At 46.9% G+C, this 138,411-nt stretch overlaps 1 protein-coding gene and 3 long non-coding RNA genes across 5 annotated transcripts; all 4 read right to left on the bottom strand.

Annotated features, from left to right (window-relative positions):
- Positions 1–11,961: 11,961 nt before the first annotated feature.
- On the bottom strand, positions 11,962–15,557 carry LOC131565793 (uncharacterized). 2 transcript variants are annotated; one of them, XR_009275475.1, is made up of 5 exons: positions 15,316–15,557; positions 14,628–14,691; positions 13,855–13,930; positions 12,970–13,737; positions 11,962–12,375 (listed from the first exon to the last, which is right to left on the bottom strand). It is a non-coding gene; the product is annotated as an uncharacterized LOC131565793 (long non-coding RNA). The 2 variants fall into 2 exon arrangements; XR_009275476.1 differs by having other exon boundaries at positions 11,962–12,286.
- A 15,005-nt stretch (positions 15,558–30,562) lies between these two features.
- Positions 30,563–33,739, bottom strand: LOC131565808 (uncharacterized). The gene is made up of 4 exons (XR_009275479.1): positions 33,498–33,739; positions 32,810–32,873; positions 32,037–32,112; positions 30,563–31,919 (listed from the first exon to the last, which is right to left on the bottom strand). It is a non-coding gene; the product is annotated as an uncharacterized LOC131565808 (long non-coding RNA).
- A 15,553-nt stretch (positions 33,740–49,292) lies between these two features.
- Positions 49,293–51,891, bottom strand: LOC131565818 (uncharacterized). Its single transcript, XR_009275480.1, has 4 exons — positions 51,650–51,891; positions 50,962–51,025; positions 50,189–50,264; positions 49,293–50,071 (listed from the first exon to the last, which is right to left on the bottom strand). It is a non-coding gene; the product is annotated as an uncharacterized LOC131565818 (long non-coding RNA).
- Positions 51,892–71,683: 19,792 nt separating this feature from the next.
- Positions 71,684–120,639, bottom strand: MMP17 (matrix metallopeptidase 17). Its single transcript, XM_058816839.1, has 10 exons — positions 120,468–120,639; positions 92,413–92,545; positions 90,674–90,800; positions 84,723–85,006; positions 81,715–81,891; positions 81,483–81,582; positions 79,830–79,912; positions 76,170–76,322; positions 73,791–74,048; positions 71,684–72,596 (listed from the first exon to the last, which is right to left on the bottom strand). The coding sequence occupies exons 1-10, from the start codon at positions 120,594–120,596 to the stop codon at positions 72,268–72,270; spliced, it is 1,773 nt and encodes a 590-aa protein (XP_058672822.1). The 5' UTR covers positions 120,597–120,639; the 3' UTR covers positions 71,684–72,267.
- Positions 120,640–138,411: the final 17,772 nt, after the last annotated feature.

The following is a 138,411-nucleotide window of genomic DNA, read 5'->3' as shown; positions in this document are numbered from 1 at the left end:
TTTTGGATGATCGGTGAGGGGAATCCACGCTGCACCTGAAATGAGTCTGCCTTGGAGGGCTCTGTGATGGCCTGTGAGCCTCTCGGTCAGCTGCAATAAAGAAAACCAAAACCAAAGTATGAGTCCAGAGTTATGTGGGCCAAATCCCTGCAAGTCAGCTACTTGCCCTCTCCTGAGTGTGCCTGGCTCCTTCAGGCTCCAGCTTCATCCTGATTCCAAGGCTGTGGCCTTCATTAGCAGTGGCACCTGGGTTACAGAAAGACAAAGTTAAATGGCATTCCTCTGAGTGCAGTGGATCACCTTGTATGCTGTAAGCCATGGGAATGCCTCTGCTAGGCTTCTGAACAGCTTTGTGTGGGGGGGCCCTCAAATAAACACCCTTTCTCACCCTGCTGCTTGCAAACCCGCCACCCAAGAAATCCTAAACTGGATACCTGATCACCCTCCCTCGCCCAGGCACCATCCTCAACTCACCTGAAGCCTCAATCTCAAACATCATCCTTGACACTGGGCAAATCCCTCTTGTGACACGATGAATCTGCTGAAAAATTGTTGTGCTTGAGAGCTGAGCAATAACAGCCAATTCTCTCGACTGCTCACCTTGACTGCTGGCATCCAGATTGACTTCCTGAAAAGAAAGACAAAGAACAGAGCTGTAACACACTCACCATACACACTTCTGCTGCAGAGACAAATGGGGCCTCACCTGCTCGGGGCAATCCCCTCACCCGGGATGGGGCCCTCTGGCACACATTTAATCCATCTGAATCTGAAAAAAAAAGTTAGGACAAGAGTCACACTCTTGTAGGATAACTGATGAGCTCCAGATGCCCTGTGCCCATCCACAGATCCCATCTAGTGTCCAACTACACCCCACATTACACATTCCAAGTCTCCAAGACTTCTCCTATCGCACCAGGCTGTGCAGCACGGCAGAGCAGCCCCATCCCCAAATGTGTGCTGACACCCGTGACACAGGACAGACAGGACAGACAACAACAGGGGACACAACAGGAAAAGAAATCTCTTGGCAAGGAAAATGGCTGCAAGGACTGAGAGAATGCAAAAGGAGATGAGTGAGCTGAGACCGATGGTGAGCTGATGAGGCTCAGAAAACCCTGGGGGACGAAGATGATAACTGAATGATTAATTCCAAGAACAGCAAAGATGGATGCCTAGGAATCCTACGGTCAGAATGCTGTACCTAACCTCATATTATTACAAGTCCTAATCCACCACAATGGATCCAGGTGGGGCATAGCTGTCCATACAGCTCAGAACTAGACCTGACAAGAAATCTGACTGGATGCTTCCAAAGAGGTAACTTTTGACTGGGGAGCTCAGACAGGTATCAGAAACTCATATATGGCCTGGGTGCCAGGCCAGGGAATGCAGAGATCAGAGATGCTAACAATGATGCCAGGGGTACTGACAGGGCCCTCCAAAGGTAAAAGACATGGGATACACAAACAACACATAATGCACAACAGACAAGTGACACGAGACACACCGGGACTGCTCTGCCCTGCACACCTCAACACTGTGATCAAAAGTGAGACTTTGCTTTTATGAGGCCTAAGGGGCCACCTCATGAACATCCCCCACCTCCAAAGCTGAATCAAAAACTCCACCCAGTATTTCCCGAAACAGCACCATGACTTCATCCCCACTGTGGGTCGCAGCCCTCTACTTATCTCTCATACAGCTGGGGATGCGGGTCTCGGGTGCAAAGAAAGCTCACCTTGTCAAACGGGAAGGTCCTGCTGGCACCGGGCTGGTGTCTCTCAGACAGCTAGAGTAAAGAGAACCAAACATCAGGGCCTGATCTTGGCACCGCATTGGCCAAAACCCCACCGCTCTGCTACTCACCGCGCTCCTAAGAAGGCCCGGCACCTCCTAACCCTGACCCTCTGCCACACGTGGAATGCATCTGCACCTGAAAGAAAGTTAGAACATATGTCAAACACCACCAGGGTTACTCACAAGCTGCAAACACCTTATGTCAATCTAGGAATAGCATCTAGAGCCCAAGTACAGCCAACATTACAAATTCCCCCTCCCTATGGTTCGTCTTATTGCAGCAGGCCATGCGGCAGGGAAGAACAGCTCTGGCACAAATCTGTGCACACACCAGTGACACAGAATGTGACAAACAGGGGGACATGAAACACGACACATCATGCTTGTGGTGAGGGGATTGAGGGGAGAAGGCAAAAGGGACCCCAAAGACACACTAGGGAACACAGCACACCGGACAACAGGATACAGACTGGAGCTGTTCTGCACTGCCCGCCTGAAAGCTGCCATCAAAAGTAGAGCCTCTCCCTTTAGCTGTCCTAAGAGGCCTTTGGAGAAGATTGCTTTCCCCACTGCCAATTTTTAAATCTGGCCAAAGAACTGCCAACCTGATACTCTCCCATCGTCTCATCTCCAGACCGCGGCCCCCGACTTATCTTTTAGATGATCGGTGAGGGGAATCCACGCTGCACCTGAAATGAGTCTGCCTTGGAGGGCTCTGTGATGGCCTGTGAGCCTCTCGGTCAGCTGCAATCAAGAAAACCAAAACCAAAGTATGAGTCCAGAGTTATGTGGGCCAAATCCCACCAAGGCAGCTACTTGCTCTCTCCTGAGTGTGCCTGGCTCCTTCAGGCTCCAGCTTCATCCTGATTCCAAGGCTGTGGCCTTCATTAGGAGTGGCACCTGGGTTACAGAAAGACAAAGTTAAATGGCATTCCTCTGAGTGCAGTGGATCACCTTGTATGCTCTAAGACATGGCAATGCCTTTGCTAGGCTTCTCACCCTTGTGTGGGGTGCCCTCAAATAAACACCCTTTCTCACCCTGCTGCTTGCAAACCCCCTCCTAAGAACTCCTAAACTGGATACCTGATCACCCTCCCTCTCCCAGTCACCATCCTCAACTCACCTGAAGCCTCAATCTCAAACATCATCCTTGACACTGGGCAGATCCCTCTTGTGACACGATGAATCTGCTGAAAAATTGTTGTGCTTGAGAGCTGAGCAATAACAGCCAGTTCTGTCCACTGCTCACCTTGACTGCTGGCATCCAGATTGACATCCTGAAAAGAAAGACAAAGAACAGAGCTGTAACACACTCACCATACACACTTCTGCTGCAGAGACAAATGGGGCCTCACCGGCTCGGGGCAATCCCCTCACCCGGGATGGGGCCCTCTGGCACACATTTAATCCATCTGAATCTGAAAAAAAAGTTAGGACAAGAGTCACACTGTGGCAGGATAACTGATGAGCTCCAGATGTCCTGTGTCCATCTACAAATCCCATCTAGAGTCCAACTACACCCCACATTACAAACTCCAAGTCTCCAAGACTTCTCCTATCGCACCAGGCTGTGCAGCACGGCAGAGCAGCCCCATCCCAAAAGTGTGCAGACACCCGTGACACAGGACAGGACGTGACAAACAATAGGCACAAGACACAGACAGAAATTTCTTGGCAAGGAAAATGGCTGCAAGGACTGAGAGAATGCAAAAGGAGATGAGTGAGCTGAGACCGATGGTGAGCTGATGAGGCTCAGAGAACTCTGAAGGAAGAAGATGATTACTGAATGATTAATTCCAAGAACAGCAAAGACGGATGCCTAGGAATCCTACAGTCAAAATCCTCTACCTAACCTCGTAATATTACAAGTCCTAATCCACCATAATGGATCCAGGTGGGGCACAGCTGTCCATACAGCTCAGAACAAGACCTGACAAGACATCTGACTGGATGCTTCCAAAGAGAGAAGAGAGTCTGATGCCTGTCTGAGCTCGCGAGTCAAAAGCTCTGTGGCCCGGGTGCCAGACCAGGGAATGCAGAGATTACAGACGCTAACAATGATGCCAGGGGTACTGACAGGGCCCTCAAAGGCCTAAGGTAGAAGACAGGAGATACACAAACAACACACAATGCACAACAGACAAGTGACACGATGCACACGGGGACTGCTCTGCCCTGCACACCTCAGCACTGTGATCAAAAGTGAGACTTGGCTTTCATGGGGCCTAACGAGCCGTTTAATGAACACCCCCCGCTCCAAACTGGACTCAAAAACCCCTCCCAGGAATTCCCAAACAAGCACCATGCCTTCATCCCCACTGTGGGTCGCAGCCCTCTACTTATCTCTCAGACATCTGGGGATGCCAGTCTGTGTCAGGTGCAAAGAAAGGCCACCTCGTCAGCTGGGAAGGTCCTGCTGGCACCGGGCTGGTGTCTCTCAGACAGCTAGATTAAAGAGAACCAAACATCAGGGCCTGATCTTGGCACCGCATTGGCCAAAACCCCACCACTCTGCTACTCACCGCGCTCCTAAGAAGGCCCGGCACCTCCTAACCCTGACCCTCTGCCACACGTGGAATGCATCTGCACCTGAAAGAAAGTTAGAACATATGTCAAACACCACCAGGGTTACTCACAAGCTGCAAACACCTTATGTCAATCTAGGAACAACATCTAGAGCCCAAGTACAGCCCACATTACAAATTCCCCCTCCCTATGTTTCGTCTTATTGCAGCAGGAGGCCATGCGGCAGGGCAGAACAGCTCTGGCACAAATCTGTGCACACACCCGTGACACAGAAAGTGACAAACAGGGGGACATGAAACACGACACATCATGCTTGTGGTGAGGGTCTCGAGGGGAGAAGGCAAAAGGGACCCCAAAGACACACTAGGGAACACAGCACACCGGACAACAGGATACAGACTGGAGCTGTTCTGCACTGCCCGCCTGAAAGCTGCCATCAAAAGTAGAGCCTCTCCCTTTAGCTGTCCTAAAAGGCCTTTGGAGAAGATTGCTTTCCTCTCTGCTCATTTTTGAATCTGTCCCAAAAACTCCCAACCTGCTACTCCACCATCTCCAGGCTGTGGCCCCCGACTTATCTTTTGGATGATCGGTGAGGGGAATCCACGCTGCACCTGAAATGAGTCTGCCTTGGAGGGCTCTGTGATGGCCTGTGAGCCTCTCGGTCAGCTGCAATCAAGAAAACCAAAATCAAAGAGTGAGTCCAGAGTTATGTGGGCCAAATCCCTGCAAGTCAGCTACTTGCCCTCTCCTGAGTGTGCCTGGCTCCTTCAGGCTCCAGCTTCATCCTGATTCCAAGGCTGTGGCCTTCATTAGCAGTGGCACCTGGGTTACAGAAAGACAAAGTTAAATGGCATTCCTCTGAGTGCAGTGGATCACCTTGTATGCTGTAAGCCATGGGAATGCCTCTGCTAGGCTTCTGAGACACCTTGGGAGGGGCTCTCAAATAAACAAATAAAGACCCTTTCTCACCCTGCTGCCTGCAAACCCCCTCTCAAGAACTCCTAACTGGATGCCTGCTCACCCTCCCTCTCCCAGTAACCATCCTCAACCCACCTGAAGCCTCAATCTCAAACATCATCCTTGACACTGGGCAGATCCCTCTTGTGACACGATGAATCTGCTGCGAAATTGTTGTGCTTGAGAGCTGAGCAATAACAACCAATTCTCTCCACTGCTCACGTTGACTGCTGGCATCCAGATTTACTTCCTAAAAGAAAGACAAAGAACAGCAGTGTAACAGAGTCAGTTGAGAGGTGTAACAGAGTCTGCTGCAGAGGCAAATGGGGCCTCACCTACTCAGGAGAATCCCCACACCTGGCATGGGGCCCTCTGGCACACATTTAATCCATCTGAACCTGAAAAAAAAGTTAGGACAAGAGTCACACTGTGGCAGGATAACTGATGAGCTCCAGATATGATGTGCCCATCTACAAATCCCATCTAGAGTCCAACTACACCCCACATTACAAACTCCAAGTCCCTGGGACTTCTCCTATCGCACCAGGCTGTGCAGCACGGCAGAGCAGCTCGGGCACAAATGTGTGCTGAGAGCCATGACACAGGATAGGACAGACAACGGGGACACAACAGGAACAGAAATCTCTTGGCAAGGAAAACGGCTGCAAGGACTGAGAGAATGCAAAAGGAGATGAGTGAGCTGAGACCGATGGTGAGCTGATGAGGCTCAGAGAACCCTGGAGGAAGAAGATGATTACTGAATGATTTATTCCAAGAACAGCAAAGACTGATGCCTAGGAATCCTACAGTCAAAATCCTCTACCTAACCTCGTAATATTACAAGTCCTAATCCACCATAATGGATCCAGGTGGGGCACAGCTGTCCATACAGCTCAGAACAAGACCTGAAAAGACGTCTGACTGGATGCTTCCAAAGAGAGAAGAGAGTCTGATGCTTGTCTGAGCTCCCTAGTCAAAAGTTCTGTGGCCTGGGCGCCAGGCCAAGGAGTGCAGAGATCACAGAGGCTAACAATGATGCCAGGGTTTCTCACAGGCCCCCCTAAGTGAAAGATATGGCATACGCAAACAACACATAATGCACAATAGACAAGTGACACGATGCACACCGGGACTGCTCTGCCCTGCTGCACACCTCAGCACTGCAATCAAAAGTGAGACTTGGCTTTTATGGGGCCTAAGGGGCCACTTCATGAACACACCACACCCCCCCCCCCCAAAACTGGACTCAAAACCCCCTCCCAGGAATTCCCAAACCAGCACCCTGCTTTCATCCCCTCTGTGGGTCACAGCCCTCTACTTATCTCTCAGACATCTGGGGATGCTGGTCCCTGTCCGGTGCAGAGAAAGGCCACCTCGTCAGCTGGGAAGGTCCTGCTGGCACTGGGCTGGTGTCTCTGAGACAGCTAGAGTAAAGAGAACCAAACATCAGTCCCTGATCTTGGCACCGCATCGGCCAAAACCCCACCACTCAGCTACTCACCGCACTCCTAAGAAGGCCCGACACCTCCTAACTCTGACCCCCTGCCACACATGGAATGCGTCTGCACCTGAAAGAAAGTTACAACATATGCCAAACACCACCAGGATAACTCAAAAGGTGCAAACACCTTATGTCAATCTAGGAATAGCATCTAGAGCCCAAGTACAGCCAGCATTACAAATTCCAACGCCCCACGGTTTCTCCTACTGCAGCAGGCCATGCGGCAGGGCAGAACAGCTCCGGCAAAAAATGCGTGCACACACCCGTGACACAGAACGTGGCAAACAGGGGGGACATGAAACACGACACATCATGCTTGTGGTGAGGGTCTCGAGGGGAGAAGGCAAAAGGGACCCCAAAGACACACTAGGGAACACAGAACACTGGACAACACAACACAGACCGGAGCTGTTCTGCACTGCCCGCCTGAAAGCTGCCATCAAAAGGAGAGCCTCTCCCTTTAGCTGTCCTAAGAGGCCCTTGGAGAAGATTGCTTTTCCGGCTGCCAATTTTCAAATCTGCCCCAAGAACTCCCAACCCACTATTCTCTCATCTCCAGGCCAAGGCCCTCGACTTATCTTTTGGATGATCGGTGATGGGAATCCACGCTGCACCTGAAATGAGTCTGCCTCGGAGGGCCTCGTGATGGCCTGTGAGCCCTCGGTGAGCTACAATAAAGAAAACCAAAACCAAAGTATGAGTCCAGAGTTATGTGGGCCAAATCCCACCAAGGCAGCTACTTGCCCTCTCCTGAGTGTGCCTGGCTCCTTCAGGCTCCAGCTTCATCATGATTCCAAGGCCTTCATTAGGAGTGGCACCTGGGTTAGAGAAAGGCAAAGTTAAATGGCATTCCCCTGAGTGCAGTGGATGACCTTGTGTGCTGTAAGACATGGGAATGCCTCTGCTAGGCTTCTGAGAAGCCTTGTGTGGGGGAGGCCTCAAATAAACAAATAAAGACCCTTTCTCACCCTGCTGCCTGCAAACTCCCTCCCAAGAACTCCTAACTGCTCACCCTCCCTCTCCCAATCACAATCCTCAACTCACCTGAAGCCTCAATCTCAAACATCATCTTGGACCTTGGGCGGATCCCTCTTGTGACATGATCAATCTGCTGAATAAAATGTTGTGCTTGACACAGCTTGGAATTTCAGGGAGTTGCACTCCTCAATTAAAAAAAAACAAAACAAAACAAAAAAAAACCCAACAAAACCAATCCCAAAAACAAACAAAGAAAAAAACCAAACAAACAAAACCCACACAAACAATAAATCCCAAAACACCTAACTCCCCACAGAAACAAAAAAACCACAGAAAACATCAAAAAATCCAAAACCCCCACAAAAACCAACTAAAAACCCCAAAATGAAAACCAAAAAAAACCAAAAATTCCACCAAAAGAAATCCAACCAAAAAAACAACCAGAGCAAAACTACAAATTACAAAAGCACCTTACCACTCCTAAACACAAAACCCAAAATCACAAACCTAAATACTCCCTGTATTCCATGCTGTTTTCTTCACAGAATCTTCCAAGCCTCTGTGCTTTAGATGCCCAGAAACACCTGCTGAAAAGATGCTGAGACGGGCTGAAAAAGCCTCTTCACTGAAATGAGGAGAGCTCTTACCCCAGCACATCCCAGAGAGGGAATGAAGCCCCTCAGCCACGGCTGGGGTTAATATACCCCTGATTGTGCCCGCCTCTCGTTCCCATGCCACCCGGGAAAAGGGAGGGGGCGAATCCCACCAAGCCCTCAGAGCAGCTACAGCTGTTTGGCTCCTCTGACTCACGTTCAAGGGCAGTAAAGGGCTTGTTATAGAAGAAAACTTTTCAGAAAAGGAACAGTGCTTTCTTTTTTTGCAACAACTACTTGGAGCAGAAGAACAGAAAACTGGCAAGATATAAAACTTTGTGGTAAGGTTACATAGCTAGATCAATTGGGTAATTGGGTAATTTGCTGTTACCTTACATAATTATTCTGTGTTTACCAAAAGCCATCTAATAAATTCACACCCAAAACTCCAGCAGCCCAGCTGGCCCTACCAAATCTCTATGTTTATGCATACAGTAAACAAAACCAAAATCCCAGTAATACCTATCAGAAGTCTGTGAAAGAAACCTCTTGAAATTGATCCTACCTCAAATACAAAACAACCCATGCAAAGTTAGCTTGACTCAATAAACAATTTACACAGAGCTAATAACACCAAGAAATAAAACAGCACACCATATACCACCAAAGAATATAATAGTGAAGAAAAAAGAAACCACTTTTTTTTTTTTTTTTTAAGCTTTTGCCAGGACTCCAACAACAACTTCTTCTCCTTCTGAAATGTCCCTTCTCCTTCCCAAATTCCTTACAACTTCTGAGTTTACATCCAAGCAAAAAGCAAAATTCGTGCACTTGTGCGTTCGATGCTCCTGCCAGATTCTCTGTTTCCCTCCACATCTTCTTACACTTTCAGTCTTCACTCTGTCCTGCCGTGATGAGTTTGACGGACGAATTGGTAAACGTTAAGAGAGGATTTCCCTGCCTCCCTCCCCAGAGCTGGTTTCCTTAGTGCATTTCACTCAATCCCAGGCCGGCAACGATGCACGCTCACCTCAAGCGTGCAAGGCTCACAGCTGCTCGGCTAAATGCGGCTGTAATCGGCTAAACTCGGCCATTGTCATCTGCATTCGGCTGGACTCGACCCTTCGGCACGGCTCGGCTCGCTTCGGCCGAACTCGGAGCCGCTCTCTGCGCTCGGCGCGCCTCGGCTCGCTTCGGCCGAACTCGGAGCCGCTCTCTGCGCCCGGCGCGGCTCGGCTCGCTTCGGCCGAACTCGGAGCCGATCAGTGCGCCCGGCGCGGCTCGGCTCGCTTCGGTCGAACTCGGAGCCGCTCTCTGCGCTCGGCGCGCCTCGGCGCTCTTCGGCCGAACTCGGAGCCTCTCTGTGCGCCCGGCGCGGCTCGGCTCGCTTCGGCCGAACTCGGAGCCGCTCTCTGCGCTCGGCGCGGCTCGGCTCTCTTTGGCCGAACTCGGAGCCGCTCTCTGCGCCCGGCGCGGCTCGGCTCGCTTCGGCCGAACTCGGAGCCGCTCTCTGCGCTCGGCGCGCCTCGGCTCGCTTCGGCCGAACTCGGAGCCGCTCTCTGCGCTCGGCGCGGCTCGGCTCGCTTCGGCCGAACTCGGAGCCGCTCTCTGTGCGCCCGGCGCGGCTCGGCTCGCTTCGGCCGAACTCGGAGCCGCTCTCTGCGCCCGGCGCGGCTCGGCTCGCTTCGGCCGAACTCGGAGCCGCTCTGTGCGCCCGGCGCGGCTCGGCTCGCTTCGGCCGAACTCGGAGCCGATCAGTGCGCCCGGCGCGGCTCGGCTCGCTTCGGCCGAACTCGGAGCCGCTCTGTGCGCCCGGCGCGGCTCGGCTCGCTTCGGCCGAACTCGGAGCCGCTCTCTGCGCTCGGCGCGGCTCGGCTCGCTTCGGTCGAACTCGGAGCCACTCTCTGCGCGGCCCGGCTCGCCTCGGCCGAACTCGGAGCCGATCAGTGCGCTCGGCGCGCCTCGGCTCTCTTCGGCCGAACTCGGAGCCGCTCTCTGCCCTCGGCGCGGCTCGGCTCGCTTCGGCCCAACTCGGAGCCGCTCTCTCCGCGTTCGGCTGAGCTCGCCTCGGCTCGGCTCCCTGACGGCGGGCAAGCGGCGCCGCCTCACGTTAAACTCGCCCGGCTCGGGGCTCTCCTGCTGCCGCGTCCCGCGGGCGGCCCGGCCATCGCACGGACACGATCGGGAGCGCGGCGTGGCACAGGAGCTCATTGGGCAGTGACCGCACTCGCGCTAATTAGCGCGCACGAGAGCAGCGGGCTCGGTTCGGCTGAGCTCGGCTCGGTTCAGGCAGCCTCGCAAGCCTGGCCTCGGTTCGCTCGAGGCCGTCAGGTTCCGCCGGTCTCGCCTTGGTTCGGCCGAAGGAGGCGTCGTTCGCTCGTGTTTTTACAAATATCTTTCTATATTGACTGTATATTTCTATATTTAATTTTATACTTCTATAATACTTCCATTATTCCAAATAAAAACCCCGTCTCTAACCAAATAAATAAAAAAACCCTTCTTTTAAAGGATACTGAAATATTTTTTATTTATACTTTGTATAATTATACATTCATATTTTAATTTATCGTTTCTTTGGATGTATTACATTAATAATGATATATTATATATATAAAATTTTAAAATAGATTTAAATCATTATTTAAATTATGTATAATATCTACTGCTACAACTAATTTTTTCTGATATTTTAAATTTTTATATTTATCTGTATGTATTTATTATATATTTCTAAACTTAGATTTCTACCTTTATATTATTTGCATTTATAATTTTTACAATCAAAACACTGCCTATTGACCAATAAAGAAAACCCGCTTTATTTAAGTATTTTAAAAATATTTTCATGTTTATAATTTTCATATTTATATTTATAATTTGTTCAATATTACATGAGAACACACCTGCTCCTGCACCGCAGTGGGGCCCCCTCTCCTGGGGACCTTGGGGTGCCCCAACGGCATCAGAGCCCCGAGTCTTCACCCCCTTCTCCTCTATTTAGAAACTACACTGGAACTTTTTTCTGGAAATAAAGACATTACCTAAATCCTCTCCCCGTGTCCTAGACAGATGGATATTCAGTTATTAGTTGGCTGGGCAGCAGTTTCTTAAATAGAATGATAAACAAGATGTGAACATTTCAGCTACAAGCAAATAGGCAAATCTGAACAAGGTACTGGTGGGCGACCACTGAAGTTATTTTGAAGGAATTTTTTAAACAATAAAATATTGATACCACAAAAATAAAGCAAAAAGCTAACTACTGGCTAAGAAAAAATTAACTTTTGACAGCAACAACATTCCAACCACACAGGCTTTTTCCCGATGTCATACCTTATAACTACCTCTCTTGGGAATTCTCATCATGTATCCCAAAAGGAATAAATACCTCAGAGCGTCCTAAAGCAAAAAGTAGCACACATGAGCTCCTCACACTCCCGGGAGGCCTGCACAGCGTGCACTGAGTCTGCAACAAATTCTGCTCAGTGAGAGTCTGCAAACAAAGGTTCAATTGATGAATTGAACTGATTGTAAAGGGAGGTTTTCTAAGCACAGAAGCACAACAAAGAACAAGCAAAAACAATTCTTAAAAAAAACCTGCAAGTTTTATTTAGCATATATGCGACTGATTTCCACCCTGTGGCTTCTCACTTTGATTCGCGTCTGTAGGTTCAGGAAGATGACAATGCACACTCTGCCCTCCCTGAGCCCCCCACAGCAGCTGAGCGCTGCTCCGTGCGCTCAGATCGTCAGGAACTGGATTGCCCGCATGGACTGGAACTGCTCTGCTGCAGATTCAGGAGAGAGAGGCTGGCTGAGGCGTCGTCCCAATTCCATTTCTGTGTGACGAGAAGCGGTTTGTTCCCAACGGGTGCAACAATCCCCAGCTCGCTTCCACGGTGAGTACCGATGGCACACAAATGGCAGCCTGAGGAAATCGTGTTCTGGGCTCTAAGTGGTCGGGACAGGGTCTGATTTTTTGTTTTGCATCTGTATGATGATTAGTACGACAGGGCCCTGATCGATGACATGGCAGCACAGAATTAAAAACTCCTCAATAGGATTACATCGACTTCTAGGAAAAGACAAAAGCCTAGGACCCTTCTGAAATCTATTTTTAATGCGAAGCACACGGATTGTCACTATGCTGTGCCTTCCAGCTTTTCAAAGCAGCTTACCTCTGAAGACCAGAAAACATTTATTTCTACAGAAACAACGGGCAACCCCCAGGCTAATCTCAGCGCTACTGTTTAATAGGGGATCTGCCAGCGTGCCAGTCCAGCTTCAAGTGTGCTTTATTTCAGTCTAACATCCCCTCAAAATTCTTCTCACATCTCCCAACCCTGACATCTTATTTTTCCCTAAAGCTTCTCATCATTAGCAATTTCCAAGTAACATGGTATTTTTACAACATTCAAAAATGTCATGCTGGACTGTGCTAGAGAGTAATTTGCAAATATAAGCTTAGCAAAGTTTGAATTGACTTGTCCAGAGAAAAAACCTACAAGTGAACACCTACACCTGCCTACAAAGAGCTAACAAGCCCCTGGCAGCTGCCAGCATCAAAGCACAGCGGATGTTTCTAATACAGGGTAAGGATAACAATATCACCTTTTGTTCTCTCCAGCTTGTTTTCCCTGCAGTCATATTTTGCTTCTTATGATTTTTTTAGTCTCTGCATCTTCTTGGACAGCACCGAGCCCGACGACAAGGATACGAGAGTCTTTCCCTGCCGTAGGGAGAGAACCAGGAAAACAGTTAAAATAAGAACAGGGTAGTTTGAAATTCATACTTCCAATGAGAAGCAGCGCCTAACAAACAGAACAAAAGTAAACAAAGCATGGTACCTCCCTGGGGACAGAAGACTTACAAACTCTCCAGGATTTACAATTCTAGCGACCAACCCCTTCAGGACGGCAGCCAAGTGTCCCATGAGGTGGTGCTGCACCAAAGAACCATCTGAGAGGTTCCAAAGAGTGAAACGCACAATATTTTGCAAAGCCGTAAAATCTTGCAAAATAACAAAAATACAATAGATGTAAACTACAGGGTAAGAGTACAAGTGTTCACTTTAAGAGCTGGAACCATCCAGGTGAGCACCTGATAACTGGATCCTCACCAGAGTTTGAACCCTTCAGGACACAGAAGGGTTTTCCCCAGAAATTTCACAGACTGAGTTTTGATACAAGTATACTTGCCAGACCCTCAGAAACATCACCCATTCTCCAGGTGTCTGGAGAGAACTGCAAATGGCTCTCACGTAGTTTGAGCTAGCTCTGTAAGGTCTCAGGGTGAATTTCACCAGATGCAACCAAACTGGGCAACTCCCAGTGGGACAGAAGGAACCCAAAGCTTGGGCTCGCAGAGCTGCAGCAAATACTGAGGAAACAAACATAACAGCGTAAAAAATAATAAACCATCCTTTTTTTTTCTCTTGCTTTTGTTTTTTTCTTATTCAGATCAGCATAGCAATTAAAGAGAAGGTGAAAAACTCACCATTACTGAACATTTCATCATCTGTAGGCTGAGCATCCTTAGCACAGAGGACTCCAAAGTTAAAATTCACCGATCCCTGGGAAATAAAACCAAATATTGTATGATAAACAATCAAACAGCAGACGTAAAAATTTGTTTCCTCTAAGGACTTTCGGGTACGTATGTACCTTTGCATACATCCAACACATTGGAACATACACTTTATACCATCTCCTAATAAGTAAAAATTTACCTTTAAACTTTGATAGTACAGCATAAAATTATGAACTTAAATTGGTGATCTGTTATTATTAAGTTGGTGCCTAAAGTTATTTCTGCTGTCAGGTTCAAAAAAACATTAATTTTTTTTACTGGAATGAGCAATTGATTTCAAAGTCATCACAAGCCCACCAAAACACAAAGCAGTATTCACTGGATGGGTCTGTGAGCTAGAAGTAGTTAGGCTTGTACTTCCCTCTTGCTATTCCAGAACCAATAAATCCTGTCAACAAAACCAGGATCTATAGCCCACTGCTGTGAAAGATTCTACGAGGATGATGGTTTGATTTGTGTTTAGAAGTTTTGATTTGAAATGGCCAGTTCAATGGATAAAGACAGTTTAAGTAGTATTACATTGCTATTATTATTATTTCTATTATTATTTTTACTATTACTACTGCTATTGTTATCATCTGCTACTGGAAGAAACAAACCAGTAGTACCTATACTTAATTACTTTTATTTCCAGGAAATAATAAAGAAAAAGAACCAAACCAAAAAAAGTCACTTCCTACCTTTTATATCAAGGGATGAAAAATTTCTCTTGGGCTCTTCTCCAATTTATCAAGACTCATAGCACTGAAAGGCAAACAAAACAGTGCTTTATAGAAGGGCAAGTGCACATTTCAAGGCTGAACCACCAACTGATTGCAGTGACAGCAGTTACAACATGAATCGTTCCCAGAGCCTCTGTTAAATGGAATGTTCTGTGGAACTGCCGTTTCTTTCCCAAAACACTAACTTCCAACACTTCCTAATAATATTTTGTATTTTAAAACAAAAGAAGTTAGTGAGACTCTGTGCGGAGGTCAGGTTTAAATTTATTTCCTTCTAAAGCACAGAGCTCTGTTCCATCACCCTTCACTTCGGCTCTACACTGAATCGTGGTGAGCATTTGAGGAGTGCTCCATAATCAATTCTATTTCTCTCTTTTTCTAGCTCTCTCTATTCCTAAATCATTCCAGACAAGTCAAATGAAAAATGAAAAAAACAAGTTCAGCATCAAAGTCACACTTTTTCCCGTTGTCTGGTCAAGAACAGGCTCTAAATCCACTTACTGCTGCCTTCAACGATTCAGACTTGCAAAAGCATTCTTACATATTTTACAGGTTTATCATAAAACCCACAGAACGCAAGCTCTGAATTACAGGAAAAGGTACACAGGCAAATATCTAAAGGGATCACTTATTAGTAAATACATACCTTGGTAGAGATCGCACTGAGAACCTTTCTGAGGGACTCTAAGGGACGCATGTTTTCTGAGCACCCTATAAACAAGAAAAGCTAGGATATAGTACAGGACATCCCCACTTTTTCTACATATTCAAATAGTATTTTTAATAAAAACAATTCAGTTAAAAAAGAAGGAAGAAAACCAAGCTAATTTTACTCAGCTGTATTTACTGCCGATTTAGAGAACAATGCCGGGCAGCGTCGGCCGTTGCGGCACACGTCGCGCCGGCAGCAGGGCCTGCCGGGAGTTGGAGTCTCGGGCTGGTAGCCACTCATGTGCCGCGATAGCCGTTGCGTCACACGCCGCGCCGGCAGCAGGGCCTGCCGGGAGTTGGAGTCTCGGGCTGACAGCCACGGCTCCGTCCCCCGCCACCGGGAGCTGCAGTCCCTCCCGGGCATCAAACGGGTCCTTCGCCCCAGGGCGGGGAAGGACCTGAGGCAGGACCGCTCCTCCCGAATGCCCTCTCTTTTCCCCTCCAACTCTTTTTCTTTTTTTAACGCTGTTTTTCACCCCTTTCCCTTCCCTTCCCTTCTGCTCTCCTGCTTTCTTTCCTTTCCTTTTTTTCCCCTTCCCTTTCCCTTTCTTTTTCTTGTATTTGTAATCTTGGTTTTCCTTCCTAGCTTTAGAATCAAAAAGCAGCAGTAGTAACTTTCAGGCTACCTGGGAGTAAAAAAAACCCCAAAACTATAATGATTGAAAGAAAACTATTTATTCCCTGGGAGCCTGAAATTTTCTACTGCTGCACATGACACAGAGCTTTTTATTCCTTCTTATATACAGTTGATATTTTATACTCGCTTTATACACCGCCCCCTGCCGTCTGCACCGGCGCTCTGCAGGCAGAGTGCTGCGGCGTCGTTCGGTTCTGTTTAAATAAACTCGGCTAAATTAGGCTTGGTTCGGCTTAGGTCTAAAATCGTTTCGGTTCGGCTTTTCGTCTAAATTCGGCTTTTCCGGCTCTTCGGCTGAACTCGGCCCGGTTGGGCTAAAGTCGGTCATATTCGGCTCTTTGTCTAAATGCGGCCAATGTCGGCTACAGTCGGCTATCGGTTACACTCGGCTATCATCGGCTCTTCGTCTCAAGTCGGCTGTGTTCGGCCACACTCGGCTCTTCGTCTCAAGTCGGCTGTGTTCGGCCACACTCGGCTCTTCGTCTCAAGTCGGCTGTGTTCGGCCACACTCGGCTCTTCGGGGAAACTCGGCTGTTTTCGGCTACACTCGGCTCTTCGGGGAAACTCGGCTGTTTTCGCCCACACTCGGCTCTTCGGCTCTTCGGAACAATTCGGCCCGGCTCGGCTCCCTCAGGGCGGGAAAGCGGCTGTCAGAGGACCCCGGCACAGCGAGGCGTTTCCCCACATGCCTGTCACAAACCCGCCGAAATACGCCCGCCCGCGGCGCCGCTGAGACCACAGCATGTGTCGGGTACACTTGAAACGTCACAGAAAATACCACCGGGGCCGCGCCGGGGTCGGTATTCCATGCAGGCAGTCCACTGACACCCACCCCGGTCCTCCACTTCCCCGCCCTTTTCGCCGCCCTGTTGAGAAGGTCAACCAAAAGTCCGCGACATCCGCGACGCGCCACTCCCAAGGTGGCGGCCTCTCGGCGCAGGGCTGCAGTACCGCGCTCTGCCCACAAGGCGGCAGCACTGCCGCCCGCCCCAGCCGGGGGCGCAGCGCGCCTCGGGGCTGCGGGCAGGCAAGGTGGCAAAAAAGAACAGGGGCGACCCCCGCCGAAAACTGCTCTGAAATAAATGCCAAAAACCTGCCTCTTACCCCACCAGAATCAAACAAGGCCCCTTGCTTTAAAGCCATGTTTAAATAAATTTTTTATTTCCATTTTTCGTATTTATATTCACATGCATAGCTATAGTGGACATTGATGTAGCATGTAATTTATATAACATTATTCTATTTCTATTATTTATATTTACTTATATTTTGTGCTTTTATAAATATCTTTCCACATTGATTGCATATTTCTATGTCTAAAATTACATTTCTATCATGCTTTCACTATTTAAAATACAAATCCCATCCTAACTAAATAAATACAAAAAAGCTCTATTCTTTTAAACTACATTGAAATATTTTTATATTTATAGCGCTCATGACTATATTCACATTTATATTTGCAGTTTATACTTAAGTATTATATTAATCATTATGTATAACATGTATCCTATTCAAATAAGAGATAAATTATTTTCCTAATTATGTACCATATCTACTGCTACAACTTATTTTTTCTTACATTTTTAATTTTTATATTAACCTTCAGCTATTTATGATCTATTTCTATTCTTAGATTTCTACCTTTATATTATTTGTATTTATAATGTTTATACTAAAACACCTGCTTTTGCCAAATAAAAAAAAAAATCCCCTTTATTTTAAACTACTTAAAAAAACCTAGAGTATATCAATCTGGTATAACATATAACAAATGATAGATATGATAGATGTAAAATTGATATAAATATTGTAGTGTATTATAGGAAATAAATAAAAATCAATATGATCCATAACACAAGTAATACTGTATAAATGTTATATTTATGTTATTTTATATTTCAAATAATTTAACATTTCTTTATATATTTGCATATACTTGACAAACATTTCTATATTTATACTTGGGTTGCGATTTTTTTCTGGGTGTTTTCTGGGTCTTTTCTTGCCCTTCTTCGAATTTTTTTCTGGGTTATTTCTTGTCCATCTTGGGGGTTTTTTCTGGGTTTTTTCTTGCCCATCTTCAGACTTTTTTCTGGTTTTCTTCTTGCCCATCTCAGAGGTTTTTTTTTGGGTTTTTTTCTGGGTTTTTTTCTTGCCCATCTTGGGTGATTTTCTGGGGTTTTTCTACGTTTTTTTCTTGCCCATCTGGGATTATTTTCTGGGGTTTTTTTCTCGTTGCTTTCTTGCCCATCCTGGGCTTTTTCTGGGTTTTTTTCTTGTCCATCATGTGGTTTTTTTCTGGTTTTTTTCCTGCTCATCTTCGTCTGGTTTTCTGGGTTTTAAGCCAAAATCGGTACATATCATGTCAGTTCATGCAATACAACCCGGCTGGGGATTTTTTATTCTAAATTTAACAAGGAGTCGCAAAACCTGGAAAGCAAAAGTCACACACACAAGGTTAAATCCAGTCAGCATGCACTCACACACGCAGAAACGAGCAGACACAGACAGACACAGCCACGTGCTCTCACACACGCTCACACAATCTTTCCACTTAAATGCTCACTGCGGCCCTTACTCGAGATGCTGAAGAACGTGCTGTGACACATCTTCTGGCTGCCGCTCCTTGAGGTAAAATGGCAGATCCTGGGGAAATCAGCAGCCTCGGGGACCTGTGAGACGACAGGAAGGGTCAACGAGTGGCTATCTGACAGCTAGGACTTGTCTCCTCTCTGGACTGATAAATTTTCTACCCAAAATCCAATAGAAGACAGATGTATAGGTACATAGAACATAAGCCACCATAGGCAGATACAATACAAGCCAGGACTTGCAAAAATTCTCTGGAAGATGAATTCTTGCGCCCTATTCCCTTTCAGAAGAAGGAACCTACACAACTACTGCAGTCATCTGAGGAGGTGCATCTGAAAAAAAAGTTAGGACAACAGTCAGACGGTTCAATGATAACTGAAGAGCTCCAGATATCCTGTGTCCATCTACAAATCCCATCTAGAGTCCAACTACACCCCACACTGCACATTACAAATCCCCGGGCCCTCTCCTATTGCACCAGGCTATGCGGCAGGGCAGAGCAGCTCGGGCACAAATGTGTGCTGACAGCCGTGACACAGGATGGACAGGACAGGACAGACAACGGGGACACAACACAGACAGAAAATTCTAGGCAAGGAAAATGGCTGCAAGGACTGAGAGAATGCAAAAGGAGATGACCGAGTTCAAACTGATGGTGAGCTGATGAGGCTCAGAGAACCCCGAAGGAAGAAGATGATAACTGAATGATTTCTTCTAAGAACTGCAAAGATGGATGCCTAGGAATCCTACGGTCAGAATCCTCTACCTAACCTCATATTACGCCAAGTCCTAATCCACCAAAATGGATCCAGGTGGGGGCATAGCTGTCCATACAGCCCAGACCAAGACCTGACAAGACATCAGATGCGATGCTTCCAAAGACAGAAGAGAGTCTGACGCCTGTCTGAGCTCCCCAGTCAAAAGTTCTGTGGCCTGGGTGCCAGGACAGGGAATGCAGAGATCACAGATGCTAACAAGGATGCCAAGATTAATGACAGGCACCCCTAAGGTAAAAGACATGGGATACACAAACAACACACAATTCACAACAGACAAGTGACACGAGACACACCGGGACTGCTCTGCCCTGCTGCACACCTCAGCACTGTGATCAAAAGTGAGACTTGGCTTCTATGGGGCCTAAGGGGCCACTTCATTAACACCCCCCCACCTCCAAACTGGACTCAAAACCCCCTCCCTGTAATCCCCAAACCAGCACCGTGCTTTCAGCCCCTCTGTGGGTCACGGCCCTCTACTTATCTCTCATACAGCTGGGGATGCTGGTCCCTGTCAGGTGCAAAGAAAGGCCACCTCATCAGATGGGAAGGTCCTGCTGGCACCGGGCTGGTGTCTCTCAGACAGCTAGATTAAAGAGAACCAAACATCAGTGCCTGATCTTGGCACCGCATCGGCCAAAACCCCACCACTCTGCTACTCACCGCGCTCCTAAGAAGGCCCGGCACCTCCTAACCCTGACCCTCTGCCACACGTGGAATGCATCTGCACCTGAAAGAAAGTTAGAACACATGTCAAACATCACCAGGATAACTCACAAGCTGCAAACACCATATGTCAATCTAGGAACAACATCTAGAGCCCAAGTACAGCCCACATTACAAATTTCAACTCCCCAAGGCTTGTCCTATTGCAGCAGGCCATGTGGCAGGGCAGAACAGCTCCGGCAAAAAATGTGTGCACACACCCGTGACACAGAAAGTGACAAACAGGGGGGACATGAAACACGACACATCATGCTTGTGGTGAGGGCCTCGAGGGGAAAAGGCAAAAGGGACCCCAAAGACACACCAGGGAGCACGGCACACCGGACAACATGACACAGACCGGAGCTGTTCTGCATTGCCCGCCTGAAAGCTGCCATCAAAAGTAGAGCCTCTCCCTTTAGCTGTCCTAAGAGGCCTTTGGAGAAGATTGCTTTCCCCTCTGCTCATTTTTGAATCTGTCCCAAGAACTCCCAATCTGCTACTCCACCATCTCCAGACCGTGGCCCCCGACTTATCTTTTGGATGATCGGTGAGGGGAATCCACGCTGCAACTGAAATGAGTCTGCCTTGGAGGGCTCTGTGATGGCCTGTGAGCTTCTCGGTCAGCTGCAATAAAGAAAACCAAAACCAAAGTATGAGTCCAGAGTTATGTGGGCCAAATCCCTGCAAGTCAGCTACTTGCCCTCTCCTGAGTGTGCCTGGCTCCTTCAGGCTCCAGCTTCATCCTGATTCCAAGGCTGTGGCCTTCATTAGCAGTGGCACCTGGGTTACAGAAAGACAAAGTTAAATGGCATTCCTCTGAGTGCAGTGGATCACCTTGTATGCTGTAAGCCATGGGAATGCCTCTGCTAGGCTTCTGAACAGCTTTGTGTGGGGGGGCCCTCAAATAAACACCCTTTCTCACCCTGCTGCTTGCAAACCCGCCACCCAAGAAATCCTAAACTGGATACCTGATCACCCTCCCTCGCCCAGGCACCATCCTCAACTCACCTGAAGCCTCAATCTCAAACATCATCCTTGACACTGGGCAAATCCCTCTTGTGACACGATGAATCTGCTGAAAAATTGTTGTGCTTGAGAGCTGAGCAATAACAGCCAGTTCTCTCGACTGCTCACCTTGACTGCTGGCATCCAGATTGACTTCCTGAAAAGAAAGACAAAGAACAGAGCTGTAACACACTCACCATACACACTTCTGCTGCAGAGACAAATGGGGCCTCACCTGCTCGGGGCAATCCCCTCACCCGGGATGGGGCCCTCTGGCACACATTTAATCCATCTGAATCTGAAAAAAAAAGTTAGGACAAGAGTCACACTCTTGTAGGATAACTGATGAGCTCCAGATGCCCTGTGCCCATCCACAGATCCCATCTAGTGTCCAACTACACCCCACATTACACATTCCAAGTCTCCAAGACTTCTCCTATCGCACCAGGCTGTGCAGCACGGCAGAGCAGCCCCATCCCCAAATGTGTGCTGACACCCGTGACACAGGACAGACAGGACAGACAACAACAGGGGACACAACAGGAAAAGAAATCTCTTGGCAAGGAAAATGGCTGCAAGGACTGAGAGAATGCAAAAGGAGATGAGTGAGCTGAGACCGATGGTGAGCTGATGAGGCTCAGAAAACCCTGGGGGACGAAGATGATAACTGAATGATTAATTCCAAGAACAGCAAAGATGGATGCCTAGGAATCCTACGGTCAGAATGCTGTACCTAACCTCATATTATTACAAGTCCTAATCCACCACAATGGATCCAGGTGGGGCATAGCTGTCCATACAGCTCAGAACTAGACCTGACAAGAAATCTGACTGGATGCTTCCAAAGAGGTAACTTTTGACTGGGGAGCTCAGACAGGTATCAGAAACTCATATATGGCCTGGGTGCCAGGCCAGGGAATGCAGAGATCAGAGATGCTAACAATGATGCCAGGGGTACTGACAGGGCCCTCCAAAGGTAAAAGACATGGGATACACAAACAACACATAATGCACAACAGACAAGTGACACGAGACACACCGGGACTGCTCTGCCCTGCACACCTCAACACTGTGATCAAAAGTGAGACTTTGCTTTTATGAGGCCTAAGGGGCCACCTCATGAACATCCCCCACCTCCAAAGCTGAATCAAAAACTCCACCCAGTATTTCCCGAAACAGCACCATGACTTCATCCCCACTGTGGGTCGCAGCCCTCTACTTATCTCTCATACAGCTGGGGATGCGGGTCTCGGGTGCAAAGAAAGCTCACCTTGTCAAACGGGAAGGTCCTGCTGGCACCGGGCTGGTGTCTCTCAGACAGCTAGAGTAAAGAGAACCAAACATCAGGGCCTGATCTTGGCACCGCATTGGCCAAAACCCCACCGCTCTGCTACTCACCGCGCTCCTAAGAAGGCCCGGCACCTCCTAACCCTGACCCTCTGCCACACGTGGAATGCATCTGCACCTGAAAGAAAGTTAGAACATATGTCAAACACCACCAGGGTTACTCACAAGCTGCAAACACCTTATGTCAATCTAGGAATAGCATCTAGAGCCCAAGTACAGCCAACATTACAAATTCCCCCTCCCTATGGTTCGTCTTATTGCAGCAGGCCATGCGGCAGGGAAGAACAGCTCTGGCACAAATCTGTGCACACACCCGTGACACAGAATGTGACAAACAGGGGGACATGAAACACGACACATCATGCTTGTGGTGAGGGGATTGAGGGGAGAAGGCAAAAGGGACCCCAAAGACACACTAGGGAACACAGCACACCGGACAACAGGATACAGACTGGAGCTGTTCTGCACTGCCCGCCTGAAAGCTGCCATCAAAAGTAGAGCCTCTCCCTTTAGCTGTCCTAAGAGGCCTTTGGAGAAGATTGCTTTCCCCACTGCCAATTTTTAAATCTGGCCAAAGAACTGCCAACCTGATACTCTCCCATCGTCTCATCTCCAGACCGCGGCCCCCGACTTATCTTTTAGATGATCGGTGAGGGGAATCCACGCTGCACCTGAAATGAGTCTGCCTTGGAGGGCTCTGTGATGGCCTGTGAGCCTCTCGGTCAGCTGCAATCAAGAAAACCAAAACCAAAGTATGAGTCCAGAGTTATGTGGGCCAAATCCCACCAAGGCAGCTACTTGCTCTCTCCTGAGTGTGCCTGGCTCCTTCAGGCTCCAGCTTCATCCTGATTCCAAGGCTGTGGCCTTCATTAGGAGTGGCACCTGGGTTACAGAAAGACAAAGTTAAATGGCATTCCTCTGAGTGCAGTGGATCACCTTGTATGCTGTAAGCCATGGGAATGCCTCTGCTAGGCTTCTGAGACACCTTGGGAGGGGCTCTCAAATAAACAAATAAAGACCCTTTCTCACCCTGCTGCCTGCAAACCCCCTCTCAAGAACTCCTAACTGGATGCCTGCTCACCCTCCCTCTCCCAGTAACCATCCTCAACCCACCTGAAGCCTCAATCTCAAACATCATCCTTGACACTGGGCAGATCCCTCTTGTGACACGATGAATCTGCTGCGAAATTGTTGTGCTTGAGAGCTGAGCAATAACAACCAATTCTCTCCACTGCTCACGTTGACTGCTGGCATCCAGATTTACTTCCTAAAAGAAAGACAAAGAACAGCAGTGTAACAGAGTCAGTTGAGAGGTGTAACAGAGTCTGCTGCAGAGGCAAATGGGGCCTCACCTACTCAGGAGAATCCCCACACCTGGCATGGGGCCCTCTGGCACACATTTAATCCATCTGAACCTGAAAAAAAAGTTAGGACAAGAGTCACACTGTGGCAGGATAACTGATGAGCTCCAGATATGATGTGCCCATCTACAAATCCCATCTAGAGTCCAACTACACCCCACATTACAAACTCCAAGTCCCTGGGACTTCTCCTATCGCACCAGGCTGTGCAGCACGGCAGAGCAGCTCGGGCACAAATGTGTGCTGAGAGCCATGACACAGGATAGGACAGACAACGGGGACACAACAGGAACAGAAATCTCTTGGCAAGGAAAACGGCTGCAAGGACTGAGAGAATGCAAAAGGAGATGAGTGAGCTGAGACCGATGGTGAGCTGATGAGGCTCAGAGAACCCTGGAGGAAGAAGATGATTACTGAATGATTTATTCCAAGAACAGCAAAGACTGATGCCTAGGAATCCTACAGTCAAAATCCTCTACCTAACCTCGTAATATTACAAGTCCTAATCCACCATAATGGATCCAGGTGGGGCACAGCTGTCCATACAGCTCAGAACAAGACCTGAAAAGACGTCTGACTGGATGCTTCCAAAGAGAGAAGAGAGTCTGATGCTTGTCTGAGCTCCCTAGTCAAAAGTTCTGTGGCCTGGGCGCCAGGCCAAGGAGTGCAGAGATCACAGAGGCTAACAATGATGCCAGGGTTTCTCACAGGCCCCCCTAAGTGAAAGATATGGCATACGCAAACAACACATAATGCACAATAGACAAGTGACACGATGCACACCGGGACTGCTCTGCCCTGCTGCACACCTCAGCACTGCAATCAAAAGTGAGACTTGGCTTTTATGGGGCCTAAGGGGCCACTTCATGAACACACCACACCCCCCCCCCCCAAAACTGGACTCAAAACCCCCTCCCAGGAATTCCCAAACCAGCACCCTGCTTTCATCCCCTCTGTGGGTCACAGCCCTCTACTTATCTCTCAGACATCTGGGGATGCTGGTCCCTGTCCGGTGCAGAGAAAGGCCACCTCGTCAGCTGGGAAGGTCCTGCTGGCACTGGGCTGGTGTCTCTGAGACAGCTAGAGTAAAGAGAACCAAACATCAGTCCCTGATCTTGGCACCGCATCGGCCAAAACCCCACCACTCAGCTACTCACCGCACTCCTAAGAAGGCCCGACACCTCCTAACTCTGACCCCCTGCCACACATGGAATGCGTCTGCACCTGAAAGAAAGTTACAACATATGCCAAACACCACCAGGATAACTCAAAAGGTGCAAACACCTTATGTCAATCTAGGAATAGCATCTAGAGCCCAAGTACAGCCAGCATTACAAATTCCAACGCCCCACGGTTTCTCCTACTGCAGCAGGCCATGCGGCAGGGCAGAACAGCTCCGGCAAAAAATGCGTGCACACACCCGTGACACAGAACGTGGCAAACAGGGGGGACATGAAACACGACACATCATGCTTGTGGTGAGGGTCTCGAGGGGAGAAGGCAAAAGGGACCCCAAAGACACACTAGGGAACACAGAACACTGGACAACACAACACAGACCGGAGCTGTTCTGCACTGCCCGCCTGAAAGCTGCCATCAAAAGGAGAGCCTCTCCCTTTAGCTGTCCTAAGAGGCCCTTGGAGAAGATTGCTTTTCCGGCTGCCAATTTTCAAATCTGCCCCAAGAACTCCCAACCCACTATTCTCTCATCTCCAGGCCAAGGCCCTCGACTTATCTTTTGGATGATCGGTGATGGGAATCCACGCTGCACCTGAAATGAGTCTGCCTCGGAGGGCCTCGTGATGGCCTGTGAGCCCTCGGTGAGCTACAATAAAGAAAACCAAAACCAAAGTATGAGTCCAGAGTTATGTGGGCCAAATCCCACCAAGGCAGCTACTTGCCCTCTCCTGAGTGTGCCTGGCTCCTTCAGGCTCCAGCTTCATCATGATTCCAAGGCCTTCATTAGGAGTGGCACCTGGGTTAGAGAAAGGCAAAGTTAAATGGCATTCCCCTGAGTGCAGTGGATGACCTTGTGTGCTGTAAGACATGGGAATGCCTCTGCTAGGCTTCTGAGAAGCCTTGTGTGGGGGAGGCCTCAAATAAACAAATAAAGACCCTTTCTCACCCTGCTGCCTGCAAACTCCCTCCCAAGAACTCCTAACTGCTCACCCTCCCTCTCCCAATCACAATCCTCAACTCACCTGAAGCCTCAATCTCAAACATCATCTTGGACCTTGGGCGGATCCCTCTTGTGACATGATCAATCTGCTGAATAAAATGTTGTGCTTGACACAGCTTGGAATTTCAGGGAGTTGCACTCCTCAATTAAAAAAAAACAAAACAAAACAAAAAAAAACCCAACAAAACCAATCCCAAAAACAAACAAAGAAAAAAACCAAACAAACAAAACCCACACAAACAATAAATCCCAAAACACCTAACTCCCCACAGAAACAAAAAAACCACAGAAAACATCAAAAAATCCAAAACCCCCACAAAAACCAACTAAAAACCCCAAAATGAAAACCAAAAAAAACCAAAAATTCCACCAAAAGAAATCCAACCAAAAAAACAACCAGAGCAAAACTACAAATTACAAAAGCACCTTACCACTCCTAAACACAAAACCCAAAATCACAAACCTAAATACTCCCTGTATTCCATGCTGTTTTCTTCACAGAATCTTCCAAGCCTCTGTGCTTTAGATGCCCAGAAACACCTGCTGAAAAGATGCTGAGACGGGCTGAAAAAGCCTCTTCACTGAAATGAGGAGAGCTCTTACCCCAGCACATCCCAGAGAGGGAATGAAGCCCCTCAGCCACGGCTGGGGTTAATATACCCCTGATTGTGCCCGCCTCTCGTTCCCATGCCACCCGGGAAAAGGGAGGGGGCGAATCCCACCAAGCCCTCAGAGCAGCTACAGCTGTTTGGCTCCTCTGACTCACGTTCAAGGGCAGTAAAGGGCTTGTTATAGAAGAAAACTTTTCAGAAAAGGAACAGTGCTTTCTTTTTTTGCAACAACTACTTGGAGCAGAAGAACAGAAAACTGGCAAGATATAAAACTTTGTGGTAAGGTTACATAGCTAGATCAATTGGGTAATTGGGTAATTTGCTGTTACCTTACATAATTATTCTGTGTTTACCAAAAGCCATCTAATAAATTCACACCCAAAACTCCAGCAGCCCAGCTGGCCCTACCAAATCTCTATGTTTATGCATACAGTAAACAAAACCAAAATCCCAGTAATACCTATCAGAAGTCTGTGAAAGAAACCTCTTGAAATTGATCCTACCTCAAATACAAAACAACCCATGCAAAGTTAGCTTGACTCAATAAACAATTTACACAGAGCTAATAACACCAAGAAATAAAACAGCACACCATATACCACCAAAGAATATAATAGTGAAGAAAAAAGAAACCACTTTTTTTTTTTTTTTTTAAGCTTTTGCCAGGACTCCAACAACAACTTCTTCTCCTTCTGAAATGTCCCTTCTCCTTCCCAAATTCCTTACAACTTCTGAGTTTACATCCAAGCAAAAAGCAAAATTCGTGCACTTGTGCGTTCGATGCTCCTGCCAGATTCTCTGTTTCCCTCCACATCTTCTTACACTTTCAGTCTTCACTCTGTCCTGCCGTGATGAGTTTGACGGACGAATTGGTAAACGTTAAGAGAGGATTTCCCTGCCTCCCTCCCCAGAGCTGGTTTCCTTAGTGCATTTCACTCAATCCCAGGCCGGCAACGATGCACGCTCACCTCAAGCGTGCAAGGCTCACAGCTGCTCGGCTAAATGCGGCTGTAATCGGCTAAACTCGGCCATTGTCATCTGCATTCGGCTGGACTCGACCCTTCGGCACGGCTCGGCTCGCTTCGGCCGAACTCGGAGCCGCTCTCTGCGCTCGGCGCGCCTCGGCTCGCTTCGGCCGAACTCGGAGCCGCTCTCTGCGCCCGGCGCGGCTCGGCTCGCTTCGGCCGAACTCGGAGCCGATCAGTGCGCCCGGCGCGGCTCGGCTCGCTTCGGTCGAACTCGGAGCCGCTCTCTGCGCTCGGCGCGCCTCGGCGCTCTTCGGCCGAACTCGGAGCCTCTCTGTGCGCCCGGCGCGGCTCGGCTCGCTTCGGCCGAACTCGGAGCCGCTCTCTGCGCTCGGCGCGGCTCGGCTCTCTTTGGCCGAACTCGGAGCCGCTCTCTGCGCCCGGCGCGGCTCGGCTCGCTTCGGCCGAACTCGGAGCCGCTCTCTGCGCTCGGCGCGCCTCGGCTCGCTTCGGCCGAACTCGGAGCCGCTCTCTGCGCTCGGCGCGGCTCGGCTCGCTTCGGCCGAACTCGGAGCCGCTCTCTGTGCGCCCGGCGCGGCTCGGCTCGCTTCGGCCGAACTCGGAGCCGCTCTCTGCGCCCGGCGCGGCTCGGCTCGCTTCGGCCGAACTCGGAGCCGCTCTGTGCGCCCGGCGCGGCTCGGCTCGCTTCGGCCGAACTCGGAGCCGATCAGTGCGCCCGGCGCGGCTCGGCTCGCTTCGGCCGAACTCGGAGCCGCTCTGTGCGCCCGGCGCGGCTCGGCTCGCTTCGGCCGAACTCGGAGCCGCTCTCTGCGCTCGGCGCGGCTCGGCTCGCTTCGGTCGAACTCGGAGCCACTCTCTGCGCGGCCCGGCTCGCCTCGGCCGAACTCGGAGCCGATCAGTGCGCTCGGCGCGCCTCGGCTCTCTTCGGCCGAACTCGGAGCCGCTCTCTGCCCTCGGCGCGGCTCGGCTCGCTTCGGCCCAACTCGGAGCCGCTCTCTCCGCGTTCGGCTGAGCTCGCCTCGGCTCGGCTCCCTGACGGCGGGCAAGCGGCGCCGCCTCACGTTAAACTCGCCCGGCTCGGGGCTCTCCTGCTGCCGCGTCCCGCGGGCGGCCCGGCCATCGCACGGACACGATCGGGAGCGCGGCGTGGCACAGGAGCTCATTGGGCAGTGACCGCACTCGCGCTAATTAGCGCGCACGAGAGCAGCGGGCTCGGTTCGGCTGAGCTCGGCTCGGTTCAGGCAGCCTCGCAAGCCTGGCCTCGGTTCGCTCGAGGCCGTCAGGTTCCGCCGGTCTCGCCTTGGTTCGGCCGAAGGAGGCGTCGTTCGCTCGTGTTTTTACAAATATCTTTCTATATTGACTGTATATTTCTATATTTAATTTTATACTTCTATAATACTTCCATTATTCCAAATAAAAACCCCGTCTCTAACCAAATAAATAAAAAAACCCTTCTTTTAAAGGATACTGAAATATTTTTTATTTATACTTTGTATAATTATACATTCATATTTTAATTTATCGTTTCTTTGGATGTATTACATTAATAATGATATATTATATATATAAAATTTTAAAATAGATTTAAATCATTATTTAAATTATGTATAATATCTACTGCTACAACTAATTTTTTCTGATATTTTAAATTTTTATATTTATCTGTATGTATTTATTATATATTTCTAAACTTAGATTTCTACCTTTATATTATTTGCATTTATAATTTTTACAATCAAAACACTGCCTATTGACCAATAAAGAAAACCCGCTTTATTTAAGTATTTTAAAAATATTTTCATGTTTATAATTTTCATATTTATATTTATAATTTGTTCAATATTACATGAGAACACACCTGCTCCTGCACCGCAGTGGGGCCCCCTCTCCTGGGGACCTTGGGGTGCCCCAACGGCATCAGAGCCCCGAGTCTTCACCCCCTTCTCCTCTATTTAGAAACTACACTGGAACTTTTTTCTGGAAATAAAGACATTACCTAAATCCTCTCCCCGTGTCCTAGACAGATGGATATTCAGTTATTAGTTGGCTGGGCAGCAGTTTCTTAAATAGAATGATAAACAAGATGTGAACATTTCAGCTACAAGCAAATAGGCAAATCTGAACAAGGTACTGGTGGGCGACCACTGAAGTTATTTTGAAGGAATTTTTTAAACAATAAAATATTGATACCACAAAAATAAAGCAAAAAGCTAACTACTGGCTAAGAAAAAATTAACTTTTGACAGCAACAACATTCCAACCACACAGGCTTTTTCCCGATGTCATACCTTATAACTACCTCTCTTGGGAATTCTCATCATGTATCCCAAAAGGAATAAATACCTCAGAGCGTCCTAAAGCAAAAAGTAGCACACATGAGCTCCTCACACTCCCGGGAGGCCTGCACAGCGTGCACTGAGTCTGCAACAAATTCTGCTCAGTGAGAGTCTGCAAACAAAGGTTCAATTGATGAATTGAACTGATTGTAAAGGGAGGTTTTCTAAGCACAGAAGCACAACAAAGAACAAGCAAAAACAATTCTTAAAAAAAACCTGCAAGTTTTATTTAGCATATATGCGACTGATTTCCACCCTGTGGCTTCTCACTTTGATTCGCGTCTGTAGGTTCAGGAAGATGACAATGCACACTCTGCCCTCCCTGAGCCCCCCACAGCAGCTGAGCGCTGCTCCGTGCGCTCAGATCGTCAGGAACTGGATTGCCCGCATGGACTGGAACTGCTCTGCTGCAGATTCAGGAGAGAGAGGCTGGCTGAGGCGTCGTCCCAATTCCATTTCTGTGTGACGAGAAGCGGTTTGTTCCCAACGGGTGCAACAATCCCCAGCTCGCTTCCATGGTGAGTACCGATGGCACACAAATGGCAGCCTGAGGAAATCGTGTTCTGGGCTCTAAGTGGTCGGGACAGGGTCTGATTTTTTGTTTTGCATCTGTATGATGATTAGTACGACAGGGCCCTGATCGATGACATGGCAGCACAGAATTAAAAACTCCTCAATAGGATTACATCGACTTCTAGGAAAAGACAAAAGCCTAGGACCCTTCTGAAATCTATTTTTAATGCGAAGCACACGGATTGTCACTATGCTGTGCCTTCCAGCTTTTCAAAGCAGCTTACCTCTGAAGACCAGAAAACATTTATTTCTACAGAAACAACGGGCAACCCCCAGGCTAATCTCAGCGCTACTGTTTAATAGGGGATCTGCCAGCGTGCCAGTCCAGCTTCAAGTGTGCTTTATTTCAGTCTAACATCCCCTCAAAATTCTTCTCACATCTCCCAACCCTGACATCTTATTTTTCCCTAAAGCTTCTCATCATTAGCAATTTCCAAGTAACATGGTATTTTTACAACATTCAAAAATGTCATGCTGGACTGTGCTAGAGAGTAATTTGCAAATATAAGCTTAGCAAAGTTTGAATTGACTTGTCCAGAGAAAAAACCTACAAGTGAACACCTACACCTGCCTACAAAGAGCTAACAAGCCCCTGGCAGCTGCCAGCATCAAAGCACAGCGGATGTTTCTAATACAGGGTAAGGATAACAATATCACCTTTTGTTCTCTCCAGCTTGTTTTCCCTGCAGTCATATTTTGCTTCTTATGATTTTTTTAGTCTCTGCATCTTCTTGGACAGCACCGAGCCCGACGACAAGGATACGAGAGTCTTTCCCTGCCGTAGGGAGAGAACCAGGAAAACAGTTAAAATAAGAACAGGGTAGTTTGAAATTCATACTTCCAATGAGAAGCAGCGCCTAACAAACAGAACAAAAGTAAACAAAGCATGGTACCTCCCTGGGGACAGAAGACTTACAAACTCTCCAGGATTTACAATTCTAGCGACCAACCCCTTCAGGACGGCAGCCAAGTGTCCCATGAGGTGGTGCTGCACCAAAGAACCATCTGAGAGGTTCCAAAGAGTGAAACGCACAATATTTTGCAAAGCCGTAAAATCTTGCAAAATAACAAAAATACAATAGATGTAAACTACAGGGTAAGAGTACAAGTGTTCACTTTAAGAGCTGGAACCATCCAGGTGAGCACCTGATAACTGGATCCTCACCAGAGTTTGAACCCTTCAGGACACAGAAGGGTTTTCCCCAGAAATTTCACAGACTGAGTTTTGATACAAGTATACTTGCCAGACCCTCAGAAACATCACCCATTCTCCAGGTGTCTGGAGAGAACTGCAAATGGCTCTCACGTAGTTTGAGCTAGCTCTGTAAGGTCTCAGGGTGAATTTCACCAGATGCAACCAAACTGGGCAACTCCCAGTGGGACAGAAGGAACCCAAAGCTTGGGCTCGCAGAGCTGCAGCAAATACTGAGGAAACAAACATAACAGCGTAAAAAATAATAAACCATCCTTTTTTTTTCTCTTGCTTTTGTTTTTTTCTTATTCAGATCAGCATAGCAATTAAAGAGAAGGTGAAAAACTCACCATTACTGAACATTTCATCATCTGTAGGCTGAGCATCCTTAGCACAGAGGACTCCAAAGTTAAAATTCACCGATCCCTGGGAAATAAAACCAAATATTGTATGATAAACAATCAAACAGCAGACGTAAAAATTTGTTTCCTCTAAGGACTTTCGGGTACGTATGTACCTTTGCATACATCCAACACATTGGAACATACACTTTATACCATCTCCTAATAAGTAAAAATTTACCTTTAAACTTTGATAGTACAGCATAAAATTATGAACTTAAATTGGTGATCTGTTATTATTAAGTTGGTGCCTAAAGTTATTTCTGCTGTCAGGTTCAAAAAAACATTAATTTTTTTTACTGGAATGAGCAATTGATTTCAAAGTCATCACAAGCCCACCAAAACACAAAGCAGTATTCACTGGATGGGTCTGTGAGCTAGAAGTAGTTAGGCTTGTACTTCCCTCTTGCTATTCCAGAACCAATAAATCCTGTCAACAAAACCAGGATCTATAGCCCACTGCTGTGAAAGATTCTACGAGGATGATGGTTTGATTTGTGTTTAGAAGTTTTGATTTGAAATGGCCAGTTCAATGGATAAAGACAGTTTAAGTAGTATTACATTGCTATTATTATTATTTCTATTATTATTTTTACTATTACTACTGCTATTGTTATCATCTGCTACTGGAAGAAACAAACCAGTAGTACCTATACTTAATTACTTTTATTTCCAGGAAATAATAAAGAAAAAGAACCAAACCAAAAAAAGTCACTTCCTACCTTTTATATCAAGGGATGAAAAATTTCTCTTGGGCTCTTCTCCAATTTATCAAGACTCATAGCACTGAAAGGCAAACAAAACAGTGCTTTATAGAAGGGCAAGTGCACATTTCAAGGCTGAACCACCAACTGATTGCAGTGACAGCAGTTACAACATGAATCGTTCCCAGAGCCTCTGTTAAATGGAATGTTCTGTGGAACTGCCGTTTCTTTCCCAAAACACTAACTTCCAACACTTCCTAATAATATTTTGTATTTTAAAACAAAAGAAGTTAGTGAGACTCTGTGCGGAGGTCAGGTTTAAATTTATTTCCTTCTAAAGCACAGAGCTCTGTTCCATCACCCTTCACTTCGGCTCTACACTGAATCGTGGTGAGCATTTGAGGAGTGCTCCATAATCAATTCTATTTCTCTCTTTTTCTAGCTCTCTCTATTCCTAAATCATTCCAGACAAGTCAAATGAAAAATGAAAAAAACAAGTTCAGCATCAAAGTCACACTTTTTCCCGTTGTCTGGTCAAGAACAGGCTCTAAATCCACTTACTGCTGCCTTCAACGATTCAGACTTGCAAAAGCATTCTTACATATTTTACAGGTTTATCATAAAACCCACAGAACGCAAGCTCTGAATTACAGGAAAAGGTACACAGGCAAATATCTAAAGGGATCACTTATTAGTAAATACATACCTTGGTAGAGATCGCACTGAGAACCTTTCTGAGGGACTCTAAGGGACGCATGTTTTCTGAGCACCCTATAAACAAGAAAAGCTAGGATATAGTACAGGACATCCCCACTTTTTCTACATATTCAAATAGTATTTTTAATAAAAACAATTCAGTTAAAAAAGAAGGAAGAAAACCAAGCTAATTTTACTCAGCTGTATTTACTGCCGATTTAGAGAACAATGCCGGGCAGCGTCGGCCGTTGCGGCACACGTCGCGCCGGCAGCAGGGCCTGCCGGGAGTTGGAGTCTCGGGCTGGTAGCCACTCATGTGCCGCGATAGCCGTTGCGTCACACGCCGCGCCGGCAGCAGGGCCTGCCGGGAGTTGGAGTCTCGGGCTGACAGCCACGGCTCCGTCCCCCGCCACCGGGAGCTGCAGTCCCTCCCGGGCATCAAACGGGTCCTTCGCCCCAGGGCGGGGAAGGACCTGAGGCAGGACCGCTCCTCCCGAATGCCCTCTCTTTTCCCCTCCAACTCTTTTTCTTTTTTTAACGCTGTTTTTCACCCCTTTCCCTTCCCTTCCCTTCTGCTCTCCTGCTTTCTTTCCTTTCCTTTTTTTCCCCTTCCCTTTCCCTTTCTTTTTCTTGTATTTGTAATCTTGGTTTTCCTTCCTAGCTTTAGAATCAAAAAGCAGCAGTAGTAACTTTCAGGCTACCTGGGAGTAAAAAAAACCCCAAAACTATAATGATTGAAAGAAAACTATTTATTCCCTGGGAGCCTGAAATTTTCTACTGCTGCACATGACACAGAGCTTTTTATTCCTTCTTATATACAGTTGATATTTTATACTCGCTTTATACACCGCCCCCTGCCGTCTGCACCGGCGCTCTGCAGGCAGAGTGCTGCGGCGTCGTTCGGTTCTGTTTAAATAAACTCGGCTAAATTAGGCTTGGTTCGGCTTAGGTCTAAAATCGTTTCGGTTCGGCTTTTCGTCTAAATTCGGCTTTTCCGGCTCTTCGGCTGAACTCGGCCCGGTTGGGCTAAAGTCGGTCATATTCGGCTCTTTGTCTAAATGCGGCCAATGTCGGCTACAGTCGGCTATCGGTTACACTCGGCTATCATCGGCTCTTCGTCTCAAGTCGGCTGTGTTCGGCCACACTCGGCTCTTCGTCTCAAGTCGGCTGTGTTCGGCCACACTCGGCTCTTCGTCTCAAGTCGGCTGTGTTCGGCCACACTCGGCTCTTCGGGGAAACTCGGCTGTTTTCGGCTACACTCGGCTCTTCGGGGAAACTCGGCTGTTTTCGCCCACACTCGGCTCTTCGGCTCTTCGGAACAATTCGGCCCGGCTCGGCTCCCTCAGGGCGGGAAAGCGGCTGTCAGAGGACCCCGGCACAGCGAGGCGTTTCCCCACATGCCTGTCACAAACCCGCCGAAATACGCCCGCCCGCGGCGCCGCTGAGACCACAGCATGTGTCGGGTACACTTGAAACGTCACAGAAAATACCACCGGGGCCGCGCCGGGGTCGGTATTCCATGCAGGCAGTCCACTGACACCCACCCCGGTCCTCCACTTCCCCGCCCTTTTCGCCGCCCTGTTGAGAAGGTCAACCAAAAGTCCGCGACATCCGCGACGCGCCACTCCCAAGGTGGCGGCCTCTCGGCGCAGGGCTGCAGTACCGCGCTCTGTCCACAAGGCGGCAGCACTGCCGCCCGCCCCAGCCGGGGGCGCAGCGCGCCTCGGGGCTGCGGGCAGGCAAGGTGGCAAAAAAGAACAGGGGCGACCCCCGCCGAAAACTGCTCTGAAATAAATGCCAAAAACCTGCCTCTTACCCCACCAGAATCAAACAAGGCCCCTTGCTTTAAAGCCATGTTTAAATAAATTTTTTATTTCCATTTTTCGTATTTATATTCACATGCATAGCTATAGTGGACATTGATGTAGCATGTAATTTATATAACATTATTCTATTTCTATTATTTGTATTTACTTATATTTTGTGCTTTTATAAATATCTTTCCACATTGATTGCATATTTCTATGTCTAAAATTACATTTCTATCATGCTTTCACTATTTAAAATACAAATCCCATCCTAACTAAATAAATACAAAAAAGCTCTATTCTTTTAAACTACATTGAAATATTTTTATATTTATAGCGCTCATGACTATATTCACATTTATATTTGCAGTTTATACTTAAGTATTATATTAATCATTATGTATAACATGTATCCTATTCAAATAAGAGATAAATTATTTTCCTAATTATGTACCATATCTACTGCTACAACTTATTTTTTCTTACATTTTTAATTTTTATATTAACCTTCAGCTATTTATGATCTATTTCTATTCTTAGATTTCTACCTTTATATTATTTGTATTTATAATGTTTATACTAAAACACCTGCTTTTGCCAAATAAAAAAAAAAATCCCCTTTATTTTAAACTACTTAAAAAAACCTAGAGTATATCAATCTGGTATAACATATAACAAATGATAGATATGATAGATGTAAAATTGATATAAATATTGTAGTGTATTATAGGAAATAAATAAAAATCAATATGATCCATAACACAAGTAATACTGTATAAATGTTATATTTATGTTATTTTATATTTCAAATAATTTAACATTTCTTTATATATTTGCATATACTTGACAAACATTTCTATATTTATACTTGGGTTGCGATTTTTTTCTGGGTGTTTTCTGGGTCTTTTCTTGCCCTTCTTCGAATTTTTTTCTGGGTTATTTCTTGTCCATCTTGGGGGTTTTTTCTGGGTTTTTTCTTGCCCATCTTCAGACTTTTTTCTGGTTTTCTTCTTGCCCATCTCAGAGGTTTTTTTTTGGGTTTTTTTCTGGGTTTTTTTCTTGCCCATCTTGGGTGATTTTCTGGGGTTTTTCTACGTTTTTTTCTTGCCCATCTGGGATTATTTTCTGGGGTTTTTTTCTCGTTGCTTTCTTGCCCATCCTGGGCTTTTTCTGGGTTTTTTTCTTGTCCATCATGTGGTTTTTTTCTGTTTTTTTCCTGCTCATCTTCGTCTGGTTTTCTGGGTTTTAAGCCAAAATCGGTACATATCATGTCAGTTCATGCAATACAACCCGGCTGGGGATTTTTTATTCTAAATTTAACAAGGAGTCGCAAAACCTGGAAAGCAAAAGTCACACACACAAGGTTAAATCCAGTCAGCATGCACTCACACACGCAGAAACGAGCAGACACAGACAGACACAGCCACGTGCTCTCACACACGCTCACACAATCTTTCCACTTAAATGCTCACTGCGGCCCTTACTCGAGATGCTGAAGAACGTGCTGTGACACATCTTCTGGCTGCCGCTCCTTGAGGTAAAATGGCAGATCCTGGGGAAATCAGCAGCCTCGGGGACCTGTGAGACGACAGGAAGGGTCAACGAGTGGCTATCTGACAGCTAGGACTTGTCTCCTCTCTGGACTGATAAATTTTCTACCCAAAATCCAATAGAAGACAGATGTATAGGTACATAGAACATAAGCCACCATAGGCAGATACAATACAAGCCAGGACTTGCAAAAATTCTCCGGAAGATGAATTCTTGCGCCCTATTCCCTTTCAGAAGAAGGAACCTACACAACTACTGCAGTCATCTGAGGAGGTGCATCTGAAAAAAAAGTTAGGACAACAGTCAGACGGTTCAATGATAACTGAAGAGCTCCAGATATCCTGTGTCCATCTACAAATCCCATCTAGAGTCCAACTACACCCCACACTGCACATTACAAATCCCCGGGCCCTCTCCTATTGCACCAGGCTATGCGGCAGGGCAGAGCAGCTCGGGCACAAATGTGTGCTGACAGCCGTGACACAGGATGGACAGGACAGGACAGACAACGGGGACACAACACAGACAGAAAATTCTAGGCAAGGAAAATGGCTGCAAGGACTGAGAGAATGCAAAAGGAGATGACCGAGTTCAAACTGATGGTGAGCTGATGAGGCTCAGAGAACCCCGAAGGAAGAAGATGATAACTGAATGATTTCTTCTAAGAACTGCAAAGATGGATGCCTAGGAATCCTACGGTCAGAATCCTCTACCTAACCTCATATTACGCCAAGTCCTAATCCACCAAAATGGATCCAGGTGGGGGCATAGCCCAGACCAAGACCTGACAAGACATCAGATGCGATGCTTCCAAAGACAGAAGAGAGTCTGACGCCTGTCTGAGCTCCCCAGTCAAAAGTTCTGTGGCCTGGGTGCCAGGACAGGGAATGCAGAGATCACAGATGCTAACAAGGATGCCAAGATTAATGACAGGCACCCCTAAGGTAAAAGACATGGGATACACAAACAACACACAATTCACAACAGACAAGTGACACGAGACACACCGGGACTGCTCTGCCCTGCTGCACACCTCAGCACTGTGATCAAAAGTGAGACTTGGCTTCTATGGGGCCTAAGGGGCCACTTCATTAACACCCCCCCACCTCCAAACTGGACTCAAAACCCCCTCCCTGTAATCCCCAAACCAGCACCGTGCTTTCAGCCCCTCTGTGGGTCATGGCCCTCTACTTATCTCTCATACATCTGGGGATGCTGGTCCCTGTCAGGTGCAAAGAAAGGCCACCTCATCAGATGGGAAGGTCCTGCTGGCACCGGGCTGGTGTCTCTCAGACAGCTAGATTAAAGAGAACCAAACATCAGTGCCTGATCTTGGCACCGCATCGGCCAAAACCCCACCACTCTGCTACTCACCGCGCTCCTAAGAAGGCCCGGCACCTCCTAACCCTGACCCTCTGCCACACGTGGAATGCATCTGCACCTGAAAGAAAGTTAGAACACATGTCAAACATCACCAGGATAACTCACAAGCTGCAAACACCATATGTCAATCTAGGAACAACATCTAGAGCCCAAGTACAGCCCACATTACAAATTTCAACTCCCCAAGGCTTGTCCTATTGCAGCAGGCCGTGTGGCAGGGCAGAACAGCTCCGGCAAAAAATGTGTGCACACACCCGTGACACAGAAAGTGACAAACAGGGGGGACATGAAACACGACACATCATGCTTGTGGTGAGGGCCTCGAGGGGAAAAGGCAAAAGGGACCCCAAAGACACACGAGGGAGCACGGCACACCGGACAACACGACACAGACCGGAGCTGTTCTGCATTGCCCGCCTGAAAGCTGCCATCAAAAGTAGAGCCTCTCCCTTTAGCTGTCCTAAGAGGCCTTTGGAGAAGATTGCTTTCCCCTCTGCTCATTTTTGAATCTGTCCCAAGAACTCCCAATCTGCTACTCCACCATCTCCAGACCGTGGCCCCCGACTTATCTTTTGGATGATCGGTGAGGGGAATCCACGCTGCACCTGAAATGAGTCTGCCTTGGAGGGCTCTGTGATGGCCTGTGAGCCTCTCGGTCAGCTGCAATAAAGAAAACCAAAACCAAAGTATGAGTCCAGAGTTATGTGGGCCAAATCCCTGCAAGTCAGCTACTTGCCCTCTCCTGAGTGTGCCTGGCTCCTTCAGGCTCCAGCTTCATCCTGATTCCAAGGCTGTGGCCTTCATTAGCAGTGGCACCTGGGTTACAGAAAGACAAAGTTAAATGGCATTCCTCTGAGTGCAGTGGATCACCTTGTATGCTGTAAGCCATGGGAATGCCTCTGCTAGGCTTCTGAACAGCTTTGTGTGGGGGGGCCCTCAAATAAACACCCTTTCTCACCCTGCTGCTTGCAAACCCGCTCCCAAGAAATCCTAAACTGGATACCTGATCACCCTCCCTCGCCCAGGCACCATCCTCAACTCACCTGAAGCCTCAATCTCAAACATCATCCTTGACACTGGGCAAATCCCTCTTGTGACACGATGAATCTGCTGAAAAATTGTTGTGCTTGAGAGCTGAGCAATAACAGCCAATTCTCTCGACTGCTCACCTTGACTGCTGGCATCCAGATTGACTTCCTGAAAAGAAAGACAAAGAACAGAGCTGTAACACACTCACCATACACACTTCTGCTGCAGAGACAAATGGGGCCTCACCGGCTCGGGGCAATCCCCTCACCCGGGATGGGGCCCTCTGGCACACATTTAATCCATCTGAATCTGAAAAAAAAGTTAGGACAAGAGTCACACTCTTGTAGGATAACTGATGAGCTCCAGATGCCCTGTGCCCATCCACAGATCCCATCTAGTGTCCAACTACACCCCACATTACACATTCCAAGTCTCCAAGACTTCTCCTATCGCACCAGGCTGTGCAGCACGGCAGAGCAGACCCATCCCAAATGTGTGCTGACACCCGTGACACAGGACAGACAGGACAGACAACAACAGGGGACACAACAGGAAAAGAAATCTCTTGGCAAGGAAAATGGCTGCAAGGACTGAGAGAATGCAAAAGGAGATGAGTGAGCTGAGACCGATGGTGAGCTGATGAGGCTCAGAAAACCCTGGGGGACGAAGATGATAACTGAATGATTAATTCCAAGAACAGCAAAGATGGATGCCTAGGAATCCTACGGTCAGAATGCTGTACCTAACCTCATATTATTACAAGTCCTAATCCACCACAATGGATCCAGGTGGGGCATAGCTGTCCATACAGCTCAGAACTAGACCTGACAAGAAATCTGACTGGATGCTTCCAAAGAGGTAACTTTTGACTGGGGAGCTCAGACAGGTATCAGAAACTCATATATGGCCTGGGTGCCAGGCCAGGGAATGCAGAGATCAGAGATGCTAACAATGATGCCAGGGGTACTGACAGGGCCCTCCAAAGGTAAAAGACATGGGATACACAAACAACACATAATGCACAACAGACAAGTGACACGAGACACACCGGGACTGCTCTGCCCTGCACACCTCAACACTGTGATCAAAAGTGAGACTTTGCTTTTATGAGGCCTAAGGGGCCACCTCATGAACATCCCCCACCTCCAAAGCTGAATCAAAAACTCCACCCAGTATTTCCCGAAACAGCACCATGACTTCATCACCACTGTGGGTCGCAGCCCTCTACTTATCTCTCATACAGCTGGGGATGCGGGTCTCGGGTGCAAAGAAAGCTCACCTTGTCAAACGGGAAGGTCCTGCTGGCACCGGGCTGGTGTCTCTCAGACAGCTAGAGTAAAGAGAACCAAACATCAGGGCCTGATCTTGGCACCGCATTGGCCAAAACCCCACCGCTCTGCTACTCACCGCGCTCCTAAGAAGGCCCGGCACCTCCTAACCCTGACCCTCTGCCACACGTGGAATGCATCTGCACCTGAAAGAAAGTTAGAACATATGTCAAACACCACCAGGGTTACTCACAAGCTGCAAACACCTTATGTCAATCTAGGAATAGCATCTAGAGCCCAAGTACAGCCAACATTACAAATTCCCCCTCCCTATGGTTCGTCTTATTGCAGCAGGCCATGCGGCAGGGAAGAACAGCTCTGGCACAAATCTGTGCACACACCCGTGACACAGAATGTGACAAACAGGGGGACATGAAACACGACACATCATGCTTGTGGTGAGGGTCTCGAGGGGAGAAGGCAAAAGGGACCCCAAAGACACACTAGGGAACACAGCACACCGGACAACAGGATACAGACTGGAGCTGTTCTGCACTGCCCGCCTGAAAGCTGCCATCAAAAGTAGAGCCTCTCCCTTTAGCTGTCCTAAGAGGCCTTTGGAGAAGATTGCTTTCCTCTCTGCTCATTTTTGAATCTGTCCCAAAAACTCCCAACCTGCTACTCCACCATCTCCAGGCTGTGGCCCCCGACTTATCTTTTGGATGATCGGTGAGGGGAATCCACGCTGCACCTGAAATGAGTCTGCCTTGGAGGGCTCTGTGATGGCCTGTGAGCCTCTCGGTCAGCTGCAATCAAGAAAACCAAAATCAAAGAGTGAGTCCAGAGTTATGTGGGCCAAATCCCTGCAAGTCAGCTACTTGCCCTCTCCTGAGTGTGCCTGGCTCCTTCAGGCTCCAGCTTCATCCTGATTCCAAGGCTGTGGCCTTCATTAGCAGTGGCACCTGGGTTACAGAAAGACAAAGTTAAATGGCATTCCTCTGAGTGCAGTGGATCACCTTGTATGCTGTAAGCCATGGGAATGCCTCTGCTAGGCTTCTGAGACACCTTGGGAGGGGCTCTCAAATAAACAAATAAAGACCCTTTCTCACCCTGCTGCCTGCAAACCCCCTCTCAAGAACTCCTAACTGGATGCCTGCTCACCCTCCCTCTCCCAGTAACCATCCTCAACCCACCTGAAGCCTCAATCTCAAACATCATCCTTGACACTGGGCAGATCCCTCTTGTGACACGATGAATCTGCTGCGAAATTGTTGTGCTTGAGAGCTGAGCAATAACAACCAATTCTCTCCACTGCTCACGTTGACTGCTGGCATCCAGATTTACTTCCTAAAAGAAAGACAAAGAACAGCAGTGTAACAGAGTCAGTTGAGAGGTGTAACAGAGTCTGCTGCAGAGGCAAATGGGGCCTCACCTACTCAGGAGAATCCCCACACCTGGCATGGGGCCCTCTGGCACACATTTAATCCATCTGAACCTGAAAAAAAAGTTAGGACAAGAGTCACACTGTGGCAGGATAACTGATGAGCTCCAGATATGATGTGCCCATCTACAAATCCCATCTAGAGTCCAACTACACCCCACATTACAAACTCCAAGTCCCTGGGACTTCTCCTATCGCACCAGGCTGTGCAGCACGGCAGAGCAGCTCGGGCACAAATGTGTGCTGAGAGCCATGACACAGGATAGGACAGACAACGGGGACACAACAGGAACAGAAATCTCTTGGCAAGGAAAACGGCTGCAAGGACTGAGAGAATGCAAAAGGAGATGAGTGAGCTGAGACCGATGGTGAGCTGATGAGGCTCAGAGAACCCTGGAGGAAGAAGATGATTACTGAATGATTTATTCCAAGAACAGCAAAGACTGATGCCTAGGAATCCTACAGTCAAAATCCTCTACCTAACCTCGTAATATTACAAGTCCTAATCCACCATAATGGATCCAGGTGGGGCACAGCTGTCCATACAGCTCAGAACAAGACCTGAAAAGACGTCTGACTGGATGCTTCCAAAGAGAGAAGAGAGTCTGATGCTTGTCTGAGCTCCCTAGTCAAAAGCTCTGTGGCCTGGGCGCCAGGCCAAGGAGTGCAGAGATCACAGAGGCTAACAATGATGCCAGGGTTTCTCACAGGCCCCCCTAAGTGAAAGATATGGCATACGCAAACAACACATAATGCACAATAGACAAGTGACACGATGCACACCGGGACTGCTCTGCCCTGCTGCACACCTCAGCACTGCAATCAAAAGTGAGACTTGGCTTTTATGGGGCCTAAGGGGCCACTTCATGAACACACCACACCCCCCCCTCCAAAATTGGACTCAAAACCCCCTCCCAGGAATTCCCAAACCAGCACCGTGCTTTCATCCCCTCTGTGGGTCACAGCCCTCTACTTATCTCTCAGACATCTGGGGATGCTGGTCCCTGTCAGGTGCAAAGAAAGGCCACCTCGTCAGCTGGGAAGGTCCTGCTGGCACCAGGCTGGTGTCTCTCAGGTAGCTGTATTAAAGAGAACCAAACATCAGTCCCTGATCTTGGCACCGCATCGGCCAAAACCCCACCACTCAGCTACTCACCGCACTCCTAAGAAGGCCCGACACCTCCTAACTCTGACCCCCTGCCACACATGGAATGCGTCTGCACCTGAAAGAAAGTTACAACATATGCCAAACACCACCAGGATAACTCAAAAGGTGCAAACACCTTATGTCAATCTAGGAATAGCATCTAGAGCCCAAGTACAGCCAGCATTACAAATTCCAACGCCCCACGGTTTCTCCTACTGCAGCAGGCCATGCGGCAGGGCAGAACAGCTCCGGCACAAATGTGTGCACACACCCGTGACACAGAAAGTGGCAAACAGGGGGGACATGAAACACGACACATCATGCTTGTGGTGAGGGTCTCGAGGGGAGAAGGCAAAAGGGACCCCAAAGACACACTAGGGAACACAGAACACTGGACAACACAACACAGACCGGAGCTGTTCTGCACTGCCCGCCTGAAAGCTGCCATCAAAAGGAGAGCCTCTCCCTTTAGCTGTCCTAAGAGGCCCTTGGAGAAGATTGCTTTTCCGGCTGCCAATTTTCAAATCTGCCCCAAGAACTCCCAACCCACTATTCTCTCATCTCCAGGCCAAGGCCCTCGACTTATCTTTTGGATGATCGGTGATGGGAATCCACGCTGCACCTGAAATGAGTCTGCCTCGGAGGGCCTCGTGATGGCCTGTGAGCCTCTCGGTCAGCTGCAATAAAGAAAACCAAAACCAAAGTATGAGTCCAGAGTTATGTGGGCCAAATCCCACCAAGGCAGCTACTTGCCCTCTCCTGAGTGTGCCTGGCTCCTTCAGGCTCCAGCTTCATCATGATTCCAAGGCCTTCATTAGGAGTGGCACCTGGGTTAGAGAAAGGCAAAGTTAAATGGCATTCCCCTGAGTGCAGTGGATGACCTTGTGTGCTGTAAGACATGGGAATGCCTCTGCTAGGCTTCTGAGAAGCCTTGTGTGGGGGAGGCCTCAAATAAACAAATAAAGACCCTTTCTCACCCTGCTGCCTGCAAACTCCCTCCCAAGAACTCCTAACTGCTCACCCTCCCTCTCCCAGTCACAATCCTCAACTCACCTGAAGCCTCAATCTCAAACATCATCTTGGACCTTGGGCGGATCCCTCTTGTGACATGATCAATCTGCTGAATAAAATGTTGTGCTTGACACAGCTTGGAATTTCAGGGAGTTGCACTCCTCAATTAAAAAAAAAAAACAAAACAAAAAAAACCCAACAAAACCAATCCCAAAAACAAACAAAGAAAAAAAACCAAACAAACAAAACCCACACAAACAATAAATCCCAAAACACCTAACTCCCCACAGAAACAAAAAAACCACAGAAAACATCAAAAAATCCAAAACCCCCACAAAAACCAACTAAAAACCCCAAAATGAAAACCAAAAAAAACCAAAAATTCCACCAAAAGAAATCCAACCAAAAAAACAACCAGAGCAAAACTACAAATTACAAAAGCACCTTACCACTCCTAAACACAAAACCCAAAATCACAAACCTAAATACTCCCTGTATTCCATGCTGTTTTCTTCACAGAATCTTCCAAGCCTCTGTGCTTTAGATGCCCAGAAACACCTGCTGAAAAGATGCTGAGACGGGCTGAAAAAGCCTCTTCACTGAAATGAGGAGAGCTCTTAACCCAGCACATCCCAGAGAGGGAATGAAGCCCCTCAGCCACGGCTGGGGTTAATATACCCCTGATTGTGCCCGCCTCTCGTTCCCATGGCACCCAGGAAAAGGGAGGGGGCGAATCCCACCAAGCCCTCAGAGCAGCTGCAGCTGTTTGGCTCCTCTGACTCACATTCAAGGGCAGTAAAGGGCTTGTTATAGAAGAAAACTTTTCAGAAAAGTAACAGTGCTTTCTTTTTTTGCAACAACTACTTGGAGCAGAAGAACAGAAAACTGGCAAGATATAAAACTTTGTGGTAAGGTTACATAGCTAGATCAATTGGGTAATTGGGTAATTTGCTGTTACCTTACATAATTATTCTGTGTTTAACAAAAGCCATCTAATAAATTCACACCCAAAACTCCAGCAGCCCAGCTGGCCCTACCAAATCTCTATGTTTATGCATACAGTAAACAAAACCAAAATCCCAGTAATACCTATCAGAAGTCTGTGAAAGAAACCTCTTGAAATTGATCCTACCTCAAATACAAAACAACCCATGCAAAGTTAGCTTGACTCAATAAACAATTTACACAGAGCTAATAACACCAAGAAATAAAACAGCACACCATATACCACCAAAGAATATAATAGTGAAGAAAAAAGAAACCACTTTTTTTTTTTTTTTAAAGCTTTTGCCAGGACTCCAACAACAACTTCTTCTCCTTCTGAAATGTCCCTTCTCCTTCCCAAATTCCTTACAACTTCTGAGTTTACATCCAAGCAAAAAGCAAAATTCGTGCACTTGTGCGTTCGATGCTCCTGCCAGATTCTCTGTTTCCCTCCACATCTTCTTACACTTTCAGTCTTCACTCTGTCCTGCCGTGATGAGTTTGACGGACGAATTGGTAAACGTTAAGAGAGGATTTCCCTGCCTCCCTCCCCAGAGCTGGTTTCCTTAGTGCATTTCACTCAATCCCAGGCCGGCAACGATGCACGCTCACCTCAAGCGTGCAAGGCTCACAGCTGCTCGGCTAAACTCGGCTGTAATCGGCTAAACTCGGCCATTGTCATCTGCATTCGGCTGGACTCGACCCTTCGGCACGGATCGCCTCGCTTCGGCCGAACTCGGAGCCGCTCTCTGCGCTCGGCGCGCCTCGGCTCGCTTCGGCCGAACTCGGAGCCGCTCTCTGCGCCCGGCGCGGCTCGGCTCGCTTCGGCCGAACTCGGAGCCGATCAGTGCGCCCGGCGCGGCTCGGCTCGCTTCGGCCGAACTCGGAGCCTCTCTGTGCGCCCGGCGCGGCTCGGCTCGCTTCGGCCGAACTCGGAGCCGATCAGTGCGCCCGGCGCGGCTCGGCTCGCTTCGGCCGAACTCGGAGCCTCTCTGTGCGCCCGGCGCGGCTCGGCTCGCTTCGGCCCAACTCGGAGCCGCTCTCTGCGCCCGGCGCGGCTCGGCTCGCTTCGGCCGAACTCGGAGCCGCTCTCTGCGCTCGGCGCGCCTCGGCTCGCTTCGGCCGAACTCGGAGCCTCTCTGTGCGCCCGGCGCGGCTCGGCTCGCTTCGGCCGAACTCGGAGCCGCTCTCTGCGCCCGGCGCGGCTCGGCTCGCTTCGGCCGAACTCGGAGCCTCTCTGTGCGCCCGGCGCGGCTCGGCTCGCTTCGGCCGAACTCGGAGCCTCTCTGTGCGCCCGGCGCGGCTCGGCTCGCTTCGGCCGAACTCGGAGCCGATCAGTGCGCCCGGCGCGGCTCGGCTCGCTTCGGCCGAACTCGGAGCCTCTCTGTGCGCCCGGCGCGGCTCGGCTCGCTTCGGCCGAACTCGGAGCCGCTCTCTGCGCTCGGCGCGGCTCGGCTCGCTTCGGCCGAACTCGGAGCCACTCTCTGCGCGGCCCGGCTCGCCTCGGCCGAACTCGGAGCCGATCAGTGCGCTCGGCGCGCCTCGGCTCTCTTCGGCCGAACTCGGAGCCGCTCTCTGCCCTCGGCGCGGCTCGGCTCGCTTCGGCCCAACTCGGAGCCGCTCTCTCCGCGTTCGGCTGAGCTCGCCTCGGCTCGGCTACCTGACGGCGGGCAAGCGGCGCCGCCTCACGTTAAACTCGCCCGGCTCGGGGCTCTCCTGCTGCCGCGTCCCGCGGGCGGCCCGGCCATCGCACGGACACGATCGGGAGCGCGGCGTGGCACAGGAGCTCATTGGGCAGTGACCGCACTCGCGCTAATTAGCGCGCACGAGAGCAGCGGGCTCGGTTCGGCTGAGCTCGGCTCGGTTCAGGCAGCCTCGCAAGCCTGGCCTCGGTTCGCTCGAGGCCGTCAGGTTCCGCCGGTCTCGCCTTGGTTCGGCCGAAGGAGGCGTCGTTCGCTCGTGTTTTTACAAATATCTTTCTATATTGACTGTATATTTCTATATTTAATTTTATACTTCTATAATACTTCCATTATTCCAAATAAAAACCCCGTCTCTAACCAAATAAATAAAAAAACCCTTCTTTTAAAGGATACTGAAATATTTTTTATTTATACTTTGTATAATTATACATTCATATTTTAATTTATCGTTTCTTTGGATGTATTACATTAATAATGATATATTATATATATAAAATTTTAAAATAGATTTAAATCATTATTTAAATTATGTATAATATCTACTGCTACAACTAATTTTTTCTGATATTTTAAATTTTTATATTTATCTGTATGTATTTATTATATATTTCTAAACTTAGATTTCTACCTTTATATTATTTGCATTTATAATTTTTACAATCAAAACACTGCCTATTGACCAATAAAGAAAACCCGCTTTATTTAAGTATTTTAAAAATATTTTCATGTTTATAATTTTCATATTTATATTTATAATTTGTTCAATATTACATGAGAACACACCTGCTCCTGCACCGCAGTGGGGCCCCCTCTCCTGGGGACCTTGGGGTGCCCCAACGGCATCAGAGCCCCGAGTCTTCACCCCCTTCTCCTCTATTTAGAAACTACACTGGAACTTTTTTCTGGAAATAAAGACATTACCTAAATCCTCTCCCCGTGTCCTAGACAGATGGATATTCAGTTATTAGTTGGCTGGGCAGCAGTTTCTTAAATAGAATGATAAACAAGATGTGAACATTTCAGCTACAAGCAAATAGGCAAATCTGAACAAGGTACTGGTGGGCGACCACTGAAGTTATTTTGAAGGAATTTTTTAAACAATAAAATATTGATACCACAAAAATAAAGCAAAAAGCTAACTACTGGCTAAGAAAAAATTAACTTTTGACAGCAACAACATTCCAACCACACAGGCTTTTTCCCGATGTCATACCTTATAACTACCTCTCTTGGGAATTCTCATCATGTATCCCAAAAGGAATAAATACCTCAGAGCGTCCTAAAGCAAAAAGTAGCACACATGAGCTCCTCACACTCCCGGGAGGCCTGCACAGCGTGCACTGAGTCTGCAACAAATTCTGCTCAGTGAGAGTCTGCAAACAAAGGTTCAATTGATGAATTGAACTGATTGTAAAGGGAGGTTTTCTAAGCACAGAAGCACAACAAAGAACAAGCAAAAACAATTCTTAAAAAAAACCTGCAAGTTTTATTTAGCATATATGCGACTGATTTCCACCCTGTGGCTTCTCACTTTGATTCGCGTCTGTAGGTTCAGGAAGATGACAATGCACACTCTGCCCTCCCTGAGCCCCCCACAGCAGCTGAGCGCTGCTCCGTGCGCTCAGATCGTCAGGAACTGGATTGCCCGCATGGACTGGAACTGCTCTGCTGCAGATTCAGGAGAGAGAGGCTGGCTGAGGCGTCGTCCCAATTCCATTTCTGTGTGACGAGAAGCGGTTTGTTCCCAACGGGTGCAACAATCCCCAGCTCGCTTCCATGGTGAGTACCGATGGCACACAAATGGCAGCCTGAGGAAATCGTGTTCTGGGCTCTAAGTGGTCGGGACAGGGTCTGATTTTTTGTTTTGCATCTGTATGATGATTAGTACGACAGGGCCCTGATCGATGACATGGCAGCACAGAATTAAAAACTCCTCAATAGGATTACATCGACTTCTAGGAAAAGACAAAAGCCTAGGACCCTTCTGAAATCTATTTTTAATGCGAAGCACACGGATTGTCACTATGCTGTGCCTTCCAGCTTTTCAAAGCAGCTTACCTCTGAAGACCAGAAAACATTTATTTCTACAGAAACAACGGGCAACCCCCAGGCTAATCTCAGCGCTACTGTTTAATAGGGGATCTGCCAGCGTGCCAGTCCAGCTTCAAGTGTGCTTTATTTCAGTCTAACATCCCCTCAAAATTCTTCTCACATCTCCCAACCCTGACATCTTATTTTTCCCTAAAGCTTCTCATCATTAGCAATTTCCAAGTAACATGGTATTTTTACAACATTCAAAAATGTCATGCTGGACTGTGCTAGAGAGTAATTTGCAAATATAAGCTTAACAAAGTTTGAATTGACTTGTCCAGAGAAAAAACCTACAAGTGAACACCTACACCTGCCTACAAAGAGCTAACAAGCCCCTGGCAGCTGCCAGCATCAAAGCACAGCGGATGTTTCTAATACAGGGTAAGGATAACAATATCACCTTTTGTTCTCTCCAGCTTGTTTTCCCTGCAGTCATATTTTGCTTCTTATGATTTTTTTAGTCTCTGCATCTTCTTGGACAGCACCGAGCCCGACGACAAGGATACGAGAGTCTTTCCCTGCCGTAGGGAGAGAACCAGGAAAACAGTTAAAATAAGAACAGGGTAGTTTGAAATTCATACTTCCAATGAGAAGCAGCGCCTAACAAACAGAACAAAAGTAAACAAAGCATGGTACCTCCCTGGGGACAGAAGACTTACAAACTCTCCAGGATTTACAATTCTAGCGACCAACCCCTTCAGGACGGCAGCCAAGTGTCCCATGAGGTGGTGCTGCACCAAAGAACCATCTGAGAGGTTCCAAAGAGTGAAACGCACAATATTTTGCAAAGCCGTAAAATCTTGCAAAATAACAAAAATACAATAGATGTAAACTACAGGGTAAGAGTACAAGTGTTCACTTTAAGAGCTGGAACCATCCAGGTGAGCACCTGATAACTGGATCCTCACCAGAGTTTGAACCCTTCAGGACACAGAAGGGTTTTCCCCAGAAATTTCACAGACTGAGTTTTGATACAAGTATACTTGCCAGACCCTCAGAAACATCACCCATTCTCCAGGTGTCTGGAGAGAACTGCAAATGGCTCTCACGTAGTTTGAGCTAGCTCTGTAAGGTCTCAGGGTGAATTTCACCAGATGCAACCAAACTGGGCAACTCCCAGTGGGACAGAAGGAACCCAAAGCTTGGGCTCGCAGAGCTGCAGCAAATACTGAGGAAACAAACATAACAGCGTAAAAAATAATAAACCATCCTTTTTTTTTCTCTTGCTTTTGTTTTTTTCTTATTCAGATCAGCATAGCAATTAAAGAGAAGGTGAAAAACTCACCATTACTGAACATTTCATCATCTGTAGGCTGAGCATCCTTAGCACAGAGGACTCCAAAGTTAAAATTCACCGATCCCTGGGAAATAAAACCAAATATTGTATGATAAACAATCAAACAGCAGACGTAAAAATTTGTTTCCTCTAAGGACTTTCGGGTACGTATGTACCTTTGCATACATCCAACACATTGGAACATACACTTTATACCATCTCCTAATAAGTAAAAATTTACCTTTAAACTTTGATAGTACAGCATAAAATTATGAACTTAAATTGGTGATCTGTTATTATTAAGTTGGTGCCTAAAGTTATTTCTGCTGTCAGGTTCAAAAAAACATTAATTTTTTTTACTGGAATGAGCAATTGATTTCAAAGTCATCACAAGCCCACCAAAACACAAAGCAGTATTCACTGGATGGGTCTGTGAGCTAGAAGTAGTTAGGCTTGTACTTCCCTCTTGCTATTCCAGAACCAATAAATCCTGTCAACAAAACCAGGATCTATAGCCCACTGCTGTGAAAGATTCTACGAGGATGATGGTTTGATTTGTGTTTAGAAGTTTTGATTTGAAATGGCCAGTTCAATGGATAAAGACAGTTTAAGTAGTATTACATTGCTATTATTATTATTTCTATTATTATTTTTACTATTACTACTGCTATTGTTATCATCTGCTACTGGAAGAAACAAACCAGTAGTACCTATACTTAATTACTTTTATTTCCAGGAAATAATAAAGAAAAAGAACCAAACCAAAAAAAGTCACTTCCTACCTTTTATATCAAGGGATGAAAAATTTCTCTTGGGCTCTTCTCCAATTTATCAAGACTCATAGCACTGAAAGGCAAACAAAACAGTGCTTTATAGAAGGGCAAGTGCACATTTCAAGGCTGAACCACCAACTGATTGCAGTGACAGCAGTTACAACATGAATCGTTCCCAGAGCCTCTGTTAAATGGAATGTTCTGTGGAACTGCCGTTTCTTTCCCAAAACACTAACTTCCAACACTTCCTAATAATATTTTGTATTTTAAAACAAAAGAAGTTAGTGAGACTCTGTGCGGAGGTCAGGTTTAAATTTATTTCCTTCTAAAGCACAGAGCTCTGTTCCATCACCCTTCACTTCGGCTCTACACTGAATCGTGGTGAGCATTTGAGGAGTGCTCCATAATCAATTCTATTTCTCTCTTTTTCTAGCTCTCTCTATTCCTAAATCATTCCAGACAAGTCAAATGAAAAATGAAAAAAACAAGTTCAGCATCAAAGTCACACTTTTTCCCGTTGTCTGGTCAAGAACAGGCTCTAAATCCACTTACTGCTGCCTTCAACGATTCAGACTTGCAAAAGCATTCTTACATATTTTACAGGTTTATCATAAAACCCACAGAACGCAAGCTCTGAATTACAGGAAAAGGTACACAGGCAAATATCTAAAGGGATCACTTATTAGTAAATACATACCTTGGTAGAGATCGCACTGAGAACCTTTCTGAGGGACTCTAAGGGACGCATGTTTTCTGAGCACCCTATAAACAAGAAAAGCTAGGATATAGTACAGGACATCCCCACTTTTTCTACATATTCAAATAGTATTTTTAATAAAAACAATTCAGTTAAAAAAGAAGGAAGAAAACCAAGCTAATTTTACTCAGCTGTATTTACTGCCGATTTAGAGAACAATGCCGGGCAGCGTCGGCCGTTGCGGCACACGTCGCGCCGGCAGCAGGGCCTGCCGGGAGTTGGAGTCTCGGGCTGGTAGCCACTCATGTGCCGCGATAGCCGTTGCGTCACACGCCGCGCCGGCAGCAGGGCCTGCCGGGAGTTGGAGTCTCGGGCTGACAGCCACGGCTCCGTCCCCCGCCACCGGGAGCTGCAGTCCCTCCCGGGCATCAAACGGGTCCTTCGCCCCAGGGCGGGGAAGGACCTGAGGCAGGACCGCTCCTCCCGAATGCCCTCTCTTTTCCCCTCCAACTCTTTTTCTTTTTTTAACGCTGTTTTTCACCCCTTTCCCTTCCCTTCCCTTCTGCTCTCCTGCTTTCTTTCCTTTCCTTTTTTTCCCCTTCCCTTTCCCTTTCTTTTTCTTGTATTTGTAATCTTGGTTTTCCTTCCTAGCTTTAGAATCAAAAAGCAGCAGTAGTAACTTTCAGGCTACCTGGGAGTAAAAAAAACCCCAAAACTATAATGATTGAAAGAAAACTATTTATTCCCTGGGAGCCTGAAATTTTCTACTGCTGCACATGACACAGAGCTTTTTATTCCTTCTTATATACAGTTGATATTTTATACTCGCTTTATACACCGCCCCCTGCCGTCTGCACCGGCGCTCTGCAGGCAGAGTGCTGCGGCGTCGTTCGGTTCTGTTTAAATAAACTCGGCTAAATTAGGCTTGGTTCGGCTTAGGTCTAAAATCGTTTCGGTTCGGCTTTTCGTCTAAATTCGGCTTTTCCGGCTCTTCGGCTGAACTCGGCCCGGTTGGGCTAAAGTCGGTCATATTCGGCTCTTTGTCTAAATGCGGCCAATGTCGGCTACAGTCGGCTATCGGTTACACTCGGCTATCATCGGCTCTTCGTCTCAAGTCGGCTGTGTTCGGCCACACTCGGCTCTTCGTCTCAAGTCGGCTGTGTTCGGCCACACTCGGCTCTTCGGGGAAACTCGGCTGTTTTCGGCTACACTCGGCTCTTCGGGGAAACTCGGCTGTTTTCGCCCACACTCGGCTCTTCGGCTCTTCGGAACAATTCGGCCCGGCTCGGCTCCCTCAGGGCGGGAAAGCGGCTGTCAGAGGACCCCGGCACAGCGAGGCGTTTCCCCACATGCCTGTCACAAACCCGCCGAAATACGCCCGCCCGCGGCGCCGCTGAGACCACAGCATGTGTCGGGTACACTTGAAACGTCACAGAAAATACCACCGGGGCCGCGCCGGGGTCGGTATTCCATGCAGGCAGTCCACTGACACCCACCCCGGTCCTCCACTTCCCCGCCCTTTTCGCCGCCCTGTTGAGAAGGTCAACCAAAAGTCCGCGACATCCGCGACGCGCCACTCCCAAGGTGGCGGCCTCTCGGTGCAGGGCTGCAGTACCGCGCTCTGCCCACAAGGCGGCAGCACTGCCGCCCGCCCCAGCCGGGGGCGCAGCGCGCCTCGGGGCTGCGGGCAGGCAAGGTGGCAAAAAAGAACAGGGGCGACCCCCGCCGAAAACTGCTCTGAAATAAATGCCCCAAAACAACCGGGAAGAGGAAAAAAAAAACTTCTGCCTCTAATCTAATAGAACAAAACAAAACAAAACCTCAACAATTTCTTTAAAAAAAAAATTAAATATTTAAAAAAATATTTTTTTCATATTAATATTCACATTTCTATTTACAATGTATATTGATTTACACTGTCCATTTATACATTTGTTTTTATGAATACATTTCTATTCCATATTGCATATATCCCTAAAACTTAAATTTATTTTTATATGTTTATACATATTTTTACATAGTAAGTATATATTTCTGTTAGGATTTTTACTTCTGTAACACTCACAGTACTCAAAATAAAACCCCTGCCTCTACCCCATACATGGCAAATAAAACCCCCTTTCATCTCAACTGTATTTAATTTTTTTAAAAAAACATTTTTCAAATTTATATTTAAAATGTTTACTGATGTATGATCGATTTTGCATTTATATTTAGCGATTTATTTATAAATTTATATTCTATGTTACATGTGTTCCTATTACTTATATTTTTATATACTTTTATTCATATCTTTATATATTTATTATATCTTTCTGTGTTAGGATTTTTACATCTGTAACACTTACATTATTTAAAATAAAACCCCTGCCTCTACCCACATTAAAGCCAAAAAGAACCTCAGTCTTCTCAACTGTATTTAAATATTTTTTAAAATTCTGTTTTTCAGGTTCATATTCACTTTTACATTTAAAATGTATACTAATGTATACTCTTATTTGTATTCTCCATTACATCTCTTCCTATTATTTATATTTACTTAAATTTTGTGTTTATATATATATATTTATATCTTGATTTTATATCTCAATATTTAGAAATATATAACAATAATATCTACATTCATATTATTTAAAATAAAAACCCTGCCTCTAACCCAATAATAAAAAAGACCCCAACCCTTTCTTTTAAAAAATATTTAAATATGTTTTATCCTTATGTCTGATTTTTATATTCATATTTGTATTTATAATGTATATTAATGTCTATTGCTTACTTATACATTTATCTTTACCAATGTCAAGTTATAAATAAATTTATATTCTATATTACATCTGATGTGAGTAGATATTTATATATTTTTATACATATTTTTATGCATTGATTAAATATTTCTGCGTCAAGATTTTTACTTCTCTAACACTTATAATATTCAAAATAAAACCCCTGCCTCTACTTAAATAAAAGCCAAAACATTCCCTTTCTTTTAAACTATATTTACATATTTTTATATTTATATTCCCATATAATGTTATTTATATTCTATACTACAACTCTTCCTATTACTTACATATATTTATATATAAATTTATATTCATACTTTAGCAATTTCTCTTTATATATTTATTATATATTTCTATCTTAAGATCCACATTTCTATATTACTTATATTATTTAAAATAAAACTCCTGCCTCTAACCAAATAAAAACCAAGGACACCCCTTTATTTGAACCAGATTTAAAATTTAGAAAGTAAATTTATTTTTCAAAATTTAATGATATTTATATGGATATTTTTATTTATTTTATTCATAGATATTATATATATTAGAGAGAATACCTTCTAATATAATAATAGATATATATTTTCTGTATCATATTTTTTTACTTATATTTATTTAAATTAAATAAATATATACAAATATATATATACAAAAAAAACCTGATAAGAGACTAAGAACTTTTTCAACAGATAACCACAGTACTAATTTCAGACTTAGAACAATATTTAGGCATAATCACTACCACAAAATTAACCCAAATTAGAAAAATTACCAGAAAACCAACAAAACAAGCTAAACTCATTTCTGAGCACCATAGTCCTTCCTCACTCACAATATGCAATTAATTCTCTCCTGCCATTTACATCCCCAGCATCATCCCATACTGAGCATTCCTGGCACCAGAAGTCACTCGGAGCCAATTAACATCCAACTTTCCCTTCCTCAGGACTGTGTGCTTTCTGTGTCTTTATGCACACAAGGAGCAGCTGTCAGACCCACCTCTCAGCAGCCTAACAAGCACTCAGATGTTCTCTCCAGGTTCAGGGGTTGCTCACAGTGAGGCAGCTTTCAATCCAGTCAGGATTGCCTCGCTTCTTCCCTGGCAGTAGCCTTGCACAATTACCTCAGCTGGAAGTCAGACCCCACTCCCTGAATTCTCATCTCTGCCTTTAAGTAATGCGTTGTGTGGAAGACTGTGCAGCAGTTTCTGAAAGAAAGTGATTTCAGGAGAAATGGGAAATTCATGGTCTCCAGTTTCTCAGTTAGTTGGTGTCAGGGGTCATCTAATAACAGCACCATCAACAGTTTCAGCACTACCTCTGTGCAACCAACACTTGTTAGGACATGAAGTGCAGTGCTGTCATGGCTAAAGTGAAGAGAAGTGCTGTCATGGCTAAACGCTTTCAGGGATCAGGGAAATGGGGAGGAAGCAGGAAGGCAGGAGATCAGGAGTTTCACAGTGCCTCTCACCATAGCTCTGTGCCAAGTACTTGACACTGGCAGGGGTCTGTGCACAAATCACAAACAGGGCAGGGCTGCTGGGAACTGCCTTGAGCCGTTTGATTTTCCAGCATCAGCCTCATTCCATGGTTACGGCAATGGGAAGATGCCACCAGCTCACATCCCAGGCAGCAGACCAAGAACTCAATGTCACAACTCACTTTATCAGTTTTTTGCCCAATCACACAAAGCAAAAGCACATTGACAGTAGCTCTATCCAACCACTGTAAGCACAGGTACCTTTGGTTAAACAATGCTTGCTTATTTCAAATACAATACCTGCTTGTGAGCCTTAAACACAATGCACAGAGCTCCAGTATTAAGCCTAGAACTTCCTAATATCTTGCTAGATAAACTTTCTGTAGCTTAGGGAGTCATTCTAGGCAAGTGTTAATACACAGACCATTGTTCTATTTGTCCTTGCTTTTCCACAGTTTAAATAGTTTTTCTGCTGACCAATCTCATGGCTGCTGCTCAGCTCTGATCACAGTTCTGCTGTCTCTGAGGCCTGCCTTTTGCAGCTTTCCCAAACCCCTCTGATTTTACACATTCCCACAGTACTCAGTGCTGGATGAACCCTAGTGCAGAAACAGAGGAAGCAGGATTTAGTGAGTCTACTCACCCAAAGTACTGGGAAAGAAACTCCCTATCAGATGAGTTCTGCAGATCACAGACAGGAGGAAATGTAGTTACAATGGGTTACGCCTGAGAACTGTGCTCACATGCAGTTTCCCGGGGGGTTTTTGGCCCTGCTAGCAAACGTCACCCTTGGAAGCACATGAGCAGAAACAGATGGGTCCCCCAGTGAGCGCCTTGCTAAGATAACCCTCACAAAAAAACCATTCCATCCCCTGTGGTAAATTATAACTGCTGAACTGCCAGCTGATGGCATTGCTGCCCCAGGGCTCTGTGTTTGTAACTCTGCACACGTTGGGAGCGAGAGCAGCTGAGCTGACACCTTTCTATGGGGAAGAGCCTTCAGTTTGCACGTCCTTTTCAACCATTTCAAGCAAAGACACCGGCCCAGGGTTACAAGGAATAACAGCTGTGGAACTTCTCCTTGAAAATGCTACAGCTGAAATAAAGCTGCCAAGGTGTGCTGATATGGGCCATTCTTGTTTCTCACACAGAACCTGTCACAAAACTAAATGCTGCAACAGGAGCAGACAGCATGCCAAGCAGGCACTGCTGATCTGAAATGCATCCAAAATAACTAAACCTCCTGAGCCCGGAAATCCTGGCTTGAAATTCCATTACAATAAACTTTCCAGCACTGGCACTCTGGGATTTGGAAAGTAGAGTCTGTTCTCTTGGTCTTGTTAATTCCTTGATTTATCCTCACTTTTGTGTTCAGCCCCAAATAAGTCAGATTCTACTCAATTACAGTCTGAACTGGACAATATTTCCCTACTCAGCTGAGTGGTGTTCCATCACAGTGAAATAAAAAAAAGGCTACAAAGATGCAGCACAGGTCTTTTCTTTCTTTAGCTTGCTATGCCTACTTTTTTATTACTACTCCATTTTCCTAGAAACCTACTTAGACTGGGAGAATACTACCAGTTACCTGCCTATCTGTGAAAGTTATCACAAAAACCAGAAGAAATAATCCAGATTAGGACCAAAAACAGCCCCCCCAAAAATTGCCACATCTGCAGAAAAGAATTCCACCAATAAGCCTGTTCTGGTGCAGATATAGCAGGCAGAATTTTTTTCCAAGCAAAATACAGCTGGACCTTGACTAATCCTTCACATTGAAATGAAGTTGTATTTTTGTACCTGGGAAAATCACTGCCAGTCTCAGTCACAGGTGCATTGACAGAATCCTAAAAGATGCTGAGGACCAGTCCTAAATTCATTTACGAGTTCAGTTCTGTTATCAGAAGGATAGCATCAGTTTTCTTTGTCCCTATCTAGTTTTCTTCCTCGATTTTCAATTTCCCAGAAGGGAAGCCCCAGACTCCCGCATTTGTCCTTTCCTTACTGGAAGCCTCCTCAGGGAAGATGAGGCATTATCAGATGTCATTTCTTCCCTTGTCCTGGGGACCCTCAAACACCACCACAGTCTGATTACTTGTTTAGAGACAAAACCATTTGAATTAGTGCTAGGAACCTTGTCCCACCTCTATTGGACCTCTATTTCTGCTTCTCTTGTATTTTTATTTCACCAGACTGCAACTTGTTCAGATTTGTTTGTCAGCAAACCTGGCATGTCAAAAAATTGTTCAACTGAGAAGCTCCATCTCAAAGTGCTTAGGCTATCAGATAACCCAGGCAATGTTTTACTCACACCCTGATAGTTAAAACTATTAAACTTGCATCCCACCTAGCATGTTGACACAGCATTACCAGGAAACAAAGTTCATTTTGTCTACACATGCAAAAATCATGAGGTGAAAGACGTGGCAGAGCATTTTGACTGATACAGCAAAGTTCTTACAACATAAAGTAGTGTGTGTGGTTTTCCTGGTTGGGTTTTTTTTTGTTTTTGTTGTTGCTGTATCTTTATTTTTTTTAATAATACACAAAGTTCAGTCATTTGAGAAAATCATCAAAGAGTAATTGCCACACCAGCGCTATTTAGCATGTTCCTTTCTCCTTTTTTCCCTGACTGAAACCCACATCAAGTAATTACATGCAATTAAACATATTCTTTCCAATGCTTTTGCCTGTTTTCTTTTTTCATTTCACTACAATTACTGTGAATTCTCTTTTACTCATCAACTTGCACTTTTCAAGCAAATTTTCATGCATTTTATGCATCAAAAGGGCCAATACCTCAAAGAGGAGGATCTTTGTAGCCTGCCCTGATGGAGGGCCATTTCATCCAAATCTCATCATTTTCATCCAAATCTGTTCTGCGCCTCATCAAGGCTCTGATAATGGGCTCTACACATCAGAAATAGTCAAATTGCAGTTTGAACCAGAGAAATTTTTTTTATTTGCTGCAAAGTAGCAATTACACGAATCTTCAGCTACACAAGGGAACCTCTCAAACAACAGTGCTGTAAATCAAGCAGTTTGTTCACTTGAGATAGGAACCTAATAAGAGAAAAATAGTCTCCAAAAGAATTCATCCCATCATTGAATTTTTAGGCTGTTTGAGATACAGACTGTGTCTGGATGCCTAAGGGGGTCTTAAGAGCTACACAGGCAGTGGTATGGTGCAAATAACAAACATGTGTGAGTCAGCACTGACAGACAGAAAGGGTAGGATCCCTGTCCTTTATCAAATCACTATGGACAGGATCTTCCTTGTCTCAAATATTTTAGGAGCACAAACACTCTTCAGCCTCCATTAAATAACATGGTATTGACTCCTCTCTATGCCAAGGATTGAAGAAACATGCTACAGCCTCACCTAGAGGAGTTATAACAACTCCCAGTCCTATGCACAGGTGACCTGTCCAATTACTAACTAAAACAGATTAATAACAGAAATATAGTCAGAGACCAACAGAACTAATAAACCTTCTTCTACAGAACATCATACTTGTTTCTCATCCTCTCCATGAACCAGTCGCCACCAAAAACATATTGGGAAACCAGAGAGCCTGAAGGAAACCATTCCTCCATGCACTCCATGTTCTTAGCACTCAAAGCTCCAGGGAATTTTCCTTGAGCAGGTAAGGATATGGTGACAATGCACTTTGAGACTATTACTGCATGATGCTCCCAGGCAATCCATTCAAACAGACTGATTCACCTCAGCCCAGCTGAGCACACCACAGGAGCAGAATAACTCTGCTAGAGCTGGTTTCTGTATGGAACAGGCTGATGAGCTCCAGCCACTGTGCTGTGCCCAGTGACTCCAGCTCACCTCTCTGAATTTCTGCTGAAATGGGAGGGCAGGTTGCCAACACAGGCTGGGATTAGACAGAAGGCAGCACTGGAATCAGCTGGGGGCTCAGGACTCTGGAGCTCCCCACCTGAGAGCTCACACGTGTTTTGTTCTGCTGAAAATCCAATTTTGTCACTGGTCTGGAAAGAGGAGTGTTCTTGAATCATTTTCATCTGAGAAGCAGTTGAAAATATGTATATAAATATATAGTATTCATAGAAATATATCTTATATAGAATATATACTTTATAGATAATATTATATCTATTGTTATATATAATTATATATTTTATATATTATATATTATTATTATATATTATATCTAATTCTATATATCTAGAGCTATATCTAGAGCTATATCTAGAGCTATGTGTTAAACCATCCATTTTTGCCTGAACATCAGTTCCCTGTCTGAAGTTAAAATCATGAACAGTGAACATGTTATGGACAGTGGAAGCTGAAAGCCAAACTAATTTACAGATGTATCCTGGAAACTCAGCAGAGTTAGACTACTGAAGTCAAAAGGCTCCAATATTTTATTTTCTATTTTAACCTAAAAAGGATAGTCTGGTGACATTTCAGGTTCAAATTGAGGTTGGGACAACAATTACAATTGAAGAAGTAAAATGCCACAAGTTCTGTACATGACTGGAATCAACTTAGTCCACACAGCTATGAAGGGGGTGATACCAGCAGTAATCAATTCCTAATGTTATTTCCTGTGAGTACAATGAATTGTATAAACATAAATGCTCAAGAGTTAAGTTTATGTTTGGATTCTTCTAAAGAACAAACTTTTAGGGATTATAAAAACGCCTGGCTTTTCCTTCTTCCTCAGAGAATTCTCACCTGGTATTTTGCTTTGACAATTTATGCTTCTATTCTGAATCTGAAAATAATCAACAGTAACTGAAACGGGCATAGGAAAATACATTATTTTTTCCCAGTCAACCCATGATACCACTGCACAATTTTGTGAGGGAAAGTTTCATTTGCCTTCCAGCCATCAGGCACTGGCCAGCATTCAAGCAAGCACATCCATTCAGATGAAGGACCAGCTTGTTGCATGACTGAGCAGCCAAATTCAATTCATACTTGGAGTGAAACCAATTAATATTTGTAAATAGAATATATACTTTATATATTGTATTATATAGATTATATAGAATTATATATTGTATGTATTGTATATTATTAATATATATTATACATAATTCTATATAACATAGAGCCATACCTAGAACCATATCCGGAAGCATACTTAATACATATCTAGTAGATATACAGAACATAACATTCTGGAACGTACCTAGAACTGTATCTAGAACGGAACCCAGAACATACCTAGAACACAATCTACAACGATTCGTAGAGTCTAGAACATGTCTAGAATGCACCTAGAACGCAAATCTAGAGGCCAATACAAAGCAATCTAGAACGCAATTTAGAGTCTAGAACGTGCTAAGAACGCAATCTAGCGCTCACCTAGAACGCAATCTAGAACGTGCCTAGAACGCAATCTAGAACACACCTAGAACGCAATCTAGAACACACCTAGAACGCAATCTAGGACAAACTTAGAACGCAATCTAGGACAAACTTAGAGCGTAACCCAGAACATGCCTAGAACGCAGTCTAGAACGCAGTCTAGAACGCACCTATAACGTAATCTAGACCACACCCAGACCATATTCAGTGTACGGAACTACATCTAGAACATACCTAGAACGCACCTAGAACAAGACCTAGAGCTGTATCTAGAACCTACCTAGGGCCTTTTACGGCAGTCGCGCTTTACGGCCGGTTTTACGACAGTCGCGCTTTACGGCCGTCTTTACGACAGTCGCGCTTTAAGTCAGGCTTCACGACAGTCGCGCTTTACGGCACCTTTTACGACAGTCGCGCTTTACGGCACCTTTTACGACAGTCGCGCTTTACGGCACCTTTTACGACAGTCGCGCTTTACGGCTGTCTTTACGACAGTCGCGCTTTACGGCACCTTTTACGACAGTCGCGCTTTACGGCCGATTTTACGACAGTCGCGCTTTACGGCACCTTTTACGACAGTCGCGCTTTACGGCCGGTTTTACGACAGTCGCGTTTTACGGCACCTTTTACGACAGTCGCGCTTTACGGCACCTTTTACGACAGTCGCGCTTTACGGCCGGTTTCACGACAGTCGCGCTTTACGGCCGGTTTTACGACAGTCGCGCTTTACGGCATCTTTTACGACAGTCGCGCTTTACGGCCGGTTTTACGACAGTCGCGCTTTACGGCACCTTTTACGACAGTCGCGCTTTACGGCACCTTTTACGACAGTCGCGCTTTACGGCACCTTTTACGACAGTCGCGCTTTACGGCACCTTTTACGACAGTCGCGCTTTACGGCCGGTTTCACGACAGTCGCGCTTTACGGCACCTTTTACGACAGTCGCGCTTTACGGCACCTTTTACGACAGTCGCGCTTTACGGCCGGTTTTACGACAGTCGCGCTTTACGGCCGGTTTTACGACAGTCGCGCTTTACGGCACCTTTTACGACAGTCGCGCTTGACGGCACCTTTTACGACAGTCGCGCTTTACGGCACCTTTTACGACAGTCGCGCTTTACGGCACCTTTTACGACAGTCGCGCTTTACGGCCGGTTTCACGACAGTCGCGCTTTACGGCACCTTTTACGACAGTCGCGCTTTACGGCACCTTTTACGACAGTCGCGCTTTACGGCACCTTTTACGACAGTCGCGCTTTACGGCCGGTTTTACGACAGTCGCGCTTTACGGCCGATTTTACGACAGTCGCGCTTTACGGCACCTTTTACGACAGTCGCGCTTTACGGCACCTTTTACGACAGTAGCGCTTTACGGCACCTTTTACGACAGTCGCGCTTTACGGCACCTTTTACGACAGTCGCGCTTTACGGCATCTTTTACGACAGTCGCGCTTTACGGCCGGTTTTACGACAGTCGCGCTTTACGGCACCTTTTACGACAGTCGCGCTTTACGGCACCTTTTACGACAGTCGCGCTTTACGGCACCTTTTACGACAGTCGCGCTTTACGGCCGGTTTTACGACAGTCGCGTTTTACGGCACCTTTTACGACAGTCGCGCTTTACGGCACCTTTTACGACAGTCGCGCTTTACGGCCGGTTTCACGACAGTCGCGCTTTACGGCCGGTTTTACGACAGTCGCGCTTTACGGCATCTTTTACGACAGTCGCGCTTTACGGCCGGTTTTACGACAGTCGCGCTTTACGGCACCTTTTACGACAGTCGCGCTTTACGGCACCTTTTACGACAGTCGCGCTTTACGGCACCTTTTACGACAGTCGCGCTTTACGGCCGGTTTTACGACAGTCGCGCTTTACGGCCGGTTTTACGACAGTCGCGCTTTACGGCACCTTTTACGACAGTCGCGCTTTACGGCCGGTTTCACGACAGTCGCGCTTTACGGCCGGTTTTACGACAGTCGCGCTTTACGGCACCTTTTACGACAGTCGCGCTTTACGGCACCTTTTACGACAGTCGCGCTTTACGGCACCTTTTACGACAGTCGCGCTTTACGGCACCTTTTACGACAGTCGCGCTTTACGGCACCTTTTACGACAGTCGCGCTTTACGGCACCTTTTACGACAGTCGCGCTTTACGGCTGTCTTTACGACAGTCGCGCTTTACGGCACCTTTTACGACAGTCGCGCTTTACGGCCGATTTTACGACAGTCGCGCTTTACGGCCGGTTTCACGACAGTCGCGCTTTACGGCCGGTTTTACGACAGTCGCGCTTTACGGCATCTTTTACGACAGTCGCGCTTTACGGCCGGTTTTACGACAGTCGCGCTTTACGGCACCTTTTACGACAGTCGCGCTTTACGGCACCTTTTACGACAGTCGCGCTTTACGGCACCTTTTACGACAGTCGCGCTTTACGGCCGGTTTCACGACAGTCGCGCTTTACGGCACCTTTTACGACAGTCGCGCTTTACGGCACCTTTTACGACAGTCGCGCTTTACGGCCGGTTTTACGACAGTCGCGCTTTACGGCCGGTTTTACGACAGTCGCGCTTCACGGCACCTTTTACGACAGTCGCGCTTTACGGCACCTTTTACGACAGTCGCGCTTTACGGCACCTTTTACGACAGTCGCGCTTTACGGCACCTTTTACGACAGTCGCGCTTTACGGCACCTTTTACGACAGTCGCGCTTTACGGCACCTTTTACGACAGTCGCGCTTTACGGCCGGTTTCACGACAGTCGCGCTTTACGGCCGGTTTTACGACAGTCGCGTTTTACGGCATCTTTTACGACAGTCGCGCTTTACGGCCGGTTTTACGACAGTCGCGCTTTACGGCACCTTTTACGACAGTCGCGCTTTACGGCACCTTTTACGACAGTCGCGCTTTACGGCACCTTTTACGACAGTCGCGCTTTACGGCACCTTTTACGACAGTCGCGCTTTACGGCCGGTTTTACGACAGTCGCGTTTTACGGCACCTTTTACGACAGTCGCGCTTTACGGCACCTTTTACGACAGTCGCGCTTTACGGCCGGTTTCACGACAGTCGCGCTTTACGGCCGGTTTTACGACAGTCGCGCTTTACGGCATCTTTTACGACAGTCGCGCTTTACGGCACCTTTTACGACAGTCGCGCTTTACGGCACCTTTTACGACAGTCGCGCTTTACGGCACCTTTTACGACAGTCGCGCTTTACGGCCGGTTTTACGACAGTCGCGCTTTACGGCCGGTTTTACGACAGTCGCGCTTTACGGCACCTTTTACGACAGTCGCGCTTTACGGCCGGTTTCACGACAGTCGCGCTTTACGGCCGGTTTTACGACAGTCGCGCTTTACGGCATCTTTTACGACAGTCGCGCTTTACGGCCGGTTTTACGACAGTCGCGCTTTACGGCACCTTTTACGACAGTCGCGCTTTACGGCACCTTTTACGACAGTCGCGCTTTACGGCACCTTTTACGACAGTCGCGCTTTACGGCACCTTTTACGACAGTCGCGCTTTACGGCACCTTTTACGACAGTCGCGCTTTACGGCACCTTTTACGACAGTCGCGCTTTACGGCCGGTTTTACGACAGTCGCGCTTTACGGCACCTTTTACGACAGTCGCGCTTTACGGCACCTTTTACGACAGTCGCGCTTTACGGCACCTTTTACGACAGTCGCGCTTTACGGCACCTTTTACGACAGTCGCGCTTTACGGCCGGTTTTACGACAGTCGCGCTTTACGACCGGTTTTACGACAGTCGCGCTTTACGGCACCTTTTACGACAGTCGCGCTTTACGGCCGGTTTCACGACAGTCGCGCTTTACGGCACCTTTTACGACAGTCGCGCTTTACGGCATCTTTTACGACAGTCGCGCTTTACGGCCGGTTTTACGACAGTCGCGCTTTACGGCACCTTTTACGACAGTCGCGCTTTACGGCCGGTTTTACGACAGTCGCGCTTTACGGCACCTTTTACGACAGTCGCGCTTTACGGCCGGTTTTACGACAGTCGCGCTTTACGGCCGGTTTTACGACAGTCGCGCTTTACGGCATCTTTTACGACAGTCGCGCTTTACGGCCGGTTTTACGACAGTCGCGCTTTACGGCCGGTTTTACGACAGTCGCGCTTTACGGCACCTTTTACGACAGTCGCGCTTTACGGCACCTTTTACGACAGTCGCGCTTTACGGCCGGTTTTACGACAGTCGCGCTTTACGGCACCTTTTACGACAGTCGCGCTTTACGGCCGGTTTTACGACAGTCGCGCTTTACGGCGCCTTTTACGACAGTCGCGCTTTACGGCCGGTTTCACGACAGTCGCGCTTTACGGCACCTTTTACGACAGTCGCGCTTTACGGCACCTTTTACGACAGTCGCGCTTTACGGCACCTTTTACGACAGTCGCGCTTTACGGCCGGTTTTACGACAGTCGCGCTTTACGGCCGGTTTTACGACAGTCGCGCTTTACGGCACCTTTTACGACAGTCGCGCTTTACGGCACCTTTTACGACAGTCGCGCTTTACGGCACCTTTTACGACAGTCGCGCTTTACGGCACCTTTTACGACAGTCGCGCTTTACGGCACCTTTTACGACAGTCGCGCTTTACGGCCGGTTTTACGACAGTCGCGCTTTACGGCCGATTTTACGACAGTCGCGCTTTACGGCACCTTTTACGACAGTCGCGCTTTACGGCACCTTTTACGACAGTCGCGCTTTACGGCACCTTTTACGACAGTCGCGCTTTACGGCACCTTTTACGACAGTCGCGCTTTACGGCACCTTTTACGACAGTCGCGCTTTACGGCCGGTTTTACGACAGTCGCGCTTTACGGCACCTTTTACGACAGTCGCGCTTTACGGCACCTTTTACGACAGTCGCGCTTTACGGCACCTTTTACGACAGTCGCGCTTTACGGCCGATTTTACGACAGTCGCGCTTTACGGCCGGTTTTACGACAGTCGCGCTTTACGGCACCTTTTACGACAGTCGCGCTTTACGGCACCTTTTACGACAGTCGCGCTTTGTGGCCGGTTTTACGTCAGTTTTTTCTTGCCCATCTTGGCGTTTTTTCTTGCCAGTCTTGGGGTGTTTGTTCCAGATTTCTTCTTGCCCATCTTGGGGGTTTTTTTTGTGTTTTTTTCTGGGTTTTTTCTTGCCCTTCTTGCGGATTTTTTCTGAGGTTTTTTTCTGGAGTATTCTTGCCTATCCTTGGGGTTTTTTCCGTTTTTTTTTTTTTTTTTTTGCCTTGGTTTTTTAAGGGTTTTTTCTGGTCCATCTTGGTTTTTTTTCCTGGGAGTTTTCTCACCCATCTTGGGGTTTTTTCCTTGGTTTTCTGTGGGTGTTTTCTGGGTTTTTTCTTGCCCTTCTTGGGGGTTTTTCTGTGATTTTTCTGGGTTTTTTGTGGATCTTCTCCTTGCCCATCTTGTGGTTTTTTTTGGGGGGGTTTTTTTCCTTGCCCATCTTGGGATTTTTTTCCCTTTTTTTTCCGTTTTTTTTTCTGGTTTTTCCTGGTTTTTTTCTGGTCCATGTAGCATTGTTTTTCTGGGATTCTTCTTGCCCATCCTGGGGTTTTTTTCTTGGTTTTCTGTGGGTGTTTTCTGCATTTTTTTCTTGCCCATCTTGGGGGTTTTTTTCTCGGTATTCTCACCCATATTGGGGTTTTTTTCTTGGTTTTTTGGTTCTTTTCTAGCCTATCTTGTGGTATTTTTCTGGGTTTTTACTTGGCCGGGACCAAAAAAAAAAAATCAGCCAGGGTGGAAGGCAGCTGGGGATTTTTTATTCTAAATTTAACAAGGAGTTGCAAAACCTGGAAAGCAAAAGTCACACACACAAGGTTAAATCCAGTCAGCATGCGCTCACACACACAGAGACGAGCAGACAGACACAGCCACGTGCTCTCACACATACTCCTTCCACTTACATGCTCACTGTGGCCCTTACCTGAGATGTTGAAGAAGGTGCTTTGACACATCTTCTGGCATCCGCTCCTTGAGGTAAATGGCAGATCCTGGGGAAAACAGCAGCCACGAGGACCTGTGAGACAACAGGAAGGGTCAACAGGTGGCTGACAGCTAGGACTTGTCCCCACTCTGGACTGATAAATTTTCTACCCAAAATCCCACGAAAGACAGATGAACAGTAAAGTTGTTATAACTGTTCTACCTAACTGTGACTACGTGCCAGGGCAGGGCAGCTGCGATCATAAGTGGTACAGTGTAAGTACACACAATATAAGCTGATGCATACAGTGCAAGTCCACATAGAGTGTAAGTACACACAATATAAGGCGACATGCTTACATACATGCCAATTTTTAAATCTGTCCCAGGGATTCCCAACCTGCTACTCTCCCATCTCCAGGCCGTGGCCCCCGACTTATCTTTTGGATGATAGGTGATGGGAATCCATGTTGCACCTGCAATGAGTCTGCCTCGGAGGGCCCCATGATCACCTGTTAGCCTCTGGTCAGCTACAATAAAGAAAACCAAAACCAAAGTGTGAGTTCAGAGTTATGTGGGCCTAATCCCAGCAAGGCAGCTACTTGCCCTCTCCTGAGTGTGCCTGGCTCCTTCAGGCTCCAGCTTCATCCCGATTCCCAGGCGGTGGCCTTCATTAGTGGTGGCACCTGGGTTAGAGAAAGGCAAAGTTGAATGGCATTCCTATGAGTGCAGTAGATAACCTTGTGTGCTGTAGGACATGGGAATACCTCTGCTAGGCTTCTGAGAAGCCTTAGGTGGGGGTCCTCAAATAAACATCCTTTTCCACCCTGCTACCTTCAAACTCCCCCCACCCACAATAATTCCTAACTGTATACCTGCTCACCCTCCCTCTCCTAATCACAATCCTCAACTCACCTAAAGCCTCCATCTCAAACATCATCCTTGACACTGGGCAGATCCCTCTTGCGACAAGACGAATCTGCTGAAAAAAGCATGGTACTTGACACAACCAGGAATCTCTGGAAGCTGCACTCCTTCTAAAAAAAATTACGAAACAAAACAATACCTAAACCAGAAATTACAAATGCACTTTACCACCCCTAAATACAAAACCCAAAATCATGAACATAAATACGCTTTCTATTCCATGCTGTTTACTTCACAGAATCTTCAAAGCTTCTGTTCTTTAGATGCCCAGAAACACCCGCTGAAAAAAAGCTGAGATAAGCTGAAAGGGCCTCTTCACTGAAATGAGAGGAGAGTTCTTACCCCAGCACATCCCAGAGAGGGAATGAAGCCCCTCGGCCAAGGCTGGGGTTAATATACCCCTGATTGTGCCCGCCTCTCATTCCCATGGCACCCGGGAAAAGGGAGGGGGCGATTCCCACCAGGTATAAAAGCCCTCAGAGCAGCTGCAGCTGTTTGGCCCCTCTGACTTGAATTGAAGGGGAGTGAAGGGCTTGTTATAGAAAAAAACTCTTCAGAAAAATAACAGCGCTTTCTTTTTTACAACAACTACTTGGAGCACAAGTGAAGGAAACTGGTAAGAAATCAAACTTTTTGTTTAGGCAGCATAACTAGATAAATTCGGTGATTGGCTGTTAACTTATGTAACTATTCCTTAGCGGCTACTAAGTAGTACTTCCCATGTGATTAAGCTGGGTGGAGAAGAATACTAATGATATGAATAGTCTAAGTCTCCTTGGGACCTCTAATTTTGGCCATCTACATTATAAGTAAAAATAAGAAAGATAAAAGCCTCCCGGGCAGTGTTAGGGTTAAGTGCATGCCAGGCTCATCCTTCTCTGAGATACTTGGTCCTACAGCACAGAAAGAAGTGCCCTGAAATGTAGTTTTAAACCCTTAAAATGCTGAAAAAGGCAGAGCTTCCTTCAAGTGACCTCCTTAAAAAGAGGAAATGGGGCAGTTACCTCTACTGAAGGTAATGCAGTGACAAATACATAGTTTCTGCTATTTAATTTGCTCTCCTTAAGTATTGGGAAAAGAGGGGCTTTCCACACTTTAAATGTCTCCAGTGATGAAAAACGAGGGATTTTTCCTTCAGTTCATACCCTTAGGATGGAAGGATAGCTGGCCTTCTCCCTCAATTTAGGCTTCAGGACAACAAAAAGGGGGTGGCTACCCTTAATTCAAACCCATAAGAAACACTGTCAAGGTTTTTCCCTTCTATTTAAACTGGAAAATAATGGAAAATGGGAACTCCCCATCGATTAACACCCCTAACAGCATAGAAAAGGCAGAGATTCTTTCAATTGAGACCATTAAAATTCCAGGGGAAGCAGAGTCCCTCCCAGTTTGAACACAAAAAGTAATGGAAAATGAAGCTTTTTCCCTTTTTTCTAAACCCTTTTTCTCCTAATAACCCCTCTCCTTTCTGGGAGTGCTCTGGAGGGTCTGGGGGCTTTGGAGAGGGACTGACACAGGTTGCTGTCTGGTCTCACTCTTAGGGTTGATGTGCTGCTGTTGGGGGAAAAGGCTGTTTTTAGGGGGGGCTGGTCAGGCTGAGGTTAGGGCTGGGGTGAGGGGTGGTACAGCTGTACCCTGTACCCCTGATCTCCACTGGACTGTCCAGCCCTCAAGCCCTCTCCCTTTACCCCTCAACCCGTCCCTCTGCCCCCCAGCCCTCAGCTCCTGTATGTCACCCTTAACCCCCCTGAGAGTTGGTTTGGTACCTTGAAATTTGGTTTCCTATTATTTTGAAACTAGGTTGTTCTGGTATTTTGAAATGCAGTTTTTTTATAGGCAGGTTTGTTTGGTATTTTTGTAGGCCACGCTTTTAGTTTTTTTTTTGCCTGGGAGTTTGGTATTTTTGTAGGCTGGGCTTTTAACATTGTTGTAAACTGTGGGTTTGTTATTTGAAAACCTGTGATTGGCAGGGGTTTGGTGCACCCAAGTTCAGTCTCCTGGTTTCATTTAGCTTCTTCCACCACAAGTAACCTAGCAGGGGATCTATTAAATAGCAGGATATACTATGTGACGCTTCCTGAAATAGATACAAATTCCAGCTGCAGCAAAGCCCACCACCACATTTAGAAACCCTTCAGCAAAATCGCTGGAAAAGCAAAGCTGATGTCTAGTGACCTGGAGCTCCAGAGGATTGAGGGAAGCTTGGGGAATGAGCAGACAGTGACCAGTTTCCACTGCTTTTCCTTCCAACTGCTACTGCAAGTGTAGCTTCCCTGCAATTTCATGTCCAGCGTGTCTCTTCCAAGCTCAACAGATGAACAATTGAGTACTCCAGGACTGGAGAGAGGGTGTCATCTGCTACTTGGCTACAGCTCCAAGAGGAATCTGTAACATACTGATGTTTAGAGTAAAGGCCTAAAATCTGTGTCTTCATGACTGAAGAGAAAGAAATGCAAAGGGAATCAATCAAACGAACTTCACATCTCCCACAGCCCCAGCAACCTCTGCTTCGCTTGACTGGCAGAGGTGGGATGGGGAGCTGCTCTGAACAATAGAGGCAGCTTCACACAGCAGACGGAGCTGTATGCCTGAGATTTTTTGCTTGTATGTTTTTAAAGGCTATTCAGTGATTTACTGGGATGTTTCATTGAGTCATGACCCATAAAATCATGTTATAGCACACCTGTGAGTGCTTGGGACTACTCAAAAATGCAAATAGCAGAGGGAAACTCAAGATGATCCCCTCTTTCTGTCAGGATGCAATTGTGCACTTATCCTGCCTTTCCTGCTGTGCCACAGAGGGCTTTGTGTTACACCTAGCACCAGGGTCACTGGAGCAGCTTTGGGTCCTGCAGTGACACTGTCTGCTCCATGTCTCCTTGAGAAGCTGGCCTCGGCAGGGCAGCAAAAGACATTTGTGCGGGAGCTTTGCAGAAGCAGGGCAGAGAAGACTGTGTCCTACTGGTCTCCACCCATGACAACAGCACTTTGACAACAGCAGACTTGAGGGCCCTGGCTTCTTTGACATCTCATCCAAGTTTTCACTCACTATTTTCAAGGACTCTCAAATGCCCAGATCATACCACAGAAAATTGATAAAGAGTGAGGAATAAATACAAACAGGTGCATCCTAAGGCAGCACTTGACCCTGGCTTCTGCCATTCCAAACTCCTGTCAGGAGCATCAAAAGGAATTTGAGCTGACTGCACATGATCTTCCCTGCTCTGGCCCATCGTGTGCAGCACGGCCAGGTATGGGAGAGTCACGAACAAATGCAATCTTGATTCCTTCCAAAACATAGGGCCAACCCAACACAGGATTTCTGTGAGACCAGGAATTTGTGTGCACAGCTTAGTCTGAGGCAGTGGTTGTAACTGCATCTCATTTGGCTGCACTACCCTCATCCACAGGGAAGGCTGCTATGAGCCTCAGGTGACAGTACCTTGCTGCAGGTATCAGGCTTGATCTGGCACAGGACTGGGAGATCTCCATGTAGGCGGCCAAGGTTTATTAGAGAAATTGTTAAATTACAATGACTTGAATACAAAGATAAGCTGCAGCACCTTCTGAAAGGCAAAGGTGTTTCTGACGGATAGAAACTGATACAGGTTACCCAGACACCAGTGACTACAGCAGGCTTGACAGTAAATAATGATCACCTTGCAGTTAATCTTAGTGGAGTCACAGTTTCTTCTAGTGTACATCCAATGGGATGTGTACAATGTCTCAGCACACAACTACTACCTCCTGCCAGCTGCCTTTCTGTCGCCATCTATCGCAGCAGCATCTCTTCTGTCCCCACTTCATCCTGGGAGCTCTCCCCTCCCTTGTTTGCTGTGTTTAAACATCCAGAGCAACACATCTCTAAATTCAATATAAGGCTGCTCTTATCTTTAACTGGATGGGGGAATAAGAAGATGCAGAACTCAACTCTGTTATTACACCTTTAAACTCAAATTAAGAAGAAAGAAAATCCCCAAACAAAATCACTGTTCATTTCTCATGGAGAATTCAAACCCTTCACTAGCATGTTCTTAGGAATGTTTTTTTTCTGCTTGCAACAGTTAGCAATCACGGAGCTGTATCCCGGAGCACCATGGTGTTGTCCTGCTGGTGAGATGAGCCGTCAGAGGGCCACACAGACCAGTGCTGCTGTCCACACAGCCAGCACGAAGCTGGCAGTCAGTCTCTCAGGTATGGGGTGAGGGCGCAGGGATGGGGTGCCTGAGGTGCAGGAGCAGACCTCGTAACGGTTCTTCGAGCGGCTCTCGTCGTGCTGTCCCGGCCTGGAGCGTGCCCCAGTCCTGCTGCTCCCGGCTGCCTCAGGGGCATCAGCCTGCATGTCGCTGCACACCAGCCAGTCCCTGGCGATGGACTGTGGGTACCCGGGTTGCACCTCCAGATCACTGTCCAGCACCTTCCAGTACTCCTTGCCCTTGAAGAAGTAACTTGCACCTGCAAAGAGACCAAAACCCAAACATGAGGTGAGTGGCGGTGGATGGCATCCCAGAGAAAGGTCAAAGGAGCACTTGGAGCAGCAGAGGAGCGTTCCCACTCCAGCTGAGGCCCGGGGAGCAGAGGCGCATGAGATATCACTGCTTGTTGTCAATATCCCCTCTCGCTGCAGGAGGGATGCTCCAGAAGGGAAGGTAACTCTGTGCCTGCGCAGGATGTCTCACCTCAGCCAGGAGCCACCAGCAGTTGGAGGTGGATGGTGAGCTGTTGCTTCTTCTGCGGTGAGTCCTGGAGCAGCTATGCCTGCCAGTACTAGTGCGTGTGTAGGGTCGAGGCCCTGTGAACCTACAGCTGGACACATCATGCACTACTCTCCTTCTTGTAATCGGGCATGGTAAAGCTGGAGACCCCACTATTCATTAATGAATTGAGGTGTGTGCTGCTGACCCTGGGCTCAGAAAAATAACTGGAGCTTGACAGAGCCCTGGGAACCTTTTGCTTTCAGGTGCACGTTTTCCACTCTGAACTGGGAGGCTGTGAATTCTCTAAGCAGGCCCATGCTCAGGAGGACTCCTACCTATGGGAATGTGACTCTCAATAGCTTTGGAAATTCAGCCTGAAAAGTCTCTGGAAGTAGCCTTCCTCTCTGCCTGGTTTAATGATTGCTACTACACTGTTAGGTCACCAGTAAATAAACCCTGGAAGTACCACCTTGTTGTGAGCGAATAGCTGATTGTGACAAAATTTTTGTGGTCTTTTCAGGGGAAAGAAACCATTGAGAAATCTCATCAGAAAATAAGTTGTAACTCTGGGTAAACATCTTTAAAAGTATTTTTTGTCTGCATCCTCATATATGCACCTAAAAATCCAATGACAGCAAGGACCAAATCAGCCCATACTAGGATAAAAATCACTGCAAAACAGTGACATCGCATGTCAACTGTGTTCTTTTAATGAAGTGCAGTAATTATCCCCCCACCTTATTTTTGGTGCCTGTTTAAAATTACAAAGTCCTCTGGTGAGCAGTATGGGGAGCTCTGGCTGGAATCACACCTCTCTGTTCAGCTTCCAGTCACCAGGAACATCCCATCAGGGGCTCAGCGTTTGCGTTGGCAGGCAGGGTAGAAGGGAGTACAGCTCAACAGAGCACTGATTTTCTTTGTTGTGCTTTTTTAAACTGCCATATGGACTCACCATCTGACCACCTCATGGCATCATCTAAAGGGTTGGGTATTCCCTTCCACGGGACGGCCTCTGAAGGATAGCCGGGATCCATCCTCCGCTCATGGTCATCGTAGCACCAGTAGAGATTGTCCTTAAAGAAATAAGTCTTGTCATTGTGAGCCCAGGAGAAAGCAGCGTCGATTCCTCCCAGGGGCAGGCCAAAGTCCGAAATGGGGCGTGGGTACCCTTCTTCCACATTGTTATCTTTGAAGACCCAGTATCTGTCTCCTGTGGAAAGGAAACAAGCACAGAATAAAATCACATTCAAAAGCACAGCCTAAACCAGTATTTCCCCACAGATGAGCTGAGCTAATGTTTCGTTATCTACTGTGGTGACAAAGTCTCGGGGCTGAGCTCTGGGCATGTAAGGATGGGAATAGGAAGGGGTCAGCCCATTGGGGAACGTCTGGCTTTGAACAGCTGCTTCTTTGAATTAGGCTGTCCATGCACATAGCCCCTCTTTGCTGCTGAAAGCATGACTGTCCCAGGATATGAACACACTGACAGCATCAATAGAGCTGTCACTTTTATGTATTTGATGGAGGCATTTGGTTTTCTGCCCCTTGGATTTCTGCCTGATATCCAAAGAAACAAAGCAGCTTTTGTGGGCAAACTGGGCATTTTCTGCAGACTATTTGGCTCCTGAGAAGCCAAGTGTGGTCCACTTTGGAGGAGAAATCTTTCTAAGGCCAGATGGGCCAAGAGACCTGTGCATTATGAGGATGCACAGGGACTGGACACATCCCATACGAGCAGCTCAGCGGTCTTCAAAGGTCTTACACAGCTGCCCCCTTGGCCTGACCTTGGGAAGGATGGAACAAGCAAATTAACCCAAATGTCTCAATTTCTTCATAGCTCTCTAACCACTGGAATAGTCTTCTTTTACAACACCTATTTAGGAACCTGCAGTGCCCTTTTGGGTACTGCATAGCCTATTTTAAGGATCAGATTTTTTCCTCCCTTGGTTTTCTAGAATATCTGAAGGGGCCCTTAAATGCATGCCCATGTATCAGCAGCAGGACCTTAGAGGTCAAGGTAATTTGTGTTCTTTGATTTCAGTCCAGGGATCAATGAAATAGAGCTGCGGGGAGAGAATGAGTCGTATTTTATAGCTGGAAAGAAAATTCTGAGTTTGTGTTGGGAACTAGGCAGGACTAACACACAGAGAGAATGCATGTCTTGGAACAAGTTGCCAGCCGTGGCACATCTGGAATTTCAGCCTCCTTGGCAGCTGAGAGGAGCCCCTGGACCTGTGCTCTTGGTTGGTTGTCTGTTCATCCCCAGCAGAGAGAGAAGGAAGTGACTGAGGACCGCTGTGGTCTGCAGACCTGACTGGGAGGGTCTAGAGCCAGGCATAAGGGGTAGCACACCCCTTAAGCTGGCCCCATTTCCTCTGGGAAAGCAGAGCAGAGCAGGCTGCCTGAGGCAGCTGGACACACGTGGCAGAGCCTTCCATATGCTGTTCCATGAAGAGATGTGGGGCCCAGGAGGGTGTCAGCTGCACTTGGAAAGACCTTCTGCAAGCCTAGGGGTTTGTGTGGGACATGAGCCATCTCTCTGGCCTAGCTGGGGGAACTGAAAGCAAATTATTGCTTCCAGAAGTGCTTGGTTCAGCACTTCTCAAACCGATAATTGCGCCATGTTTCAAGCAGAACGGTCGGGAGACAAAAAGTAGTTTCCAAACAGGAAGAATGGAGAGCTGGGATGTGTTTAGCACTTCAAGTGCACAGCCTTGGTGAAACAAGAGCCTTGCCAGGGTCTTGGGTGCCATTGAGTGCATGGGTGGTGTCTAACCAGCACAAGTAGATGGTCTGTGGGGGACTCAGACATTTGTATAGAAACCAAGAGGTAAACTGTTCCTCCAGCTCTTCTGAAATAAAAGCTTGCAAGTTTTTTTAAATTAAAAGAGAGAATTATACTACTAATTTTAAGAAAAAAACACAGTAACAGAAATATAATTATTAAAGCCAAAGGTCTTCAGTTTCATTTCTATTTCCTCTCTGACTAATTTCTTTTCTCAGCAACACATACTGAAAAGAGAAAAGGTCAAAGGAGGAACACACCACCTTTGAGCATGTGTAGGGGTGGTTTTGTCTTGTGTTTCATTCTTGAAAAGCTCTTGAAAAGATTTCTGCTACATTTGGCTGAACTTTATCTAATATGACATTTCCCTCAGTTTCTGGGGAACGTGACCATTAACTTTTGCTTGCCCTCCCTGCCAGCACATTTCTTCTGGCCTTGCTCATGCACAACAGGATTCAGACTGGCACTTGAGATGCTTAACATGTGGCACTGGTGTCTCCTGCCTAGCAACACATTCTATACCTCCAGCACCATGTTTGCTCTCACCTTTGAAGAAGACAATCTTGTGGTCGCTGGTTCTCTCGTAGACTGCATCTAGGCTCTCCAGGTTGAGCGGCAAGCCCCGCCAGAAACGGTGAATCTGAGCCGGCTGGAGGGAGACCAAGTGCTTATTGCGAGTCAGTCTCCAGAAGTACTTGCCTGGAGGGACAGACTGGACATTACTGAACCACACTCAACCCCACCTTCCCTGGGGGGTGAGTGTCAGGTGGGTAGCAGCAGCAGGAAGCAAAGCGTGTGAGATGGGAGCCATGATTTAGAGCCATCCTGCTTTCCAGCAGCAGCTGTGACTGCTTTCTTTTTCTAGCAGTCATTAGAAGAAATCCCTTTCTTTTTTGGATGAAAATAATCCTCTGGACATTGTGCTGGAGCTGTTATACTCCTGGCCACAGTGTGGCCGCTGAGCCCGGGGCAGGAGAGAGGAGCCTTCCGTCTCCTCCCTCCCTCTCTGCTCAGGACCTCCTGCAAGCTGGTGGGACCAGGCACCGACAGCCTTAAGCAAGAACTTCCAAAAAAACATCCCTATTCCTCCTCTCCTGAAGCAGCCACAACTTCCTGCACACAGTCCAGCTGCTTTTATGTTTGGAAATGTCTGGTATGTTACAGTGAAACACAGAAATACCAGATGGGTTGTTTTGTAATGAAGAAAAGGATTGAGAAAATAAAGGAGGAGGACAACATGTGAATAGATCTGGAAGGCTTGTGGTGGGGAAGGAGGCAGTTAAGGACTTTGATACCATCTAGAGCTGCAGGATACTAAGCAGAGACTGAAGTTCTGTGGAGCTTCCAGGATGAATGTACTGGTGGTACCAGCAAACGCACTTCAACACCTGCAGCAGCACTGCCCCGGCTAGGAAAGAGTATTTCGGGGATTTCTGAAATATTTTGGATGGTGTAAAAGAAAACAGATTTATCCTTTGTGGGAAGGATGACAAACTTTTTCCTGCTGAAAGAGCCTTATATGGGATTTCCCGAGGAATCTTAATGGTTTTCAGGGGGAACTCCAAACCCAACTCTGTGTTGGCTCTAGGATTCTCAGCCTTTTTGCAGCACATTTCATGCTGTGTTTTCTCCAAAGAGCTTCATGGAGTGATGTGAGCCACAGCAAGATGTTTAGGAGGCAACTCTCAACTTTGTCTTTTATTTGTTATTGCCTGTTAGAAATTATTGCACATTATTTGCATCTGGTCTTGCATTAATTTCTTGTATGAAAGCAATAGAAAACAAAGATGCATCTTCAGATTTCTATGCCCCACACACTCAAGATTTTTCTCCAGAGCTGGCAGATTGTGACACCAGCTTTTAAAATTTTATGGAAATCAGGTCTTAGGGTAATAATGCAGGACACAGAATTCTAACACCTTAACATTCCCAGAGAGGGAATTTTATTCTAATTATAAGGATTTATATAACATTCTTGTTCTTCTGCTCCAGTTTGCGTATTTGCTCTATCTTACTGAAACATTAATTAATAATAAATTCCAATATGGTGGGAATTGCCATAGTTACAGATCCTTTAAAGAATATAAAAAATCCCAAAGATTCAAATTTGGTGGCTATTTTACATCAATGGAAACATTTGTAATTAAATAAAGATGATCTCTGCATCTGTAAATAGCAAGGCACTAGACAAGGTCAGATTTCCACCTTTTTAGCAAGAAATACAGCCCAACTTAATTCATTCTTTAGCAGATCAACATCTGAACTTCCAAGTTTCCTGGGCTCATTGGAGACACAAAAGGAAGCCTCAGTACTGCTGACATTTTGTCCCTTTGGAAGTGATGGGCTCAGCAGGTGAGCTGCTGCAGGAGGAAAACCTTACATCTACCCCAAAAGTCAGGAATAAATAGCCTGAGCTGTTGGTGACTTTGGTTGGGTTTTTATAAGCTATCAGGAAGAAGAAAGAAAATAAAGCACTTAAGTAGCAAGGAATGCTGAACAAGACAGCCCCAGTCTGCCTGGGTTTATGATCTGCCATAGCCCAGCCTACTCACCAAAAGTGCTGGTGTTGCATGGATGATCATCAGCCAAAGCCAGATCCATGGGAGAACTGCTGCCACTAGCATGCAGGAATAATCTAAAAACCAAAATCCTAACCCCATATTTGTTAAAAAGCTCAATTTAAACCTTCCTCTGAGCTGAAAAACTGAACACAATAAAAACCAAGTGTGAGGTCCTGCTGCACCAAGATATGCATGATAGGTTGAGGCAATTGCTTTCTTTAATTTCAGTTAATTTTGATAGCAGCCGTGTTCCACGCTATTCAGACTTTGGGTGCCTTTGGCAAGACTGCTGCACACACCATGCAGATGCACACACAGGCCAAAGGTGTCAAAAACTTCGGGAGTCTGTGGTGAGGCACCTGCATCAAAGCAAGCGGTGATTTCAAAGAGCAAAGAACACACTGTTGCCTTCAAAACAACAAGCCTATGAGGTCTGGGGAGCTCCAGTCCTGGGACCTTTGCAGTGGCTTCTTTCCATCTAGGAAACCAGCAGGACCAGCTCAGAATAAAATGCCTATCGAGGGACAAAGCTCAGCACTGGAGATTATTTACTCTGCCCCAGAGGTGACATCCCCTCTCCTTGGGGCACAGGACGGTTCGGGGGGCAACAATGGAGGCTGCGAGTAAAGTGCTGGAGGCATACATGCAGCTGGTATCCACTGAGCCTGTGCTCTTTACATCTGCTTTTTGGCCTGCAATAAATATATCCAAAAATAGACACAGAGATGGATTTCTCTTTACTTCATCAGTTTTTCCCCTCCGAGGGACAGCCAGCCATTTATCCTGACACCAGTTCATGTCTTTGAGTTTCCCTTCTTAGCTGTGGCTTTTTGGAGCTGGCATCTGAACAAATAATGTTGTGGAACAGTCCCCATATTGTGCTTCCCTCAGGGCACAGGCAACACCAAATTCTCTGAAGCCCTTTTGCTGTTCTTGCTTGCGACCCAAGGCTCACGCTGTGATACCCAGATGCCAGGACGCTGCTGCTCATCCCTGGAGAAAATGCTTCTGCTTACCTGGTGGATGGCTTTGGGGTGGCCAAATGGTGGCTAGGGATGCAAAGAAACACCCACAGGCATTTTTACATCTTGGAAATGTGAGAAAGCAAGCCCAGAGAGCCCAGCCTACAGAGGCTCTGCTCAGCTGAGAAGGTACCGATGGGATCCTCATCAACAGTTGGGCATCCTGGGAACACAGTGCCAGCAAGCATTCGCTGCCACAAAACCAGATGGTCCTCATTTATGTACATACTGTCTTTGAGAGATGTACGGCAAGCAAAATTAGGGAAGGCGAAGCATGGGAGGAAAGGAAGGCTGGAGCTATCCAGGAGGAAAGCAGTGGAGTGTTGCTGCTCTGCTTATCCTTGGTTCGAGCTCGATTTTGACTTTTTGGGAGCACAATGATCAGATTTTAGTCCTTCAGCGGACAGTCCAGTGTGATGGATCAGAGTAAAAACTGCTGCGCTGGATTGTCACCAGTCTGGACCCACATTCAGGTATGAGATGCCTCCCTGGGTATGTGGGAGCAGCCCACAAACCCCAGCCAGCTCATCCTCACCACCCACTCCAGCCTATTCCACACTGTCCTGCCTCTGCTGCCGCCACATCAAAGCCACCACAGGGTGGCACAGACCCCTGGTGCTCACCTTTGAAGAAGAAAGCCTCTCCCCGGATCTGGGCCACTGCATCGAAGTGCGTGCTACACCTGTTGGGCACGTCCCGCCTGAGCCTGTGGAGAGATTCCCGGGTAGGCAGTGAGGGGCTGTGTCCCCCCCGATGCCTGCTACCCCACAGACTGAATCCCCCCTGCTCCTGGAGAAGACTACAGGCTGTGCCCATCTGTCACACCTCATGTTCAAGCCCAGCCATGTGCACAAGGATTTCCAAGGCAAGCTCGGGCAAACCTCAGTCTGAAGACAGCTTGGGCTGACAACCCTGAGCCACCGGAAGCCATTGCTGGGAGTCAAGCGAGGACATGCTCTACATTCACCAGCTCATGTAGTTGGTGAGAGCTGGCTTCCTGCTCCCAGTGGCACGGTGTGGCTCGGCCAGCTACCCCAGGGCAGCAGGACATGGAAATCAGCCAAGCAGCCTCTCACTCCAGCAGCTCAGGATGCCACTGCTCCAGGGCTAAGCTCCCAAGTGCTAGTGAGAGGTGACTGAGCTGCAAAGCAGAAAGCAGCTGAGCTTAAACAGAGGGACCTGGAGGAGCTACGTGATGTCCAGTGAAATCTACCTGGTGAAAGCCACCTGGCAAGTGGCAGCAGAGATATTGAGCTGCTTTAACAAGGTGGGTGGGGAAGGCACAGAGTATGAAGAACTGAGAGAGCCGCAAAGCCCACATAAGAAATAATGATGGAGGAACAAGGAGAGCATGCAGTGAACACGCATGGAAAAGCTCCTGTGGATGACAAGGAAGCGTGAATCTATTCTGCGGATAGAAAAATTGTGCTGGGCTGCCAGCACCAGCTTCTTTGCTCTTTGACCACAAAATGACAGATGTGGAGGCAAACCCCATCCAGTCTCCCAGAATACAAGGCAGGAACAAGGGGATGACGTGAGCAAGTTTCCTGCTGCTCCTGCTGCTGGTATGAGATGGTGGCCTCTTACAACAGCAGGGAGAAAGGCTCTCTTATATCTAGGTCTAAACATGGCCATAAGGAGCCTGGTGGACAAGCGCCTTTAGAAGCTACATGCGGAGAAATGTAACTAATGGCATTCAGCATGTTCAAACAAAAGGCGCACGAGGTGAAGGTGACCTGCTGCATCTCTGCTGCTCTCAACTGGGGGGCTTTTAGTGTCTGGCAAAAATGTGTGACCATCACCTCCTGCCTTTTTGTTCGGTGTCCCTTCTTCTCTTAACTGTCCTGCTGTCTTGGTCAACATTTATTAATGAGCTATGTCTTGCACTTCCCTTAACGAGGCCATGCTGGTTGCTTGATGACACATGTAAGCAGCCCTTTGCCAATGTTAACCTGCATTGGAGTCAGACTATCAGTCCACTTGTTCCAATATTCACTCCCTCGGGTACATTAGGCAGTTGCTCACTGTGGAACAATTTAGGTAAGTTATACTTCTGCAATTCAGGATACTGCAGAGGAAGTTTGTTTAAAATTCCAGCAAGGATGAATTTACCTAAGGGTGACGGTGACAACTTTCCACTAATATGAATAAAAAAATCTGAGTTTTAGCAAAATATCCAGAGAGAAATACCAAAGACAAAGTGAGCAGGAAAGATATGGATGAAGCAGAGCTTCAGTACTACACATCCTTTGCAGGAAAGGAAGAATTTGACTTACGGGACAGTGGAGCGGTTCTCTGGCAGCTCTGGTAGGATTGGATGATCACCTGTTTTGCTTACTTCAGGCTTGGCTGTGGGGGACACAGATTCCCTGACTCCTGTGTAGAAAAAAAGGAGTAATAGGGAACACCATCCTTCCTACCAGCACCATTCACCCCAGAGAACAGCTATTCCAATGTGTCCTACCATGGCAGGAACAGGGTGTAGCCAGTTGAGGGACACAAACTTACCATAGAGTTGCCAGATTCGGACTTTGTCCTCGTAAGGCAGGTCGTACCTCAGAGGGTCTCCCACTGGACCTTGGTAGTAGGGTCTCATGATAGACTCCATGGCAGAGATGTGGGTCAAGCCAATGGCATGGCCAAACTCATGGACAGCTACAGCAAATAGGTCCATCCCATGAGTGTCTGGAGATAAGGATAAAATGAAATAATGGTCACTAAGTGCTGAGAGTAATTGGAGGATTTGGGTGGGCTACAGGGGCAGTAAGAGAAAGTGTAGGTTTATCTTGAATAAACTGGAAAGAAGAGCTTTGGAATAGGTCAAGTTCAAAAAAAAAATTTTTTTCCAGTTAGGGAATGGGGTGGATCATATGAATATGGAAAGCAAGACTTCAGCCTACACCAGTCTGGGTATCACCCCTCTTATTTCCAAATCACTGTCGGCACCTGAGAAAAAAAAGGGCTGAGACAGCAACCACATCAGAACCATTTGCTGAGTGGCACTAGAGAAGCTGAGCCAGAGCAGTCACTCCCTGCATCTCATGCCTGCTGCAGCTGCTGACACAGCCTTTGCATTGCCCAAAATATCAGATTTCTGCAGCCACCAGCCAGGAGCTTGTCACATCCTGTGACAATGAGCCAAGACATAAGCCGAGGAGCTGGGGAGTGCCGGCAGTGCCTGCCTGCCCGCAGGGCTTTCCCTGCCCCGGCCAAATCCACCCCTCAGCTATCCTGTATGCACACAAGTGCAGGAATGTTCATCTGCTTACTGACCACCAACCTGCTCATCTCACTGGTACCCTGACACAAGTAGCTGACTGTGTCCAACTTATTTTTAGAGGATTTACCATCTTCTCCTGTTACACATCCTGTGCTGCAGCTCTTGTGTCTGCTGCCTTTGGCAAACACTTCGATCCTCACATGCCACAATGGGCGTTAGGGGGACACTGTTGAACATCAATACCTCAAGGCTTTGATGACTTTTTTCCTTCAGTCTGGGCTATCACTACTATATTCTCTTTCCCCAAATTTCCTTACTTGCAATCTGACCCTCAGTGCCTCACACCACACCCACATACAGACCAATCCTATCTCCAGAGCCTGAGACACTCACGTAAAGGGTTAATGCTCGTTTCCAAACCTACGCCACTGCTACCAAAGCAAAGGAGGAGCTGCTCCCAGCTGTATGGGACTGAGACTGCTTGGTGCATTCCCACAACCCAGCTCTAGACAGGCTGGACCGCATGTCCATGTAATTTCTGCCCCTCTCTGCACAGCAATGTCCTGCAGAGAGATACCAGAGGACAGCAATGATTTTAAGTGTGGTTCTTATAAAGATCATGATGTCAAGTATTGTGATAAAGAAGCAGTGAATTGGAAAGATCCCTGTGGAGCTCAGGGGAGAGTCACATTCCCTGAGAATGACTGGAGACAAAAGAGATGGCTTCTTTGCCATCTGAGATGGCTACTTTTTTGCACAAAAGTAGCTGATGCTGCCTAGTCCTTAGTGCTCCTCACCAGGCTCAGGGTGCCAGAGCAGGGAGGAGATAGTTTTTGCGGAATTTTGCCTTTTCCTTCATGACTATTATTTACAGGGTCTGTAACCAGGTGAGATTTTTATAACCTGTGCTGTTTTCCCTGGCACTAAGAGAGAACAAGACATATGCTCTCTGACATTTTAATGCCAGAATGACAACCTTGGGGATATTTTTATATCACCTACCAAGTTGTTGTTTTTGAATCAGTAGAGAGAACAAAATAAATAAAAGATGAAGCTCAGATAGCTCCAAGATCTTCAAAATAGAGGGCAGATTTTCGCTGGCAGGCTCATCTCTTGGTGGAGCTCAGAGGGGCAGCGCTGTGGCAGCGCTGGCTCTGAGCTCGCTCCTTCATTGGAGTTTGTTTCACAATGAGCACTCCCAACCACTAGCTGCAAAACTGACTCCATCACTACCACATTCCCTCTGGCAAGCTACTGACCACAGTGCTTGTCTCTGCCCTGTATGTCTGCAGATCAAAACTGCTGCTTTTTTTTTCCTTCCTAATAAGAGCCATCAGTTGGGGCTAGAAACATGAAACAAGGAGCATGAAACAAGAAGCAGGTATAATTCTCAAGGATAAGCCTGTCCAGACCTTTAACCTTCATCTCAAGACCTCTTCCAGCACTCTTGGTGAACCCTTCTGCCCATGAACACTCAGGGGGATGGATGACAGGTCAGCTGGTGGGCTTGTATTAGCTTGTTTCAGAGAAGACAGGTTTAAACAAAGTCATTAAGCTGAGGCAGCAGGATCCCACTAGGAGGCTGGTGGAGGAGGTGGAATGAGAAATAAATTAGCAGCTGGTGGCTGCAGAGAAGACAATCTGTCAAAACACGCCTGACACAAAGGCTTGGGACCTGATCCCCACAGATGGTTTTGCAACTGAGGAACACTTGCCTCTGATATTCCCTCTGCTAACTGAAATTCTGCTTTGGCCAGATGGATGAAGATAAAAAAGAAAAGAACTGCAACTTGTAACCATCCTGATGCTAGGTAATAGACAGGAGATGGCAGGAAGAAACTAGGCCTTTTTCCCAGGACAATACAGAGCCCTTTATATGTAGGTCAGCTAACAGTATACTTTAAAAATACGGAACTGGGACACGTGGCAGTGAAGACACCCAAAGGGTGTCAAAGTCAGAGAATGCAGTCCCCATCCAAGAGCTCCAGCAGCCGCATACCCAGCCTGCAACCTTCCAGGTCTCAGAAGAGATGGGGACTGTGGTTGGGCGATGGGGAGCTCTGCAATTTCTGGCAGGATAAGGAGAAAAATGGAGATGCCATTGAGGCATCCAGGAACATAAGAGTGTCCTCAACACTGCCTGGGTTGATTTTGTTAGCAAGAGGAATCAGATGACTTCAGGGATCCTGAAGCCTAGGGTGAAGGTGTGGCAGAGGCTAAACCACTCCAGCCACCCGAGCAGAAGAGAAAATTGTGAGCCCTCGTGCTTGGCTGCTGCTCTCCCACCCTGACCTACCTGATGATCGGAAGGTCCAATATTCATCATCGTCAAAATGAGTGTCCCCTGCTGTGTGATGGTCTCCGGGGAAGAAAGCATGTGCCACCGTCCCACCAGGCCCGTCAAAGGGATAGCCATCATTGTGATCTGCTTTGGAGAAGTCTATCTGGATGTCAGCGTTGTTTCCGGCCACTTCATGGAAATTCAGCGGAGTGATGTCACTCCAGACCTTCAGGGCATAGTACATCAGGGCTCGGACAGTGTCGTGGCCCAAGTGGGACTCTTTTGGGAAGGTGCGAACTCTGAAACAAAAAGGGCAAAAAAGAGGATGGGTCAGTAGCATGAAAGATCTCCAAGAACAATCAGAACCGGCTCTGCAGATGCCTGGTGCCTCAGAGCCACAGTGAGGACTTCAGAGCTTTTTGCAGTTTTGGGCTGAGCTGGAATAGAATAAAAGTCAATGTTTCCCATTGAAAAGTCAACGTATAACCCAACTTTGAAAAAGAATCCCTAATATTGTTGATTTAATAGAAGAGATGAAAAGACAAAGATGCTACAAGGAACCTTGGCTTCTAAAGGAGTATATTTACATAATCTTTGATTGGCGATTTTGACAAAAATATACACGCTTTCCAAGCAAATGTACTGTTGCTTGAGTAATTATTGACAAAAGCCTGTTTGGATGCCTTCTGGCCAGCTTTACCCCTGTAATAACAGACACTTTCTTCTTTGTGCACCAGCACACCAGCCGAAGTGTTTTCATGGTTTGACAGATTTTTAAAGGCTGAAGCAACAATTATGACCACATCACTTACCCTGCTACATAACACGGCTGTGACAGCATCACTCGGTACCACACTACTTCCCATCTCCAACGGGCAGTGATGACCTGACTACACTTCATGAGATAATTACAAGCATCAGAAGGGGAAGTCACACCACTCGAGCTCTTCCTGAATAGCGATCTGAGTGCTGGGAGACAGCATGGGTGTGAAAAGTAGAGAGCAACTTGCTTGCTGAGGTTGTGAACACATCCCACACCCTCAAGAGACAGGCAGCCCAAAGCAGGCACCACCTTTGGGCCAGGGCAAAACTAGTCAGGGTTGAATCTCTGATTGAGGAAAAAGGGGCTTATGAAAATAAGCAGAAATCTCACTAGCAGTTCCTCTGAAGCACTTGGGATGCTCATCCTTGAGACAGTGGGAATGAGTGGATGAATCAGGAAAAACACATCACAGCCAAATGAGAAAAAATCGTTCGTACCTTTTCCTTTGCTATCCCTTGACTCTTTGGGCAAAGAAAAGCCTTATTGACTAATCTAAATGAGTTACATGCATGTAACACCAGATGATTGTAGGACTTCAAAGAAAACACATTTGTAAAGGAGACAGCACAGAGGTACAAAGAGTATTAGCATGTGATTAGAAAATACAGTTTTCAAGGCAATTTTTAATTTATAGAAGAGATTATGCCCAGATGTAATCCTCTATAGTACAGAGATAAAGGCCACCTGGATTCCAGATAGTCATTAACTAACTATCTTCATCTTTCATAACACTCCTCAGGACTTAGGTAAACCCTTCGCTGCTTTAATTTCTACTAAGTCATTATACGTGTAACACACACCATGTTTAGCCTAGGAATTATGACCTTTCTCCAGGATCATAGTGCCTAAGGCACAGAGTCACATTTAGGGACATTATCTGCTCTTTCCTTCCCAAGCCCTGCTCACCATGTGAGCTATTTTCCTTTCCTTTTCTTTCCAGCTGTAGAATGAGGATAATAAATCATATCTCCCTTTAATAGGATGGTGGATAAAAAGCCCTGTCCAAAGAAACAAATATTATTAATATTCATCCCAAGATCTGACTCCAGAAGCATCAGATTAAGGCAGAAACAGAATCAATACCTATTTTACTTCTTCCAAAAAGTCCTACACCTCTGAGGTGATCCACATTTTATTCATATGCTGCAGGTGTAAGTAGAAAGTCCCTTATCCTTGATTCATTATCACTGTCATGTTTTAAGAGAATCCCATCAGGGTTTTTTAATTCAGCATCTGATTTGATTGCTGGAACTCTGCTAATTGTTTTCAATGAGATTAGGAAAAGACTATTATGATGATAGGATGTTTGTTGGCCTTGCATCACCCAATTCCACTGAAAAGGAAGCACATTTCTAACAGCATGCAGATAAAAAACCTTCCTCCTACCTTAAATTATTATTACTAGTAATAGTAGTAATAGTAAATGGTGTTTAGGTTTCCAGTGAAGAGAAGAACTCCTTCTTCTTGGATGTAAATCCCTTCTGAGATTCCTCTTACAGAACTCAGATCAAAGCCTAATGTGAATAATTGGAGAGAAAGCTCTCTGTTCCAGACAGCCTCTGCCAGCCAGAGGGAGGGTGATGACAACTGGACTGCTCAGTTCCTTCAGCCACCCCACCAACACTGCCCCAAGCTGTAGGCTCAGTGACATCCCGCTGCAAATCACACTCTGGCACGTCCTGAGGAGTGTCTATCCCTGTGGCAGATGGGGCTGCAGGAGGGAACATCAACCACAACACTGGAACTGGCAGCCGCCGAGCAGGATGTGGTGTTGAGGGACACAACTGGGATACCAAGGAGAAAAATATCCCCTCTGCATTTAGTGCTCAGCCAGGCAGCAGCATTGCCATGCAGACAAATGAATGCTGACTCTCACACAGCGCTGCCAATCCTTCATGTGTCCCCTGAGTCACCTCCTTTGCTTGACCCATCCCAAGCAGACTTTGTATGTATAATGATTAATAAGTAGAGACTAGAGAGAACTGATCTGCCTCTGTTTGCCATTGAGGGGCACCCACACCTATTTTGATTTCTGATTTCCTTATTAGTTTTGTCCTCCAAAAGACAAAAGTGGGAGAGTATCAGTGATGGATGAGAAATCAATAGCTTGTTAATTAAAGCACTCTCCCACTTTCCCAGCCCTGAAACTATGGCCAAATAAAATAAATGCAGAGAACTACCAAACACAGCAAGCTAAAGAGTGCTTGATAAACCCACACTGATTTTTCTTGGAAGGGGAAGGAAGAGGGGATAGTTGAAAGGGTAGATGCTTGCTGCCTTGGCAAAGATGCTTTTCCAGCTGCCCAGAACCATCCACGGCGCAGAAGCCCTGATCCAGTGCTGCAACACTGCCATTGTCTGTAGGAGGAAAACAGCGGGTGTTGGAACCCTCCATCGACCCTCTCCCAGCAGTTAGACTATCAACCAAAAGTGTTCGGTTTGGATGGGAGGTCCCCATGGCAGGATGCTACTGATTAAAGGAAGAAAGCAGAAGGATCAGGACCGTTGTGGGGATTGGAGTGCAGAACTGAGAGTTATGCCACCTTCCTCTAGACTGCCACCCCTCCACGCCTGAGTAAATCCACATCTGGGCTCAGGCCATGGCAATCACAGCACAGCCAGTGGTGGGCACTGACTCACTGGTGTCACTGCTTCTCTGCCAGTGGGCTCTGCTCCCACTCCGGCAGTCCATGGCCTGAGCACCAGTGTCAAAGACTGCAACTCTGATGAGATGGCACAAGGGAGTAGTCCTTAACTACAGACAGATGAAAGCCAGCTCAGTTCAGCACTGAAAGGAAAGAAGTGGGCAATTTTAAAAGCTGAGCTTCCATGGCTGCTCTTTCCCCAGGGACCTCAAAGCATGCGGAGATGGGGCATGGCCCTGCTGCTGCACTTCCCAGGACTGCGGGGAAACAGCAAGCACTGGGAAGAAATGGAGATGTGCCAGCTATGAACTCCCCTTCTGTGGGGTGTAACCAGAAGTAATAAAGCAAAATCTACAAGTGAAAAACAAGGCTGCAAGCATGAGGGGAAGTGGCTGTGGGCAGCTCTGGCGCTGATGCTGGCAGCATACCACTCTCTCAGCAGCTGCCTTGGCACCTGGGGAAAGCGCAGGGAAAATACAATAATAACAAAAACAATCCTGTGAAAAGAAAATTTATATGCTGTAATATCCTGGAAACTCTACATAGAGATGAGGCACAGAAAACCATCTATTTCTGATGCAGTAATTGGATGCTACAAGACTGTACTGTGAGCTGTGCAGGATGCAACCTGTATAGTTTTGCTCCTTGGGCCCTCCAGTCCCATAGGTTGGTTGTACTCAAAGGTAAAAAGAAGAAATATGAATGAGCTGTATACCTATACCATTTTGTTTGCCCAAAACTGCCTTCTCAATCAGTGCATGTGCCTGTTTTGATGCCCTCCTTTCCTACAGCTCTGCTTACCTGTTTATTACAGCCTTGCAATTGTTCAGGTTTTTCTTCAACTTTTAAATCCATTCTGAGTAGCATTTAGTTATGGTTTCCCCTTTTAAAATCTTCAAACAATGTGTAAAAGGTAAGCGAGTAAAACTTCTATGTCTCTATTGGCTGACTTTCAGGCAGTTTCCAAAAAGCCAGTTTAGTCTCAAGTGTTGGATATAAATACTACATTGGAGTTTCTGTAATGCTGCAGTGTTCTGCTGGCTACAACCTACCATTGTAAAATACAGCCCTTTCTTGGACAAAAGACAAGATTTTTGAAAGGATCAAAGAATAAAAAGCAGAAATTACATTGTCAGGAGATGGATTTTTTTATGCCTTACACATAATATTGTCTCAGACCTCAACCCCTTTTTATGCCAATCCTTGCTGCAGCATCAGTTTCCAAGGGGGGTAGGAGGCAGGGAATATCCCAGGGCTGCATCCACCAGAACAGCCAGACCACATTTCACCTCCACATTTCTGTCCAGCCTGGAACTGGGGATACTGTGTCAGCACATCCAAAGTCCTGATGGCACCTGCAGTGCCAATTCCCTGACCCTGCTGCCCAGCCATGGGATGTCATTCAGGTTTGTCAGGAGCTGCTGCGGTCAGACTGTGCGCAAGCCGTGCCCTTGCACTGGTTCTGGCAGCCCCAGAACACCAGGGCAGGTTTTCTTTTCACCCACAAAGGATTTTCTCCTTTCTGAAATGTGAAGTTCTTCCTCTTTCCCCATAAAGTCAGGCCTGGGCAACAGCAAGACAGGTTGAGTTTTTATAATGGGTCACTTCACGACATGAAGCCATCTATGAACCAAAGTTGTTTCTTACTGAAGCTGAATTATGTTTATTATTTCTCAAAATTAAGTCTCACAGGAATCTGCTGGAACAGAGACCAAATCTCTGCTAAGTTTCAACAGGTGTTGACACCAACAGCCAAGTTGAGATTTGTTACTGCAGTGGGAAGAGGACTCTCTCTAGGGGCTATGCCAGGATCAAAGAAAAACATTATTAATAAGGAGAACTTTTCATAAGATCCACATGTGTTTTCAGAACGGTACAAGCATCTCTTGCTGCACACTGTTCTTAGAGGAAAAATCACTGCAGCACACGGTATTTGAGGGAGGAAAAATGAGTCCCAAAAAGCACAAATCTTAATGGGACAGAGATCAGTTTGCTTGCCATCCCTGACCTGCAGCATATTTCTGAAAGCTGGACCTGAACTTCTGTGTGTCACGGGTGCAGAGGGATCCTGGCACTGAGGGAAAAATACTTGCCTGTGGCAAGGATTAGGAGAAAAAAGAGTGAGTTTATTACCCCGAAAATTGTCCTGCCCTGGGACTTGGGCGGGGCAAGAGAAGAAGCTCCAGGCTTGGCAGCTGCCTGAGACAGCACAGAACTAATGAACTCAAGAAAAAAGATGCTCTAACAACAATTGCAAACCAGCAAAAGGCTCACAGCCAAATCTGTATCATTCTCAGGCAGTGCCAAGTGGGTCCAAGAAGTCACTGCTGAGACTGTCAGGAGAAGAATTAAAGTAAGTAGTCTATGGGATCTTGGGAGGCCATAGGGACATGTTTTAACCATCACCCTAAAACTCATCTCAAAGCCATATTTAACAAAGGTGACGGTGAAATTGGTCTTTTGCTGCAAGATTTCAGCAGGGATAGATGAATTCCTACCTCCAGGACAAGTTCCTTTTGCTCCACTTGGTGACAGCCTGGGCAAATCGCTTCCTCCTGGTCGCTTCAATGGTGAGGTCAGGCAGAGAACAGCGAGGGGTCTTCATTAGCTCCAGGGTGGCTTCATCTAGGATTAGAGAAAAAACAAGAAATCATGGGAATGGTGGGTTAAGAAATCCCAGGGAGACAAAGAGATAGGAAATGAAGTGCTAAGAATGAACCAGAAGAGCAAAAGTGGATACTCAGGAACCCACTGGGACATGGCACCAGCCCCAGCATGTTGTGGTGACACCCACAGAACACTGAGCCCCCTATGTCTCACTGCCGCTCCCACCACTGGACAGCAATTCCTGCTGGAAGCCCACCTGTGGCCAGCTTTGATTATGCCTTTAAATATTTTTTTTCAAATATTCTGTCTTGCTCTCTCTTGATGAATTTCCAAGGAGAGACATTCACATATAAATAAACTCCATCTCTGTTCAGCTACGAGCTTATTTGAAGAATGTCCAGGTTCTTTCTAATTAATTTTTTATGAATGAAAGCTTGAAGTGTCTATTCTTACCAGCTGAAATGCAAAAAAGTTGTTTCGTTCACTCATTTTCCTGCTGATTTTACCTCTTAAACTGTTTTCATGAACAAACCACAACTATGACCTGTGCAAGGCAGCCATCCCTCCCACCCCCAGACTGTTTCAAACACCCCCTCTGAAAATGCAATTTGAATGGCCACTTCTGTTCCGGGGTCTCCTGCAGCTTGTGATGCAGTGGAAGAGAAATTATTGCACATGCTCAATTAAGACCAGAGAAAGGAAGTCCTCATGTTGGGGTGCAGCTGTGCCTTCAGGAGACCAGCAGAGGGATACTGGGATGTTGGGATGGACAGAGACTCGCCTGCTAATTAGCTGCCATTCCTTAATGCTGGCCCCATGGCAGGAGGGTCACAGAGGGGAGGAGAGCAGAGAGGTGCCCTTCTGCAGGCCGGGATAATGCTGGGTTTCTCCTTCCCTCAATGAAGGCTTTGAGAGGAATGACCCCAGCCACACTGGTGAACTCGTGCTGCTTCAGCCTCCCCTTGAACTTCTCCCTCCCAGGCAGATGTGCCTGCCACACAGATGCCACTGCCTGCCTCTGCTGGCCCACGGAGCTGCTCGAGGAGGTGATGGGCTCCCAGCTGGCTGGGCATGACTGAGGAGTACCTGGAGCTGCTGTGGCTCAGTGAGATCCCAGGAGAGCCCCAAAAAGCCTCCTGCAAACAAAGTTGGGGTGATGCAACATCATCCTTCTCCCTTCCCTGTCTGTGCCCCAGCAGCAAGGAACCCAAAAGATCTTCGCATACAAATTGGGAGGCTTAATCAGGATTTTTGTTCAATTCAATTTGATGCTGCAAGTACAGCTTTGAACAGGACAACTTTCTCCCTTTTTTTCCCTTTGTCTTTTTAAATTTTTTTTTTTGAACACACCAAAAGCTATTTTAATCACACTGAAAACCCCAAGGGTCTGTGGGTGTGTTGAAATAATTGCTTGCCTCGGGTTCTTGAAAACACAAGGCAACAGAACACCTGAGCCATGTAATTACTCTTACAGCTCCAAACTGGGCCATATGCTCCACCCACGGTGGAGCTTTCCCTGCTGCAGCTCCAGAACACAGGAGAGGGAGAGTCCCTTCTCCCTCACGGACCTGCAAGAAGCCATCCCTGTCTCGCTCTGCACCAAGGAGAGGAGGGGTCATGAGCCACTGACCTAGGACTCCTGTGGCCTCAAGCCCCCCGAACCTCTGCATGGCAGTGATGGCCTTGGTGAGCTGCTCCTGCGTCTGCAGCTGCCCCGTGACAGGGTCCGGAGGAGGCAGATACCCAAATTTTGTCAGCCAGTCCTGTGAAACAAGGCGAAGGGGAAATGAGAAAAGTAAAGGAAGGAAATACAGGAAATGATGCTCTGAAGGTCCTCTCCCTCCACTGCACCCTGATAGTTTGAGGGCCTTAGCTTAATGATTGGATTGATGATCTCAAGGGTCTTTTCCAACTTAAATGATTCTGTGGGGGTGGCTTGTTTTACCTTGCTTGGCTCATCCCCCTGGGCAGAGCATCTCACAATGCTCTTTACATTATGAGTCTTTAGAAGACTCATAATTTTATCAGTCATGCAGTGAGACTCAATGATCCTTTAGTGGAAGAGATAAAGAAAACTGCCCCACCTGCTTTTAACAGGCAGCCTAATTAAGAGAAGATAAGTGCCCTACCTCTTAACAGATAAGGACAGAATACACACCCCCAGCCACATTTTGCATTTGCAACAGAAGACACTTGACTTCCACACCAGGATTTTGTTTGGAAATAAGCTTAGCCATGAAATCTCCAAGCCCACTTTGTGCCACACAGTTATCAAAGACCTGAGGCAGATGACCTCAGCATTGACACAAAACAGCCCTTCTCTCCAGCATTTCCACACTCCCTGGTTTAATCATCTTCCTGCCAGCTGACCAAAAGTATTTACAGCCAGGTGAGGGTCTCTCAACCACCAGAAAGCAGCAGGGACCTGTGGAACTCCTGGACATCCCTCTTTCCCAAAGCCTAGGCAAGCACAGCCTTGTGCCAGTGATCCCCTTGCCACAGGCATCTCATTAAACCCAAACCCACTGTTCAGTCAAAATTTGTCTCTCAAAGGACAATATATCTTTATGAAGATTTTTCTCTTTCTCTCTTCAGGCTAAAATTTATTAGAAAAAATGCTATAAATCTCCTTCTTACAACTGCTTTTTAAAGTGAATTACCTTTCTAAATCCTTTCTTACCTTCTTTCTCTCTCCTTCCCTTCCCTTGGCAGAAGAATGAGCAAGGAATAGTAAAACTGCACGCAGGGGATGCCATAAACACCTGCTCTCTATTTTCTTTATCTGTATCAAACATTGATCTGTTGAGCCTCTTGTAGACTGATATTGATCCAGACTTCCACTGCAGCCAATACACCACAAATTGATGGTAGCCAGATTAGGGCCAGAAGCCAGTAGCTAGTTATCACTACATTCTGAACATCTCATAGTTTGGTGTCACCTGCAGCGGCTGCCCTAAATGCCACAGAACCCCCAGCCCCTCTCTGCAAAGTCCAGTTAAACAGATTCACGCTTACTGAGCTTTATGAGAGATCTCCTCAGGCTTGGTGTGACTCTCCATTGGGGAGCATGACCTGCTGTGCTGGTTTTCCCACTAGCATTTAACTTCCCTCCCAATCCTCCTTCACAGTTGCCTTATTTCAGTGGGATACTGTGGCCAGCTTATCTGGCCACTTCTTGTTGATTAATGCAACTCCATTAGCCACCACCTTGCTGGGACTGCGTAAGCACCATCACAGCCCCTCCCTGCCAGCGGGCTGATGGCCAGGCGCAGTGCCGCCCCCTCTACTCCCCTGCTACTATTTTTCCCTTTGCATAGCCAAGCCATTTGTGACAGAAAGTAGAGATACAATTCATCTTTGATTCTTTGTGAGAAATTGGCTGTGACATGGAGGTCGGCAGCTGACCCATCAATTGCTGAGGACAGTGGAGTTTAATTCGGTTTGTTCCCTGGCCATGGAGACAGTGTCATTTATCCTCTAATGACAGGGGAGACACTGCCACACCAGAGACAGGCACAACTCGACTGTCCTTGGGGGCTCCTGGAGATGGAGGTGGCAGCAAAAGGCTAGGGAAAGCAACAGCAAAGGGATATCCAACAAAAGTTGTGCAGGTCTTCTTTCCTTCCTAACTCCAAGGGATAGAGAAAGCACAAACACGAACGGACACCCCAAAGCAAATCGGGGGCTTTCTACACAAAAGATGGAATGAGTGGTCAGAGATCACAAATCCTTCACCTGATCTACCTTAGAAGCACTGATTTCCCTTCATGTGATTTTTCATCTAGACCATCAGGTTTATCCTGCTTTATTCAGATCCTCCTTAGTTTTATAGACCTCTGTGATCTTGCTGTTATTCAGCTCTTTTCCATGTAGGGGTTTTGACTGGTTTCCTCTCTCCTTGTAAGCAAAGCCGATTCATAACATTGAACTTTAACACTTAACATTCTACTTTTGCTGTGGCAGAACATTTCGTGAGGGAGACTGAAGCTGGCTTGGAGATGAGAAAGAACAGCAGAAATTGTCTGCCTAATTATCTGTGTGCCCCATGAAAGCTTCTCAGATATTTTCTTGTCCTTAATAATGACAATGGCTAAATTGACATACATCCATAAATAAGAATATGAAAACATTTTCCATTGAGATACCTTCAACACATCCCTTTCTTATTTCCTCCTTAATAAAAAAGCACTTTTTTTGCCAACTCTCATTAGCCTAAAATGTTTAAATGAAAGAGTGATTTCAACTGAAAGCTAAAATTCTTTTAACATATTTCTTGCCTTAGCCAGCACTACAAAAATTTTTCCTTAAAAGTGTGCTGTGCTAAATGAATTGACCTACTCCCACGAGAAGATTCACCTTCAGTAACTATTTCAAAAGTAAAAAAAAAATTGCTTAATCAAAAAAATGAGGAGCTTAACCCAATGTCTAACAATCTTCTGGCTCTGAGAGGAGCTGGGAACAAGTGGGGCTGAGCTACATGACTCATGCCATGCCCCAGGGTAGGTACCTTGGTTTGAGGCTCACATGATCCCAGCTCAATTTTTGTAGAAATCACCACCAGCAAAGATGGTCTGGGAGCCAAGTCCACAATGAATCTTCCAATCCAGCTCCACCACTGAGCAATACAGAATTAAAGGCTCCACATTGCGCTGGCTCCTGTTCAGGAAAAAAAAAAAAAAAAAAACCAAAAAAACCCCAACCCTCCCCCCCCCCCAAAAAAAATCCAAAAAAAAAAAAAAAAAAAAACCCAAAAAAAACCCCAAAAAAAACCAAAAACCACCACTCCAGGAAGAACTGCACGCCGAGCAGAAAGGTCCAAAACTACCCACCCATCTGCCCCTCCTCTCTGCCAGCTAAACACAGCTGTCAGCAAGAGCCCTGGTGCTACACAGCGCATAGCAACAGCAGCACATTGCCTACGAACCACAGCTGGGATGTTTATGGACAAAACAATGTCCCTTCTGGGGGCTGGAGGACCCCCTTGCCCCATTCCAGATTGTGGGACTTGCACCATGTCCTCAGCAGTGGGAAAAGCCACTGCAACTGTCTCAGGACAGTGGTACTAGGAAAAGTGAAAAAAAGGAAAAAAAAAAATTTCCCATTACCCCCTGGTTTCATGGTTTCATTTTACCATCCTACCATGGGTGGTATGCAATAAAAGATTTACACAGTCTTAAACCAACTGCTCCAGACCAGAGTCTGCCTTTGCAAAGGGACCCTGTTAGCAATGCCACAGTGTCATTCCTTCATGGATCAGTTCCACATGTGTGTTTGGAGACAGATTATTCACTCAGCTGGCTAAAAATAAACCGTATATTTTTTCTCATCTGGGTTCCCATCTGTAATGGGGAAAAGTCTGCTTCTTGCCTTAAAAAAACGTTTAACAGAATTCAAAACTACAAATATTTTTCACTTTTATTTTTCCCATTTGGAGAAGCACAAAGTTAAGAAAAAATGGTAATGCAGTCCTCCCCTCTGCAAACAAGCTCTGCTTCAATTTTGGACTTTTTTTTGCTCCTAAAGGCACTTGAATGGAATACCAGGTAGCAGTCAGGGACGGGAGCTTTCCAGGGTCAAGTGATCACCTAGAGCAAAGCGTTAGCTCCCGCAGTAGTGAGGCCTCTGGTACTACTTATGCAGAGACAATTTTCAGATTAAAATGCCAATTTAATTTCTTTCATCTCTCCACTTCCTTTGTATCAATATCCTTTTGTTCTAGAACCTACTTACCTGCTTCATTTTAAAACAGACATAGATATTGCCCCTCTTTTATGGAAGATTTATGAGCTCTGTAGGTCTGCTTTTACAAATATTAATATTATATAAGATGATCTGCCACAGGCAAAGGAAAAACTCGGTCAGCAAGTTTTCTTCCTGATGATTTCTTTTTAAGGGTGGTAGGTTGGCATTTACAAGAAGACAAACCAGTTCAGGATAACAAGGAGAGGATAAACAGGATAAACAGCAAAACAGAAATCAGGATAAGCAGGAAAATTATACTCAAGCTGGCTCCACAATTCTGCCTGCTCTTGTAGTATTAAAATGACCATCTATCTAAAGCTTAGCCCCAAACAATCAGGACATTTTTTTCTTTTGGAAAAAAAACAGCCTTAATCCCGTAGAGAGCGTAACATTTCCTTTGATCAGGGATGGAGATTGTTATCCTCAGTGTACCCAGCCTGTTGCCAAGCCCAGAGAAGAGCAGAGCTTTAGCCCTCACTCCTTGGCAGATTCGTGAACCGCACCCTGAGCTTTGCACCACTATCCCAGACTGCCTCCATACCCATCCCATCAAAGCTGAATGAAGAAACTGGGGTAACTGTGGTTAAATTGAGAACACTGCTGGCAGGGGTACAAGCAGCGCCCTCAGTGCTCTGCCTGAAGGTGCTGGTGGCAATACCCACGGGCTCTTCTCCCTGGTCTGTGTCATGGCCACCAACATTTCTCCAGGCACCTCTTTGCAGCCAGTGACTAACACACCCCCAGGGACCATCTGGATGTGCAACATGCACTGAGAAGATCTCAGTATGTCACAATTTCCAAATCTTTGGGGCAGTCTAAGGCTTGAGCAGAAGCAAGTTGTCTTCCATTGAAAAGATCTCTTATATTAATAGTCTTTGAAAAGCCTTACCAAACTGCACCTTTTTCCATTAATCAAGTGACAAGTTGGTTTTATTAATTTAAAAAGGATGTTGTTATGGCTGGGAGGTGAAACCCTTACCCTGACCTGAACCTGGCCCTTGGCTTTCTGGCAGGGGCACCCCGCTCCCTACCAACCGTGCCCCATGCCCTGTGCTGCAGCAAGAGCACAAACCACCCCACCACTCTTCTCCACAGCTCATCTCCTGCCTTCCATGCTGGATAACCACAGAGAAACAGGCCTTGTTTTGGTGGAGTTGCCCAGAGACAAGAGGATTTTTCCTGCCAGAAGTCCCATTGTACCCCGCAACCATGCTTCACACATGCAAGGGAAGAAAATCCAAACATACTAGTCAACAAAATTAATGACCCAGATTAGTAAAACAAAGATACAACTCAAACATCTGGAACTAATTTTCAAATTACACTTGCTTTATCTCTGCAGCTACCATTGAATTGGGTGGAAGCTTTTAAATAATAATAATTTTAAAAACTTCCCAACACCACAAGCTAGATTAAAGGAAATTGCTTTGAGCTGTTTGAGGTTTTATTCCAATTTATCGAAGGTTTACAGTATTACAATTTTTACAGCCATTTTCCTGAGATCAAAAGACCCCAGGAACAACACCCGTTAATTAGAGGAACACATATGGTCCTGCAATACTCAAAGGAGCATGTTCCTGCAAGGGAACGGCCTCCGGGCCCCACAGAGCCAGCACTTCCCTTCCAAAGGTTGCCACACACCTCTCTAATCGCACGCACACAATCAGCTGATTAATTCATTAGGAGAAAAAAACTGCAGTTTGGATAACAACCAGGATTTTGGCTGATGCCACTACTGAACTGCCGGACTAGTTTCATTAGCTGCCATCAGAGGAGTTGCTTGAATTCAAACAGCTCTCTTTAATTTGAGCAACTGCTGCGTACAGAATCCAGGGTAGAAGTTAATGCTGCTGCTAATAACCTCCTCTCCCTAACCCTTGCTTTAAATGTTCCATTAGTGGAACAGCCAGCAACTGGATGCTAACGTGGCTGCCTGTGGGTCCTGTCGGATGTCTAGAATGTAACTTCATGCTCATTAGAACAGTTCTGCTCATGTTACCACTCTCCTGGGTGCTGGGGGGAGGATGCCCTTCGCCTGGAAAGGTGGGGACAGAAGAGGGCTGTGGTGACTTGGAGACAAGCCTCATCCACCATGCAAGAGCTGTTACACAAGGTGCAAGCATCTCTTTGGTTGGATGGACACCCAGAGCCTTCCCAGAAACACAGACTTAATCAGGAGGAGTTGCAGAAGCAGAAGGAAATTCTCTGCAGACCACAGAAACAGCCCTATCAAACCTTTTGATTGCCTCATCCATGAAATCACATCCTCTCTGTATTACAAAAAGGGAAAGCCAAAACTTCGTAAATTCGGGGTTTTCTGGGCACAGGACAGGACTAACCATGGTTTCCTGGAGAATTTTGTGCAAGGGCCATCAGAGCCCAAAGCTGCCTGGGAGCTGCTGTGAGCAGAGCCAGCTGGACAGTGCTCCTCAGGAAACATCTGCTGAAGAGGGGCTGAGAGAACAGAACGTGCCTTGACCTTCCTCTCCCCATGCTTCTCCACCCTGTCTCATCCATACACCAGGGAGAGCAGCTGCTGGGGCCCATGTCCAAGGGAATCCCAGAATCAGGAGGCTCCCTGAATCCTCTCCATCACTGGAGTGGGGACACCTGCCCTGCACACAGTGGGGAGGCTCTGTCAGCACACCAATGTTTGGATTTTTACTTAAAATTTCAAAGCCTCCCAAGTATCTGACACAGGGCTGTTGACATTACCCAAAAAGACTGTGCAGAGAAGTTCTGAACACTCCTATCTTCCTGTTGGATTGAGACCAAGATGAACAAGAGAATGATGCATTCTTTTTAAAGAAGTACAAATCGCGCTTTACCAAAATGAGAATACACACGGAGGTTCTCTTAAGGGATGACGTGAGAGGTTCTGATTTTGCTTAATGAGCCTGGCCATCTCACCAGACCTGAACAGCACATGGCTCATGGTATGTAGGGAAAGTGAGTGTCACACAGAGAGCACAATGGAGTTAATCTATACTCTCTCCCAGTCTCACAGAGATGAGCTCCTACTCCTTCAGTTTCAGTCATTAAACAAAGCGTATCTGGCAGCAAACTGAACAGACTGCTATACATCAAAACAAATCCTAGCTAACTCCATTTACCAGATCCTTTGTTAGGACAGTGTCTTCTCCAGGAGAGACTCCAGTCTCTGTCATACTGTCATACTGTCTCCCTGCAGTATGACCAGGAACACCAGAGTTTGCATTGGCCTGTTCATGTCCTTGTTTGGAGCTCTCAGTCTCCATCCCAGCCTTTAGAGTTGTACCTCCAGAATGACTTAGCTTACTCCCCATTTACAGCAGCCAACAACATTTTACCTCAACCAATCAGCTCAGCCACACATTTTTCTTCCTGCCATTAGTTCGTATATCAGTGCCTTCCTGCCTTCCTTTCTTGCCCTCATAGCATCACACTTCTCTTCAGCCAGCTAAGCTTGGTAGCCTAGCCCAAGGTAACTTCAGGACACAGTTTAAATTTGCTTGCAGAATGGCTCCCTTTCAGGAGGTTGTAGAAATTCTCCAGTCCTCTGCAAACTGGGAACTCAAATGCTGTTATCACCACACTTGGTGTTAGGACTGGTCCAAGGACTGGTAACAGCAAGTACTGACCCTGTATTTACATCAGGCTTTTAAATCAGGGCTTAGCAATGAAAATATTGTGATGTTAAGAAATCCATAAATCAGGAGCTGTGCTGGGGTGTGAAATAGAACATCCATTTGGGAGTGAATTAAGCTCTACTTATGTCTTCTGTCCCCAGATCTATGTGACTACAGGAACAACACATTTACTTTCTGGTCGGCTTTGTTGCTTTCCCCAGTCTCTTTAAAGCAGTGCTATTACAATGAGCTTTTCTTGTTGAAAGGTTCTTTCTATTAGCTGTACAAGTGTCTCAAACAATTACTGATGCTGTGGGCAACTGGTGACCAGAACAAAAAGGATCCTTCTGGCTTCACAAACCAAGCTATTTAAACAGAGGAACCAATAATATCAAAATTCTCAAGTGAAAGTACCAGGAACTCTGCAGAAAGTACTTCAGGAACACCCCACAGGCTGCATGAGCTGGAAGAAATTACCCACAGATAGAAAAAGGAGCCCTGCATCACTACAATGTGTTGGACAATTTTCAAAATGTGACCAAAAAAAAAAAAAAAAATCTTTAATTATTAAAACAAACTAACTGAAATTAATAGACCAGTCCAGAGCATTTTCCTAGCATCTGGCTATCAGATAATTCTGCTTTCAGTGAGGACTGGTGTTGATCATAACCCAGGACCAAAACTCAGGTTGTTTGCAGACAACAACCAGAACAGAGCAGAGACCAAACAAATCCTAACATTACACTTTTACCCAGAAGGATTAAAATTATACAGTGCCTGACTTTGGCATATGAACTGAAGTACAGACCTTACTTTTACTGGTACTTACCTCACCCCAAATGCTAATTTAAGGAATAATAAATCTGCCCATCTGTAAACAGTGTTATTTCATTAGGTATTAAAAGTCATGCTGAACTATGTAGCACCAGTCGTGTATGTACCAGACCACCGTAGCTCGGCAAACGGCAACAGCCACTTCCACAAGAGAGCTAGAGCCAAGGACACAGGTCCCAGCCCCTCTCCTCACCAAAGACCTGGGAATCCCTCCAGTCATGGAAGTCTGTGTTTTGAGAGCCAGGTAAAAGGATCCCATCTGACTGCCCCAGCACTGCTGGCCTCCCAAACCTTTCCCTGGCTTGGTTTGACTTTTGCATCATAACCCCTACAGCATAAACAGTAAAGGAAGATGAATGTTTTTATCTTGCTGAATCCTTGCTAAAAGTACATTTCCCCTCTGTAAGGGCTGTATGTGTTGGTGGTGATGGCAGGATGAGGCAGATGGCTGTAGTTATGGCCAGTCATTACTCTGTGCTTGGAAGATTTATGCAAAAATTCAACTTCTGGTCCCTTCCCAAGATCCATTCCAGCAAGAACAATTTTAGCCTATCTTTTGATACTAATCAAACTTATTAAATGGAGAGAACTCACATTCCTACATAAACAGAATATGAAATGCAGAGAAACTCCTGGAAGAGGGCATCCTGCACAGCAGAGCAAAAATCCATCTGGTAAATTGGATACGCTTAACCACGTCAGGTCTGTTTTGCCCTTTTTCTTTCTTTAAAGGATCATATATTTTTACTTCTACAGCTTCATGACACAAGTTTGTCAACATATTTGATTGAAAATGTCAAAGTGGCTATCTGTATCATGTCACAAGCAGATTCCTTCTCCTTGCGACACCAGGACAGCCCTTCATCAGGAGCAGAGACATGCCCTGGCATGTTGAGTGGGCCAATGCTCTCTTTGGCTATATCTATCAAGTACCATTTATTTACTATATGGGAGCCAGCTGCCCAGACCGGCTGTCTCCTTTCCTAAATACCACAAGAACAATCTCATCTCCTACTACTTTGTTCAGAAATGCAATCAGCATCACCCTGCCACTGCAGTCTACAGGAACTTCCAGTTGGACTACACAAACTGCCCACAATTTGCTGACATACCTATTCCAAAACTGAGAAAGACACAGCGGTGAGGACCCGTGTGTGGCCACAGCTGCTGCACCCTGGGGCTCAAGGACTTGGAATGGTGATACTACAACAGAGAGACCAGCAAAATCTGCCAGAAAGGTTGAGGACAGCAGAATGTGCATGTCCTTGGAGGCACCAAGGCAAAACACCAGGTTCTGCTGACTGCACAGCACAGGGTTTTACCTTGACCACCAATGACCTCGTTCAGAAATGTGGGTAAGAGAAGGCAAGTGTCAGCCAAGAACAACGAGACCCCAATACAGATCTGGCTGAATAGAAAACTGCAGCAGTGACCTGCATTCCAGGGATTACTAAAGCCAAGACAGGTCCAAGAAGGAACTGGTTCTGGGATAAGCCTCATCCCCATGGATCCTACCAAGGCTGTGTAAGCCCACCACCTCCTGCTGTCCTCCAGCACCCCAGACCTTCAGCAGGCAGGGGCAGGCATATTGCAAGAGCCCGGGGTCTTCCCATGGTGTGCTGTGCCATCCAGGATGTTTTTCTTGCACAAGCTACTCAGCTGCAGCTGAACTGGTGCAGTTATTCCCCCACCAGCAACAGCCCATGCACAGCATTCACATCCCACTTGGCTAGCCAAGCGCTCCAGGGCGATGCTGCCCACAAAACCACAACAATTCCCCCTGAGGATCAGATACTGTCACATAGGCATGTGGCTTCTTGCTCCTTTGCCTTTGTACACACCACACCCATCCTCTCCACCTGTGCCCAGAACACTAGAGATGACCCCTGCCAACTTGAGTATCCCAAGAAAAGCATTTCCAACAATAAATCCTCCACTATAGCAAACTGAAACTACTAGGGGAAAACAAGCAAAGTCTTCCGACAAGAAAAGTTCAAACAACTTTAGGCAGGGTAAATTCAAGACATATGTGATCTGAACAGCAAGAAAAATAATTTAAGTCTGTGGCTTCAGCCTCCTTTTGCTGCTGGAGCATCCACTCGCTCCCTGCACACAGCCCCAGCAAACAGGACTGAGCACGCTCCTGGCCAATGCAGGCAGGATCTGGGCACGCATCAGCCATCACAACACCAGGGACCTGAGGATAGCAGAGGTAAAGCCAAAAATTCCTCACTACCTGGGCAGGTGAACCTGCAGGGAATGAGGCAGTGCGTAAACGAGGAGCATCCAGGGACAGGAGCCCTCCTGAGAGCCCCAGTGAGCAAGTGCATTTTAATGTGACGTAGGGGTGAACTTTACAGCAAGGCTCCCTCAGACACACATCTTGTAAGGGAAATTATTCTCTGTGAACACGAAGGTTCACAAGTCTTTCATGTATCTTGAAGTACTGCAAGCTGGATGCACAGCCCTGCATGGGGTCTGGCACCGGCAGGACTTTGGGCTTCGAGGGAAAATAGAAAGCTTGCAGGAAATTATATTTCTTTGTATTTACACACTTACCACAGTGCTGGCTCCAGCTGGGACCAGCTAGAGAAGTGGTGAAACCACATTTTTTTAATTAAAAAGCTGGCTGACTATGCTGTTTTTCAAGCTCATTTTGTGGCTTTTCTGGCCATGAGTCTCCAAGGCACCCAGGGCAAATCAAAGCAGCATTCTCAGGCGCTGCCCCTCCCTGTCCCCCTGGTTTGTTAGGAGGGACAGCAGTTCCAGTGTGGCCAGATGCTCCCCAAGGCTCTTTACACCTGTGGGGCCATGATCCCTCCCTCACCACTCACAGAAAACCTGCCCCACAGGAGCAGGAAATTGCTTTTTCCATTACAGGTACAGGCTGCTGCAGGGCAGTGCTTAGGGAGGTTTTTGTTCCAGCCTCTTCCAACAGCCACTGCCCATCAACTACCCACACCTGCAGGGAGAGCACCCTATCCTAAGAAAATTACTCGCAGTCTAGCCTCCTGCAGTTCAGTGTCTGAGCTTTACATCATGCCAAGAAATAGACAAGGAGAAAAGATTTACTGCTTCTCATAAGGGGCTGTCTGAACTGCTCAGCGCACCCTCAGAAGGCTGTGAGCGTCTTGACACCTGAAACAGGAACACACTAGCAAAGTGAAATGACAGAAACAGCTTCTTGACCAAACTGAAGACTCTTTCTGCCTTGCCATATGATGTCCCACTCTCCAAGCCCAGAAACTGGGGAAAAGGGGCAGGATGGGATGGGACCACTGTCCCCAAGGGACCAGCCAGGGCCCTGCTCAGGGCAGCTCAGCAGGAGCCAAACTCAGAGAGGAGGAAGATTTGGGGGCTGATTACTCAGCCTAATAAGTCAGCTGAGTTGCTGAAGCAGCTACATAAAGAAGATATAGTTAGGTATAATTTTAATTATGCATCTAATGGTTTTATCTTTTTGTTACCTTATTTCATTATTGAAAACATTTTCTCACATATACATTTTTATTCTCAAATCCAGTCACCAACAGAAAAAAATATAAATAATTTAATGCACAACAAGGCATCAATTCTTCTAAAAGCAGTAGTCCTGGAATGAGGCCACTCAAAACTCTGAGTATCTGACACTTTATTGTCATACCACCAGTATTGCACCCAGAGGGTAGCAATACACAGCTCCTCCAAGCTATACAGGCTCATTTAGAAGCTGCAGCTGAGGAGCCTGTGCAAGAAAAACATCTCTTGGTGATCATCAAAATAAAAGAGAAGTCTTTGGCATGCACCAAGGCAAGGAGAGCCTACTACTGTTTGTAACACCAGCTTGTGAGCTTCACAAAAAGAAAGGAAAGAAACCTCCATCTGCAGACTCCTCTCTGCCCTGTAGACCCATAACCAGCTACAAAGATTGGGCTGGGCAGGAACATTCCCCTATCAAAGCCCTTTGGCACCACAACACCATATTTAGGATGGAGCAATTGTTACAGCACATCAAACGACACCAACAAAAGAAGTTCTCGAGCACTGAGAGCAGCTGCTTAGTACCAGCATCCCTGCAAAATAAGCCTAGGAGAGCTGAAGCGAGACCCTCACCTCCAGCTGTTCTTGGAGGAAACACTGCTAGTCATCCTCACCCACAATCAGTGTTTGCTTAACAGACAAATTTTTCCAATTATGTTTGTCAGCTTTGTTAATTACACAAGATATGAGGCACAACACCTTAATTTTTAATGTAACTGCCTCCTTGTTTTTCCTTCCAATAGAATAAAATTAAAACAAATTTCATCCATACAGTCTCTACCCCAGTAGAAGTCAGATTTTCACCACAGGTATCCACACAGCTGGGCTTGTACATTTTACTTTCTCATTGCATTTATTCCTTCCAGTGAAGCCGTATTAAAAATGTATCAGTTAAAACAAGACATACCTGGAGATGGAAGTCTGCGCGGTGTTTTCTTGGGTTCTTTTTCTCTCTCTTGGTCCTGCTACAGTGAGCATTTTTGTCTAAAGCCCAGTGAGGCCAATGGGAATAAGCAGGTGCTTAAGTTTTATGCATGTGTCTAAATTAGCTGTTACCAAAGACAGTGCATATTTTACTGATTGCTGAATCAAGCTACCAAATTGGATCAGCCCAATTACCATCACAAAGAACCTTTTTGCTTCTCCATCACTGAGGCAGGACTCCCTTGAACTGATAATTTTTGCATTAATCAGTGAAGGGGAGACATGTGGAGAGCTTCCCTGAGCCCCTGCTTCCACAAACCCTTCCCCTAGACCCCAGTGCTCTATCTTGGGCTCAGGTAAGGGGCAGATGTAAAAGGAGCTGCAGAGACAGCTCTGTAGCACTGCAAATGGGAGGTAAGTGCATCCACCTGCTGTGGGTAGGATCACTCTGGATTTGTTGCTTTTCCATGTGTGTGGTGCGAGGAGCATGGGCAAGCCTTCTGCTCTAAAATAAGATGGGAAATTAGGACACATTCCAAAGTACCATTGGGTTTTGCCAGGAGCGCTAACGAAACCACAGCATTAAAAAGAGCGGCGCAGAAAACAGTCTAAAGTGGTACTGCAACGTGGTGACAAAACATTTGCTGCTAGTGGTGTCAAATGAGCTGCAGGTAAAACTTCATCTGAATGACCACCTGGATGATGAGTTTCCTTCAAATCCCTCCCACAGACAAACCCAGAGCATTTGCTAATGTCGGCAAGGGGGAATGCTCTGGATCACCCTGGCACTGCCTGTGCCAGCCTGCTCCATGATGACCCAATTCTAAATCCTGCAGACAGGATCCTGCTCTAGGTGCTGTGGGCAGGCTCTGCCCTTACCTGCTGAAAACTTCCTGCCCCCAAAAGACAAAGGGCTGGCTGGTTTTGCCAAGGATATCCCAAATCACAGCCCCCCATCTTTCCAGCCCCATTTATACACAACTAGGAGGCGTCGCTGCAGGGTAAATTCCTGGTTTTGGAATCCCCAGGACTTTCAGACAAAAGGTCCCATGGCTGCGGCAGGCATTGTCCTCTGCTCCTCTCCCTGCTTGTATCTGGTGTGGGAGAAACAGGAACAAACAGCCTCTGCAAAAGGACTTTGTCTTTGCTGGCAGGAAACCGTGAAGGTTAGAAGGCAACAAAGGAAATCTGTGCTGTCAAAATCAAAGCTGCAGTAATTAAACAGACATTTCTTCTGTCCTGGGGAGGTGGTTGGCAGAGCCGTAGTTGTGAGCAGGGACTCTAGGGACTACTTGCATATAAAAGGAAATCTCAACCCACTACACAGCATACCGTCTCACCCCCAAGGCTCTGTCTGGTGCCAGAAGCAGGGTCACCAGGCTGCTGAGCCTGTCCCACTCCTACATACCACTGCAGTCTAAGGACCCTCACCCTGCTGCTCAAAGTTCATCTTCACCCTGCAACTCAAAACTCACCCTTTTTTTCTTCAAACCTAAGAAAATCTCCCAGAAAGAAGTGGGGGAAGAAAAGGAGCAGCTTGTAGAGCACTTCTCTAGTCTGATGTGCAAAAGGCAATTACCCAAAACAGAGGTGAATCAATGGAAAAGGCCCTTGGGTGTGAGGGAAGGCAGCAGCTGGCCTTTTCCACAGCCTGGATCAATGCTGCTGTGCACTAGCATCTGCTCACCAGATTTCTATTTGTTCCAGTGATGGGTTGCCAAGGTGTTAAAGTCAAATCATTCAAATTGCTCACAGAGTGAAAGATACTCAAGATTCAAAATTACACCTTGACCCAGTTGGGTCATTTTGCAGCAATTATCACCAACTTCTATGGTGGAAGATTGGAAGAGGAGGAGAATAAAAATGTCTTGTCCTTTCTTCACCTTGCATACAAATGAAAAACAAAAGTGATCTTCTTGCTCTTGACATAACCATGCTTTAAAGAGCTTCACAATCATCCATTTCCTCATTTGAACTCACACTGAAGACATATTATCTTGTTTAAATAAAATTTCTCCTTGGCAGCACACACCCTGTTCTCTATCTGTAGCACTTTAAGAAGCCAACAACTGGTTATTTGCAAAACTGATGATAGGAGATGGATATAATCTATTATAAACCTCAGCAAAACGGACCAATTTCATGAGGTTTGACTATAAGGCCAAATTAATCAAGTCACACAGATTATGAAATGTGAAATACAGCCCCCTGAGCTCTCCACCACATGGGAATGATTTGGAAAATGCCCAACCATATCAAGGAATAGTGAGGAAAAAAAAAAAAAAAAAAAAACCAAACCAATAACAACAACAACATTTCCAACACAATGGTTTCTCAAGGGTCTTTTTGGAGCAGTCAGGCACAAAAATGGCACAGATATCTGAATCTGTCAAAAAGGGTCGAGTGAGAAATGAAGGAGGCTAATCCAAACCTAGGTGTCACCAAGGGATGTTGAGTCAAAAAATGAACTCGTGCATTGGGCCACCCCACAAAGATGAGCTTTAAATTTAGCATGACTAAATCAAGATGCATTCAAGATAAGATAATCTTCTGCATTATTTCTTAATCGTGAGGATGAGGTGGTACACCCAGGAAGGGCAGCCATGGTGGAGGTGAACTAGAGGTGTGCAGCAGCAGCATCAGGCCACTGCTGCATCGCCTCCTTCAGTGGGATCACCAGGAGACCCTGCATGAGTGAGAAGTATCCTCCAGCCCTCACTCCACAAACTGTGGCCGTTTTTGGTCCTCCCCTCTGCTCAGAGCTGTCCCTGCAGACAAGAGGACAGGGGCAGGGAAGCCCTCCAAGAGCCTCTCAGCCACAGCATGTCTGTGCATGCCATGCTGGGCACCCTCCTTCCCCTACCCCATCGCAGGGCTGGCATATTACCAGGGAAATTAAGCAGGCAATTTCTAAAGCTGAGAGAAAAGCAGCAGCCACCTGGTGACCTAGTAGCCAGGTCACTTAATGATCAAAAGGAATTTTCTAGAGAAGCCAGAGAAATGCAACAGTGAATAAAAGAAACACTAACTGCTCTGATGCATTCAGAGATTGCCGTAAGAGAGAAGCTTTCAGGGAGCTCTGGATACTGGGTAATGCCCAGTCCTGTCTAATTAAACGATGAAGCAGGAGATAGCTGGAGTACTGGGAAGCAGGAAAGAGCAGGGTGGGCTGGGGCTGAAGTTCAAGGTTTTCTGTGTCACAAAGAGCCAGGACAGCTGCCCATGAATGGCAGGAGCATTCCCCTGCAGCCCCTCTGCCCATGCACTTACTGGTGGCATTTACACCACCAACTCTCCCAGGAGACTTTATATCATAATTCATGGCATATTCCCCTACACAAAATGATCAATACTCATATGACAAAGTAAAAGCACAGGTGACTTCCCCAGGTCAGAGTGCCAAAGTTCAGGATACAAACTTGGCACCCTTGCCCTCACCCTTTCACATCCACCATCAGCAACAGACACCACCTCCCCTTTCTGCTCTTTCTCACAGGAAAACCATCATCACTCATCATTCAATTTGCAAGTATTTTCGCACTGTACAGCTTCATGCTCTACCACACATCCTAACTTCCTTTGCACACTTACAGGCAGCACTCCCCCTTCTCCTAGGGCTGGCAAGCTGGTTTCTCCTGAAGCTCTTCCAGGTTATTGAACTACTTTGTTAATGCGCCTTGTTTCCCATCAGTTAAGGGCAGAGTACCGGGGACATAATTTATTTTCCATGTTTATTTATGTCAGGAGAGTCCTTAAAGGATTTGTTTGCTGTTGCCTCAGTTGCTGCTCATGCTGAGGTTACTGCCTGCCCTGCTGCATTACCAGCAAGTCAGGCCTGGCGAGACTGGAGTCCACCAGCTTCCCTCTGCTGTTCTGACATTATGGAAACAACTAATTTCCCTTAGACTTCTTAATTAGGAGCAGAATCACCCTTTCCACTGGCCAATAGGCCCTTATGCCGCATGAAAAAAAGGCAAGCTGAGAACCAGCAGTGGCTCCTCAGCTCAGCAGCTGTTTCTGCACAGTCGCCAAAGATGGGTCAGTTCTGGTCACCTCCTTTTAGGATGGTCTGAGCATGTCCTGTCTGGACTGTGATAATACAGTGACAGCAGAAAGTGCTGTTGCTTCCACAATGGAGTGCCCCAGGAATGAGTTCCTTCTCCAGAACAATGTGGATGGAGACCTGAGGCCCTTGAAAAATTCAGGTATTGGGATTTTCTCAACAGAGCAATTCCCCCTGCCCTCATCCTCATAGGGGAACCAGCTGGGACATATTTTACTCCAGCTGCCACTGTCTTTATTATTAAAATTTCTCAAGGCTCAGTCATAGCTGCAGCAGTCACTTTTTTTTTTTCTTTCTATAAACAATCTGTGGCAAATTTGCAAACTGAGATGTCCTCCTCTGCACCAGCCCATACTCAGAGCTCCCCACCAGCCCAGCTTCATCGCCCACAGATGGCAGTGAGACCCTGCACCCTTCCCCAGCTTGTCCAAGCCAACACGTCACCTCACTCCCAGCTGCTATCCAGCAACTTCCAGTTCTTTGGAGCATCCCAAGGTGATGTGCGGGGGACCTGGCTGCCAATTAATTTGCTCTTTAGGGTTCTAGACTACCCTGGGGAAGGAGAGTATGCCATATTGATTTTCTCTGGTTGCTATTCTTGCAACCATCCAGGTAAAGAAACAAAGAAACATTTGTATTATGTCTGTAACAGATCCCTATGGAAGCCATTCAAGCATCCTACCTGATGCAGAGCAGAACAGGCAATTTTGCCAGAAACTCTGTTTTGAAGGGGTTTGCAATGTTAATTAAATTTTTGCAGTTGTGTCTCTTGGCTCTGAATAAGATCAGAGCCTCTCTGAGAAGGTGAGCTCAGCTCCTTGGCCCCATTCAAGCCTGGCTCTGAACAAGTCTGGCTCTCAACACTGAATTCCCTCAACACAACATCAGAAATATATTATTGTTCCTCCACAAAAGGAAATTAATTCAGGACTGTCAGGGTTCAGACACAGTATTGGTCTAGATAACCTACAGGCTGAGAGATGATCGCAGAGCTACAAAACAACAGCAGATGTCCTTGCCCAAAGAACTGATTCCTCTAAACACACAAGCAAATCGAGTATCTGTGATCACACAGACAGGCACAATGCAGGAGGGACAGCAAGTCTCCGCAAGGGCTCTGCATGAATTCCACACAAAGTTCCCAGAACTCTGGCTTCCTTTCACTTCTGATGATGTAAAGCCTGTTCCTGGGCTGGTACTGGTGACCTACACAACACAGATGGGCTTTTATAGACTCTGCTTTCCAGGAAAACATGGAAGGGAGAGGAGCTGCCAAGTTTGGAAAATGCAAGAGACAAGTTGGCTTTAACGGTTCAAATTCTTTAGACATTTAAAAGAGGCAGATTTTTAAGGATATTAATAAATTAAATAGAAGAGAAACACGGAGAAGATAAGGAGAACTTGAAGTCGGGGGAGCTGTGGGACTGGGGCTCTGGGGCAGCAGAGCCAGATCTATTGCCAGGGCTGTTCTGCAGCAGCAGTGGGAGACCAGCACGTGGCTCACCAGTGCCCCACAGGGCTGAAAAACCAGAACAGAGGATGGAAATCACTGACGGTGCTGGGCTGGCGTTTCCTACCCAGCACAGAACCATTTTTGCCAGCTCTTACAAAGAGGCTTGGGAGCAAGGTGGGTGGCAGGGTCAGAAGCCACTTGGCACCTGCAGGTTTGCTCCAGAGCCACTATTCATAACCACCCTTTGCAGCCAGAGCTGCTGCGTATGACTTGGAGCTGGGGTTTGTGAAGGCAAGAGCCAGCACGTCGGCCCTGTGGTCTCCTGGGCACATTCAGCCACTGACGTTTTCCGAAGATGACCAAAGCAGCGTGATGTTTTCTCAAGAAAACAGCAGAGCTGCTGCAGTTGGCAGGCTCAAGAAGAAAGTTTGTACTGCTGTTAATAAAGGTGTTTGCTATGAGGGACATGGGAATTACTGCAAAACAACAGCAAGGAGGTGCAGAGGCATTCGGGGAACTTCACCCATTTAAAGCACAGGCAGCTGTCACCGTACAGGAATTCTGCCACCAAAGGTGTACACAAGATGCAGGATTTGAGACCTGGGAGCCCCTATCCCCAGGCTCAGTTAATAGCATCTCTCACAGTGTCAATACCACTGACATCAGTGACAAAGGCTCTCGGGCTGCAGCTCCAGGGGACCAACCACCCAGCACTTCTCCCTGCTCCCACGGATGGGCTTCCAACCACCGCTCCCAGCCCAGCACCAGCATATTTTCTCGGCTATTTTCCTAGTTTCCACAAGAGGGCATCGACACGACACCGACGAGACGCTCCCAGGTCCGCTCCGAGCGGCGCCGCCCGCTCCGGTCCCCGTGGCGGCGGGAGCCGGGGCCGGGGTGTCGCCCAGGGTTCCGTCTGCAGAACGAAAGCGGCTGATGCACATCTCCCAGGAGATCTCGACTCTGGTGCCGTGACTCATCACGACGTTTGCTATTTCAGAAATAAACTCCTTTTCCTCAAAAACGCGTGTTTCTTGAATAGCTCTGCCAATACCAACGGGCCGCAGGGAAGCGAACAGGCGTTCCTCGGGGGCTGCCGAGGGGCTCCCACTGGCACCTCTTTTCTCCAACCTCCACATTCCCGTGCACAGACCAGGCAGGGAGCATGAACCCTCGGGAGCTGTTCCTCTGGGGAAAGAGCTTTGTCTGAAGGGTATGCTGGGCTCCTGGCAAACCCTGATGCATGGAAAGACTTTGCTGGCAAGAGATAAACCAGAGAAAGTAATCACCTGTTCCCTCCCCCAGCCATAAAAATCTGAATGAGAAACACACAAAAGCCCCTCAACCCCAGTCTGGAGTGGATACCCTTCACAAAGGAAGCTTTTGCCTTGGAGACCTGGAGCTCAGAGCTCAGGTCACCTTTCAGGGAGTGATGAAATCACTTGGTCAGGAACCATATCTCATGCCACAGAACCTGGCAGATCAGGCACTTGATGCTGTGGACTTTCAGCAGAGAAAGAAAATTTCAGTATCTTCTTGGATGAGTTTTTAACCCAGGGGAGCCGGTAGAAGACTGCTCAAATAAGTGATGGCCTCTTCACTGCCCACACAGGACTCTGTGGCATGACAGTTGATTTCCTCTAGATTATCTTGATCTTTCTGGACACTGAGTGTGTACCAAAGCACAAGGTGTATCAGAAATGCCAAAACAGCAACAGATTGTCTGACAGGCCTGTCATTCTGTCATGAAATGTGACATGCATCCTGCCCGAGAGGAAGGACTGGATTGCTGTACACTTAAGAGCCAGCTGAGGCCTGGCAAGACTCCTCATTTCGGAGTCTCATTGATCAGACCTGGAGGATACATCGCTGCAGCATAAAATAAATGTGGCAAGAGTCCCAAACTACCTATCTCTCTTTAACTGTGCCTTCATATAAAACATGTTGCCATTTCACAGGCGTGTCTGTGAGGAATTTCCCATTTGTGAATCCAATATCCTCTCACTTTTGAACAAAAATGCATCTCTGACGTGAAGGATGCAAAGGTAGAGAAAGCATGGCTCGGTACAGAGCAATGGGGAATTTGCCAAGCAGCATCAAGATTAAGAACAAACAAGAAAAATAAAAGTCAGCTTAATGCAGAGAGCCTATCAAAGTAGAAAAATACTTTTTGTGCATCATCACTGATTATCCTGCTGCAACAGATGCACCAGAGGGACACTGTGAACATGACAGCAGGACAGAAATGACAAAGTAAACACAAATAACAAGGTGGGAACAAGCCTAAGGGTGGGTGGGAGCTCCCATGCTCCCCACCACAAGCCTTGTCAAAGACACAACCCTAGCCAAGCACCAGCCAAGACATGATTAATGTGGAATAGATGTGCTATCTCCAGAGGAGATAGCATGTGGTGGACTCAGGAAAAACATGAGAGACTGCTGGCTTTTTCTTGCTCGGTGATAAATGAGACCTAACACCCTTTCCCAAAGACCAAATACATCAACTCCAGCGCTGCAGGTAATTAGGTCTGGAGTCATGGTGAAATTGTCTCTAGCAGTCATGGTATCATTTTGCTTCTTGTGCTTCTGTTGGGGTCCCATCACTAAACTTCTCAGTAGCTACAGAAAGACTAAGGGAGCATTTTCTTGTGTTACACCTAAAGGTGTAACAGTCATCCCAGCAGTCATCCAAGTTTTTGGTAATTATAGTTGTGGAGGAGCCCAGCAGAGTCACCCAGCAGCTCAGTGAATTCACAGCTTCCATTTTGAGGAAAGCAGGAGAATCTGTCTCCTGAGATGTACTTCAACCACACTATGAGCAGTAGCACTTTTGCATGACAGCACCTCACTGAGAAAAACAAATCTTCATGAAGGGTTAACTGATATATAGACAGTCAAGAACAAGCACTATAGCCTAGAACTTGCAGTATTTTGTAAAGTCTACAGCTGCCAGTCAAGTGGATGCTTCCTCAGAAAAGTGTTTCCAGGTTTTCCTCTCAAAAGAGAACCCTTTCCTCACACACTGATCTTTTTCATCTTTTTATCCTACTTGGGACCCCTGCAGGGTTCAGCTGCTCCCTTGCTCCCAACACCATCCTCAGATCTGCTTCTCAGCCCTTGGACAGTCAAGTCTCCCCAAGTCTGCAAGCAGCCCCTGAAGTTTCTTTTTGATCTCTTGGTAGTCTGCCATCTCCAGACGGAGGCATTTGGTGAAAAGTGAAAATGTCTAGAGCCAGGTGGTTTTGGATGCAAGCCCTGGGGAAGCTGCATGGAGGTTAAGTGCCCCCACCACGGTGCATGACAGGCAACCTCTGCAAACGAAGACAAACCTGTGGGTAGAGCAGTCCACTTATCTCCCACTTCTGTTTTGGATGAGGAAGACTTCTGTCCTGTACTCTTAAAGAAGGATGTGTATAGCGGACCGTGTAGACCACTCTTGGGTTTCAGAGCAAACCCAGGATGTAACAGCAGCACCGACACTGTTGGATGATCTTCGGCAGCTGGGAGTTGAACCACAGAGATGCCAGCTGAGGTTTGTTATATGTCAAAATAATCTAAACATGTCCATCATCTTGGAGCAAGGGCCCCATGACACAGGTAAAATTGCTTTTGTTCACTCAAAAGATCAATATTGCCAGGATGAAATAGAATGTGAGCTGGTGTGAAGAACTCTGCCTGACCACTGACTGTCAGAAACAGGCAGAAACTCCCTCATGTAAAAACAATATGAAAAAAAATCCTGAATATACTGCCATTTCCCAAGTCACTGTATTTGGACTGTTGTCACCAGGAGCCATAGATCATCTCCAGATTTCTTGGAAGAACAATTTTCTGTGCACACAGTGTCTTCTGATGCAGGAAGTTCCTCAAATTTAATTGGGTTCCTTTCTATTAAATCATCATGGCTAATTAAAAAGCCAGAATTCCATCTGAAGACCACGCTCCTCGGTGAATGTCGGCAATTATCCATGTCAGGTCTTCCCTCAGAACAAACCTCTTGTCAAATGCAGTTTCTCATTCTGATCTAAAATTGTCTGGTCCTCCAGCAGCTCTTTCCCTTCGCCCCTTTGTCTGCTTTGTTTTGCATTGGATTTAACTTTGCATATGTGGTTTGGTGCGTGTTTTTTTAATATAACATCAAATCTCTTAATTCTCTGACCCAGAAAACAGAGACAATCCTCATAAAAATCTGGGACAAAGAAGATGCAGCTGGCACGTGTGCAGCAGCAGGAGATTCCAAAACTTCCAAATATACCCATTTAAAGTGATTTTGATAAAAGAAAGAATTTGAGAACTGCTGCTGTCAGATCACTGGTTATTTTGAAAGCAAATCCTAGGCTTTTAAGTGGTGCTCTAGTCTGAGCAAGACCCTTTGAAAAGTGATTACGTGGTGGCCTGTGTTCATCATCAGCCAAGATGTGATGGCTTTTCCCTCCAAGTTGTCACCTCCACAGGGCCAGCCAGGACACGAGACCCACACAGGGTATACAGCTGCTCCCACAGGGTCTAGAAATTCCAGAAATAAAGGTTCCCTCAACCACAGCATGACCTTTCCCGGAGCCACAGAGCCCCAATTCCTGCAGCACTTTTGACAATGAGTAAATAATGAGAAATTAGCGCACAGCCCTGATGATGAGTCACAGTGAGCCGTCACTGGCAGTTATGAACCTGCCAGGACAAACAGAGTGTCACAGACCGCCCTGTCCTCCAGTCTCATGGATCCATCACCCATGTCACCCCTTGTCCTCCACAGAGCCAACACACACTGGTCCCACTGGTGAGTCACACACAACACCAAAACAGGAGAGCCCTGGCCAATGCTGGTCAGGGATGAGGACGCATTGCATTTGGTGTTGCCTCTTCGTATGTTTAATTTAATGAGGGAGAATAACTAAATATCCAGGCTGAGTCACACAGGCAGTGATCTCCCTTCGCCACAGGAGATTTTAGGGGCAAAAGGAGAAGATGGAGGTACAGCCACACTACATGCTGTCCCCAGGGAAGGGGGTGCCTGCTAGCCAGGAATTTCTACCCCCAGCACAGCACCAAGGGTGAAGAGTGAGGCCAGTGCAAGAGCTCACTGCTCCATCCCCAGCACCAACTGTAGGGAAGTCCCTGGTGACAGCAGGGTTTCATCCACTGGCTCTGAACACTTCCCGAATTTCATTAAAGTGGGTAATTTAGCCTGACTACCCTGGCTAGTTCCCACGGCTGGGACCACAACAGCAGCCAAGCCCAGGAGGAAATTGCATTACTGTACATGGAGGTCTCAAATCTGAAAGGGAAAGAGCAGCTCACACCAACAAGGGCTTTAATACCAGATTAAATGCTTTCACAGCAGCCCGGCTGTTCGAAAGCTTCCAGACAGTCTTTTGTCAATTTAGTTTGCATTGTATTTTGGCTTCAAGAGGTACTTTAAAATGTAACAAACTTTTTTTTTTTTTTTTTAATACGGTAGCTTAGCTTTCTTGAAGGGAATTCATGGACCTGGGATGGGCGCTGCTCCATATGGGAAGGCGTGAAGTGCTTTAATGGCAGAGGGAACAAGCAAAGCTCCTCTCTCCAAGGCTGTTTAGGGACTCTATTAAGTATTCTGTCCTTAAAGACTCGCCATTTTAGAAGGCTGAATGAAGCTCCAACTGAAATTATCAATTTTTAATTTCCCCATTAGCAGAAACAGAAGTAGTACAGTACTTTCTCCTGATACAGGGAACAGCCTACATTTGTACAAGGATTTTACTTTGAGAGGCCGATTACCCAAGCCTTGAACCAGGAGCTAAGCCATGTCTCAGGGACATGCCCCACTGGGTACTTAAATGCAGGAGTTTAGGGGAGATCTTGGCTAACTCTGGGCAGATGGGAGCACGAGGGCAGCTGGACCAGGATGCGGCATGTGGGCAGTGGGATGGTCCTACCCTACTCAGGGCTGGGAAAGCACCCCAGAAACAGCAAGGATGAGTCTTGGGCTGGCTTCTATTCTGAAATTTGGCACTTGGGAGATGCAGGGCACACACTCATAGGAAACTGCTGTTCCTCCTGTCCCGCTGCTCCCTGACATGGGGACACAGAGGAACCTCTGTCTCTCCCCTGGCCCACCACAGCCAGCGGGAGGAAGAGGGCGGGGGAAGGGGGGCACAGCCTCGAAGGGCTCCGTGCCACCACAGTTCTGCCCACAAATGCATCCTTGTCATTCAAATGAGAAGCGGCCATAAAAGGAGGGCCCTGCCCTAAACAAAGAGCCACTTGGGATAACGGCAGAGAGGGACCGCGGGTCGTGGTCTCCACCGACGAATGCAAATGCCTCCAAACCCTGGAAGCAACTTCTCTGGGAACAACAGACAGGGCTTTGTGAGCAGGAGGCTGTGCATACGAAAGCCCCCAGGAATGCCCAGCAATCCCCAGCTGGAGAAACGCCTCAGGGGCATGCATAGACCTTCCCTCTCACCCCTGGCCACAAAGTCAAGAAAAAGCAGCTCACAGTCTTCTTTTTTTTTCACCCACGCTCTAGTAACCAAACTAAAACTTTCCTGGCACTCCTGCATCCTTCAGCCACTGATACCAGAGCCCGTGCCCACACAGGATGATCTCAGTGAAGCCACCACCACCACCCTGTCAACTCCTCTCTGGCAACCTCTATGCCACGCAAAGCAACTCCCTAAGGCAAAACATCTCCCTTGGGGACAAGCTAGCCAAACCACAGGTTTTGCCTTGCAAAGCCATGTGCCCACAACAGCAGCAATGCAGCCCAGTGGGCAGGAGCTGCCTGCAGGAACAGCTGGCTTCCTTACAAACCAGCCAATCTCCAATCTCAGCACCTTCAGTGTTCAGGTTCCACATGCCAGCTATTCTGAAAAGCACAGCTTGAAGGTAGACCTCCTGCCAGACCTGGTACAAAGCCCAGTGAAATGAGAGCTCTCATTACTAAGTTACTACTACTGTATAGGAAGTTTTTGCTGCTTGCACTCCTGAGACGTCTGAACTCAACAGCCATAAAAAGATGCAATTTGTGAATGTTGTGGTGGGGAGGGGTTGGGGGTTTACTGTAAAGGCAGCAGTAAAAATGCAAAGTCATAAATCTCAAAAGCAGTGTACTAAAATTCAGTGGAATCACTCAAGTCAAGCTCTGTTCCATTAGCTATTTTATGTTCTCTTTGTCAGGGCAGCTAATGGAGGAAAATAAAAACATTAATAATCAAGTTAGATTTATAAACTGGGCAGAATATTCCACCAGTAATGAAATCTGGAGAATCATTCCATGTTATATTGCTTTGGGCAGCATGCTGACAAGAATTGCCTTTGAATTTTAGCCCTCTTTCATTCTGCTGAACTTTAATTTGGCCCGCCACCATTGTTTCATTTAAAACAAACTCCAAGCAGGAGCGGAGCAGAAGACAGAGATCAGAGGCACAGTCCAGCTCAGCACTGAAAACCTCTAGGTTACAAGGGGTGAGCATTTGGGCTATAAAACCTCTGTTGACATTGTGCTGTTTACTGCAGAGAACTGCCGGGTATAATTTTCTAAGGTTAGCAGAGCTTTCTATTGGCATGGTGTCATGTTTCCTAGATTTCAAATATTTGATTGAAAAGCCCCATAGATCTTTAATTTCATAGTTGCTTCATAAAGTGGATGCCAAATCATTCTTGAGGCTCTCACTTCCCTGAGAGTGGTAGTTTTCTAACATAGCCTCTGAAAATATCTGGCTTCTGTGCTCCCTACTGCTCAGTAGAGGGCATAAGCTTAAACCTGACTTACATTCAACTCCTTTGATTTACACTCAACCCCCTCACCAATGCTGTCTCAAGCTGGAGAGATTCTTTGCCCCAGTAAGGACATCAACAGGAGGGAGACAGCACCCTGACATCAATCATACATCCTAAATATCAGATTCCCAGCCTAAACAAGTCTCGGTCTAATGTAACCTCCTTCTCCCGAAGTTAATTTCCGCTCAAGTACCACCATCCCCACCACCTTCTGCTTTGCCAGGCAGCCCCAGCTCTTCAGCAGGGTTTGCAGAGAGCGCTCAAATCTACTCCAGGGCTAAAAAATTTACACTAATGCCTGAAAATTGTCATCAGTAACTAATAAGCCCCTCGAGTATTAACATTTACCCTGTAAAAGCTGAGTGCAGCTTATTCGGTAGCGAGGGTAAAAGCAGGTCAAAGACAAAGTTTGAGTTAAATTGACTGGGGCAGAATACATCAATCTGTGTGCTGTTCGCATGAAATATTAATTCCAGCTTTAACATCTGGTTACAGAGGAAAGTGAATGCACCATAATGATGCAGGTATACTTTATATTCACCACATTTTCTATTCTCTTAGGAACAGATGGGGAACGATAGGCTTTGTCTTCCCTGGCAGGTGTCTGAGCCGGAGCCTGTGAGCCAACGCACACGCTTGGAGCCGGAGCCTGGGCGGCGGAGGCAGCGTCCTGGCGCACTGCTCTAAGCGAGCCCTGCTCATTAGATAACCCTGCCGCGCCGCAAACCCTTCCTCCCTCCCGCCTTCACAGCAGTGCACTCGCAGCATTTCGAAATGTACTAAATTTCAGGGAATTTCTCCAAACTGGCGGGTCCAGCCCCAGCACTGCCCGCCCACACCCAGCCACAGAGGGCTTTCTGAAACGCAGGTTTGATATAGTCGCGGGGCGTCTCTGAGCTACAACTGGTATAAGCTGCAAGAAACTTCTCCTCCTTCAGGAGAATACCCTTAATTTCTTCAGTCTCAGAGAGGTGAAGCTGTATAGACCTGCTGGCACCGTGACCTGGCAGAGACGTGACCTAAGCTCTCCATGCCTGCTGAAACCTGTTATATCCTTGCGGACTAAGCAGGCACCTGTGAGCAGAACCACAAAGATGCCCGCGCTGTGCAGCCAATCCTCCACCTGCTGCCGGCACCGAGCAGCCCCTTAACACATCCCCGAGGCATGTCTCAGTCCTAGGGGATCGCTCTGACTCAAAACGTGCCGTTTTACCCTGCTTGCTGCTGGAGTTTGTGTGGCTCCACGGCGGGCAGGGAGCCCTCGAGACAGACCAGCCCTTTCCCAGCGCCTGAGAAATCACCATCCGTGTGTGAAAGCCGGTGAGGCCATCGCGCCACGATGCTCGGCTGGGGGAAAGTTGGGTCACCAGGCTGGGTGAGGAGGCGGCAGGAGAAGCACCATGCACTGGGTGCTGGGGAGGGGGACTGGCTTCCAGAGGGCTCGGTGCAGTGGGTATGGGGTGGGGGGCGCTGGGTGCGGGGGGTGGAAACAGACCCTTCCGCCTGCGCGGGTGGGGGACCAGCTGCAACGAGCGGCTCCACGTAGATAATGCTGGAGGGGACACCGGGTGTAAAAGGGCCCGATCAGCGGGAGCAGGAGACGGAGGGCAGTGCCGCAAAGGGGGTACTGGGCAGCGGGGCGCGCCAGGGAGCATTTCCAGCCACCGAAGCTCGCCCAGCGCCGCGTGGGCCCGCGATGCCCGAAGGTGGGGGAGTACCCGACGAGTCGGGTGGCGGGGGCGGAGGGAGCGGAGAGGAGCGGGGGGCCGCGGGTAACTCACAACTCCCCGGGTGATGTCCTCCGCCGCGGGGGTCGGCGCCGCGGGCGCTTCTTGCCACGCCAGCCACAAAGCGAGCACGAGGAGCATCTCCCGGAGGCGGGCGCGGTGCCGGGCGGCGGGGCTCAGCATCCCCCCGCTCTTGGCGGCGCCCGGCCCCGGCCCCGCGATGGGCTCCGCCGGGCTCCGCGCCGCATCCGCGCTCCCGCCCCGGGCTGCGGCTGCCGCCGGGGAGGGAAGGAGGCAGGGAAGGAGGAAGAGAGGCGGGGAGCTCCACTCTGTTCCGCGCTGCTCCGCCGAGGATGGAGGAGGGGGGCTCCGCTCCGCCCCACCGGGAAGAGAGGCTGGGGGGACTCCGCTCCGCGCTGCCTCGCGCTGCCGGGTGCGCCGTTACATCGCCCCGCTTCCGCAGCCTTCGGAGCGGCAAAGTTGCTGCGGCCGCTGGCACGGAGCTGAGCGCGGCTCAGTAGCTGCAGCTGCCGGGAGTCGCCGCGGCTCCGGCGCCGCTGCCATGCACCCCAGTGCGGCCGGCCGGCGGAGGAGGCGGAGGAGGAAGGGATGCTAATGAGGGAGGCGGTGTCAGGGCTCCGCCCGCGTTGGGGGGTGCTCGCAGGCGCCGTCTGGCCGCGGCGCAGCGCCGAGCCCCGGTAGCGATCCCTGCCCGCTCCCTCTGCGTCGCTCGGGCAGGAGCGGGCTCAGTCCCCTCCCGTTTTAATATCTGCGTCTGGCTGAAATCCCTCAGGATTCCGACACGGTTTTTTCCTAAACATCAACATTTCTGTAAGTACCAGCTTCATCTCCGAGTTTTGAAGGGGCGATGGCAAAGACCGCGTGGTTTTAGCATCACCCACTGACATACTCTCAGCAAGACAAATGTCTGGCTTGTCCCCATAAACAGCATAATGGGATCCTATGGCCTCTACAGCGTGTCCTCCCTCGAGAGCTGTGAATCTGCCACATGCTCCGACAGGCCAGATGGCAGGGGACACCCTGACAGCTCTAGCTCCTGCTGGTTCAGGATGAACATGTACGTCCTACTCAGCATCTGCCTTCCCCGGTTGCTACTGGCATGTTAATGCATTCAACAGCTTTGTAAATTATTTTTAAATTTGGGTGCTTTTAAAATAAAATTAGAGTTTCTGTTATAAGATAAGTAAGTGGAGATAATGAAGAATGGACAGAGATGAAAAATTGCTTCTAGGTGCTGCTCAGGCGAAATTGTAATGGTCATTGATATGACATCTTCTGCACAAATAGATTAATCCGGCAATGAACTGTAGCTGCTCCTGGAGATGTTTAATATCAGACAGCACTGGAGAAAACCAGTGAGTAAGGGAAGAAGAAATCTTTGTCCAAAAGAAACTGGTTAAAGAGAACTGGCAAGGAAACCTCACTTCCTGGGGGTGAGTTTGCACTACCCTGTGTCCCTGTAAACTGGACTGAAGTTACTGCTCCAGCACCAGATATATCAGAGGGAAAACACCTGAATTACAGGGCTCAGAGCCCCACCAACAGCTGCCTGAGCTAAAGAGCTGTTATCTCGAGAGCTTTTCCCCATACTAAAACAAAGAGCATATCCATTTTCAACAGTTGTAGAATGTGCTAAGTTCGCATATTGCAAGAGTATTATTTCCACATCTGTTTCGCCCCACAAAAGCCTCAGAGTTTTTAGGGGGCCAAATGTGAATGAATTTCCCAGTCTCTGACCTCCGTAGATCTCAATGCCCTGTTTCCCTGTCTGCTCAGGTATTAGTTATTAGCACCTGTGCTGTGTCAGCACCTCAATCTGTTTTGCACCACAAGAACCTGCAATGTGAATGATTAATTAGGGTGGACGACTAGTTGCTTTGTCCATACCTTGTTGAAAGTAATTCCCAATGTATTTATAAACATTTTTAGCAAGCACTTACAAGAGACAAGATGGCAGATATCTGCCATAAATTACAAGACCAAAAGAGTCCACAGCCATGCCAGGTGCAAAGAGCTGGGAAAGAATCTTTAATAGTTTAATTTTATTGCATGAGTCTTCCTCCTTTAATAAAACACTGCTTGACCATCAAGACCCAAAGAAATATCAGAGAGCCTCTAAGCACGGTATTTGAATGTATATGGCATATATACTCAAAGTTAAGCATCAAATTTAAGATCTGAAGTAATCATGCTAACTTCACTTTACCATAGTGAATCTAATAGAAGAGCAGCTCTCCCTGGAAAGTGGAAGTTGTGCCCAAAATAATGAGACGCATTGTGTGGATGCCATCAGCTCCTTACAGCTACAGAGAGCAGAGCTGGACAATAAAAAGGACCTGGTTATAACAAACTGAACTGTGAACGGTTTTCCTCTCTTTCCTTTTCAGTAAACAAAAAACCCCACTTCAATGGCACAGGTTTAAATCTGCATTTATATCATAAGAACTATATGAGGGTAGATGGAGTTTTCATGCCATTCGTTACCCAGGTGAGTTGCTGAATAGAATTTATTTAAGGAAGGAACAGTGTGATGATTTTAATTCTGTTAAGCATAGTTTCCAAGAAGCATTCTTTATATTTCATTTATTGCAAACTAATGACTCAGTTAAAACAGCATTTCAACACACTTTAGCCAAAATATTTGCTTTGCATAAGAATACAATAGAGACAACTGCAAGCAGCTTGTAAGTAAGAGCAAGCAAATAGGCACCCAGAGCACAGAGCTATTTGTGGTGATGCCTATGGTCTGTTTTAGCCCAAAACTTCCATGCTGAACAAGAAATGCTAGTAAAGCTGATTTGCACGTTCACATTTCCCTGATCTGCCCATTATTGTCAGTGTTGGGAAAAACCTGTAAACAAGTACACAATTTGTTTTCCTTCCACAAATATTCCAGCCAAATGCACATACTTATAATATTTTCACCTTTGTGCACCAAGATGACAAGCATGAATCTAAAATGTCATTATCTTCTAGCTATACATGCCACGTGGAAGATGAAGATTTTTCCTCAGTGTCTAGCATAATTAGCATGTATGACAACATCCAGACAATTTAATTTCCTAATTACACAGTTATACAGAAAATATTCTTTGCATTAAATATGCAGGAGTTCTTATCAGTAGATACTATAAAACTTTTTCTGCCCTGTTACATCACTGCAGATGCTTGTATTTTAGCAGGTTCAGAAATGAGAATTTTCTGCCCTATCAACCAGAAACTGCTGTGTGGAGTGGGGGCCAGGCTCCTGCCATTGTCCCTCTCTGTGCAGCTGCTCCAACAGCACACACGGAATTCCCAAGGGGCAGGAAGGACTTCCTCCCAAGTCCAAGCAGTGAATCTAAGACCCTGCAAAGTCTGAGAATGAGGACATTTCTGATATTATCCTGCTGTTCTCTAGAAGATTTGGTAGCTATAGGATAAAACAGTTGCTGGAGTATAGTTTGCCTACTTGTAATTAATATAATCCAGAAACTACTTATTTGCATTCCTACTTTTAAGATTGATGGGTGACCAATGAAATTGGAAAAGCAAGCAATTATTTTTCCAAGTCCAGTGGAAGACACCCGGTTGCACATATGTTTAAATACTGCTCATGGGAAGTTTAGAGATTTTTCATTTCCCTGAGTAAAGCCAAAGTAGATCAAGTCATTTATAGATGACTTAGAAGTATGCACCTTTTTTACTTCCTTGTCCTCCAATTGAAAAATCAACCTGACATTTTTTCATAGCTTAAGGAGAGGAACCAAAGTTGGAAGGGGCATGGAAACCAGTATTTTCCTGCAGGGCAGGGCTCTGTAGCGATGCTGCAGAGATGCTCACAGTGCTCTTGGCCACAGGACTTTCGTTCTCTCATAATCACACACTGGCACAAAGAACCTCCAGCGTCTCACGGATGTCCATCTGCCAGCTTCGGCTTCACAGGCTGAGACCGCGCTAACCATTATTCCACCAGCGCCCACTATCGGCACAGCTTAGTCATCTCTGACTCACTCTAATGTCTAAATCTCACAGATTTCTCTCACGTAACACCTGAAAAGTGCAGCCTTCCTGGCTTCCCCTGAAGCTGCAGCTCTTCCCAGCCTGCTTCTCCTCTGCTGGAAAACCCTTTTATCCCTCTGCCAGCCATACTCCTGCAGGTACCCATAGCAAATCCTGTCTCAGAGGTCTTTTTCCAAGTCTAACACTTGGAAATCCATCAGCACAGCTCTCAAACAGTTCTCTGTGGAATTCTTTATATCAGATAAAACAGATAAAAGCTCTTTATTTCAAAGATTTTCACAGACAACCCTGCTTTGTCTTTTGTTGCTCATTTAGCACCAAGAAATCAGCTTCTTTGTCCACCTGGCCATGAAATCCCCTTCTTCCTTCCTTGCTCAAACACCCACGCTCACATTCTTGCATGCTGCCCCTTCTACATGGGAATATTTCCTTCTCAGCAAGCTGGAGGCAGACATGCTATCCTCCCTTAGCCTCTTATAAAAACACTGTACACTAGGACACCACCACCCAATCCCAGTATATTTTTTCCAGTACAACTGTACTTCAAGAATTTGAACTGTATTTTTCTGTAATTTCTTCTATCTCCCTTGCTTGCAGACATGTCTTGTATTCCATCTTCTGCTCTTCATTCCAGGTTTGTGATGCACCCAGCACGAGGTCATCTCAGTCTGCTGCTGGACTCCCTTGGCACTACAGAAACATTGGTGGCAACCCAACAACACCCACAGCCTCAGCTCAAGGCCATGTTACTACTGAGCAGACATCAGCACAGACCATCTGGAACAACACTGGCCACTTCTGCCTCCCTGCTGCATCATGTTCTTCTCACAGAACAGTGTTTGAGGCATTAACACCCATGAATTATAAAACAATACAAAAAAAATCACGTTCTGCAGGCTTAGCTTTGCTGCAGTGTCCCCAGTACAGAAAAGCCTCCATTCAAGGTCTTGTAATAATGAGCCAGGCAGAAGGATGGGTCAGAGCTGCCATGTTAATGCAAAGCAAAGTGTCATTTTCTCTTCACTAGCAGCATTCCTATCCTCATTCGCATTGCTTTTCAATAACACTCCATGAAAGGATGTTGATGTCTTGTTTAAGCAATGATGAAAAGTTTGGAGGTTAATTAACAAGAAGTAGAACACAGTCACTTTACTGAGGAAAAAGTCCAAGAAAAAAAACAAACAAAAAATTTTTAAAGCTACAAAGTGTCATTAGATTGCCTTTTCCAGTGGAAAATAGTACTAATTTTAACACTACTTAGACACTACAGACTGTCCTTTGGCCAGGGAGAACCACAAGTCCTCTGACCTGTATTTTATAAAGCTTTAATACATGTTTGTGCTTTCTGTCAGTCAGGAAAACACCAAATTATGTGGCCTACATCAAAAGCCAGCAGTCTGTTATATTCACACATACTCTGTACCCTACAGAGGCAGATACCTACTTTAGCAATGTCAGAACAGCTTGTCAATTAAATCTGGCCATATATCTCCTTTCGACTTGTGACATGTTGATTGGCAGCCTATCTGGAGGCCTGGCCCAGACATCTGGGGGATTTTGCCAGCAAGGCCAGGAGAGCTTCTTCTGCAATGCAATTTCCATCATGGAGCCCTGGGACACATGTTAACAGACCTCACCGGCGCTCTGTGCTGTGGGACCCTCCTGCAAACAGCACATCTCTGGCTTTGGCTTCTTGCTCTGCTCTTCCTGCTTTACCTCCAAAATCTTCCTCTGCTCAGACCTTCTTATATACATCCTGCCAGTTCTGTGAAGTCCCTCTTAAATGGTTTTTGACCAGACTCTGCTCCCCACTGAGATCAGTTTTTTGGAGGGCAACAACACTTTAGGGTGCTGAGAGCCCTGGGTTTGAACTCTGGATAAATTCTGGTGTCCTTCCCCTTCCAGTTCTGTGAATCTCTCTGAGGCAAGGATTACTTAGCATTAACAGAGAGCAACAAAAAGCATTCAGACATTTTATGGGAAAGAGCTTCAGACAGCATTCTTAAGGAAAATGTTACCAGGAAAGGGACAGAAATCATTCATGAAGATGGGAGGCAGAGAGGAGATTAAAACAGAAGATGTGAGATAACTGTTGTGGAAAGCTAACATATGGAAAGCTAACAAAGCTAAAATAGTACAGTATTTAACCAAATTGCCTGGAAGGGCTGTGCAAGCCCTACCAGCAGATCAAGAGGCTCTCAGGACCAGCTCAGGCAAATCTGATGCAGGAAAATGGAGAACAGTCTCCTGATGGCCTTCCTAATCTTGTTTTAAATTTAATTTCTTCTGTTCCTTATCTGACCTATATCTTGTTGCATTTAAGATTTTTATGAAGTCCAAAAGGTGAGGAAAAACAGCCATTAGCCTAAAGCCATTACTGCACTCATACAGCTGCTTCCCCCATATAATGGGATTTTGCAGCCTGAGTTTACAAAGTCACCTTTTTCTTCAGTAAGCAAACAACCTTTAAGATATGTTTGAGCCACAGGTCTGCATTCAGAGCTAGACACTTAGCAAATTACATATCCAGGTGTTTTTCCCAGACCACTTGCTTACGAAGCCCAGTTGGCAACCATGGAACCTGTTTTGAAACATCAGCAAAAACCCAGGGATATTTTGGAGCTAGTGTTGCAAAATCAGAGCTTTTTCTTGCTATAAACAATTAATGTATTGGAAATACAGTGTCCATGAAGTTAATGTGGCCTTTAGCAGAGCTAAGCCCAGCCTAAGGACAGCTGCCAGTGCTGCCCAGCTTCCCTGCTAATGCCCAAATAGGAAAACCCTGGGTTTCTCAGACAAAGATATTTCAATGCATCAAATCCAGACAAATCATAACCTGCCTTCTCAGCAAAGCTACAACCAAAGGAACGTTTCACACCCTTGATCAGTCCTCCCTGCTTGAAGCCTGAAGGAAGAACATCAATTAAATCCTTACTATGAAAACTGTTCTTGGTGGCAAAACTCATTTTGCCTTTGCAGCTATTCTCACATATGGCAGTTTCCACTAAGCTTGAAAGTTAAGTGGATTCTCTTGGAAGAGGAAGGATTCACTACTGGAAATTTGAGACCAAGTCCCAGGAGGAACATCGTTCTCTTAACTTTGCTCTCCCCTGGACTAATGAATGTGAGGAACGAAAGCTCCACTTGGACTGGAAGGATTATGCTTCTGTATGTCAAAGTCATGTGAAATAAGCAACGTAATTTGTGGAGCAATCATGGGAATTTAATTATTTCTCAGGATACAATTTTAATGACTCCTCTCCTCTCCATAGATCTTAAGCAGCTACTGGTGTCGTGTTGCATTAGAAGCTCAAGTTGCAGCAGGCAGAATGGCAGCATGACAGGAGAAAAAAATAAACCTCTGAATGGTTTTCCCAAGAATAAACATGAGGTAGCACAGTGTTTTGCTTTGGAAGTAAATTGCTCATGAACCTTCTGGCTTGAAACTACTAGTAAATATCTCTGTTTGCCATGATGGCCAGTTTAGACACAAAATCTCACTGCTCTATTAAAGGTCTTACTGAAAAGTTTCCCTGTTTTACAGAAGAGCTCCTATTTGCCCTGTGTCCTAAGAAAAACAGATTACCACAGCTCCTGTCACTCACAGCACAGCTCAGCTCTGTGTCTACACCACAGACTAAAGTGCATCATACACATTAAAAGCTGTTACATAAACCAAACTTTTATTATTATTTGAACACAAGGTATTCAAAGGGATGGTTTATATACAGCCTCTCTCTTAATCAAAGCACAACCAAATGGCTTTTTAAAAACTAATGCTTCACTAGAGAAATGTTTTATTATTTTTAAGTAATCTGATACTTTACCCACTAATTCCCTGTGTTATTAAAGCTTGAACAGGGAGACTAGGGTCTAGCTCCTGCAAATCCTCAGTCAATTGAGTTTGGGGTTTCTAAAGCCTCAGTGCTGAGTGATCCAGACCTGAACTCATTGCATCTGAACAGCCAGAAGAGAGCTGCCAGTGGGCAGGAGGCCCAAAATGGCCCTGCTCTGCTCATTATTAGCCCTATTTTGTTCTGGGAATGGGCAGCTACATGATTTGGGAGCAGGATGGAGAAAGTGGGTGAGCAGGTGGCCTGGAGATGTCATGTATCCAGGCACTTTGGCCTGGAGATTGGGCACAACCAGCAGTGCCCCGTCACCCCAGTCTGACAGCAGCATCATGTCTCTAAGGGCTCCCTGAGGAAGATACAGGACAGAGCCCAAGATGTTTGGTTGACATGGTGCTGTGTCTGTGGGAAGGAAGGAGGCTGCTACAGCAAAGGTCTGCAGTCCCAGTTCCACTGCCTTTCAGGAAACACCCTAGAACTGACCACCCCAGTAGATCATTATGCTCTGTTGAGCTGGCCTGAGTGTGAGAGCAGCCAGAGTGTGCACAGACAGGGGTGTGGGGGGCTCAGTGAGGGTGTGCTGCTTCCAGCACTTCAACACCCACCTTCTGCCCCACAGCATGCACATTGTACCAAATACCAACCCCTCATCCTGCCAGAGCCATCATTCAGGAGCTCTCAGTGAACACAAGTCCTCACCCAGGGGACAGGAGCAACTTTTCCTGCCCAGGACAAGTGGACTATATCCTGACAGTAAAACATACTAGGTACAATTAAGCTTATTCCTACCTGTAATGCAATTTATGGGAGAATGCTGGCTCAGCACAGGAATTCACCTGCGTTTGTGTCTCCTTCCACGAATGGCACTTTGTAGTCACTCAGACAATGGCAGAGACTGGGGTCTGTCTCATCCCTCCTGGAGCACTGCTCCAAGGGCACCTGGAGCTGGGACATGCCCAGCCCTGCCCTGGGGGAATCTGCTCAGGGTATTGGGGCAGAGCCACCCAGCCGGGGGCACAAGAGCATCTTTCACCCTAGGGCAGCTTGGCCCTGCCAAGATCCTGCTCTGCACCTGTAACTGCAGTGCTGTTTCACTTGTTGGATGTTTTTCATTTTTTGCTCCACCCCACCATAAGATTTTTGCTTTTCCTCACAGGCGACACAACCTTTACAGCCACAATCAAGGAGACAGAAAAAATTTGTTATTGTATGAGAGCTGAGAATTCTTTCAGAGGTAGCAGAGAGGTCTCCTTTTATTGGCACCAGTAACCAAAAGGAGGGAAACAGTCCCACTGCTTTATAGAACATTTATGTACATAAATTGTGCAGAAACACAGCAGAAGCCTCACTCAGCCCCTGTTTGGCTCTGCACAGGGAATAGCCTGGAGAGACTTCCTGCTGTTCTATAGCTCCCAGTTGAGCTCTCGTGGAACCCTCAGCATGCAGCTAGCACCAGGCTTTCCCTCTCAGCACCTCCCAGCTGTCTGCAAGAAATTTGACATCCAAAGGAAGCCAAAGAAATGGCAATTATCCAGACTGGTAATGGGACACAGCACTGGCTGCTCTTGAGTGCGTCACACACGTGGGGACATCCTGCAGCACCTGATGGCACAAGAAATACTGCCCTTGTAGAATTTTTCTAGTTTACCAGAACTGAATGAGGAGGCAGTGGTGAAATAATGAAGTTTCTGCAACTTCTTAGCACCCAGGTGTCTCTTTGCTTGGGCAGAGCTGCGGCCCTATCACTCCAGCCCAGGCACAGTTTCACAGTTCTGCCCAGTTCCCAAACAAGATACATCTTGCTTCAAGCACCACAAATCCCCAGCTTCTGCTGGGGATCCAGTGCTATGGAATGCTCCAGGGAAGGAGCTGTCAGGTGTGTCACCGCCATAGCAGCCAGTGACCAGCCCCCAGAAAGGACTGAGTGACAAAACAACAGGAAACACAACTGCAAAATCCTGTGCAGAGTTTACAGAAAAAAAATTATCAGACATGCTAAGAACCTAGTTTAAACTTATTGTTTTATCTGAGAGTGTTAGATGCTTGAGAAAAATCTAATTTGGAAATGAAAAAAAGGGCTTTTTTAGCTTTAGTAGTTTTCTTTAAAGTTTTCTTTAAAGGACAACTCCAGACATCTAGAAAAAAAATTCCACCCTGAAAAAGCAGAGTTACTTAGAGTTACTTCGTTTTCTGGTCCCTTAATAACTGCTCTTCCAGATTACTTTTCCCCCTTCCCATGTCACTTTTCCTCACACTTCACACCCCTGTAGAAATTACACAGCACATAAGTTCAGTTTTACCTGTACCATTTCCCCGAGACACATTTCCACGCCTGCTTCATGCCTCCCCTCTCCTGTAGTGCAGGGTCCAATCAGTCAAGGTAGAGAAGGGAGAGAGCCATCAGGCACATAGTGTGCTCTCAGTAGTTTGCTGGGAATTCTCAGGGTGTTTTCCCTCTGCCCCAGAGCAGCTGAACTTCATCATGATACCCAGAACAGCTGAGCTCCATCATGATCTCTGAACTTCCAGCCCTAGCTGCACAGGTAGGGCAAGAGCACACAAACTGTGAGATGCCGAGCACATTTATATTTCAATTTTTTTTTTTTTCAAAATAAACAAGAGAGTTGAATTGAGCTTTATCACTTTTCTTTTAAAATTTGGCTTTTAAACTTATTTCCTTTGGGAGAGGAAAGAAACACCTCCCAAGCAGGGGAAGGCTGGAGAGATCAGCACTGGGGGCTTCAGCTGTGATGGGTTCCCATCCATCAGATGCAGAGCAGCCAGTGGCAGAGGCAGCTGGGAAAAAAGTTGAATATCTGAAATGCAAATGCGGTTCAATTCAAGAACCGCATCATGTCCAGCACTGCTGAAAGATAGAAAATGCCTCCAAGGACATGTCAGCCCTGGTGTTCCAGTTGGCTGTGACAGCTCTTTCCTGGGGTAATGACTCCCAGTGAGAGTCCCAAGCTGGGGTGAACCTGCTGGGTCTGACCCTGACAGGTTGAATTAAATCTTGTGTTTTGGGCTGAAATGTATAAAAGGAGCTGAGGAAAATGAACCATGGGAGTTAAGTGATAAGGTGAGAAATCTGCTCAGCAAAACCAGCTGCCTTGGGGGTCTCCTTCACATGAAAGGACTTGAGATGGTGCCATAGCAATGGAGAAACAATGGAGTTCCAGGAGAAATCCCAGAGAAACCTTGTTTAAACTTGGTCTACTTAAAAAAGCAATAGGAAAAGTAGTACAGAGAGCTTTGTGCCCCGGGACTGCTGATGTTCTTACAGGTCCCTATCCCCTCCTGGGGTCCTGCTGCTCCCATGGAGCTTGTGTGTGTGTAAACAAGGTGCAGGGCCTGTGCTGGGACTGGGCTGCTGTGATCTCTAAAAATGCTAGAAATGCTCAGGAACTGCTTGAAAGCTCCTGGAAAACTCCTGCCTCCATTCTGCCTGGAGTTGTGTGGTGGGTATCTGTCACTGCTGTGTTACAAAGGTTAAATGCACCTGTGGAAACCCATGCTGGGTGTGAGTTTTGGTGCAGTTCTGTTAGAGGAGACATTTAGGCCTATTCTTCCCACTGCTCTCTGCAGTATCCCCAGGCTGGTGGCAAGGCTGGGACCTCGGCTGTAGGAAGCTGTCAGGCTATGGCAAGGGGCCACCCTGGCTGGACTGTCCCAGTTCTCCTGCCTGCTGAGCATGGGCTATGCATGTCTTTCCCATGTGCATAGTCAGTGATGCCAATGCTTCCAGCTGCTGTGTGGGTTTCCCACAGGATGCACACTGAGTGCTCAACATGATGTTCACAGCCAGAGATGGCACAATAATCTGAGCAAGAGGTGTTAGGGGCTCTTGGAAAGGTCAGCCTTTTGCAGCTCAGGCATGCTGGGGCTGCTTTTTCCTGTCTCAGAGCAGGTAAGGAGTTAAAGGTCAGTACTTGTAAGTCTTCCCTGGCAAGCATCCAGACCTTTCAGAGCATGGATACCCACCTGTTCTTCCCCAAAGCTGGACACTGCAGTCTCCATGCTTAGGAAGGAGGAGGTGACCTGAAAGTTTCCAGGAAGCTGGAGGCACCTGGGCAGTCATTCTAGGCTTCTTCTCTCTGTAAGCAGCTCAAATCTAGCTGGATGTGCCTAAGTGTTTAGTCAAGATTTGTCCTGCAAGGGATATGCCCTGGCCTTTGAGAAGCATACCCCTGCCATAGGACAGGCAGTTCCAAGGAAGCGAGAGATGGCAGGTACATCATGCTGGTACTTGGCTCCTCACCTCCCACCCAGCATCCCACTATGTCCCACTGAAACCAGTCCCCAGCTGCCCTGACCATCACTGTAAGTTTGGCCTCGCTGCCGGAGGCCCATGAGGATGAGAACAACCCTTTGTTGGAGCATGGGATGCCAGAGCCTGTAGCACAGCAGATGTCCCAAACCCCAGCAGCACTGCCTCTCCAGGCAGAGGCTGTGCAGAGCTCAGCACGTTCTAAGAAGCTTCAAGTTTGTGTCAAATACCAGTCTAGAGGTCTGAGGATCACGTCTTCTGACAGCTCATTCTCCTGCAGGCTGGAGATCGGTGCAAACACAAGGAAAGGCTCTGATCTCCATTATAATGCTAATCTCCTCCAAATCCCAGTAGGAGCCGAGTAGCATCCTGTTAATGAAATTATAACCATGGCTCACACGGTGCATTTCTGCTGAACACATCTGAAATCTCTTTCCCTCAGAGGCTACATAACCAACGCCTGGGAGTTATCTTGCTGCTGTTATAGTAGCAACACGATTAGAGTGCTGAAGCTAATTTAAATCCTGTTGAATGCTATTATAATGCAGTGAGTAAAGCTGGTATGTGACATGTTTAGATATCCTTAGAGTGGGCACATCAGGCTGGTCCCCAAAAAGTTTAATGGCTACATTCAGAGACTTCAACATAAATTGCAAATCCTTCATGAGCAGGTTATATTTGATGAGACTTTCAGGTGCTTAAGGTACAAGTCTCATTTAATTGTGTGATAACTCCAGGACTCTTAGCTGGCCCCATACTGAAGTACCTTCTTCTATCTTCAGTTATCCTGAGCATCTTCCATTACTGCAACATCTCTGCTCCCAATGTGAGCAACGGGAGTGGAGCTGTGGGAAACTGCTGTGCTAAACTTGAGCACTGGCAGTGAGGCAAAAGTGGAGCTTAATCGTATATGTCAGTTGTGTTGGGGGTTCTTCTAGTCTTGCTTTATGGGCTTAGGAGGGATTTGGGGTGACTGTGGGGGTTTTTAAGAGCTGCTGCGTTTTGTACCTCTGAAAAAAATGTCTGTGTGCCCCTGCCCTGTCAAACAGCAATGCAGCTCCCATGCACAGCCAGGACATCACCCTGGGAGTTACACAGAGGCCCCGGTGCCCTGTGCAGCGCAGCCCTGGCAGCCCAGCTAATAACAAGCAAACCAAACACAGGGCTGAGAGATTTTGTCTTGACCTTTACAAGCTGCTGCAACACCCCAGAGCTCCAGCAATTGCCACCTTGCAGAGCCTGAGCAAACAACTCTGCAGGGAAGCAGGGAGTGGAATTGGTCCCTATCCCAGCATGACAGCAGACTGCAGCCTCAAGCTGCTCTCCTGAGCCCGACACTGGGAGAAGTGTTCCTGACAAGCATTTTATCATTGTTCTGGTGATATGGAGTCTGGTTGAGTTGTGCCTTTTCTCCTGTCTTCTCCAGCATACATGAGGGCAGATCACAGGGATGCAGTGGAGCAGAGGGCTCCAGATTTTACCACCCCCCAGACAGTCACAGAACATTTTGTCCCAGTTCAAGTCAGCCCCACCTCTGGCTCTTGGCCATGCCAGACATGGATTTCACATCCCACTCCATTCTCTCCCTTCACCCGATGCTGTCAGGATGTTCTCTTAAGGCCAGCCGGCAGCATTGCGCTGGTTTCAGCCCTTGGTGGGAGCTTTGTCCTGATGTTGCTGCCCCAGCCACACCATGATTTTCTTCTACCGAATTTAGCATCCTACCCCACAAAAATATAAGTGTGTGGAGGGGAAGAGGAAAGAGAAATGTCTACAAAGAGCAGCAAGGGAGGGATCCCAAACTCTGTGAGGAGCTCATCTGTCACCTGTCTTTATGGCAATTTTAGAAGATATGACAAATTTAGTAGCAGCAGCTATATCTTTACCAGGGTAAAGCAGCTCAGCTCTTTGCCCCAGCACAGGTGTCCTGTAGCCTTTGCAGCCCCAGCCTTGTCTTGGCTGCCCACACAGCAGGGTCAGCTCTGGGAGCCTCTGTCTTCCTCTGAGCCAGATGTTCCCTTCCTGGGGCCATTGCCTACAGAACACAAGACTCCTCTAGACCAAGGTATCAGCCCAGAGTTGTGTGGCAGAGCTGGAAACTCAGTTCTCCTGATCTTTAGAGCCTCTCCATTGCTCTTCATCTTGGCCATCAACATCACCCTGCTCTCTGAGTCCTGCTGTAATTAGAAACAGATAGTAAAGTATTTCAGGAGGGGAGGTAACATTCCCCAAATGAACTCATCCTTTCAGTTCATGTGCTGGCAGCACAGGCTGTCACAGCTTTATTTTTAAATGGCCTTTTCCTTTATCACCAGAAAAATTTCTTCCTATTGACCTGAAGAGCACCAGCAAAGTCAAGTGGAATATATATATATATATTCTTTCCTACCCACTGAACACGGTCATTGTTAATCTGAGCATGTTAAAACCAAAAGGGGCAAGATGTGGAAGGTGTTTAACACTAGCTTGATGGGAGCAAAGGGGAAGGGGTGAAGACCAACCTTGCTGAAGGTAGAATTAGATGTTTAAAATGGAAGTGAAGAGAGTACCCGTCTTAGACACGTGGTACCTGCCTCCATATCCCAGAACACAGCTGTGGCACAAAGACTCTTGACAGACAGTCACTGGTCTGGTGGAGTTAACAGCAGCCTGAGAAACATAGCAACATGTTCACATGGGTAAAACTGGAAGATTCAGAGTAAAAACCGAGCAAAAGCAGCTTGCACAGTTCTGCCAGATCACTGGGAAAACTCTTTGTAGCCACTTTGAGTCAAGGTAACAGTCACCTGGGGACTCTTAGCATCTTTTTAAGTTAGACTTCAAGGATAAATTCAAGGCTGGGGAAGGCAATGCAGTTTTAATAAGCAGTGACTTCTTTTGGCTTGGTTAGCATTAATAAATAGCCATTAGCTATGCAAAGGAGCATTTGCATAAGCAGCATTTGAGGGCCAGGTTATGGCAAGACTGTCTCAAGCGAGGATGAAGGGTGGACCAGCCTGGTGCTCATGCCAAGGTTCTTGAAACAAACAAATTCACTTGAAGCCCCTTCTCTGAAGTGTGCTGGAAATGATCCTACAGTGTCCTATATCCTGGAAACAAGGATCTCCCTTTCCAAGGGGAGGGGGAAGAAAAGCCCAGAGGAAGACTTGGAGCATTCAGCAAACAGAGGCAGGAGTGTTTGAGTAGCTGAGAGAGGACAAGCACACTCTTCCTTCCATACTGAGCATTTTATAGGGGTGAAATGTATCTGTATAATGCATTCAAGGCTGGACAGCACTTACATCAGCCTGTGGTAACTGCTAGGAGGGAGAAGGAGGAGTAGGAACTTACAGAGCAGAAAGAGTTGAACCCTTCTGCAGGACCCAGAAGGCAGGCAAGTCCTCCCCAAAATCAGTCACCTCCAGTCTCCTCCTATTGGTGTTTATGTGGAAAAATTCAAAAGCAGGGACTAAGGTTGTGCCTTGGAATGATTTCTGACACAGTAAAGCCCAATTTTAACAGTGAACTTCACCTACAGGGAAGAAAAAAAAAAACAAGTAAGTGCCAAATCACACCAACCCATCAGTCATAATTGTCTTTGCTGGTACAAATGTGTCTCTCTAGAGGCACACAATGCTAGAGGTTTAGAGCAGAGCAGAAAATCTCTTGCAGAGGTGGTTTTTTTTTGTTGTTGTTGTTTTGTTTTTTTTTTTTTTTTTTTTTTTTTAACAGTATTTTAACTATACCACAAAATGTGAGTCTAATTAATCCCTAAAATTGGTGACATTACACTTCATTCCATCCTTATGGAATGAGTGCAAAATGCCACAGGACTGCTACCACTTCCCAGGCCCACAGCCAACTCCCTGTCAGACAGTAAGTCTGAGCCGGGCCCTGCCTCCTGCTCCCAGAGAGGGTTCCTTTCCCTTTGGGCATTGCTCTTCCAGATGGAGACTGGGAGATGTTTTAGTGCATTTTCCATCTGCCACCCCAAAACAGAGCACACTTGAGTTTCTTTCAGAATCTATTTCTTCAAGGATTTCAGCTTATCAGTCACAGGTTCTGTAGAGAGCAGCAGCCAGCCAGGCCCCTGTGCCTCCACAGTCCTCCTCCTGTGGATGCTGCCCAGCCCCACAGCTCCAGCCACTTCCCAGACGCAGCTCCAGCACCCATCTAAGTCCAGAGACACCTACTTACCTGCTCTGCCAGCTAAGCTGCCTTTGACAGTCACTACCTCTGATCAGGTATCACTAATGATTTTAATAACATGATATGTATTGGCAAGAAAAACCAATAACCTAAACCCTGATGTAAGATGCTTTTGTCACAATCTTGAGACTCCTGCTTGGAGCAGATGCCTTATTAGCCATTTAATTCTCAGTTCCATGGCAAGGCGATGTAATGAGAGGAAATATAAAATCAACAAGGCAGCTGCAACCTCGCTTCATGTTCTCTCTCAAATTTAATAGAGATTCATGAGGCTTTACACTAATGTGCTGAGAGAAAAGGATTACAGGCTTCTTGCACCTCACTTGGGTCTAAGGGAGGTGAATATCAGCAATCAGCACACAGATGATAAATGTCTGGCAGAAGTTATTCCAAGACCCAACTGTATTAATATCAAACAAGGCACTTCAGCTCATGTGATGTGTCCAGTCCAGGCCAACCTGTCTCAAAAGCATGAGCCCAGAAGTAAAGGAGCAGATTGGTAACAGTGGTATCTGCTCTCTCCAGACTGTGCAGGATGCATGCTGGCTCTTGTTACACCATGGGGCTTTCAGCCCTTGTGCACTGGTGTCCCTGTGCTCTGAAGCCACTGTGCTGGCAGGCTGTGCCCATCCCTGTCTCCTGCACATCAGCACAGGGCTCAGGGCAATGTCCCCAAGGGCATGATCAGACCCATGTTTCTTCCCCTTCCCTTTCCCCAGCATGCAGCTGATGGCTCCAGTTGCGCCCAAAAGCCACTGACACAACTGATTTCACTGTGCCAGTACCACTCACTCAGTCACCATTTAGTTCCTTTAACTCTCGTCTCTTGGGTGTTTCATGCAAGACAAAAAGCAGCTAAGCATTAATCCTGTGGCTGCTGGACTGTGATACTGAGCCCTCCACCTTCCATGTGTCCTCCTCTTCTTCTGCCCCACTCTTCAAATGCATTTTCCCATGGGGTTCCCAGGCTCCCATCCAAGCCCTGCCAGCAGCATTGCTGCCTGGGGGCAGCAGGAGCAGCTTGGGGTGTGCTGGGCACATTAACAGGTCTGGCTACTGAACTCAGGTCTGAGTCAGTGAGCTGTCAGGCCCAGCAGTGACACAGCAGCAGATGAGAGTCCCCTCATGCTACAAAACACAGCCTTTCTGGGAGGTAATGCCTCTGGAACAGGGTCCCCAGGTAAGCGGCCAAAGCACCAAGCCCATGTTCAAGAAGCATTTGGACAATGCTCTCAGGAACATGGTGGGATTTTTGAGGTATCCTGTGTAAGCCCAGGAGTAGGACTCAATGATCCTGATGGGTCCCTTTCAACGCAGATATCCTCTGATTCTCTGTGCTTTTCAGCACATAAGGAAAATTGACAACATTTTTACTTCAAAATGCAGTTCACTCTGATGAAAAGGAATGTACCTTAAGAAAGACATGCCGCTTGCATTCTTATCTGTAGCCTCAGTAAGTCAGAAAACTTGCTGCTATATATTTTCTTTACCAGGCAGGGAAACTTGGCTGCCATTCAGGAGTGTGACTGGGATGTAATGGTAGCATCCAGCCCCAAAGCAACCTGGACTGTACTCACTGGTACAAAAACAGCCCTGAAAGGGCTTGAATGAGACCAGACTGCACCGTAGCAGTTACAGGATAGCTACTAAGAAAGAATCTTGACCTTAA

Source organism: Ammospiza caudacuta, chromosome 18, assembly GCF_027887145.1.
Source record: "Ammospiza caudacuta isolate bAmmCau1 chromosome 18, bAmmCau1.pri, whole genome shotgun sequence".
Lineage (NCBI taxonomy): Eukaryota > Metazoa > Chordata > Aves > Passeriformes > Passerellidae > Ammospiza > Ammospiza caudacuta.
Note: the sequence above shows the minus strand (reverse complement) of the source record. Positions and strands in the feature narration are given on the sequence as shown.

What these genes read in the sequence shown, in the direction of transcription:
- MMP17 (XM_058816839.1), bottom strand. Translation starts at nt 120,596, where the DNA reads ATGCTGAGCCCCGCCGCCCGGCACCGCGCCCGCCTCCGGGAGATGCTC. An exon ending in TGAGGCCACAGGAGTCCTAG is followed by an intron (nt 90,801 to 92,412) that starts GTCAGTGGCTCA and finishes CTCTAATCCTAG; the next exon opens with ATGAAGCCACCCTGGAGCTA. An exon ending in AAAAGGAACTTGTCCTGGAG is followed by an intron (nt 85,007 to 90,673) that starts GTAGGAATTCAT and finishes TTTTTGTTTCAG; the next exon opens with AGTTCGCACCTTCCCAAAAG.